Genomic DNA, 137,080 nt, shown 5'->3' on the forward strand with positions numbered 1-137,080 from the left:
TATGAGGATACAAAAAGATAATTGTCTGTAAGCCATAAAGACTGCCACCATCAGCAGTGGATCTGCTAATGTCTTGATATCAGGCATCCCAGCTTTCAGAACTGTAATAAATAAATGTTTGTTGTTTAAGCCACCCAGTCCATGATAAATTGTTATAGCAGTGCAAGCTAAGACAATTTCCATTAGGAAAATAAAGACAAAATGCACATTTTATACACTTACATTTTTTATTCTCTTTTTCTAATTAAATGCACATACTAAGAAGTAATTAAATCTTCAAATAATTGTTGTTACATATCTTAAATCTGCTAAACATTGAGAAAAATATAGTATATATAATTACATAAAAATTTTATTTAATTTAAAAATCACGTTTAAATTATATCTTAGCTATTTACATACATGTTTAGTAACTAGTTTACAATTGTAGCTGATACTTAACAAGGATAAATAGGGCTATTCAAATTTTGTTAAATATGCCTTAAAATTGAATCCAAGTCACATTACTATAATAAAATTAGCATTATCATTGATGTACGCTACAAAATAACTTTTCGATGTTATGAAAGCTATATTTTGTAGAGTACAAGAACCAAGTGAAGAGGGAAAATTGTAAGTGCTGTGAAACTTAAATCCTGGTGTTTTTTCCCATTGACAACTAAAATTGATGGTGATCTTCATGACCAGTTGATTTCTATTGGTTCTTCTAGAGTAACATTGTGTGTGGTCAGATCAATACGTAATATCTAAAAAAGTAAAATAATAATTAGTTGTTTAATCACAACCACATTTTTCTTATTTTCATGAATGCTATTTCAAAAAAGTTTTCTAATAAATAGTATATACCTTTATTTTCTTTTATATCTTGAGAAATTTTTACTCTCAGAAAGTTTGCAACCATTTCAGCAACAATTTCACCCAACCTATCCATTTTACCTAAGGTTAAAATAAATCTCAGAAAGGTGAAGTTGCTGTCAAAAGATACTGAAAAACCCAAAACTCTCAGCCAATTTTATTGATTTCTATGACTTTACTCTTTTCACATAATTTTGAAATATGGAGTTATTTATAACTGCACCGCATGAATCTCAATGCATCCCTTTGTCAAGTATTATCCAGTCATTTTCAGCCAAAGTTTAGATTTAAAAGTGTTATTTTAACTCAATCAAAAAAGATTTTATGATGCTTCATTTATTGCCAATGATTCAATTTTGCATGTGTTACTTTATTTCACTGGAGATAATCTAAAGTAGACTCTAGAGAGATTATTATCTCTATCATGGAGATTATTAAGTTGCTGTAGTCAAATGATCTTCTGTCATAGTTTTATGATATGACGATTTCAGGAGACTTTACCATTGCTCCTTTTTGTCCAATGAACTGATAAGATTTTCTGTGCTTTAGCTCAGAAAGTTTGGATTCAGTCATCAAATACGCAAGAGAAGGGGAGGTGAATCCTTTACTACCTACCACATACCAGGTCTTTTCATAAGGGCTTTATAAAATTTAATCTTCCTTAAAGCACAGCACATTTGGATTAATTTACCACATTTGATAAATTAATTTAAAAAGTAATAGTTAAATAATTGAGTATTCGTTAGACAGGTTTAAAACAGATCCATCTTGTAACAAAACTTAAACTATTTTTTTAACTTAAAGGTAGAAAGCAAAAATACACCACATAGCTTTTAATACTTTTTACATAAATCAGCTGGACATAATTGTTACTAGAAAAATGCTTTTGAAATTATATTGCTAGAGCAATTAAATAATCTCTTGCATAAATTAAAGGACAAGCAGGGTGGAGAAAGAAATTGACCATCCTCTCTTCCTTTCCTATGTATCTATGAAGGCTTGGAAAACAGTGATTACTCATAAATACTGAGTTTATTTAAATGCACTTAGAAGGAACTGCCCAGAGTTGTTGGTTAAAGTAAATGTATATTTCTTCATCACTGAGGTAATGAAACACTGTCAAATATTTGTTCTCAACACTTAAAATTCTTTGTGAATGTTTTTAAAGAGAATAGAAAAAAATGATTTTTAATGGTTTGTTTTTATGCTACATATTTGATCAAAACGACCTTGAAATAACACCCCAAAATATTAAAATATCTTATTTGGCATTGTTTATTTGCTTTATTTTTACCATAAAAGTTGTGAGCTTAATTTTCGCCATTGTAATTTAGTAAATAAAAGGTAAGATATTATCTAAGCCAAACCGTCTTTTCTTTATCTGATTGAACATTGGACCGTGCAAAAAAGTGATTTCTAATTGTGATTGATAACTATTGAGTAGTTGTTTTGGGGAATTAATTTCCTTCTTTGGGGACTTAATTTCTTTGTCACCCACATAAGACTACTGGACTAGATCAGGTATTCTGGAATTTTATAAATCAGTCAAATTATAAAAATAAAAATATGAGTGTAAGGCACTAAGATATTAACTTTTATTTTACCGAGGAAGGACATTAAATATATCAAAGTTGGGAAATTTTATTTTATATTTCCTATTCTTGATACAGTTTTAAGAAAAATAGCGAGTTGCAGTGCAAAAGCAGTAAGAAAAACATAGTTCCATATTAAAGGAAAACCCCACTTGTCAACAAAACAGCAGTAGCAGTAGGATGGGTGTTGAGTTTCAAAAAGATGGAACAGACTTTCAGGTGCTGTTTAACTCTGACATCCTCTGACACCTACAAGGACCTAGGACTGTGTCCAAATGCATATATATATATTTTTTTAGGTTCAAGTTAGTCGAACATCTGACAATTTTAGAATTTAAGTTCATCTAAAGTGACTGATTAAAGGCTCTTTGTTTTTATCCAAGTTTAAACGATTAAGGGTGGGTGCACACAAATTTACACAGTTTTAGTAGTGCATAAGTAGGCTTAAACTTAAAATGAACACCTAAAACAGTTAGCTGTTTTCTAGAACATGTGTTTGAAATTCACCTTTGCAAGCCATAGATTCACAGAATTTAGAACTGGAAGGAGCTTAAGAGATTGATCATTTACTTGCATTTTTTTCTATTCAATTGGATAGAATAATAGGCCTAAAATTTTTTGTTCAAAGTAAAGAGCTAAATACTGGCAGCAATGATGCTTTAACGCAAGAATCCTGATTCCTTGTGTATTATCTGTATCATATGTATCACACTCCTGTATTAATGGGTGCTGACAGTTTTATTAAGTTTGCAAGAATTTTCAAATACATTTTCAAGACATAGTCAATGTTTAAATGCAGATATCTTATTTTTAAAAAAGTATTTTCTGAGGCACTTTATCATATAGGGATAACAGTTATTTAAAGTTTTAAGTTAATTTTGCTGTGATTGTATCATAATAAGAATAAAATAGATGTCATTAGATTGATTTGTATGACAGTTTACTAAGGATAGTAATAAGGAAATAAATATGGAGGCCTAATGAAAAGGAATATATGAAGAATGTCATAATTGACTCATAATTATGTTTCTTACAGATGAGGGATATAAGAAGTCCATGTAGATGCTTTAAATACGTACGCTTTTGAAAAATATTTTCTTACATTACTTACCATGTTGGTAGTGTCTTCATTAAAAGGAAGCGAATTTTTATTTCCGTTATACGTTAGAGTAACTGCATTGACAGGAGTAGTTCCTTTCCCCCATACATGAAGGGATCCAAGCCTCGTTTCACTTTTATTTATGTAACCTCTCTTCAATATAGTGCTTGTTAAGGTGGTCTATAAATAAAGAAAAAGGAATAACATAAACACTTTATTTGCAAAAGCAATTAAAACTTTAAAAATATGTCGGTTAACCAAAAATGTATTTCGTAGTATAATAAATTGTTTATTTGTGCATTTGATATAAGGTATTTTACATAATAAACATGAATAAAACTTCAAATTTTCTTCCTTTTTTCCTATGTATCTATTTATTGAGACAGGGTCTCCCTCTGCCACCCAGGCTCAGAAAGTTTGGATTCAGTCACCAAATATGCAAGAGAAGGGGAGGTGAATCCATTACTGCCAGGCTGGAGTGCAATAGTGCAGTCATGGCTCACTGCCATCTCGAACTCCTAGATTCCAGTGACCCTCTAGCCTCAGCCTCCTATGCAGCTGGGACTACAGTTGCATGCCACCATAACTGGCTAATGTTTTTATAGAGATGGGGTCCCATTATGTTGCCCAGACAGGTCTTGAACCCCTGGCCTCAAGCAATCCTCCCATGTCAGCCTCCCAATGAACTAGGATTACAGGCATGAGCCACCCCACCCAGCTGTGAACTTCAAATATTCCTTAACAGAATTGCATATAAATAATCTTACATACCTGGTTTAAATTAAATTGTACAGATAAATATAGGTCTCTTTCATAGGTGTCTGTAGAGAGAGAAAAAAAATGTGATATATTGTTATTTCCAAAGAAGAACCATAGTAAATACCTGTATACTTTGCTTCTCTTTCCCAGTATAAAAAGTAGCAAATATTATCAAGATGTACCTATTTTTTCTCTAAGCCTATTTAACTAATTCAGATACAATCCAAGGAGCCTTGGAAATGAAGGATGAGTCACCAGGTAAGGTCCTAAGAGGACAAGCTAGGTGGTGTATGTGTGTGTAGGGGTAATGATAAAACAGTAACAGGTTTAAAATAATTTTCACACACAACAGTGGGAAGGTGGCAAGAAGTGCACAAGTAATGCAAGAATAAACAGAATTCAGTGATGATAGCAATCGACACTTACTTGTCACCTTAGTGACTGACAAAATAATATAAAGGAAAAAAGAACATGGTAGCAATACATTCTAGTGTCATTTGAAAAAACAAATTCAGTAGTTAGAGATTGTTGCAGGTCAACTAAAATTAAACTGGCAAAATGTAGGTTTATAGCCACCTCTTTAAGGTATAATCATTATTTTTTAGTTTTTATTTTTTTAAGACAAAGTCTGGCTCTATTGTCCCAGCTGAAGTGCAGTAACACAATCATGGCTCACTACAGCCTGGACCTCCTGGGCTCAAGCAATCCTCCCACCTCAGCCTCCTGAGTGGCTGGAACTACAGGCATGCACTACCATGCCTGGCTTTTTTATTTTTTTAATTTTGTAGAGGCAGGTTCTCCCTATGTTGCCCAGGTTTGTCTAGAACTCCTACACTCAAATGATCCTTCTGCCTTAGCCTCCCAAAGAACTGAGATTACAGTCATGAGCCACCACCATCAGTTTAAAGTATAATCTTGCCATATTTAAAACTCATTTTAATGATCATCCTACAGGTAAAACTTGTTTAGTGCTGACTATTTGCCAAATTCTAAATACTGTATCACTTTACTCTAAAAGATATTTTATTATTATTCCCACCGTATAGAAGAGTAAAGTGACTTTCAAAGCAGTTAAATAAATTGCCAAAAGTAAAAAAACAAAAAAGCTAATTACTGTCAATGTCTGGAATCAAACCCAGTCTTCCTTGACTTCTAAGATTGTGTTTTTATGTAAAAAAACAAATAAGCATACATAAGATAGAGCAAAGTAGAGTCAAATAAAAGAAGTATTGGGGTAACATTGAAAAAGCAGGATATTTTTATTCTCTTATCTACTTATACACATCAGGGCTGTATTCATTAACCCACTAAAATTAATTTGCTATTGATTTTACCTATACTAAAATGGATATTCTGCCTAAGACTTTTTTATGTATGCTAATATATGTATGGCTAATTTAATATGTATTACAAGACATATTAGTGTCAATATTCCTTAACCATTTTAGTTCTTATTTTCAAATATACAATTACAACTTAAGTTTTCATGAACAATCTTTTAAGTATAGAATTCTGAGTTAAAAAAAGCAAAAGTGACAGCTATTACGAAGATATGGGTAGCTTTGTTGTTTTTAATAAGAGGAAGAAAGATCTCACATATGATCTTGGTCAAGGACACAAATATAACTATTTCATTAAGATAAGTAGAAAAATTAACATTTTACTAAGCTATAACTTTATTAATCAAGAATGGTTAAAATTTACTTAATGTTAACAAGTTTTAGGAGAAGTTCATTTTGATTTACCTTTAATTATTTCAAGATAATTTGTTACCACATTATAATATATCACAAAATTTGAACATGTTTGTTTAAAAGAAAGACATCATTTCAGATTGGATGCCCATCAACTAGATTGTTGTGTTTGCTGTGAGAGAAAACCTCTTTGGAGATTCTGATCTAACAAATCCAGAGAATAAGCATTTGCTATATATGGTTTTCGCTGTTAACTCAGGAAATTTCAAGGGACTATTTAAAAATATTTATACTAAATTATACCAAATATACTGATATTGTGAAACATAACAAAATAAGTAGATCCAATTGGCAAAAAACAATTTTTTATACTTGCATGAGGAGATCATAGAGAAATATTTGGATTATGCTCAGGTACTTTCCAGTGATTACAAAAAGTCTGCCATGAAACTTGAATAGGGTAAAGTCCACACCAAATGTTGTCATCGATGCTGTAGTTGGATAGGAGGAGCTGGAGAAAATTCTAAGAGAAGCTTTGTCTGCCTAACTGATGAAATGAATTAACTTAATTTGTTAATTATGAGATTCAAAGATCCCAAGTTGCATACTTAAACTTTACACCCCTGGGAAATTGTAGGCAAATTTCCTGCTGGACACAAAGGGAAAGGCTGAAAACTTCATAGACCCTCAGTCATTGCGGTGATGAAGGTCAGAGCTCTAAAAGCAAAGGACTAACTTGTGTTGATATCTTCACTTTCTAAGTCACAAAATGTTAAAAAGAGGGATTTATTTTTCCCAAAAGTCTTGCTGTCTAGCATATAATTCTTATATCAACTTTATTACACTTATTTACTAATGGATTATTTCTTATGGTTGCAGAATATTAACTATGATTTACCTTTAAGATAAAAGATGCATGTCTTTGCTATTAATGAAAAAACTATTATCTTCGGATAAGTTATTTAAATTGCAGAGAACTGTCAACTTCACACAGATATCAATTTTTTTGATTAAAGTTTGTGTCAACAAAATGTTCAGAACGCTCATCTAGTAGTACTGACACTATTAAATAGCAGTCAGTAAACCTATCCTCTATCAGTGTTTACATACAGAATAAAAATCTCCTATGGGAGATTTCTGAGTTTCTCCTAAAATTAATGAAACTTGAATGAGTCCTATAATCTGCATTCTTAGCAAGCTGTCCCAGGTGTTTCTGATAACAACGGTTAGTGAATTTCACATGGCTAGGAGTTTAGAAGTTTAGTATGGTCTTGAGGAACAGTTATGAATGGAATAAGCCTAGATCTAAATTAAAATATATCTCCTCATGTAAAAAAATGCTAAATACTACCAAAAACAAGCAAACAAGCCAAAAGAGTAGATATAAAAACACAGAAATCAAATTTACTTGAGATTGGTTTCTGGACTACCTCCTTGTTGTAGAGGCACCACTTGTACATTTTGGGGGCTCAAAAACTGATTTCTCAGAATAAAGGTCCCAGAAGCAACACTGGAAGAAAGTTTCTCTCTGACCTTCTCCTGCCCTCCTGTCTCTTGCTCCTTACTCTCTAGTGATAGAAACTAGAATTCCTTTTCCCAAAGGCAAGTCACAGAAACTAGAATCCTTTTCCCCCAAAGCTAGCTATAAAGCCTAGAAATGTTACTCTCTTTTCCTGCTTTTCTGTGTAACAGCTGGCCATGAAGAAGTTAACAACCTCCTTCCAGAGGGGTCTTACCCCATACCTGAGAGGAAGAAATGCTACAATTAATAAGCCAACAAGAATGTGGACAGGCCTTACTAGATTTCCTCACTCAATCTGTTTCCATTAGCTTATACACTTTTTGTCCAATCACATTTCTACATGGCAGTTCCTGTTTCATTGAACCTAAGAATAAAGCCTGAGAGCATTCTCTGTATCTTTGGGCCTTTATTCTGAAGGTTCCTGTTTTACATAAAACTATGATTACATATGTTTGTTATGCTTTTCTCATGTTAACGTGTGCTTTGTTATAGAGGTGTTGGCTGTGACCCTTATGATAAATGAGGAAAAGTGTCACTCCTTTTTGTCACTATAGTATCAATATTTTGCACATATAATAATGTGGTTATTCAGCTAAGTTAACTTTACATATATGCCAAGTGTCTATTATGTGAATAGCACTGTGCTAGCTTCTGAAAGTACAAAGATAATAGATACATAATTCTGCCCACACAAATTTCTTACCTAGACACTTACCATAGGGATTGACTATATTTAGGATAAGAGAAGTCTTTAAATGTTTGCGACATTGTTTATCTCTTTAAGTTGATTCAGTGAATTTAGTAAAATCTTTTAGCCTTGAATAATATTAATAGCTTTGTACTCAGCTTCCAAAGAACAATAATAGATAACGTAAAAGTAATGTGATAGAATACGACATCAATTAAATTTATCTACTAAATCGAGCACTCACCTATACTCTCTCCATCATCCCAAAACAGAGAACCCTGTGCCATCTGATTATCATCTGCAGCAACAATGAGCTTCATGTGTTTTTGTCGACTATAAGAAAGAAATATATAATTTTACCCATGTTTGTAGAATAGCATATGTCTAGTTATGATATGACATCCACATAAGGATCTATAGGAACCCAAGCATTAAGGAGTGTGCAAACTGACTTAGACTAAGAAAATTAAAGCATTTCCATTTTTCTAAATTAGTTAACAGGAATGATATAAAACAATAAAATTCTTCATATTTAGGCCGGGTGCGGTGGCTCACGCCTGTAATCCCAGCACTTTGGGAGGCCAAGGCGGGTGGATCATGAGGTCAGGAGTTCGAGACCATCCTACCCAACATGGGGAAACTCCGTCTCTACTAAAGTACAAAAAATTAGCTGGGCGTGGTGGCAGATACCTGTAGTCCCAGCTACTTGGGAGGCTGAGGCAGGGCAATTGCTTGAACCCGGGAGGTGGAGGTTCCAGTGAGCCGAGATTGCACCACTGCACTCCAGCCTGGTGACAGAGCAAGACTCCATCAAAAAAAAAATTCTTCACATTTAATAGGAAATGTGATGCATGTCTTTTGATCTCAAGGTTTCATGTAATGTAACAAATCAGAAGTGGCCTAATTGAAAGTAATTAAAACCACATTAATTTTATTCATATATTTACTCATGCTTCTCTTGGGTAATCCTGTCATTAACCATTAAACATGAAACAATTTTAATAGCATTTTAAAATCTTTTCTGACTTAAGCCTTCCTCATATTTCCATACATAAATCATGGAGTTATCACTGGTTATAATTAATAAGAATGTATAAAGTAGCCTCCAAGTTCTAAGTTCTATCTCTGTAATAGAGAATACCTTTCAAGCATGTTCCTGCATAGGGCTACTTGTGAACTAAATACTTGCTTCCATGTTACATCTCCAGCAATCCTTGAGAAGCAACTTGATTTGGCAGCCTCATATTGTTTGAAATAATTTACCAGACCAATTGTTTTAGCTGTCTGCCTTTTCTAATCACAAATGTTGAAGAATGTACAGCCACGGAAGTCTCCTAAAATTTCCAGAATCTCTAGAGTTCAAATCTCCACAGTAATTAGATATTTTCCAGTGAAATATATTAACATACCTTACCATGAATATGTATATGAATTTCAGTTCACAGTCACTGGGGTTTAAATATAATTTAGAAACATCAAAAATATGGCTTAACCTGCAATTTCCCAACATATACTAAAACTTGTGATTAGAAAGAGTTTTACAACTTTCTATACTGTACAATGATCTGTCTTCTCTCTCATAAAAAAATAAGGATTATTCAAGGCACACCTTATGAATGGTCTCCTCCATGAAGCCCTCACTTTTCAGGTGCAATAATGTCTCTCCTCTTTAACTGATGTCAGGATAGAATATTAGTAGAAATGGACCTGGGTGGGTCCAGTAGATTAGAAGATTCTGTTCATGCCAACAGGGGCTGTCAGCATGTACATCACCAAGAGAGATGATATAGCATAAAAAGAGAAGAAAAACAGAGACAGGGTCCTCTAGAATTTGAATGTCAAAGCAAGGAATTTTGCAATGGAAATAAAGACTGTGACAGGAATAAGAGATTTACACCTATGTCAGTCTGAGAAGACAGAGCAGATCCATTGTCCCTGGTAAATTGGACATATTGCTGAAGGAGAGAAACAGAAATCCAGGTAGAGGTTCTCAGGCAAATAAGAGAAGGGCCTGGCCAGACAATCAGTTATAAAAATGGTGATAGACAGAAATCTGGGATAGCCTTCATCTTTATATGGGACAAGGTCATTAAATGATGAGCTAATGGGTGCAGCACACCAGGATGGCACATGTATACATATGTAACTAACCTGCACATTGTGCACATGTACCCTAAAACTTAAAGTATAATAATAATAAATAAATAAATAAATACATAATTAAAAAAAAAAGAAACAGGTCTGGAGTTCCAGACCAGCCTGGCCAACATGATGAAACTCCGTCTCTACTAAAAATACAAAAATTAGCTAGGCGTCTGGCAGGCACCTGTAATCCCAGATACTTGGGAGGCTGTGGCAGGGGAATCGCTGGAACCCAGGAGGTGGAGGTTGCAGTGAGCCAAGGCAGTGCACTCCAGCCTGAGCAACAGAGCAAGACTCTGTCAAAAAAAAGAGAGAAAGAAGAAAGAAAGAAAGAAAGGAAGAAAGAAAGAAAGGAAGAAAGAAAGAAAGAAAGAAAGAAAGAAAGAAAGAAAGAAAGAAAGGAAAGAAAGAAGAGAGGAGAGGAGAGGAGAAGAGAGGAGAAGAGAAGAGAAGAAATGAGAAGAGAAAGAAGAGAAGAGAAACAGGTCTGGTTCCTCTTGGACAGCAGGACACTTAGTAGTTTGATGGAGTAGTGATACTGCCAGTGAATGTCTACATTTTCATGTACTATAATGAGTCAGGAAATATATCACAAGACAGATGAAGAGAGGCAGAGAAAGGGAAACAGCAAATTAATGGAAAGGAAAGAGACACCTCCAAGCAATACTGACTTAAAGCTTATAAAAAGCTTCATCAAATGGAATATTATTCAGTGCTAAAAAGAAATGAGATACAACCCAGGTATCTCATGGAGGAATCTTAAATGCATATAACTAAGTAAAAAAAGTCAAATTGAATGTTACATACTGTATGATTCCAACTATATGACATTCTGGAAAATACAATATTACAGAGATAGTAAAATATCAGTGGTTGCCACGGGTTGAAAGAGCAATGAATAGGTGGCACACAAAGGATGTTTAGGTCAGTAAAACAATTCTAAAGGACACCAGTGGTGGATGCGGGTCATCATACATTTGTTTAGACCCAGAGAATTTACAACATCAACAGTGAACCCTAATGTAAACTGTGGTCTTTGGGTGATAAGTGTTAGTGTTGGTTCAATGATTGTAACAAATGTGCTACTTTTACGGGGGGTGTTGAAAATGAGAGAGGCTATGCATGTGTGGGCGAGCAGGGGGTAAATGGGAAATCTCTGGACCTTCTCAATTTTGCTGTATAAAACTGCTCTAAAAAATAAGTCTTTGAAAAACAGGTTAATAAATATTTCATGTTTTCGTAAAGTGATCTTCATAATACTAGATCTTCCACATGTCAGAAACAGAAAAGTAGGGTAAAAATCTTGTTGAGGCAGCCATTCAAAATATAAGACATTAAGTTGTCATTACTTTCTGCATATTATAGACAGAGATCATAAAGGTTTCATTTATATTTTTATCTGGGAAGCTTTCTTACTTTAAGAGGGAATATCCTGTTGGAAGACAGTTTTCCATGGGTCTCTTGCATTTTTATATGTCATAGGCAGAGGCATTGACAGCCTGTCTTCTGAGCTGTATTTTCAGGGATGTTTTAAAAATGAATTGAGTTCATATCCTTTGTAGGGACATAGATGAAGCTGGAAACCATCATTCTCAGCAAACTGTCGCAAGGACAAAAAACCAAACACCGCATGTTCTCAGTCATAGGTGGGAATTGAACAATGAGAACACATGGACACAGGAAGGGGAACATCACACACCGGGGCCTGTTGTGTGGTAGGGGGATGGGGGAGGGATAGCATTAGGAGATATACCTAATGTTAAAAAGACAAGTTAATGGGTGCAGCACACCAACATGGCACATGTATACATATGTAACTAACCTGCACGTTGTGCACATGTACCCTAAAACTTAAAGTATAGTAAAAAAAAAAATGAATAGCATTGGACGGCAGGGTTTCTTTTTAAAAATTCTTAATATTTCTTTTGACTGTCCAATATAAAAAAGATAATATTTTTTTTGAAGCAAATAATGGATAGATTTGTTTGTAGTCTTATTAAAGACAGGGTTTTCCTAAACCTGGGGTTCCTTATTTGTGACACAGACCTCCTACATGTGCAACATCTGCCTGGGTCGCTCCATGTCATCCCCATGGGACTTGGTGGAAAAGAAAACCTGATGCTAAGATAAAGTTCCTGTTTCTTGCTATGCTATAAACCACAAACACTTTTGTCTCTGACCTGGCATTCATGTTACTGAGGCAGGCTAATGTACTAGCTTGGCGATGGGTTAAAATTTCAAACCCTTTCTATTTCTTAACAATGCTAGCATGATGTATCTCAAAATTTAACCTGAGCTTTGTAAACAGTTCACTTACCTGTAAAATGTGTTTTGAGCTGGCTCTTGACATGGTAGGATGTGACCACCACGGACATGTAGGTTTATTGTGTCATAAGAAGCATTAAATGTTTGAAATTGTCCTCTGACGCCAATATCTTTGCCCTGGAAATGAAAGGGATGGAAAGAACAGGTGGAGCAAGAAATGGAATCATCAGCAACACTGGTAGTTGAGGATATACATTTTAAAAAATCAAATGATACACTTTTAGATTAAAAAATTCACATTTATTCAGAAAATCTTAATTTGTTTCACTATAGTAACCATTTTACTATATATATATCTCATAACATGATGTTGTATACCTTAAATATACATGGTGAAATTTACTTTTTAAAAAAGCATATCTTTAGAATCTAGTTAAATATAAGTCTTTATGATAGCTTTGAAAATCATTTATAGCGTTGTTTTTGTGGAGTTCACATGCCTAAAGTGTGTGGATTTTTGAAAAGTCACAAAAGCTCTGCTTGACTTGCCATGTACATTATTCTTAGAAAGACTGCACTACCTTTAATGATCATTTTATATATCCAATAAAAGACAATTATCTTTTTGTATGTAATGTGTAGTTACCATGTTTATTTGCTAAAATAAATCAATGACTACATAACAAACTGTAGCAGAATAAATTAACTCTCTTTCACTGTGGATTAATTCAATTCAGCTATAATTTACCGGAAATATGTTACTTTCCACTCTTTTTAAGTGGAAAGTAAATCCAACATACCGTTAATGAAAAGGCTAGGGCCAAACAATTACCCGTTTCTGTTTAGTTAATTCCCCAGAATTCCTTAAATACTTACTGTATGGTAGTCAAACCACCGAGCATTGGGGACGTAGGCATTTACAGTTTGAACATACTGGAATGTAAATAAATAGCCATTAGTTGTATATAAACCAAAGAAAATTGTGTAAACAAAAATATGTGGTAGGACTTACAGGTTCCAGTACTGGGGTAACCATAAATGCTGGACCCCATAAGAACTGCTTGAATATATCCCAGGTTGGTTTTTCATCAAAGAACCTCGACAAAATTATCACAAATAATTAAATTAAAACAAATAACTTTCTTCTGAATACCATAAAATCATTATTCAAATTACATTTTGTAGTATGGACTTTTGTGGATTAAAATAAAAACAAAACTGTAAAAAAATTAAAAAATATATCAGTTGGAATGTAATAGTACAATGCTCAGCAGTATAATACTTTATGAGTAAATCTAGACTATGACTAAATTTCCGGAGAAAATAGAGAATTCTGATGGACATGTAACATCAACTAAATGAGAAATTACTTTGGAAGAGAACTAATAGAGGTACAAATATTAACTTTGCCTAGTATATGATCAACAAATTAAAAAACATATTAAAAACACTGGAAGAAAATTGTGAGACATACTGTAAGAATTTTAATTCATTAATTTTAAAAAGAGTTTGCTTATCTTACTTAATAAACTCTCTAAATAGTAGATTTACATGTTCCTAAAGGCTCTGTAACATGTTAATGGATTTCTGAATTTGAGATGCAAATGGCTAGGAAAAACAAAGGTTTTTTTTTTGTTTGTTTTGTTTTGTTTTTTAATGGCTTAAGAGCCACTATTAAATGTTCACATTTCTTCTCCAATTGAAATGAAAAAGAAAAGCTGTTTCTTAAAATTTGTTTGTTCTTTTGTTGTGGTTTTGTTTTGCCTTATTAAAAGCTGAGATTAATGCTGAATTGGAAAGATGGGCTTACACCTCCATAAACTCATGAAAGTAGAAACCGAGGTAATCTCAATAGAACAACAGTCTGTATAGTTAATAATAATATTTCTGACTAGTGACTCAGCCCAGAGGTGATACTCCATTATCCTGGGAAGCAAATAAGAATAACAAAAAGGGGTAAAGTCTGTAAATAAAAAGGAGATCAATAAAATGTTATCAGAAATAAAGAAGGGATTATGGTAGATGATAAATTAATAAAGCAACCAGAACATAATTTGAATCCAGAAAGAATCTTTTGTTGTTGTTTTAGGAAAACTGGATCGCTTATCCTATCATCAAAAGAGAAGGCATACCAATTCACTTCTTATTTTGGTAAATTTACTTTGGGTATTGTTTTAATTTGGGTAAATATTTGCCTTTTTTAAATGGGCTTATCAATAGTGAAATCTAACAAATAATCTCATTCAATTACTCTGGTAATATAGGGTGCTCAAAAAGCTAAATATACTGTGATTATTCGGGGTTTTTTTGTTTTTATGTTTGACTGCATGCTTTGCTTTTTGTAATATCTACAATAAGAATTTGATTGTATTCAACTTAAAAATAAAATGGATGAAAATTTTTGCAAATATGCTCCATGAAATAGAATTTTTAAGATTTGGTCATATAAAAGTTTGAGCTTTAAGAGGTGAATCCAAAACAAATTTATAAGGATAATGTTGAAACTGTTCCTGTGTATCTCATTGGGATACATCAAGGAAAAGGTGGAATGGTCTCCAGTAAGACATCTGTATATAGTAGATTTACGTAACTGCAGTAAACCGTGATTAATTAAATCATGAGGGGCATTACTTATCTCCCTGGAAATGTTGAGAATAGTCAATGTAAGCACATATACAAAGCATGTAGAACAATACCTTGTATACAGTAATTATTCTGAAATAGAATCATTACTTTTTAATAACTAATTAATGTGGTTCATTCTTTAATGGCTTATGCTAGTCTATTTATTAATGGACATATTTGTGTAAATGCTTTATTAATAAAAAATGTGTGCTAATATAACAATGGAAAAACTGCCAATCTAAAATATTTTATATTGCACTATAAGAGATCATTGGGTAAATTAAGTGAAAAGTATCTCTCTGTGATAAGAGAAAACAAACTTTGTACTTACTCATGCAAAAGGGGTCGGATAACAGTGCCACCATTAGCATGAATTTCATGCATTTGTGTGTAAAAATAGGGCAATAAGGTGTATCTAATATTTAGAATATTCCTTGACATTTCAGCAAAAGTTTCATTCCAGGAAGCGGGATCTTGTCTCTGAAACAAAGCAAAATAACATAGTTATAAGCTTTGGTCCTTGTTTAAGTCATAATATTCATATTCATATTTGAAGAACTAAAAAGTAAGACATGATATTAATTGATTGTCATGTGCTATGTACTTTCTTCCCAAAATCTTACACAATAATATTTCTATCACATGATAAAGAGAAAAGGTACACAACATTTTAATAAGAGAAATTCAAATTAAATCCATGGCTTGATTTAGTTTAAGTGAACATACCCAAAGAAAAGTTCACATTTTAATGGATGACAAATATGTTGTCAATTAGGTGATAGTCAGTGTTAGAGTGATCAGTGTAGGAGATAAATGAAATGATAGGCTATCCAAAGTCGATTGAAATAAACATAGACAAGCAGAGCAAATGATGGTGACCATGCACATTGTGGGTTCTCAGGAGAAATGAACAGATTATGGTACTAAAGAATACTAAAGAATACATAGTACAGATAGAAGGGAAGGCATAAAGATGAATGAAAGGAAATAATGTGCCTGAGTATGCTCTGGAATGCACACTCCAGCTCAAAAGACTAAAATTTTTAGTCTAAAGTTTAGAGTGGAAGATTAAAAGTCTACAAAAAAAATTCTTGCACATATTAGTTAAAAAATAATAGGCAAGAAAAGTTATTACTATTTTGTATTTTGATCTGCACCAGGGGAATAAGCAAGGCCATCACAAAGCTCGAGGTAACATTTAAATGTTTTTCGTTGACATCAGCATGACTGGGGCCCTTTATAGTTGTGTCATATCGATGATGATTCCAATTTTTCTGTATTTTAAGAGTAAGAAAGTTTGAATGAAAATTTCATGTCATAGCTGTTATATGCAGTATTAGAATACAGAAAATCTTGAAAGTAAAAATGGTCCAAGAACTGTTAAGCTGTATGTAATCCTATTGCTGGTATTTCCAAAGTTAAATAAGAAGAAAAAAGGCAAAGATCATATCTGTTGCTTATTGACCTCATTAATATGATTTTAGTTTTAACATGTTGATACACAAGCATCTAATTCTAAACTATACAATTCGAGTAATACATTTCAATAGTTCATTTGTACCAACTCATATTTAAACTTAAGTAGAGTTTTCTATCCTCTAGATTTTTATTTAGAAATACTTCCTCAGTCTTTCCCTCCTTCTGCATTTGAATTTTCCTTAAAAACACCAACCACATTACAATCATTGGGTATTTTACTTTGTTGCTCCCATGTGGAATTCTCCATACGTTTATATTGGTTACTGTTCCCCACACCCATCTCAGCTCTAGTATTCCTTCATTTAATACCTTTCTGAGCACTTTTCCTAAAGCAGAATCTCTATAAAACTCCATCACTTTAGTTTAATCTATTTTCCCTTATAGACATTTATTTGTATCTGACCTATTACATATAAAATGGTCTATTATTTATATCCCTTTTTAGAATATATAAATCATTTGAGCAAGGACTTCGTAAATATGAAATAGTATATTCTCAATAATGAATCTCTCCCCAAGCTTTCATTGATTCATGCTCTACTTTCCCAATATTACAGCTTTCTAAATTGCATTATTGACAGCAAATTTTCCTGTTGAGATATTACTGTTTCATCAAGTTATGTCTCTATTGTCCAGCTTTCAAATTCTTTCAAACGTGGTTCCGTTCTGCCTACAATCCTTGTATTTCAGCATTTTCTAAAATAAATCCTACTCTCTATTTCTACCCAAGTTTCCAGTGCGGGGACCATGTAGATTTCACAGCACATCACGAGCTCTGCCATTTACTTACTATAGGCAGAGCACATCTTTTAAAGGCCAGCTCTGTCTTTAACCTGTCCATCATGCGCATTTTGCTAATTTATCATTTTTCTGCATTTCTTCACTGAAAGTCAGCATCATGAAATTTAGTGCTTATTTAGATATTGGCTCTAACTGTTCCTACTCTTCCATAATTTTTAGTAATGTCTCCCCAGATACTCAAAAAAAGTTCCTCCAGACAATTTCCTCACTACTCCAAAATTATATATAACATCAATAAATATACCAGCTAACCAAGCCATGTACACTAAAGTATAATGAAGCATAGCCCAAGTAAGAAAATACTGAAAGTAAATGTAGTAATTACATACTCTAGTATTTGCAATGTTGTGATTCCTTGAGTATGGATAAAATGCTCCAAGTTGCATCCAGCGGGTACAGAGATGATATTCTGAGTTGTTGAAAAAACCACAGATGTCTGCTCCAGTCTAAAATATATTGTTATATTTAGTTAAATTTGAATAGTTTATGAATGTTTATAATTTATGAAGATAAAAGGAATAAAACTACTTACATATGACATTCCAAACAGACTAAATTCCATCATACCTGAAAAAGTTAGAAAAAATATCTTAGAAAGTTATTATTTCATATATTTTAATATTGTTTTTTATTTCTATTTATGATGATGTTCTGTTTTTAATATCAACCTCCAAACCTGAAACATTTTTCAGATTATTAATATAATTATCTCATAATGCTTCTCATAATGCTCACACATTTTGACTTTGTAGCATTTATGATATTTACAAAAATAAGATACTATAAGCTTCCTTGACACTTGCAAGGTGACATATTCAGACAACAAATACATTATAAACACATTATAGTGTGAGAAGAAAGTGGTGTCCACAGTTTCATTTTTGAAAATAAATATGCTATTTCTGCAGTTACTTAACTATAGGTCTGATTGAACTATAGGTTCAACTGGTTTCAGTCTATCATTTGAAAAAAACTGAACCATTCTTATTAAACAAATCCTTTAAGGAGTAATCAATTCTATAAAATACAATGAATATGATTTCTGAGCTCTTATTTTAAAGGAATATTTCTAAGAATTAATTGTTTTCCTTGAATTTATTTATCAATGGTGAACAAATTTTAAGACTAAATATAGAGCACAAAAGTATCTATTTCCCTATTAAAATGGTAATGTCTTATTTAGCACTTATTCTACTATTGTCACAAATTTCTTTCCAAATTTGGTTCGAAATGTTTCTTTTTTTTTTTTAGCATCTATCAGTGATTTATATTCCCTAGAATCTAGAATCTTTTAAATTTCAGTTTCAGAAGTACATTTGCAGGTGTATTATTTAGGTAACTTGCTTGTCACAGGGGTTTTGTGTACAGATTATTTTGTCACCCAGATAATAAGCATAGTACTTGACAGGCTGTTACTCAATCCTCACCCTCCTCCCACGCCACAACTTCATATAGGCCCTGGTGTCTGTTGTTCCCTTCTTTGTGTCCATGTGTACACAGTGTTTAGCTCCCAGTTATAAGTTAGAATATGTGGTATTTTGTTTTCTGTTCCTCTGTTAGTTTGCTTAAGATAATGGCCTCCAGCTCCATCCATGTCCCTTGAAAGGTCATGATCTCATTTTTTATGGCTGTATATATTCCATGGTGTATATGTACCACATTTTCTTTATTCAGTCTACCATTCATGGGCATTTAGGCTGATTCCATGTCTTTGGTGAATAGCGAACTGGCGAATTCCATGTCTTTGTCGAAGAGTGTCTTTTGTGAATAGTGTTGTAATGAACCTTCTTGTGCATGTCTTTATGGTAGGATCATTTCTATTCCTCTGGGTATATAACCACTAATGGGATTTTGGGGTTGAATGGTCATTCTGTTTTTAGCTGTTTGAGGAATCATCATACTGCTTTTCACAATAGTTTAATTAATTTACACTACTACCAACAGTATATATGTCAACTTTTCTCAACAATCTTGAAAGCATCTGTTATTTTTTGACTTTTTAATAATAGCTATGAAATCTAGAATTTCTATTCATTTCTCTCTATTAGCTCTAGACCTTATCTTTGCCAGCTACTGCCCTTTTCAGTAAGGAAACTCAGGCCAATAACAATGACACCATTTCCTCAAAATAAACTAATTGAAGATCATTAGTTTCTACACAGCACCCTCAATCCAGCTTCCTGGCCCACTGTCTTTTTCTGATGCTATATGACATAAAGTACGATGTGAAGAACAAAATTCTGAGGACTTATAAATGTTATGACCTAGCACCAGCAAAAGTGAGTATCTAATAGAAAACACAAAATAATAATAAAGATGGTGACTTTCACTTACCAATGATTGATTTGTCCATGTTGTCCCATCGTGCATAGTTGTCTCCAAGCCAGTGTCCTCCCCATCGTCCACTAGTAGGATACGTGGAACGAGAAATTACAATCCCTCTTTTTCCAGTTGTCTTCTGCAATGCACTAATATAGTAGAGAAGTATTTTTGAGTTTTTACATGAGATATTTTCTCCAAATATATCTACTTACGACTACTTTGTAAAAAAAAATAGTGATTTGTGGTGCTTATATTGTCATTTATTACAACTGGCTCTTGATAAGTTTGTCTTCTCTCATTAAATTATAAAATCCTCAAAACATAAAGGACGTCTTTTTCCCTTCCAACATTTACCAGAGTGACATGCAGATATTAAGAGGCCTTTATATATTCCTTCAATGAATACAAGTTAAATCAACTATTAATTGAATGAAATCAACAAATTCATCACATTGAGCTTTTTATTTTACTTTAATGTATTTTTAATAAAGGCTTATGCTCTAACTATTCATTGCCCCAACGCCTCTCAACTGTAACATATCAACACTTAATGTACATATTACTGTGCAGACAATGCCTACTATCATACTCTTTGCTTTAAAGGTTTAATTTGAAGAGAGCAAAGTATTCTCGGGTCTTAAAACTAAAAAGAATTGCTCCATTTCAAGTGTAGAATCTATTGGGAGTAAGTTCTTCTCAACAGAATGGGTTGTGTAAATGAAATCATATGATTTATTTCCCTTCTCAGTCTTTGGAGAATGAATTTAATGACATGCATGTTAAAATATGTTCTAGTTTTAGAAAAAAAATAAGTATTTTTATATCATCTTCATCTGTTTTCTTCTATCTCCCTTTCTTTTCCCTCTGCCTTTCTCTCTGACTGAACACAGATTATATTATAAGAGTATCAATAAAGTTTTACTCTAATATTAGTTGGAAATAAAAATTTTATTTTTATATTACTCAAATAATTTGAATATGAATAAGAGCTACAGAACTATCTTAGAAGAAGATACCACAAATACATAATTAGGCAGACTTTACTGGACACTAACACATTATCAAAAGTATTGAGTCATTTCCTTGTTACAGCAGGATCCCAGTGTTTGTATGTATATAAAGCTCCTTCCATGACACCTTGAGATTCCTAAAATCAAGTGCTATACTTTAATCTTCCTTGCATCCCTTATATCTAATGCAATGCTTGGCATGTAATAGTAGCTCAAGAAAGTTCGGAATTAACAAATGTCTCAAGTCAAAAGTGCAAGCAACTAAAAATGTGTTAAACAGACATAACATATTGAACCATCACTTGCTAATAAAGGCAATATTGTGTTAGTTAACTTAAAATGTTCTACTTCTAAATTGTCACTCTTTTAAAAAACCAATAAAAGAAAATGATCTTCACTGCTTTATTTTTTCATAACAAATATAAAATGGCCATTTAGGAATATTAATCTTTTAAATATACATTACATATATTTTTTTGAAATTTAATAAGAAATAAATATATAAATATGAAGAGTAATAATTGGTGATAATTCTATAAATCTATATGAAAATGTATTTTTGGAGTTCAGTTCATTTGCAAACAAAATTAGTTTTGTTTAATATAAAAATTATTTACAAGGACAGTGTTGTCACAAATTCTTCACGTGTTCACATGAAAGAAAATTATGTTTCTGGAGGATTTCTTTTTTTTCTCTATTATATATCTTACACTTGAAAAACTTCTTTACTGATACTTTAAATTAATAGCTGAATATATGCTTATCAGGTTGATAAGGATTCTACATAAAGTAGTTTCACACAATGGGCACAAAGTTACAGTTAGATAGGAAGAATAAATTTAGCAAGATGACCATAGTTAATATATTGTATATTTCAGAATAGCTAAAAGAAAGAATTTTAAATGTTCTCACTACAAATAAATGATAAATATCTGAGAAGATAAATAAGCTAATTAGCCTTATTTGATCATTTCACACTGTATAATGTATGAAAACATCACAATGTACTCCATATTTACTATTGTTAATTGTAAATTAAAATAAAACTATAAAATAAATGAGGTATTTTCATAATAATTTTCTCTTAAGGGAATTCTAAACTCTTATATAAGAGGAATCTCCTCTGTAAACCCTCACACAGAATATGTATTTGACGCCACTAAAGATATAAAGTTCAAACACGGTAAATATATTCTAATTATTTCCAACACTGTTTCAATTTTACAAATTGTTCAGTCACAATTAACTTAGTTTAAGTTATTCTTGAGAAACAGCTTTAAGCCAGAAGAGTTTGTTCTTTGTTACCACTTGACATTGGAGAGTTCAGCTTATAAGAAAGAGATATTTTTGTTGTGTGTTTATTATTGCCTACAGGAGCATTTTCTTGAAATATATTTTAAAAATTAGAATATATCTTCAATTATTATAAAAAAGTTTTTTATAGAAGTAAAACCAGAAACTCTACATATATATTACAAAAATGAAATATGTGAAGAGAATATTAAATTTAAAAATTTAAAACATATTTTTAATCTTCCAATAATTAATATCTTTATTTTAGTCATAGTTTCTAAAAGAAAATGTTAAATTAATTAATGTGACTATTATCTTCAATTACTGATGAAATCAATTTATAAACATTTTCCAAACACTTCTATCTCATGACTGGACGGTGTTCTCATGATTGGATGGTGTTAAATTATTTTAGAATACAGACTGCTGTATAGTAGAGAAAAGAAAGTTATTACAGAATTGTTATCCTCATTTTCATGAAAACAACTCTTTGAAAACTCAAAGATATTTTATTGAATTATTTTTGAAGGCAATATATTTAGTATTTGTTAGAAATATAAATTTTCCCAACTCACATTTCAAATAGTCACCATTAGATCAGAAAATGTAATATCTGTTTTAATTTTGAAATTGGATAAGTATTTTGTAGGCTAAAATATTTTAATTATGTTTTAGTGTATAACAAATTAATGAAATTTGAAATTTCCTTTAGCAAGAAGACAATGTGAAACACTATATCATGGAAAGAGTTTTATAGATTCATATCTCAAATTTTATATTTTGATATACCAATTGTATCAATGTTCTATTCATCTATATCATTCAGAATCTAATGTCTGAAAGACATGCATTTACTATCCGGTCTTGAGACGAACAGCTGATTAATAGAAAGTTACAGCTATAACTAAAGTAACTTCTAAATTAGTGAATGAGGTGAGGTATACTGTGTTTGTTTTTTCATAGACTAGTTTTTGTTTATTAAAAAAAATATACAAGAGACCACTTCCTATAGTTTACAATGCCCCCACTTCAAAAAGGCACTCTTATTTTTCCAGAAAGTTACATTAAATATAATTTTCCAAGTTGCAAATTATCCCAGTTTATAAGAATATCTGCAAAAATAATTTATAAATATTGACTTTTTCCATTCCATTTTATGATTACAAAACTCTTGGGCACTTATTTAAAAATTGTATATTAAAACACAACCTAAGCATTCAGAGGGAGTCAAAGATGTTTAATTTTCTAAGTCCTCTCTAATGAATAGTAGGTACTAATCCCTAACATCTTTAAAGCTTTTGGTAAAAATGAAAATAATATATGTGTAGTTACATAATCCTTGAATATTTGTCCGAAATTTGAACCCATAATTTGAAGTAGATTTTTGAATGTATTTCTTTCTACATTTGAAGAATAGGCTTTATTTCAATACAACATTGAATTTCAAATTACAAGAGATGAGAGCAATTGAAGACTCAAAACTTTTTGTGCAGGATTTCTATATGAAGCTTTTTTTATTTGCCATTAGTGTCCATGATTCTTTGTGTAAAACTATCTGCAATTTCTCAAGCTGATTAAATCCCATTTCTGAATCCATGCATGCTATTCTTTCGTTGCTTCTTGTTTGTTTCATGTTAAGTGAAAGAACACAGTAGCAAGAAATAGCTAAATGTCAAATATGTGGCAGTTTGTAAGACAGAAAATAAGTCACTAAAAAACAAAATGCTATGGTCTGTATAACTTGAGAAAAAAACGTGTGTTTATAATTTGTTCAGTTTTCCTCAATGATAAACAGAAAGACTTTACTCTTCATAATTTGCTTAAATGTAACATGTACCTTATTTATAGTGTTTTTTTACATTTGTCAAGGTCTTTATACATGTAATTAATTATTTAATCTCTAAAATTTTCCGAGTTCAGCAGTTTTTTGTAACTGAAAAAATTAAAATATTAAGAAAGTATCTGAAACATATGAAAAATATAAGACTGTATAAAATAGGCTACTTAATACTTAATCCAATTAATCTACTCAATTTAAGTAATGTGATTGAAACTTGCACTGAAAAGTTTTATGAACGAGAGCAAAATTAGCACTAATAAGTATATGTATATTGATTTCATTTTCAAGGATATTCCATGGAAGATTGTGCTGATTTCCTCCTCATAATTTTGCTTAAAAGTGGAAATGGACTTTACATACGCTTAAATATCTCTGCATATGGACTATTTGGAAATTTACCTGTATCTACCTTGAACTTATCAAAACAACTTTGATACCTGTGATTATAACAGGATAATGATGAATTTATTTAAATTTACTAAGCATCCACAATGTGTCAAGAATCATGTTTGACTCTGTAATGTGCTTCAGAAGTATACTTATTTCCTGTCTTCTGTGGAGAGGAATTTTTTTTTCAATTTTTGTTAAGCTACATACTTTCAACTCAAAGCACATAATTTTTGTCAATAAGATCATCACTCAATTTTCAATATTTTTGTTCTTTTTAATGTCTACAGTTTTAGTTAAAGTAAATTTAGCTGTGGATAATTATGCCCCAATATTGTGTTCCAGCAGGGTTAATCAAAAGTAACATTTGCCCCAGTGAAAAGGCATTGTTCAATGCCAGTTTATTCACTCTTAAAATAACTTAGTGTTTTATTTTTGGATTTGGTGAACAAGTGAGTTTTTGGTCATACATTCATGTATTCTGAGTTGATTAAGAGTTAATTGATAGAAATAAGATAAGTAGGTTTTACTAAGCGAGAAATTTTATCCATACTCTTTACTTCAAAATGCTTTTTATTCTTTTATCAACTTCAGCTATTTGTTAGAACAGAAGTTTTCAACCCTGTCTGCTCATTAGAACTGCCTGGAAAGTTTTAAATATTCAGATGCTTAGGCTATAAAAGAGACCAATTAAATAATAATTTATTTAAAAATCACAAGCCTTATGGTGATTGCAAATGAAAAAGCATACAACAGATATACAAAATATAAAAAGCAAGAAATCAAATAACACCAGAGAAAAGGGAAATAAGAAGAAATGAAAGAGGAATGAGAAGACCATTAAACAACTAGAAAACAAATAACAAATGGTGGGAGTAAGTCCTTACTCATCAGTAATGAAATTGAATATAAATGGATTAAACACTCCAATCAAAAGACGCAGTGAAAAGACAAACCACAGAATGGGAGAAAATATTTGCAAAATAATCATTTGACAAGGGATTAATGACCAGAATATATAAGGAGCTCAAACAACTCTATAGGAAAAACTTCTAATAATCTGATTTAAAAATGGGCAAAATATTTGAATAGGCATTTCTCAAAAGAAGACATACAAATGGCAATCAGGCATATGAAGAGGTGCTCAACATCATCGATCATCAGAGAAATGCAAATCACAACTACAATGAGACATCATCTCGCCCTAGTTAAAATGGCTTTTATCCAAAAGACAGCCAGTAACAAATGCTGTTGAAGCTGTGGAGAAAAGGTAATGCTCTTTCGCTGTTGGTAAGAATGTAAATTCATACAACCACTATGAAGAGCAGTTTGAAGTTTCCCCAAAAAATAAAAATAGAGCTACTATATGATTCAGCAGTCCTGCTGCTGAATATGCATCCAAAAGAAAGATATATCAAAAAGATATCTGCCCTCCCATGTTTATTGCAGCACTGTTCACAATAGCCAAGTTTGGAAGCACCTTTAGTGTCCATCAACAGATGATTAGATAAAGTAAATATGGTACATATATACAACGGAGTCCTATGCAGCTATAAAAAAGAATAAAATCCTGTCATTTGCAACGACATGTAGGAAACTGGAAGTCATTAAATGTTAAATGAATTAAGTAAGACACAGAGAAAAACTTCATATGTTCTCACTTATTGTGGCTGCTAAAAATTTTGAAAAAGCAAAACATTGAACTCATGAATATAGACGGGAGAAGGATGGTTACCAGAAGCTAGGAAGGGTTGTGTGGGGGTGAGGGGAAAGCAAGTGTTATGGTTGGGCTTTGTGATCCCACCCAAATCTCATCAGGGATTGCAATCCCCACCTGTCAAGGGAGCGACCTGGTGGGAGGTGATTCCATCATGGGGGCGGTTTCCCCTACGCTATTCTTGTAATAGTGAGTTAGTTCTCATGAGAGCTGATGGTTTTAAAGTATGGCAGTTCTCCCATCACTATCTCTGTCTCCTAAAGTCATGTAAGATGCACCTTGCTTCTCCTTCACATTCTGCCATGATTGTATGTTTCCTGAGGACTCTCCAGCCATGCAGAACTGTGAGTCAATTCAACCTCTTTAAATTGCCCAGTCTTTAAATAAACATCTTTAAATTACCCAGTCTCAGGTAGTATCTTTATGAAAGAGTGAAAATAGACTAATACAGCAGGGATGGTTAATGGGTGCTATATATATAGTTAGAAAGAATGAATAATATATACTATTTGATAGCACAACAGGATGATAGTCAATAATAGTTTAATTGTATACTTAAAAAAAACCCTAAAAGTGTAATTGGATTGTTTGTAACACAAAGGATAAATCTTGAGGGGAAAAATCCTTCTGTTTTCTATGAGGTGATTACTGTGTATTGCATGCTTGGTATCTCACTTGCCCAATATATATACCCACCTACTATGTGCACATGACACTTAAAAAAAATCTAAACCCTAAAAAGAAAATCTCCAAGTGATTATAATATGTAGTCAAAAGCCAGGGATCTACAACTGCAGTGTCTAATATGGTAGCCACTAATTATCTATTATTTCATATTTAATTATTGTATACTACTACTTAAAATTAAATAACTTTAAAATTCCATTCCTGAGTCACACTAGACACATTGTTCCATGGCCATATATGGCTGGTAAGTACCACATTGGCACCCAGAATTATAGATGATTTCTATATATTTATTTATTTTTTCAGACAGGTTCTTGTTTTGTTGCCCAGGCTGGAATGCAGTGGTAGGAGCACAGCTCACTGCAGCCTCAACCTCCTGGGCCCAAGTGATCCTCCCATCTCAGCCTGCCAAAGTGTTGAGATTACAAGTATAAGCTGCTGTGCCTGGCCAGAAGATTTCAATCACTGCAAAACTTGTATTGGAAAGTGCTAATAAAGAATTGATTTTCAGTGAATGGTCTGTATTCCATCATCATTGGCCTTACATAAAAGTTTGTTAAAAATGCAGATAATTACTATGATCATTAATATTTGAGAAGTTCATTAAAAGTGCTCTAATTTACTAATAATGAATTTATTTATTTTATGTTTTTATTTTTATTTTGAAACAGAGAGTCTCGCTCTGTTGCCAGGCTGGAGTGCAATGGCACAATCTTGGCTCACTGCAACCTCTGCCGCCCAGGTCCAAGCGATTCTTGTGCCTCAGCCTCCCGAGTAACTGGGACCACAGCTCTGCACCACCACTCCTGGCTAATTTTTTGTATTTTTAGTAGAGATGAGGTTTCACCATTTTGGCCAGGCTGATCTTGAACTCCTGGTCTCAATTGATCCGCCCGCCTCAGCCTCCCAAAGTGCTGGGATTACAGGCGTGAGCCACTGTGCCTGGGCTGACAATGAATTCAAATAACAGATTTCGCCAAATGTTTGATGCTTTATGTCTTAATGATATCAAATTATATGTTATTAATTCATTTATAAATATTAATCCAATATTATTTATTGAGCACCTACAATTGGCCAGGCACTATGCTGGGCACATAGAAACAAAATAAAAATGGTCTAGGATTTATTTTGGAATAGTATAGAAATTAGAATAATAACAATAAAGATATTTAGATAAATTAGATAGAAAGAAACACATTTTTTCTAAATGCTATGAAGGAAGAAGTTACAGAGAACAATTGGGAAGTAAAGAGATACAAGAGAAGATTGTCGGGACTGTTAAAATGATAACATTAAATGTAAGAACCAAAGAATAAAAGAGTCAGAGAGGATAATTCAGAACATTGCTTACTCATGAGTAGGTTTCATCTGTGACCATCCATAGAGATTGTGAACATCGTAATGCAAAACTGATGTTCCATCACTAAGAATCTGCTCAGCTTCCATGCAAATTGTTCTGAAATGTAATCCATCAGTTCTTTTTGTGAGTTCTGGAAAGAATCAATGAAAAAATATTAATATATTATACAGTGCCCTACAATGAAACGTGTAACTCATAATTATGTATTCCTTGACAAAGAAATTAATCAGTGTTTTATAAAACCTATGTATATTTTAACCATTTGTATACTTTGTATGAGTTAATTATCAACTTAAAATGGCCTGAAATTGTAACTGAATTACATGAATTAATAAAAACCTGAAAAATAAGTACACTCCTCAATGTCTACTCTTTCTAGTGCATTTAGATGGAAAACACTGATTAGAGTTTTATTAAAAATTCACTTGGTATCATAAAGCCCAGAGTTTAAGGGCTAGGCAAATGTTATAACACTGCCTTTTGATCCACATTTTCTCAGTTTAAGATTTTTTTCCAGAGTTTTGCCATCACTTAATATGCTAATAGTTTGTGACGTTTTCTGCCTGCATAAGAGAATGATGATGAATATGAAACATCACATTCATCTTCATTTCCTTCTATGTCAAAGGTAAACAGATAAGTGTTAGCATTCTTTCCCTTATCCTTAGTAAAGAAACACTTCTAAAAACTTCCTTTCAAAATAATTTTATTTTTTATCTTAAAGAGTATTTAACATTTTTTGAATCTGGGAAAATTATTAAGCAAACCAAAATAACAACTTCAAACAAATTTAGAATTGTGTTCATGTAGATAAAATATATTCCTTGATTTTTTTCTCAAAATAGTGTTAAATAATATTGGTAATGGGTCAAGGTGTGGTCCAGTGTGTGGGTGGGTAGTGAAAATTGGGTGTGTGAATCCTATTCCCTACCTTCTATATATATCAAACTGATTTTTTATATATACATATATATTCTATATATATATTCTATGTATAGCTAACTGATATATATCAGTTTATATTATATACCTATTAATATATAATAATAACATGATAATATCAAAGGCATACCAACAATATTGTACCTGGGAAATAAGGTGGATAATTTAGTTCGTCATTTCTGCATTGATTAGTAGTTGTTCCATTTACAAAACTTGATGGCTCATTCATATCCTTAAAAAAAGATGAAAGAAAAAGGTAAACAAAAGATAAATTTACAACATATATTCTCAAAAGAGCTAGTTCAAAAAGTAAGTAGGTTAACATATTTGAACAATGTTATATATACTCACTATTCTAAACAAACAAAATTGTAAAACATCTCAATGATATTAGTTTATCTCATTGATTGCTTTTTTCAGTTTCCTTTTGAAAAATAAAATGTTTTGTTTTCTCTGTATTATGCATTATACCCATAAAAATAGTTTATTTTCATATCTTTAAGACATAGCATTATAATAATATGTGCCCTATCATCTCCTTCCCCTCCACTCCTGCCCTGAGCCTGATATCAATTGCTTTTATTGCTAAAACTACAAGATATATTAATAGTTTACAAATGCAGATAATTTCAAGAAGTATCTCTATTGAGTACATATCTCAGAATCTCAGTAGTCATATTTAAAAGAATCATGATCTAAATAAATAAGTCAGCCACCATTTAAAATGGATTGCCTCCACCTGAAAAAGATAATTTTCTCTGGATCCAGATGACATTCTCAGGAATATACTTAAGAGAATCCCTTATGGTATACCAATTGCTACATCTAATAAACATAGATGTTCCATGAATTTTTAAACAAAATATATGCTTTATACAATCTTATATCTACAAAGTTTCCACATAGTGACAGCTGTATAAAGCTTTTTTCAATTTAAAAAATAAGTAAATTAATGCTTTACACTGGAAAAATCAACAAAGTAAAAAATTTTTCCTCCGGAAATTGAAATATATTACATAAAATTTTCTGTATTAAGCATTTACTTGTAGCAAAGTAAATTATTTTTATGCTATCTAAAAAAATATATTATTAAAAATCTTACTACTAACATTTTAAGATTACATCAAAAAAGAAACTTTAAAAGACAATGTTACCAAATTTAAGAAATTTTTATCTCTCATACAAAGGACTAATGGTTATTTAAGCCTGACACTTATTCCTATATTAAATAAAAGTGAAATAAATATTTACAAGGATTTATTAATATATAGAATATTTTGCTTTTTGAATTTTGCAAATTGAAAAAGTCCAGGAAATAGCATCCATACACATAAATTTAGTTTTTAACACTTTACTTTAGCAGTTGTTTGTGTAAGAAAGTTCTGTGGGGGAAAAAAGTGGACTAGTTTTCAAATAAAATATTTTGTTGACATTATTTGAGCCAAGTACTAATTTTGCATAATCACTGCACAATAAATAACTTAAAACATAGATTGTTCAAAGCTTACTTACAATCCACAAACCATCAAACTTCATCTTTTCATTGTAAAAGTCCACAATTTCTCTGGCCCACCACTCTGCTGTGGAAGTCCTGAAGAAATCTGGGAAAGCTACATGAGCTCTGGAAGCCTGTAAAACCAAAATTTAGGCTCACATGTGGAAAGTCTTAAGAGAGATTATATACATATAAATCTGAATGTATTTGACAGATCCACAAGTCATGTATGACTGATAATGAAGGAAATTGACATCAATCTTAATTACATAAATGTGTGTGGTTTCTTCCTCAACACTTCAATAGAGTAAAGAGGGACATCGGTGGAGATAATAGAGCCATTTTGGAATCCTATGTGAATTATAAAGGAACAGTTCACAACCCACAAAAGCATTATTTTTAGTGCTTCCTAGAGTAATGGGGAAGCTTTTTTTCTCTGTTACTGCAGAGCCCATACTTCAGGTTTACCTTTGTGGAGCACAATGAAACAGCAAAGGGCCATAGTATAAAGCCTGTTTTTATATAGCTTTCTCATTTCCCAGAACCATCTCACCACCCTCATCAACTGCTTCTTTTTTTGTCTCTCACATCTAGCCCTTCTCATCCCAACAGAGAAGAGGTGTTTTATTCCAATCTCTACTAAGAATATTCCCTACTTGCCAGTCGAAACATAAAAGTTCCAGTGTCAGAGTAACCGTGTTTTAGCAAAAGATTGACCTGCAGCTAAGTTAATTGGGTATGTCTCAAAAAAATGACATGACAACCTGGATGCTTTTTTGGCACATGTTAAGATTCTGTTGTAACGGCCTTAACAGTCTTCTTTATGAACAAGATATCGGAGGACATACAGAAAATGCAGAGAGTAGGAAATATAGAGATTTACAAAATACATATGATGGATTTTGTTTTTTTTTTAAGATAGAGTTTTGCTCTTGTTGCCCAGGCTGGAGTGCAATGGCACAACCTCGGCTCACTGCAACCTCTGTCTCCCAGGCTCAAGGGATTCTCCTGCCTCAGCCTCCAGAGTAGGTGGGATTACAGATGTCCACCACCACACCTGGCTAATTTTTTGTATTTTTAGTAGAGACGGGGTTTCACCATGTTGGTCAGGCTTGTCTCAAACTCCTGACCTCAGGTGATCCACACGCCTCGGCCTCCCAAAGTGCTGGGATTACAGGCGTGAGCCACCGCACCTGGCCTATGATGAATATCTTCAAGAGTAGAAAGGGACTTAATTTTATCATCTTACCTATTAATTACATTTTACTCATAAGGATAGAAGGCTTGGTGGGATTATATTGAATATTTTCTATGCAAGGATCTCCCGTATGATAATTAATAACAAATGGTAGTGCCAGATCTTTTTCATTAATTTTCACTTTTCTGCTCTTTACATAATTCATTTTTTAGTTTAACTTATTCTATTAGCTGGCTGCTTCTATCACTTAAATAAAATCATTGATTATATCCAGAAAATCAATCAGGTACATGTAATCCAACACTGTTGATACCTTTTGTGGAAGAGAATCCCAGGGAATTCTGCATAAGCCATTCTACGTAAATTGACACTGTCCTCCAACACCTATATAAAAATCCATGCCTGTCTCTCTAGTGGTTCTCAAGAATAGTGGGTGGAACTCAAGTTGAAATAACACTTTTTTCCTCAATGACATAGTTCAGTAGGTTCAATTATCTGACTCTGTTTTAGAAGTAGTTTTGGTAAGTTTTAAGCTCCCAAATTTTTCACAGTTACCTAAACTTGTATAATTTAATGATTGTAAATTCATCTGGCTAAAAGAAGGATCACCAACTCTTAGTTTTGTTGATATTTTCTATTTATTTTGTGTTTTTCTTTTAATTTTTACTCCTCTAATCTTTATTTTCTTCCCTCTACTAACTTTAAGTTTATTCTTTTTCTAATTCATTGAGAGGTAATGTTATTTATTTGAGATTTTTATTATTCTTCATGTGGGTGTTTCTTGTTATACACTTCTCTCTTAGTACTGCTTTTGCTGCATCCCAGAAGTTTTGCTAAGTTGTATTTTTATTTTTGTTTGTCTGAAGAAATTTTCTAATTCTCTTTTGATCTTTTTGTTGTTCCACTGGCTGTTCAAAAGTGGGTTGTTTAATTTCCACGTATTTTTGAATTGACTTATTTCCCCTCTTTTTCTGATTTCTAGTTTAATTTCATTGTGGCTGGGAAAGATAAATGGTATGTTTTCTATCTTCTCACAATTTTTAAGGCTTGTCTTGTGACTTAACATGTGATCACTCTTAGAAAATGTTCTATGGGCACTTGAGAAGAATGTATATATGGCTGCTTTTGGGTAGAAAGTTCTACGTATGTCTGTTAAGTCCATTTGGCCTACGGTGTTGTTAAAAACTGCTGTTTCTTTGTTGATTTGCTCTCTGGTTGTTCTATTTATTATTGTTATTATTTATTTATTATTGTTCTATTTATGTATTATCATTTATTATTTATTTATTCATTATTGTTATTATTTATTTATTATTTATTATTATTATTTATTTATTATTGTTCTATTTATTATTGAAAGTGTGGCAACAAAGTCTTCAAACAGCATTGCTGTTTCTCATTTCAGTTCTGTTAATGTTTACTTTAAATATTTAAGTGCTTTCATGTTGGGAGCAAATATTTATAATCATCGTATCTTCCTAATGAATTGGCCCTTTTGTCATTATATAATGACTTCTTTTGTCTTTTGTGACAGTGATTGTCTTAAAATGTATTTTCTCTGATAGAACTATAGCCACTCCTGTTCCCTTCTGTTTATCATTTGCATTTAATATCTTATTCATTCCTTTTGCTTTCATGAGTGAATGTTTAGGATGTTATACTGAGTGAAATAAACCAGTAACAGAAAGACAAATGTTGTATGATTCAACTTACATGAAGTATCTAAAACAGTTAAACTCATAAAAGCATAGGGTAGAATGGTAGTTGCCCAGGACTGTAAGTGGGAGAAAATAAGGGCTTGCTAAGAAATAGACACAAAATCTCAATTACGCAAGGTAAATAAATTCTAGAGATCTGCAGCACAACATTGCCCCTATAGTTTACGATGATTTATTATATGAATAAACATTTATTAAGAGGGTAGATCTAATGTTAAATGTTATTACTGTAATAATTTTTTGTCGTTGTTGTTTTGTTTTGTTTTTTTGAGATGGAGTCTCGCTCTGTCACCCAGGCTGGAGTGCAGTGGTGCGATCTGGGCTCACTGCAAGCTCCACCTCCTGGGTTAACACCATTCTCCTGCCTCAGCTTTCCGAGTAGCTGGGTCTACAGGCTCCCGCCACCACGCCTGGTTATTTTTTTTTGTATTTTTAGTAGAGATGGAGTTTCACCATGTTAGCCAGGATGGTCTCAATCTCCTGACCTCGTGATCCACCCACCTTGGCCTCCCAAAGTGCTGGGATTACAGGCATGAGCCACCGTGCCAGGCCATAACTTTTTAAATAAAGGAATGATTGCTTGGATTAAATAAAGCAAAATATAAAATTGCTTAATAGGGTGACTGGTACTTTGTTATTTAGGAAAATTAGGTAAATTTTATCTAAATATGGTCTGATATCGATAATTTAAAATGGCCATCTATTTTTAAAGAAAAGCATTCAAATTTAGTTATTGATTAAAATAATCAAGTCTAAGTTTTGAATTTCTTCTCATTGTATAGTTAGCCCGTGTAAAACTTACATTAACAGCTTCATCTTCCGTTAGAGTTTTATCTATTGTTATGTTGGGCAAATCTGGCCAAACCTACAAGAGACAAGACATGGAAAAGCTGATCAAAACATAGTCAGCATGATATGATTGCTATGTAGATGAAGTGTAATGGAGTATTAGAGGCTTATTATTAACTCAAAGTCTTCAGATCTGCAATCCCTTCAAATCTCATTATTATTGACACACATACCATTTGCAAACTATTCCCATTTTCCATGTTAGTCTCCTCTTTAATATGGCAAATACAAAATAGCATTGCCAACCTTTATGGTAGTTAGTAATTTTGAAAATAATACATATAACCAAAAGGTTCTGGTCAAAAACTAATATGAAAAATATAAGTTAAATTTAATTTAATATAGTATATTAGAATTATTTGTAGAATTACTCCAGGGTTAAAAACTAAAAACAATAAATCTTTTTGTTTGAAAGGAAGCAAAGATCCGATTGAATAATGTCATGCTGAATCAAACATCCCAGTGATTTTCAGAATTAGTACTAAATCCTCCTCTCCCTTCATCCCACCACTATTCCCAGCCTGACCTCATTGCCTACCAACATTTTTTTCCTTCTACTCTGACCAGAAACACACAAAACAGAGCTGAAATTCAATTTGCTGAAAGCTCTGGAAATTTGGATCTATATTGTAGAAGTTTGAAAGTCCTATATAAAAATATAAATAATCCACCAAAAAGGAATTATTTACAAGGGATTAGCTGATGGTAGAGAATAGTGCTCTAAAGGAAGGGGAGAAATGGTAGAAATCTGACAAAATGTGTAGAAATACAGAATGAGGAGAAAGTAGGAAGTTAAAAAAAAACCTCTGGATTAATATGCCTCTCAAGTAGCTGGGGCTACAGGCATGCACCACCATGCCTAGCTAATTTTTAAATTTTTTGTAGATACAAAATCTCCCTATGTTGCCCAGGTTGATCTCGAACTCCTGGGCTCAAGCAATCCTCCTACCTCAGCCACTCAAACTGCAAGCATTACATGCATGTGCCACTGTGCCCAGCCCTGTCTATATTCTTCACTCAGCTTTCTCTAATGTTAACATGTTATATAACAATAGTGAACTTATCAAAACCAGGAAATTAATGTTGATACAGTACAATCAACATTTATTGAACATGTTTGCATTTTGCAGATTTAATCACTAATGTCTTAATTTTGGCCCAAGATTCAAAAAGCCTCTCACATTTCATTTAATTGTGTCTCTCATCATAGATTTTTTTTTGTTGTTGTTGTTGTTGTTTTGAGACGGAGTCTCGCTCTGTCCCCCAGGCTGGAGTTCAGTGGCTCGATCTTGGCTCACTGCAAGCTCCGCCTCCCGGGTTCACTCCATTCTCTTGCCTCAGCCTCCTGAGTAGCTGGGACTACAGGCACCCGCCACCATGCCCTTCTAATTTTTTTGTATTTTTAGTAGAGACGGGGTTTCACCACGTTAGCCAGGATGGTCTCGATCTCCTGATCTCATGATCCGCCCGCCTTGGCCTCCCAAAGAGCTGGGATTACAGGCGTGAGCCACCACGCCTGGCCCTCATCATAGATTTTTTTGATGGTGTTATCATTGTTGTTCATTCTAGTTTTTACTATGAGATTTTTTTCTTGATTGCTTTATATAAAAGCCAAATCAAAATATTTTTGTAATATATTAATATATCAGGTCTGAATATACTTGTTTATATAAAATACAGTGAATTATACTTCATGATCTAAGTTTTAAATATAAGTATAGCTGTCAAAACATGTTGTTGCTACTATTAACATATGTTTTCAAGAGAAGTGAACATTTAAATAACTTGCAGTACAGAATAATGAGTAGCCATCTTACTAATGGTAGTCTTATAATAAATTACAAGTGGTACCAATAAATATAATAAAATATGTCTTAAAGATGAAACAAATCATATTTGGACATGTGACTTATATGAATTCTTTCTTTGTGTCTAATTTGGATTGAACCAAAGACTATACATTATTTTATTAGTTATTAAATCATTACATTTCTGTATAGCTCTCCTGAACGGTTTTAACTTTTACTAATTAAATGGAAACTTTCATTGAAATATAATTTTTGTATTTATTCTATTTCAAGATATCGATTTAGTACCTTTGCCCAACAAATGTCATTGGTGTTTGGCCATTTGACAAAGACATCATTCTGCTGTCCTCTTTCAAATGCAGGGTAAGTCTTTGTTTCATTTCCTGAAATTGCTGGATCCTAAAATTAAAATGAAATATAAACAAGGTACACATGAAAAAAGCGTAACTACTTGGACAGTGATTATGAAGCATAAGTTTTCATTACTACATTATCATAATAATGTGCTCTCACATTAAATGACAAATGATACAAACATCAGTGTTCTAGCTAGATTTCCCTCCAAATTTCTTAGAAGGAAATTCTAAGGACTCTTGGAAATGCATCAGCTATCATTTCAAGAAAGATTAGTAGAGGTTTTTATTTTGTTTTTATTTCTATGGTGAGATATCTGGCTAACTAGCTTACTTCCTATAAGATAGTGATAAAAAATTATCTTCACTGAATCACCAATCTGAAGGCAAGTTTTTAAATATGAAAAACATCAGAAGCAATCCCAGAGAATGAACTAATAATTGTATAAAAATAGAAAATCTACCATTACATTTTGATAACTCCCATAAATAGAGGCCAATTTGTAGCTTGGATGATAACTAGAAAACAGCTTCCCTTTAACTCAGCTTTGGTTTTAAATCTCTAGGGATATACCTAAATACAAAGGTAGCTGATCACAACCCATGCAAATAAAATGAAGTGCTAAAGGAAGAGAGTTTTAGATTTGGGAGTGTTACTCAAAGTTATATACTTTCTATTTTGAAACATCTTCCCCCCCACCTGCTCATTTTAGGTGAATTAATGGAAACAAGAAATAAGACTCAGGTAAACTCCAAGTACTGACCAGGATAATAATGTATCTCATTCCTTCTCCTCTTATTTTGTCAACAAACTGAGGAAGGTCCTGGAATGCTTCACCAATTGTAAAGTCTAGCTGCCTTTCCATGTAGTCAATGTCTGTGTACTGAACATCCTGAAATATCCAAAAATTATCAAAGTAGGGCAAAAAATACAAAATAGTAAGTGTATCATATTTTATCATACTTATAAAAGTAACAGCAATATGAAAGTTTGAGTTCCTCTTCACTAGATCCTAAAAAGAATTAAATGGTTTAGTGTTCAAGGAATAAAAGTAGCATGTAAAGATGTAAAGTATTCTAAGAACAACTTTCTATAAATGTTCTGTTTTGTCAACAGTTCATTTAGTCATTTTGATTTAGAGGTAAAAACTGTTCTAAATTGGTATATATTATGTAATCCTCAAAGGAAACAGAAAGACACTGAGCAATAGGATTTATGATACTATGAAATTAGGTTAAATGACAAATAGGACTTTTGTACAGTATATACAGAAAGAGATGTTGCTGTTTCCGGGAAGTATACAGCAAATATCGGGTAATTTCAAATAATTCTAATATTGGCAAAAGGAGTATTAACAATTACATCAATTACTATAATCTTGTTCTTGTAATATCCATCAAAGTCACTTTTAGGATAACAGCCCTGCTTATCTAAGCAAGAATTGTTTTAAGATAGGTAATTGCAAGTATGTTTAAACCAACAAATATTTGAATTGTATCATGGAATATTCAATTGAAGCCTAAATACAAAATTTGTTAATTATTTTCTGTTAGTTGACATTATCTCAATTTCTTCTTCTATGTGTTATAGAAAGTATGGTCAATAATGTATACCTCCTTTTAAATAATAAATTTCCACGTGCATGTTTCTGTATTGTCAACATATATAATTAATTTCCCATACTAGTTATTCAGGAACTCTATATTGGACCCTACTATAAATACCAATGTCTTATAATGAGGTTTTTCTGATTTTTCTTAGAATAAACTCTTATATATCAAGCCTTCTATATTTTAATGTTTGGGTGTTAGCAGCAGCATCCCTAGGATTCCTTAATTTTGATAAAAAATGAGGAAATTCAGAGATTGATCATTTGTGGATACTTTGGAATACTTAGCTTCCTGAATATTGAGTGAATCTCTATTATATATTACAACTATTATCTATTCCAGGGCAAAAAAAAAATTAGTTCCACCTCCAACTTGTTCTCTGGTTGATGATACAGATTTCTTATCTTATTGATGATACATATTTCTGTGAACTTTAACATGAAGAGAACATAGTGACTGCCTGTACAACCCAGAGTTTGTGAGAGGAAATCAAGTGCACAGTGACTTGTTTAGCACAACACAGCATGATAGTATTAGGGAGGGAAAAGGAAAAGGAATGGTATTTCTTCCTCTCCTTTATCAGTCTGACAAAGACACTGTTTATAAATCTCATATCCAATACATAAGGTGCCAGTAAAAAAAGCTAAGCATTATTACCAGCTGCTTAAATTAAAGTATACATGTTTAATTATTTCATTCTACTTTTACGTATTCCATATTTAACATTGTTTTAAAATTGATATACATACATAGGGGATGTTAGCAGCCACCATAGCGTCATATAATTCCCGAACCTCTGAAGTATTTGCATATCCATAACGACATAATTGGAATCCCAAAGCCCAATAAGCTGGCATGACTGGATGGCCAATTACCTTTAAAAAAAATTCATGTGTGAACTAAGAGAATTACTTTATGCTATAAAAATTTTTAATTTTTTTAAAAGAAATATGCAATCATACTTCATGGTATTGCTTTGTTGCAACTTCTGGAGTTGGGCCCAAAAACATATAAAAATCCAAGATCCCTCCAACTGTACGGTAAGTTAGAGCAGGAGTTGGCTGGAATGTAACATCTGGAAATCCAAAATAACATCCCATTTTCATCTATGTATACTAGTTTATGAAAAAGTCACATAAAATAAGAGACATTCAACAAATGATTGTTTTACCCATTGCATTGCTGTTGAGTAAGAAAACACCATGAGCATTGCCCTCCTCTTCCAGAGCCATGTAATAGGGATGAAATCCATAGGAATTAAGTTTGTACTGAAATACGAAAAATAAGCACAATATATTTTAAGTAACAATAGCATGTGAATTTAATCAATGTTATTTTAAAATTTATTATACAATCGAGACTTGATATTTAAATTCCCGTTTCCCAACCTTAAACTATGCTTCAGTTAAAATAAATGTGTCTCCCTAGAATATAATTGTTTAAATTTTTTCTGCTTTCGTGCAGTTTACAAATATGTTTCTATAATATTTGTATATTAATAGAAATTAATATACAAATATGTATATATTTGTATTAATATACAATATGTAACAACTGCAAATGCTTCCACATTAAATGACATAGAATACTATTGCCATTAGAGTAGTTTGGTTTATTTCCAAAGGTTATGTGTTTAACTTATCTATAAATTGGTATTTTTTCCATAGTAAAATGTCCTAGAAATGATAAAAGTGATGAATACAATTAAACTGTCCAGAAAATATCTTGTTTATATATTTTATATTTATAGAACATTTAAAGTTTTATATTTATAAAATATTTAATTCATTGTTTCATACTGTAATCATAGTCAGATTTTATTAGATTATATACTTTTGATTCTTAATATATATAAAATTACCAGTGAAATAGATTTTATAGTAATTTATTTTTAGTAATATGCAAAATTACTAGTGGAAGTAATTTTAGATATCAAGAATCAAAAGTATATTAGTCTAATAATATCGGTACAAATGCTGAAGGGATTTTAAGAAATCAGTTTTGGTAAAATGTATTCTTTCAAGTTAGTGTTAATAGAAAACAGCCTTCAATAACCTAAGTTTGGAGTATTATGATATAAATGCAAGCTGTTTGAGCACCTAACAATAAAAAATGCTTACAATAGTTCACAGACTTATAGTATGGTACTGAGTATATCCTTTTAAGTATACATCACATGTGAAAAATACAAATAGAATAATTTTCATTAAAATATATTTTTTATGATATGTTTGGAATATTATAGATAATATTATTTGTTGCACAGTACATTAAATATTCATAAAATGTGTTGCATTAACGAGACAAATCTTTGGAAAAAGAGTCATGAGTATATAAAAACACATTGTAAAGATGTAATTAGCACTTTGGCCACATAAAGTTACCCAACTGCAACTGAAGGTTATAAAGGGAAAAAAGATCAAATCAGTACCTGAGAAGTAAAAACAATCAAGGAAAACTTTAGGCAGTTATTTTCTAAAAGCTGGAGTAAAGGTAAACTTGACAGGGAATACAGAATCAGCATATTCTTTGTATGCATTTGAAACAGTTAAGGTATTGAGTCAAAGCCTGGCTTCTCACAGTAGTCAAGCAAATTGTTATCCATCCACTCCTCTACTTCCACCTGTAATTTATGGTGACTTTTTGGGTTTGTTTCTCAGAAAATTGCTATAGCTGCTCTGGAGATCTCTAGCTAATGCCTTTGTCATTACTTCAATCCTAAAGCACAGGCCCATAAAGAAGTGGCTTGGATTCTACTCATGGTCTTAGTTGCCTCGTGGAGTGGTCATATGTTGGTACCTACACCAGGGGGTTGGTCTCTTGTGAACATTCCCCAAGTATTCCAGTTCAGATCTCGCTTAAATGCTGTATGTTCCACTTCCCCAAAACCATATATATATTCTGATGGCAGGCGAGTCGATATTTGAATGAACTGGTCATTAAAAGCAAATCCAGGCAGCCAAGAATCCCAACTGAAAACAAAAGAAAACAAAGCTATGTCTGTCAAAATATATGCAAAGTAGTATCACAAATAATAACGGTAATTCTTTCTTAGATTATCTAAAAATCAATATTATTTTCCATATTCCTAATTATACCCAGGTACCAAATGGAAATAGATGATTAATCTAATACATGTTTTCTTTTAGCTAAGTTAAGGAATATGTAAAATATGCTTCATATACTTATAGGAGAATCATAATATAAATAATATGATTGTACATGTTTTTCTTTAGACAAGTATTCCTTTTAAAAATAAAATTAATATGAAATCATAAATGACTTAGTAATGTGTGACCTAGAAATTAAAAGGCCTCAATTTTCCTGCTCCCTTGAGATAATCACAATACATTTTTTTCTACATATGGAATAAAAATACATCAATATTATAATGAATTTTAAGTTTAACAGATATTCAAATGTTTAACTCTCTCCTATTACTACTCCCAATTGTGTTTTTCTTCCTTTATTTTATGTTCATAAAAATAGCTGTGTATGAAGAAATGTGTTACAAGAAACATATTATTATTCAACTCATTTGCAAGAAGAACATAAAGAGGAAGGAAAGTAACATGGGCAAGGAGAGGAAGCGTAAGTATTACAAGTAATCTGGGCATATTTTAACTTTTTATATTTATTATTTTGGAAAACTATTTAATCGAGAATAATGCTTGTCAAATGACAATAAATAATGCCCTTGCACCAGGATATTTTTATAAAATGACTTAGCTTCCCATGCTTTTGAACAAAAATATTGTCATAACAACAAAATTATTAAAATAATCCAGATATAGTTTTAGATATTATTTGTACATATCTTGACAATACCAGAAAACATCCTGATAACATCATCTAAGGAATGGCATGGCAAACTTAAATTACATAAAAGTATATTTTAATATATTATAGTTTATAGATCTTTTGAATAAAATAAAGACTACAATTTTAAAATTAAATTTATTCATTGTAACATAAAAATATATCTAGACTTACATGTTGTAACTTATTTTCACTAATACCTGGCAGATAAATTATTAATTCTATCAGATTCAAGCACCAATAAACTATTTCAACAGTTTCAATAAAATATTTACTTCACTTGTTTCCAAATACTTATTTTTGCCAACACTTATCATGCTTTTTAAAAGAGGTTTTGGTTTTGGTTCTCAACTTGATTAGAAGAATGAGTCTGATACTAATAGTGAAATTGAACACCTCCAAAGTGTAGATAAAATTGTGGGCCAATCCTTTAAAATAGTCCCATGGACTATGTTTAGCTAGAAATATTAAAATGGGCAAAGTTATTTAACACGTCTTAAATTTTTTTGTGTGATGCTACTCTAGGACAGTGAAGGCTGTTAATCATTTTACTTTTCCCTTCGTAAGCTAAAATTAAAATATCCTTTATATCAAATAATTCAATTACTTACATGACTCTTCCACTGCTTCTCCGTCGAATCTGGATGCCAAAAGGATTTTCCTTGATTTCCACATCATAAAGTCTGTCTTCATAAGTACTTATTGGGGTGGTTGGAATGTTTAACGGTACTGGTACTTCATATCTCTTCTTTTGGGGATCATAAATCTATTGCAGATAAGTAGTAAAAAAGTTTATTCTGATTGCTGACATAGCATGTACATATCATGAACTAAGTTAAATAATGGCTCAAACAAGAATATTTAGAATTTTTCTCCACATAATTTCTAATTCTACATTCATGGTCCATATAACCATATCAATATAGAATTCCACATACACATTTATAATGGGTCCTAACTGAATACTGCATTTTTGAACCTTTAAAAAATGTTTTGTGATTTGTTTTCTAAATAATAAGAAATCAAAACAAAAATTTTAGAGCTAAATATTCTGTTGTATGGGTATACCAAAATTATTTCATGGTTAAAAACAGAAGTTGTTTCAATATTTTTTGTCATACATATTATTATACAATAAACCCTAATGCTAATTTATGTTTATTTGTGTTTTTATTTCTTCAGCACATTTCTTAAATACCACTAGGGTCTGAGTATACTTACCGTTTTAGGGTCTTTGATAACTATTGACAAACTGCTTTCCAGAATTTGTTTACTGATTAATATTCTCACCAAAATGTGTACTCTAATGCTAATTTATGTTAAATTAAAAGCATTTATTTTTCATTGTTAATCATTTCATTTCCTACTTATGAGGTTTCATCTTTTTCTACATTATTATTCAACATTTATGTTCCACTGTACTTTAAACTGCATTTTGCTCCTGGAATTTTTAATGAGTGTAATTATGTTGATATTTTAGTTTCTTCTGTTAAATATCTTCTTATGAGAGGTCTTGATATTTTTTCTTGATTACATGAGTTGGAATTGCTTTCCCTATGTCACATCTTTATCAGATGTTTACCCATTTTTTTGTCCTCTAATTGTTTATAGTGTTTTTTGATGTGAAAACATATTTTATTTTTATGTTAGAAAATGTGTAGATTTTTACCTATGTCACTTAACGCCTTTTTATCTGTGGCTTGAAAGGCCTTTGCTAGCCAGATACAAAATAAATATGCAGCTAAATTTATTTTAGGCTTATGTTTAGTTTTCACATGGAACTCATTCTAAATTTTATTTTAGCATATGATTAAAAACAGACACTTTTTTATATAAATTTTTAAATAACCTACCTCTTCATTATTAATTTGTGAACCTTTCTTCACACACACACATCTTCTATGCTTTTGTGCCATCTCACACACACACACACACACACACACACACACACACAATCTTCTATGCTTTTGTGCCATCACACATACACACACACACACACACACACAAAATCTTCCATGCTTTTGTGCCGTCTCGTTTCAATAAACAACCAGGCAATGCTATCTCCAGTTCCACACTGTTTTAATTGTATGAATTTTTATTCTTTACCCATTGCTGAATTTTAACAATTGCAAGGTGTTTATTTTTTCAGACAAACTTAAAAGTTATTTTATGAAGTCTCAAAAGATATTTCACTAAGATTTATATGAAAATACTTTAAAAGCAGCGACTGAGCTAAAGTGAATTAACATTTAAAATATCGTTTACTCTTATTTATAATTTTAAAATACTTAATATGAACATTTTTAATAGTTTTTCTCCTTACAGATACTCCACTTAGTCCTATAATTTTTGATGATTTATTATTTGATTTTTTCATTTGAGTTTGCTAATGAGATTTGTTGCCATTTCTGCTTCTAAATAATGAGCAATAATACACAAGAAAATATCTTTGGAAATATAATTTTACATCTAGTTATTTTGTTGATATTTTAAATTTCTAATACTATTCTTAATGGATTCCTTTGGAATTCTTAAGTTAAAAAATGCTATCTCTAAAAGTTGAATGAAATTATTGCTTTGGTATGTCTTATTGCATTGGCCAGAAAATTAAGACCACAACTTAAAAATAATGGAAACAGTAGGCATCCAATTTTGTTTATTTTAATGACACTATCAGCATAGTTTGATAATAAATGACTTATGTATTTTGTAAGAATTTAAATTTATTTTTAAAATCATCATTGTATTAATCACAAAGTTAGCAGGAATGAGCAGTTTCATTTATTGGGCACCTAGCTATGAGTTGTGTAGGAAAAAATATTTTTATAAAATCAAAATATTATCAAATCTGTTAATAACCTTTAATATTACATTAAATATCAATCACAGGATTATTCAAAATCTCATCTCACAAGATGAGTTAAGCTTTGGGGTAGTTTATATCAAGCATACCTTAAACTGCAACATATCATTTTTGTGATATTTCACCTCCACACGAAGAGTTGAGATGGGGTCAGAAGGTAACTTTATTCTGGCATTTGCAGTATTTAGTTGGAGGTCAGCTGTTATACCCATGGATGAATAGCGAGCTGAGTTGACTGAATAAGAGTTATCTTGTCTGGGAAAGTAACACTCAGGTGCTTTGGATAGAGAAGAACCCTAAAAACACAATGCATGTTCATTGCCAGAAATTATAAGCCTTGTAATATTTTACTCTTTAAAATTATACTGACGTTTAGTCACACATTGTATGATTTACAAGTTTCATTAATACAAAAATGAAATAACAGTTATAACACAAAATATATTTTATGCAATTTGGGATCCCATGTACTAAAATTTTATACAAAATATTTACATTTACACTCTAGAGAAAGAATGGTAGAGCAGAAGGATCAAATGTCATACATTTTTTAACTCAAAAAATAGCATTAAATTGTGTTGTCTGCAAAAGCAAGTATATTACTAATAAATTTTGATTCCATGTTTGTTCTTACTGTTCATATTGATTGTTGATTATTGTGTATAAAAATGGCATTATAACATGCCTCTAAAGGGCAAGTGCTAGAATTCTGTTACTTATAATGAAACTCTCAATCCTTCTTTTTTTAACATGTTCTTATACTGGTTAATTACATCCTGACCTGGATTTGAAATAGGAACCCTGGCCAAGAATCAGAGTTGATTGGTTTAACATAGAAGTGAGAGATAAAACCTAAGAAAAAGAATTATAAACTCTGGCATTGATGGCTGGTTGCCATACCACAATCCATTCTCCCTATCTTCCTTGTTTATTAAATTATTATATTTTGGAGAGAAATATTATATTTATCTACATTTCCAATTTCCTTTTAAAGAAGTTGTGTGAGTCCTCATAAAAGCTCTTTAAAAGAAAGGGGCCTAAGCTGACTAAATTGAGATACTCTGTTTGACTCATCTTCTTAAGGGTGTACTGTCTGGCTTCTATCTAAAGTGAACAATTTCATCTGTGTACCCTATCCCAGGCCTCCTTACCTATAAAAATATTTCTCCCTCAATTCTCCACCCTCTCTCTTGCATCAATAATATTTCATTCATTATGTTATTTTTAACAGCATAAACTGATTTTATTTTTCTCATTTTTTTAGAGTAAATGTCACTTCAGTAACTTCTCTGACTACTGTTCTATTTTTTCTGCTTTCTTTACAGCAAAACATACTCACTATCTCTAATTTGTCCCTTGATTTTCTCTTGAACTCACTCTAACTAGGCTTTTATCCCTAGTACTACATCTAATGTTTGCATGTTAAAGTTACCAAAGACTTCCATGTTGCCAAATCCACATGTCAGTTTCCAGTCCTTATCTTACTGACAAACAATTTGCATAGTTGATCATTTCTTCCATTCTAAATGCTTTGTTCAATTGGCTTCCAGGACCCAGCATGTTATTTCCAACCCAATACTTGAGCTGTTCTTTCTAAGCCTCCTTTGTCATTTCCTCCTTGGCTAAAGTTTGTAATCGCCCAGGGTTTAGTCTTTGAACACTTCTCATCTATTCAAGCTTATTTCGTTGATGATATCATGCTACCACATGGCCTTAAACACAGAAATGAAAGTCTCAGCAATAGAATCATACAGGCAGAGGAAAGAACTTCAGAGCTTCAAGATGAGGTTTTTGAATTAACTCAATCCAATAAAGACAAAGAAAAAAGAAGAAGACAATATGAACACAGCCTGCAAGAAGTCTGGGATTATGTTAAATGACCAAACCTAAGAATAGCTGGTGTTCCTGAGGAAGAAGGGAAATCTAAAAATTTGGAAAACATATTTGAAGGAATAATCAAAGAAAACTTCCCTGGCCTTGCTAGAGATCTAGACATCCAAATACAAGAGAGCTCAAAGAACACTTGGGATATTCATCGCAAAAAGGTCATTGCCTAGACACATTGCTGTCAGGTTATCTAAAGTTAAGATGAAGGAAAAAATCTTAAGAGCTGTGAGGCAAAAGCACTAGCTAACCTATAAAAGAAAACAGCAGATTTCTCAGCAGAAACCCTACAAGCTAGAAGGGATTGGGGCGCTGTCTTCAGCCTCCTTAAACAAAACAATTATCAGCCAAGACTTTTGTATCCAGAAAAACTAAGGTTCATAAATGAAGGAAAGATATAACCTTTTTCAGACAAACAAATGCTGAGAGAATTGTCCACTACCAGAATCAGTACTACAGAAACTGCTAAAAGGAGCTCTAAATCTTGAAACAAATCCTAGAAATACATCAAAACAGAACCTCTTTAAAGCATAAATCTCACAGGACCTATAAAACATAATAAAAAAACAAGGTATACAGGAAACAAATAGCACAATGAATGGAATGGTACCTCACATCTCAATACTGACATTGAAAGTAAATGGCCTAAATGCTCCACTTTAAGGACACAGAATTACAGAATGGATAACTATTCACCAACCAACTATCTGCTGCCTCCAAGAGACTCACCTAACACATAAGGACTCACACAAACTCAAGATAAAGGGGTAGAAAAAAACATTCCATGCAAATGAACACTGAAAGCCAGAAGTAGCTATTTTTATATCAGACAAAACAAACTTTAAAGCAACAGCAGTTAAAAAAGGCAAAGATGGACATTATAAAATGATAAAAGGCCTTGTCCAACAGGAAAATATCACAATCCTAAATATATATGCACCTAACACTGGAGGTCCCAAATTTATAAAACAATTACTAATAGACCTAAGAATTGAGAGAGTCAGCAACACAGTAATAGTGGAGGACTTCAATACTCCACTGATAGTACTAGACAGATCATCAAGATGGAAAGTCAACAAAGTAACAATGGATTTAAACCATACCCCAGAAAAAATGGACTTAACAGATATTTACAGAACATTCTACCCAACAACCACAGAAGATACATTCTATTCATCAGCACATGGAACTTTCTCCAAGATAGACTGTATGATAGGGCACAATAAATTTAAGAAATTTGAAATTATATCAAGCACTCTCTGAGACCACAGTAAAATAAAACTGGAAATCAACTCCAAAAGGAACCTTCAAAACCATGCAAATACATGCAAATTAAATAATATGCTCCTGAATGATCATTGGGTCAAAAATAAAATCAAGTTGAAAATTTAAAAAGTCTTCTAACTGAATGACAATAGTGACACAGCCTATCAAAACCTCAGGGATACAACATACGCAGTACTAAGAAGAAAGTTCATAGCCCTAAATGCCTACACCAAAAAGTCTGAAAGAGCACACATAGACAATCTAAGGTCACACTTCAAGGAACTAGAGAAACAAGAACAAATCAAACCAAAACTCAGAAGAAGAAAGGAAATAACCAAGATTGGAGCATAACTAAATGAAATTGAAACAAAAAAATACAAAAGACAACTGAAACAAAAATCTAGTTCTTTGAAAAGATAAATAAAATTCATAGATCATTAGCAAGATTGATCAAGAAAAGGAGAAAGTCCAAATAAGCTCAATTAGAAATGAAATGCGAGATACTACAACTGACACCACAGAAATACAAAAGATCATTCAAGGCTACTATGAACACCGTTACACACATAAATTAGATGACCTAGAAGAGATGGATAAATTCCTGGAATGACACAACCTTAAATCGGGAAGAATTAGATAACCTCAGCAGATCAATAACAAGAAGTGAGATTAAAATGGTAATAAAAATTACCAAGAAAAAAATGTCCAGGGCCACATGGATTCATAGCAGAATTTTACCAGAAATTCAAAGAATAATTGGTACCAATCTATTGACGTTATTCCACAAGAAAGAGAAAGAGGGAATCCCCCCTAAATTGTTCTATGAAGCCAGTATCACCCTAATACCAAAACCAGGAAAGGACATAACCAAAAAAGAAAACTACAGACCAATATCCCTGGGAACATAGATGCAAGAATCCTTAACAAAATCCTGGCTAACCAAATTCCAAATTCAACAACATATCAAAAAGATAGCCCAACATGACCAAGTGGGTTTCATACTAGGGATACGGGGATGGTTTCACATATGCAAGTCAATAATTGTGATACACCACATAAACAGAATTAAAAACAAAAATCACGGGATCATCTCAATAGACACAGAAAAACATTTTAAACATCCAGCATTCAGCAAAATCGGCAAACAAGGGACATACTTCAACATAATAAAAACCGTCTATGACAAACCCACAGCCAACGTAATACTGAATGGGGAAAAGTTGAAAGCATTCTCTCTGAGAACTGGAACAAGACAAAGATGGCCATTCTCACTTATTTTCAACATAGTACTGGAAGTCCTAGCCAGAGCAATCAGACAAGAGAAAGAAAAAAATGGCATCCAAATCAGTAAAGGGGAAGTCAAACTGTCGCTCTTTGCTGATGATATGATTGTTTACTTAGAAAACCCTAAAGACTCCTCCAAAAAGCTCCTAGAACTGATAAAATAGTTCAGCAAAGTTTTTGGATACAAAATTAACGTACAGAAGTCAGTAGCTCTTTTATAAACCAAAAACAACCAAGGTGAGAATCAAATCAAAAACTCAACCTCTTTTACAATAGCTGCAGAAAATAAAATAAACTAAAATACTTAGGTGTATACCTAACCAAGGAGGTGAAAGACCTCTACAAGGAAAACTACAAACACTACTGAAAGAAATTATAGATGACACAGACGGAAACACATCCCATGCTCATGGATGGATAGAAAGAATATTGTGAAAATGACCATACTGCCAAAACAATATACAGATTCAATGCAATCCTCATCAAAACACCATCATTATTCTTCACCGAACTGGAAAAAACAATCCTAAAATTCATATGGAACCAAAAAAGACCATGCATAGCAAAAGTGAGAATAAGCAAAAAGAACAAATCTGGAGGCATCATATTACTTAATTTCAAACTATACTATAAAGCCATAGTCACCAAAATAGCATGGTACTGTATAAAAATAATCACATAGACCAATGGAACAGAATAGAGAACCCAGAATTAAACCCTGATACTTAGAGCCACCTGATCTTCGATAAAGCAGACAAAAACATAAAGTGAGGAAAGGACATCCTATTCAACAAATGGTGCTACGATTATTGGCAAGCCACATGCAGGAGAATAAAACTAGATTCTCATCTCTCACCTTACACAAAAGTCAACTCAAGGTGGATTAAGGACTTAAATCTAAGACCAGAAACTACAAAAATTCTAGAAGATAGCATTCTAGAAATTGTCTCAGGCAAGGATTTGATGACCAAAAACAAAAGCAAATCCAATAAAAACAAAGACAAACATCTGGGACTTAATTAAACTAAGATCTTTTGCAGTGCAAAAGGAACAGTCAGCAGAGTAAACAGACAACCCACAGAGTGGGAGAAAATCTTCACCATCTATACATCTGACAAAGAACGAATATCCAGAATCTACAACAAACTCAAATAATTTAGCAGGAAAAAACAAACAAACAATCCCTTCAAAAAGTGGACTAAAGGCATGAATAGACAAATCTCAAAAGAAAAGATGAACAAATGGCCAACAAACATATGAAAAAATGATCAGCATCACTAATGATCAGGTAAATGCAAATTAAAACAACAATGTAATACCACCTTACTCCTTCAAGAATGGCCATAATCAAAAAATAAAAAAAAAATAGATGTTGGCATGGATTCAGTGAAAAGGGGACACTTCTACACTGATAGTGGGAATGTAAACTAGTACAACCACTATGGACAACAGTGTGGAGATTCCTTAAAGAATTAAAAGAAGAACTACTATTTGATCCAGCAATCCTGCTACTGGGTATCTACCCAGAGAAAAAGAAGTAATTATACAAAAAAGATACTTGCACGTGCATGTTTATAGCAGCACAATTGCAATTGCAAAAATGTGGAACCAAACCAAATGTTCACCAATCAATGAGTGGATAAAAAAACTGTGGTGTATATATATACATATATATGTATATATATACATATATATGTATATATATGTAACATTAGCCTTATATATATATATAACATTAAAATTATTTAATAGGAAAGATAAAATTTCACATTTTCATGTTTAGAAGATATTTATTCTTTAGCAAAATGAATTGTTCCCACCTGTCCTTTATATTCGTTTTGATAAAGTTAGCATACTTTGAATGCAAAGGGGAATGGATGTGTATTTGGCTGAAAAGAGGCAACTTAAGAGAAGGTTTAGAGAAGTGAACTTCACTATTTGACTTTTATTGATTTTAGAATCTTTTCTTCTCCTTACTTTTTCTGTTCTTATATTCTTCCCTATTCTTCACTAGTGATACAGATTATGCTGCTTTAACAATTAATGGAGAGAAATTGGGATAATTTCTCTGGAGGCAGAGATTCTATGCATCTCTTTATACAAATGTAAATGTCTCTGGGAAATTGCTGACAAATATGTCTTGACTCGCCTCAGTGATATAACAGATGCATTTAGTTATTTGGTTATATTAAATAAATATATTTGTTGACAAAACTCAATGATGTAATGAAAAGCCCAGAATTTGAAAAACAGGCATAGCAAGAGGAATGTTTTACAATGTCCTTCCTGTGACATTGGTAAAAACACCTGCCATCCTCAGCCATCATCATTTTGTTAAAATGAAAGCCAAAATAACTGGCAAGAGATTATCATCCTTAGTGGAAGAGAAGTAGCCCGTTACTCAACATCATATGTCTTAATAACTTGAGACAACTCTTTCAAAATAGTGTCCACTACTGGCATATCTTACCCAAACAAGCAAATCAGCTACAGTCAACACCAAGTAGAGTGTAACTCTCAGACAGAGTATTATTTTTTTAAGTAAAGTTACATTATCCAAAGTTCCTGGAAAGCAATTTACACATCAATTCAGCCTGGCGTTTACTAAGATATGTCTTTGGATAATTAATTAAGATAAAAGTGAATTGCCTGTCAGAGATGCTAACTTCAAATTCCAAATGATTATCTACTTGAATTTAGTTTATATGCTGCAGATTTAAAATTATAATATGTAAAATTTGCACCAAAATGCTTATGTGATAACCATATCATGAGTAATAGTTAAAATTATTATTACCGTTCTCCATACACAGCCACGTTGTGTGCACTTTTGTTCAGTTGCCAAATCTGCATCTGGATAACAATTAAATCTTTCATTTTCTGAGAAAATTTGATTCCATTGAACACTAAAGTTTCTTCCAAGATTAAGTTTGAGATCTGCAATTAGGAGAACCTTTGAAGACAAAAAAAAAAAAAGAAAAAAAGAAAAAAAAAACACAAACAAACAAAAACATTAAACACTGTATCTGATCATTGGATGATTTAAAAAAACATTTTACATTTCACAAAATGTGGCAACGAGGGCAATTCTTCAAATTAAATCATTAATAGTTTTGATAAAATACTAGAAAAACAGAAAATATATATGCAATATATATGTGTGTATTTATGTATATATATACATATATGTACATATGTCACACACATAGAATTATGTCTATAATTGGGATTTCAAAATTATGTTTGATTATTGCTTATATGCCTTGGGAATAATGTGAGCAAGATTTATCCCACACCTAGATTTTCATCTGCATAGCTTACTTTTTGATACCCACCAAACATAATTGCAAAACTTTAAGGAATGAAAATTCATATAAAGATCAATCTATGCACAGCAGAATTATGAAGGTATACACAGCAGAATTATGAAGATTATATATATATAATATATATATATTTATAAGCATAAAAGTGGACATACAAATAGCCACAGATAGACCTTTATATTGCATACATAACCAATAAAATTATTTTTTATTATTCCCTCTTTTAATCTCTATTAGAGTCATAAAGTTCACAATAAGCTTGTATTACTTAATTTATATCAATTTATTCTTATAGTGCTAGGAAATATAAATCATAATATGCCTATTAAATAAAAAATAATTGACCAGTACATATTTTCTGAAAACTAATAATTGAAAAGCCCTGGGCCAGAGGTCTTATGAGTTAAAACAAAAATATTATAAGACAATGTTCTATATCTTAAATAATTTAGAAATTATTTATGGTAATATTACTAATAATTTAGTATTATATAAATGGAGAAAAGATAAATGACAAAAATAATTGCTTTCGTGTTTTTAAATACTACAGTCTCTTTTTTAATACATCAATCTACTACCCAAAGCAACATTATGATTGAAATATTACATTTTGCAAATGAGAAAGCTAAAATAATGAGAGATTGATTTAATGCGTTTAGAAGCAGAGATAGCAGAGTTATAATCTGTGCATCCAATAACAGTGCATCCAATTTTGTTATTTTTTCCCCTCTATACTACAACTGTAAAAAGAGACAAAAATCACAATATAAGGAAGGCTTTCTACAGGAGAAGAAAAGTGTAAACACAAAATTAAAGTTAGAAAAGTACAAGATATATTTTGAGGACAATGAGACCTCACTAAAAAAGAAACAGGAGAAAGACTAAAGAAATGAACAAAACCAATTTGTTAAAGAGTCTAAAGCAGCTAAAACATTTGGGATTTTCTTTTGCGTGCAATAGGTAGGTTAGAGTTCAGATTTGAAGAATTTTTATGGAAAATATTAGAAAGTCCCATATAATTAGAATGCATGAGAAAATGAAATATATAGAGAGAAATAGCAAGGAATTCCCTTCATGTTGATATCTAAATACAAATTGGATTGACATAAATTGGAATATTGTTCAGAAAAAGTGAAGAAAAAAATGAAGGGAAGAAGGAAGCAACGAAGGGAAGAAAGGAATACACACTGTGAGGAGAAATAGGATAAGTGCCTGAATGGTTATATAATATTAAATATGAGATTATATGATAGCTAAAATATTTTAAAAGATTGTAATTACCTGGTTAGAAGCATCATAAGTGAAATTGGAATGAGCGTTCATTGGTTGATTATTTTCCGCCACTCTAACTTCTGTAACACTGTCTGTCAACCCAAGGATTTTTACAGTCTGAAATGCTAAGGTAGTTCCTTCCTGATATGATGAATGTGTGCACACAATATCTAATGTGTTCTGAGAAAAATAGTATAAGATATTATATATTAGGTCATCAGATACAAACCTGAAATAACAATACCGATAAGAAATAGCAAAAAAAGGTCATCATCTACATCTCTATTCCCACCAGCTCTCCTCATCCAAGTAGCACATAGAAATATACTCATTAATATCTATTTTCATTTTTATATATATGCCAGAAAATTTTATTTTCAGAGATAACCTTAATTACTCATATGCAACACATATATACTCATTCTAGTCCTAACATTGATGAAGAATAATTTAGCTTTGCTAAAGAAGAATGTATGAAAAAACCCAAAATCTATGAAAAAATCATTTCTATTAACTATTCAAAATTTAATAAACCAAAATCCACACCAATTATTACTGTGACTAATTCATTAAAACATTTTCAGATATGTTGAAATTGTTTTCCTAGGGCATGTTGCCTAAAACCAATCATAACATGTCAAGAAGTCTAAAGGTTTCTTTCCATCAATTACATGGTCACAAACTTTATAAAATTTTAAGGTAACAATTTATTTATAATTTAACAATTTAAATATAACAATTTAATTGAACAATTTATTTCATTACATTCCATTAAAATCTGTAGGCAAATGTAAACATCTTTTCCAAAAAATTTATCATAAAAGAATAACCTAGGCATGAACAAATTATGCATTTAAGTATATGTACAAAGAGAGTGCTTACATTAGAAACTGAAAATGTATATAATATGTAGTTGCCATTTTGTATTGTATCTGAAATGAAAAATATCGTGATCAGTACAAAATGCAATGTTAAATTCTCTGCTCTGGTTTTACACTTATACAACACTTAAGAAATTTGAACAAACTAGATGCTGTTTATTAATGAAGCATCCCAAACAGATTTTGTTTTTAAATTTTTTAATTGTCTCTAAATTATATAATAATGGTATTTCATTTTCACAGCAAGTAGAGGTAATGAATACATATTTGCCTTGCTTATTTTTTCAAAGACTACCAAGGTATTTCTGGAAATTAAGAGAAAGCAAAACTTACAGTAAATAATATATAATTAAAAATGTATTATTTTGAAAGATATTCTCTCCCTTGTAAACCTCATAACAGTACATTTTTCTTAGGAAGACATGGCATATTATAATACATTTTGCATCTTTTTATTTTTTTCTATTATTTTTTATTCAAGGAAAACAATAAATCTGGAGACATGTTGAAGATTGAAATAAACTTTAGTCTGAAATTTAAATAAACTTTAATGAGGAAAATGGATGAATACAATGATTCTGTACCATATATGTAATATAACTTTTATTCAATGTATCTCTTTAAAGAAAAACTGAAGATAAGGACTGAAATAGTTTGTCATAAACAGTGTTAAAATATAAAGGGAATCCTAGGATTCATATAATATACTTTCCATAACATTAATTTGCTTAAAATTTTAGTCCTAGGAAATAATATTATATTCAGAACCTGAACTGAAGATCACTTTACTGTCTCCATGTTTGCTTACAAATCCATTAATCAGAATTCTGGTTTTCTTTCACTTTTTAAATGCACATAGCTACATAGGTATCATATTAGATAACTGATTGAATTATATTATTCATATTCTTAACTACTTACTTATATGAAAGTAAGCTATTCATATGCATCTTTATCAGTAGACAGTATGTATTTGGAGTATTTATATAATTTGAGTAATAGGAATAATCTTATAATTGCTCCACACATGCTATCAATGGAGGTATTATCTCAACATTGTTTGATTGATGACTACAAGCAATGTTAAGTTCAGCTGAAATCCACTTTTACAAAACTTCTATGTACTAAGTTTTGGCTTACTACATAAGCCAGAGAATAGGTTTGGAATCTAATCTCACAGGAGAGCTCACCCTAGTGTGCTTACACCCCAGGGTATTTAAGAAAGAGCAAGAAGATTGGTGTGCTAAAATTGAATGAGAAATAGAAAGCAATACAGGATAATGTGTTTGTGTGTGTGTGGGTGCGTGTATGTGTGTGCGTGCATGCACGTGTGCACATGTTAAAGCACAAATAATAAGCTCTCTAGGTCTCGATAAAACTCCGTCTCCTAACTGAGTAAAATGGAGGATCATTAGAAGGTTTTGAGAAGAGATGCAATTACTGGAATCACCTTTTAAAATGATTACTCTACCTGCTGGATTGTAATAAAATTTTAAAAGGGGTTAAAAAGAGCTACAGGCCAGTTAGGAAGTTATTGCCCTAAATTAACATGAAAGATGGTGGTGACAGTGGGGGAACTGATGAGAGGCTTCAGATCAAAGTAGAACCAATGAAATCCTTAGGTTGTGAGAGATAATAGCCCATTCCAAGGTGTTGGCATCTGTAGCAATGAAGTTACCATCAACTGACAAAGGGAACACGATAGATGGAGCAGATACATGGTGGTAAGATCCAAGTTCTATCTTGGCAGATTATGTTTTAGATTTTTATTAGACAAACAAATAGAGAAGTACATAGAAGACTGGTTTGGAGATATAAATTTGAAAGTCAGGTAAATGGTATAAAAGACTACATTTATCAAGGAAAGGACTACTGGTAAAGAATAGTAATAATTAAAAGACAGAGAATATTTATAATTAATAGCTGTTAATGATACAAGTAATTCATAGCTTGCATTGAGAAAATCACCCAGAGAATAGATCTTTCCTTAGAATAAGTTTGATTGCTAATACATTGAAATAATGCCATAAATAAATGTAATTTATTTAAATGAATGTTAACTGAGGGTGAATGTAAGTCTTAGGAGAGAATTATAGAATCCTGTGGTAATTTTTAAATATACACATTTTCAAAAATAAATAAATATTCACATGTTTCATATACATTTAAAGGCATTTAGGATAGTCTTTTTCTTCTTGTTGTCCTTCCTATATTTATCTGTAACTCTTTAAAATTTGTACAAGGATATTCCTTAATACACCTGAGAAGTAGTTAATTAAAATAGAAGATAAATTATAATTTTTATACTCATATATAAAACACATACCTAACAGCCCTCTATTAGAAGAAACGAGATTTTTCTAAAAAGTTTCTAAAAATGTATAAGGAAAATTGTAAGTGAATAGTTAAATACAAATAGACAAACTTACTATGGCATAATTAGAAATACCATAGCAGAAGATTACTTTTAAACATTTTGTTTGGTATACTGAATTCCCAAGTTTGGAGCTCAAGAAATTCAATTAAAGATAATAAGGAAAATAAATTGTAAACAATTGATACGATGATATTCTTACCTCAAATAATTTGACATTAAATAACTAAATCTTTAAATGTTGGTTTTATTTTCTGTTTACAGTAACAAAATTTTAGTTATAATCACTACCTTACTTTAAAACAGTTGAAAATATAATGCAATTAGTATATCTGAGAATTTATTGACTATTTTAATCTAATAGATAAAGATAGATTAAAAATCTTGCCAAAGACTTACAACAAACAAAAGCACAAAACTGGATATTTTAGTTACATATAGATAAAGCAAATAACAATGTTAAAAGTTTTAAAGTAGCCTAAAAGCCTGAAACAGATAAAAAACATTAGGAATTAAAAATAAAAATTCGTGATATTTAAAAAATGATACAACCTATATCAATAAAGCCAAAACTTCCCATTATCAGAGTGAACATTTAAAGCGTATTACTTTCAGACTTACCTTTAGTTTCTCCATCATCCCAGAAAAAGTCTCCTTTGGCTGTGTTGTTTTCACCTAATGCGACTATAAGTCCTAGAGGATTCTTACGGCTGTTAAGAAAAATTAGGTGCATATATGGTTAAAAATAAATCCATAATAATACAATATCCTATAAACAAGTCCACTTCAACCTGTCTGTTTTATGGGCCCTGAATTCAGTAAGGACATTGACATCAATAAATTTGTATTTATATGTATTAATAATTTACCGATACCAATGTTCTTATGTGAATACCGAAATAATTTATACATGTAGAAAATAAGTCAAAAGAATAAATGTAATAAATGCAATAATGGATTTTTTGAAGGCTGAGATACTTGCAAAATTGAAATAATATAATATTTTAATTCAAACAAGAAAAATTAAATGTCTTATTAAGGCTCAACTCAACCTGTGTAATCCTAAATCTCAATGTATTAAGTCTACATCTTATGAGAAAAAAAAATATGATTAAAATTTAAAAAAAGTTTAGTGGAATCTGTAAGAATCTTATAAATGAAATGATTATAACAGGAGTAATGAGATGTAGTCAAGAAATATGGTTTTTTTTTTTAGTTACATTTTACCAGGCATCTCCTGGACTGTATAGGATGTATTCCTTCCAGTATGCATTTACCAAAGTGTTTGTTGCTGTTGATCATTACAGCTCTGGTGTATAACAATTTTTTGAGAACATACTCTTGTATCAGTTACATTGTGATACTAGTCCATTCCAGAATGCCAAAACAGTTAAATTACTAATTACTAATGCGTATCGCTAACATACTACATACAAGAAAAGAATAAATAATATAATTTCAGATATTCTTAATGTTATGAAGAAAATACAGTAGGGTAAGGAATAAAGAGTAACTTCCTGTTGGGTTGTGGCAGAATAGGGAAAAGTATGTAAATTCAATACGGCACTTTCTGTGCTCTTTGTACTCAGAATGAATATGTGAAATGGAGCACCAGCATTTTCAAGTTTCTTTTATTTTTAGAAAATATTTCTGAGATTTACACTTAGTGAGCAATTTAGTTTCTCTCTCGCTCTTTACCTAACATAAAATATCCAGTTCATTTATGAACTTAAAGCATTTTAGCAGAAAGAAATACATTGGGATTTATGTATGTATGGAAATTCAAATATGTAAAAATTAACAAATACTTCACTCAATTATATAACAAATATTCACATTTTGTATAGTTATTAAGAATCAAATATTATCTTTAATTATGCTAATGTGGGTAAATTTTTGATACAGGAAGTTAACTTCTAAGTAAATTAGAAATTTTGAAAATCAAGATATTTATAATAATATAAATAATTTCATTCTTTTTATAGCTATGATGGTTATAGTTCAGTATTACCTCTGTATGTCAAATATCTTCTGGTGCAGAAACTAAATATTATCTCTAATTCTTAATGCAAATATGAAATATTAAGATTTGAATTTTATTTTAGATTTCAACTAATGATTTTTCATTTTACCTTGCTGTTGTTGTTACATCTGGTTCTTGAATGGGGATGATATAACCTCCTCTAAGATGTAATCCTATTTTGTCTGCTGGAAGATACATATCAACCCGTTGTTTCCTCCATGGCCTTTTTGCACCCTAATAATTGGAAGATTAAAAACATTCTTAATATTATTGAAGACTTTAAACTCTATTTCACAAGAATTAAAAGGCATTTTTATTATGAGCAATTCATGTCATCCAAATGAATACGAATATATTGTTTTCTAACTTTAGGAGAATTTTTTTTTTCAGTTTGCTGAACAAAGTAGAGGAAAAATAAGTTCACTTTCTCAAAAATAAAAAAATCAACAAAAAGAGACTCATTTTCTTTCTACAATAATTAACAGTACTTTAATTAGCTTTTTTATTCTTTGTTTTGGTTTAAAGTTTATGCCTTTAGGAAGGATTTTCTTAAAATCATTATTTCCGTAAAAATAAAGGGTATACTTAGCCAATATAAGTGATATGCAAAATAATATCATTTAAAATAAATATTGCAGGCCAGGCGCAGTGGCTCACCCCTGTAATTCCAGCACTTTGGGAGGCCATGGCGGGCGGATCACAAGGTCAGGAGATCGAGACTATCCTGGCCAACATGGTGAAACCCCATCTCTACTAAAAAAAAATTCAAAAAAAAAAAATAAATAAATATTGCTCAAAAGGTCTTGTTCAATTGAAAAAATGGATGGTGTATTTGAGTGCTGTTATTTTGCCTCTTCAAGGTTGAAATAAAAGCCTTTTTCAAATATTTGAATATACCATATAAAAACAAATATATAAGACTAGCTCAGTACTCAAGTCTTCTGGCAATAAGATAAATATGTAAAATAGGAAAAAGCATTAAAATAAGTTGCCACTCCTTCCTAAATTACTGCTAACCTTTTATTTCCAAAATTTAAAAATAAATAATATCTCTTTATGCTAAATAATATAACTTCATATTTGAGTCTAGCTCATGTGCAACAAAGGGTATACTTACACAAATTTTAACACATTTTTAAAGTCTGAAATTATTATTTTTTATAGTAATGACAGAAATTCTAAAAATATGTATGCTATGTAGTTAAGTTTCTATGGAATTAAGTTTCTATGTAGAAGTGTTTGAAAATATAATACTTGTGAGTCCATTAGTATGTTAAGGTTACTTACAGATTCATAATCATACCAAATAGCATCAGGGATGTAGGCACTCACAGTATCTGCTCCCTAAAATAAAGATAATATGTATTTTTTAATTTCAATTTTTAACAAGGAGGATCTTATCAAATATTAAGTTGGGTTTTCATAGTCAAGGGAAAAAAACTTTATGTTGTTACACTCCAATATTTCCTATAGATAATAATCAAAGGGCTATTTTATTAGCTTTAGATAATATCATATTGTAAAACTTAAAAAAGCAAAGAGGTAAATAAAAAAGTAATTTAGATAGCAATTAAAATAATGCATGCATATATGTGTATTGTTATAAAACACATGGTCATTGTGAATGTGAATATGTTTATTTCTGTATACCTCAATGGACACATGCACCTTTTAAAAATAGGTAATAATTACCAACCCACTCCAGTGTTTCTCCAACATTTTCATCTGATCAGCGAGTTTTCCAGTTCCTCTTTATTTACAATTGAGCAAAATTTCAATGTATATGTCTACTTAAATGAGAACTCTTTGTTATTATGAATTGATTTTGATTTGATAATACAGTTTTTTTTTTCAGGAGAAAAATAACTTCATACAATTTTCTTGTCCCCAGTTAGATATCACATATTTGGTAAGCAATCTACTTAATATTTTTATAACATTTTGAAATTTGTGTCACATCGTAGAATTCCAACTTGATGTTTATCAGCTTGAAACAGTCCACTGAGTAACATCTATTATTCAGATGTTTTGTAATGTAGGGTCGATTTAGTTATACAAAGTTCAAACAATAAGGTTATTAAACCTGTAGAGCCTACCTGTTTTAGAACAGGAGTAATAAGTAATGCAGGGCCCCACAAAAACTCAGTGTCCTCAATCCAGCTGTTCGTATCCTCATAAAACCTAAGAACAATGACAATGTTTAAAGTATAATAATGAAAAAATAAGTTTATCCAAATTCCTGGTTCAGTTTATCTTTTCAGTTTTTTCCTGGGAATTGTTGTTATCTTGAATTGTGCTTGTTTCAGATGACATTTTCAATTCATGGTTCTTACATCCTTTATTGTTCATCTGACACTCAGGAAGGAAGGGAGGAAGGGAAGAAGGAAGAAGGGGGGAGTAGAAGAGGGAGAAAGGAAAAGGAAGAAATGAAGGAAAGAAGGAGGGGAGGGAGGATAGGAGGAAGGGATGGGAACAGAGGGAAGGAAAGTAGAAAAGGGGTAGGGAAGGGAAGAAGGAAGGAAGAAAAGAGAGAAGGAGAAAGTTTATCTCATACTCAGAAAAATCTATCACAGATGACAAGGTTACTTTTTATTTATACAAAAATTCTTCTGTTAAATTATTTTCTCCTATAAGATAGGTTCATAAAGTATCGGAAATCTTTCATGTTCTACTTTCTTCACTTAACTTTTTTGTGGTAAGCTCTAGTTTTTACCTGAATTTAAAAGGATCTTTAAGTCATCACAGAAAGGCCCTGCTCTGGTCAAAGATACATGCAAAGATGAGCACAATTTCCCTTTTTTGTAAGTTTTATACTCTACTCTTGATCTATATTTAGTTTATACTTTCAATATTTAGTTGATGTATTTTTAAAAATTCTATGCTTAATCTCTTTACTGATATAATATCCTAACATATTTTATATATCTTTTCCTTGTAAGTTCTATTTAATTCTCTCATTTCTACCTAAATATTGTCCAATTAATTATATTTACTGGCATCATTATATAGCTCTTCAAATCATTTACACCAATGTAAAAACAAGCAGCAGAAGTTTAATTGATATCTTGATTTACCTCCATTAAACTTTTCTGTGTATGTTTGAACATACTTTAAAAGGTATTATTATAATTATTGTACGTAGTACTCACTCATGAAGAACTGGTCTTGCTACTGTTTCTCCAAACACATGGGCTTTATAAAACAGAGTGTAGAGGAAGGGTAATAAGGTGTAGCGAATAGTTAAATACTGCCTTGATGATTTAACCAAAAGTGAATTCTGCCCAAAAAATGCAGGATCCTGATGCTGTGAGATAGAAAGAGAAATTAAAATAAGAAAGCTAAAGTATGAGTGAAAATTAAAGTAGAAGCATTTTAATCTGCTTTTTAAAGCAACTACATAAATTTCAGCTTGTTTATGAGAAATTAAAATTATTCCTATTTCATCATCAAAGTGTCTGAATGAATATTTCTAGGTTTTGTTATATATTTTAATTAAACTTAATTTTGAAGTGGACATTTCAACATATTTAAAGCGTTGCCACAGAAAAAATAAATTTTTTTTTTACAAAATAGAATTTTTATCTTGTAAATCAATGTTTCATGCTTCCTTGTACCCACAGCCTTTATCATGGAATGTTGTAATCCCTACCAGTGAAGGTGGAGGGTGCCTACCCAAGCTTCGATGTGGCGCTCAGTCATGCAAACTACTCTGGCCAATAGGATGTTATTATATGTGACACACTAAAGCAGAGGCTTGAAATGGGCTTGCCTAAGGACTTACTGTCTTATCCCATTGCTATTAGAATTATCACAGATAGGTTGCTGGCTCAGGAACACAGTGAACAGAGCTACCTGGACAGCCTGTAGACTTACAATTTGTAGTGCAGCCTCTCTACTGAGCTCAGGGTAGATAAGTGACTCCTTCAGCCAAGTAACACTGATATGGACAAGCCTGTTTAGACCTCTTGCTTTGGATAACAATATTAACTGAAGACCTCAACTACTGTCTCCCTGAATCCACTATTAAGTTTGCACTGAAAACCATGTTTCCCAGTGCTGCTCCCAGCCTTGAATGAGCATAGTAAGAACACCATGCAGGCCTATTCTTGGGAGATGCAAGAAAGGTCAGTGGTCAACTTTCCCTGAAGGACTCCCCACTCACTTGATTGAAACTTGGTTAGAACTAGGCGCAATTCGGGATTCTGCCTACCAAACCACCTTCCTTCCCTTCATCTTCATCAAGTTCAGACCTGAACGGTGGTCTGCAGGCTCTCCTCATTTTCTCATGCCCACTCCCTTTGTCATTCACATTATTTCACCAATAAATTTCAAAATTTATTTCTGTCTTATCATCAGCATTTTGGAGAATACAAGTGAACGCAGAGTGTCATGTAATTTCTATCAAAATCTCCCATGGACACACATTTTCTGAAAGTATCATTTCGGTGTATTAGGAAGAAACTAATCTCCAATTTGTACCTTTTAATTTTTTTCCATCATGCCTCCTTCCAGGCTGAGCTCAGTAGTTGTCCCTCTTCTCAAACACAATATAAGCCCTGTATGCAACCAGTGTGTGAACACTGAACGGTTTCTTAACCAACAGATACTTAATTGACTTAATGGTTTAACTGAATTTTACTATTCTCTCCGAAAAACATGCCTATGATCATGAGCCCACAGTATGCTGAGTTCCCACGGCTGGTAGACTAGCTTTGTATTGTCTGGCACTTCTGCTCCTACCAGTCCAAAACCGTGTTTTAAAAGTGTTAGTTTTGTTTTTGTCTCTATGCCAGTTCTATTTATTATTGAAAGACGCTGGACTCTAATTGTTTTGTGACTATCTTTAAATTCTTGTTTTACATGAACTAAACACAAACTCAAAATCCATGACAGTATATTATAACTTTTCTTTGTATAAAAGTTACCTGGAAATTACATTGTTAGAATCCAAGAATTCATACTCTAAAAGCTTTGGCTCTACTTTAAAATACCGGTAACTTAATATACTTGTACAGTTATGCGTTAGTCTCAACTAAAATATTTGTGCTGTGAATACATTGCATTTCATGATTTCCTTATTTGACCGTTTTTTAAAAAATGTAAAAATATACAAAATATGTATAGGACTTGAGAGAGGGACTTCTAACAATGTCTTATGAATTATGCTACAATCTTTCAGACCATATACTCTATAGATTTAATTTAAGTACATTAATAAAAACTATGGTTGTTTTTTATTTCGCAACATGGAGAACAAGAGGCTCTTACTTCATATCCGTCAGAATTATGGTTTCTGGAAAATGGATAAAATGCCCCAAGTTGCATCCATCTTCTGCAAAGTTCTTCTGTGGTTTCAGCCACAAATCCACAGATGTCTGCTCCAACCTAAATAACAAATATATTTACTATTTATAATGTTAAGATTCTCAAATTTGCCTAGAGCATCACACTGTATGCCTCAACTGATGAATGTGCCTTATATACAATTTGTTTTACTCCTTTTATATATGCTTCCTTAAACCAATTTATTTTCCATTTTTGCTCTATCCTTGTCTCTAGTTGCATTATTTTATATGTTCTTTCCTTCATTGTCCCTTTATGCATTTTCTTATCCTTTTGTATTTACATTTTACTCATTTTTTATTTTGATGTTCTCATTAATTCATTGTAAAAGATGAAATTACTGTATTAAAATATGTTGGTTGCTTCTTAATCCCTAACTCAACTTCTTTGATTTGATTTTTCTTATTTATAATATAATATGTAACTGTAGGAATAAAATAACAAACTGTGACCATGTGTTCATGTTGAGCTTTGAAATTAATTATTCTGAATAAAATTGAGCTTTGCCCGATGTGTACCCATGTAAGACTGCATTATCCTTATTCAAGGACTCTCCAGAAAATACTATCTTGAATTTAGTGTTTACCATTTACAAACATTTCTTTATTTTTTCTGTGTAAGTATATATGTATCTATAAACAATATATAGCATTGTTTTGCATGTTTTCTTAACAGTATAAATGACATGTTGTATGCATTATAATGTAATTTCCTTTTTGTGTGAAATTCAATTATATTAATGTCACTCTAGTTCTCCAGTATATGGGAACTCATGACTATAAAAATTCTTCCGTGAAATTTATATATAGGCTGAGCATCCCTAATCCAAAAATCCAAAATCTGAAATACTTCAAAATCCAAAACATTTTGAGAGCCAACATAATGCCAGAAGTGGAAAGTTCCATACCTTACCTCAAGTGACAGGTTGCAGTCAAAACTGTTTCCTGAACAAAATTATATAAAATTACCTTCAAACTATGTGTATAAGGTGTATATGAAACATAAATTTGCTCATTTAAGTCATTTCATTACATATATGTAAATATTAAAATATCTGAAAATACCTGAAATCTGAAACTCTTCTGGTCCCACACATTTTGGATAGGGGTTACTCACCCTGTATAGATATCCTTGTGAATATGTAAAAAACATATTCTTATTCTATGGTGTACATACATAGGATTATTTTTCTGGTTTACTTATAATGTGCATTGTATAATCGGAACTGTTTGTAACCATTTGCAAGCACTATATAGCACACGAAGATTCCCCTTCTTCATTTTCTTGCCAATTCTTGATATTTTCAGACAAATTTTATCACCTTTCTTCATAAAATATATCTCACCACAGTTTTTACTTGCATTTCTCTGATTACAGGGAAATTGAGAAGTTTTTCATATTTTTATTGGGTCCCTATAGATTACTCTTTCTATAGAATTGCCTGTTTATATCTTTTACTTATTTTTCTATTGTTCTTAATTTTTACAGATTTAAGGTAGGCACTTCAAATTGAATATCATTTATAGACTATGTGAATTGAAAATAACATTTCCTGGTGAGTTGCTTTTAATTTTTAACTTTTCAAATGTTCTTTTGATGAACAGAAGTTTTCATTTTGTTGTAGTCAAATTTATGTATGTTTCTCTTAAGATTTATTCTCCTTGTATTCTGCTTAAGAAATTATTTCTCTAACCTGATGTCATAAATTTACCATTTTATATTTTCTTCTGAAATGGATAAAGTTTATTTTACACACATAGGTCCCTTAATCTATCTGGGACTGTTTATTGTGCATGGTGTGAGAAATTGACACATTTTATATTGTTTCCTAAATACTGAGTCAATAGTCCATATAAATAGTTGATACTTCCCTTCACTGCTGTCATTTAACAAATTATACATGCATGGGCCTGTGTCTTATTTTGCTGTGTTAATCTATTTGTATATCCACAGTCCAGTATCATTGTGTTAATAACTACAGCTTTATCTGGTTAGAACTAATCCTCATTCTTTTTCTCTACTTCTTTAAAATGTATTGTTTTCCATATGAAGTTTAGAGTCACCTTTTATGTTTCCCAAAATCCCTTTTATTGTTTAAATTGGAATTCCACAAAATTTTGATAACATTTTGTAGAGAATGCCTATTCCTAATATATTGAGCCTTCTTATTATTGAACAGGGTATATCTTTAATTTACTTAGCTATCACTTATATTTTCTCAAAAAGTCCTACATTTAGTTTTAATATTGACTGTTGGTTACAGTTTATTAATTGGTTGCTATAATAAGTGACACCTTATACTAAAATACATTTGAATATTGCTTGTTTTTCCTTCTTTTTTTAACAAATATGCTATAAATTGATCTATTTTATTAAAAGTTTTGAAGAGCCACCTTTGTATTTTAAAATTTTTCCTCTAGAGATTTTGTTTACATTGTATTAATTTTTTCTCTTATTTTAATTACTTACATCTTTCTTTAGGTTTATTGTTTCTCCTTTTCCACTTTTTAAATTCATGCACTTCACTCACTGTTCAGCGTTTCTTTCTTTTTAAGTATTTAAATCAGTAAGTTTTTCTTTAAATATTAACAGCTGAAATTTCCCAAGATTTAATAAGTAAAATTGTTAACAGTTAATTCTTAGGTTGTTTTTTTTTTTCAATTCTATTCAGTTTATCTTTTGACTCATGAATGAATTTGATAATATGTTTTTCAATTTTTTTTTTTTTTTTTTTTGAGATAGGGTCTCAAAAAAGTGAGTCCCAATCTTGGCTCTGTGCAACCTCCACCTCCCAGGTTCAAACGATTCTCCTGCCTCAGCTTCCCAAGTAGCTGGGACTACAGGTGCCTGCCATCATGCCCGTCTTTTGGTATTTTTGGTAGAGACAGGGTTTCACCATGTTGGCCAGGCTGGTCTCAAACTCCTGACCTCAAGTGATCCACCTACCTCGGCTTCTCAAATTGCTGGGATTACAGGAGTGAGCCACCTTGTCCAGCCTATTTTTCAATTTTCAAACACAAGATTGTGTGTGGGGGTGTTACTTTTATTGATCGGGTTTTTGGTGTTTGTTTTATTTGTGCATATGAAAGAAAACAAATCACTATAGTTTTATAATACCTTCTACATTATTTTTGTTATGTAGTGTCTCTCTTTAGTCTTGAATATCAATATTGGATGCTATGTTTTTGTTTGATAGAGTTAGACTTCTCAGATATTTCATGTCTACAATTCCTAGTACACATTTTCTCCACTTTTGAAATTTTAAACGTTTTTTTCTGTTCTTATGTTTTATATATATTGTAAACAAAAGATTATCTTTTAAAATCTAAACTGGTAATCTAATATTTTAAGTAGACTTAGACTTCTGACATTTATTTTTATAACCAATGTATTTGAACTTTTCTTCACCATCTTATTTTTTTCTTTACATCTTTCATATAAGCTTTTATATGCTGTTTATATTTATATTTGTTTTCCTCAATTATCTTGATTTCATTGAATTTTATTAGTTCTACATTCCCACTTTAATGGTTGGAAATTATAGATACCATCTGTATTCTTATTTTCCTCATAAACTCCATAAAAATAAAAAACTGAATTATTTCTGTAACATGCCTTTTGATCATTTTACTAAAATTAATTAAGATTACATTAAAAATTAATGTAATTGTAGCTTTTATGAGTAACACTCTATGAAACTGTCTTACCAAAGGTATTCCAAACAAACTGAACTCCAGCATTCCAGTTATAGACCATTCCATTTGTTCCCATGAAGCAGTATTGTCTCCTAACCAATGCGCAGCATGTCTTCCAGATCCAGCAAATGTTGAGCGGGTAAGAATGAAGCTTCTCTTATTAGGAAAAACTTTTTGTACAGCTCTAAAAATAAAACCAAATTAACAAATACAATTTATTTTAAAAAATAAAGTTGGTATTTAAATTCTAAAATTTCATAATTCCAAAGCCATGTGATATAGTTTGGCTGTGTCCCCACCCAAATCTCATCTTGAATTGTAACTTCCACAATTCCCAGATGTTGTGAGAGAAACCCGATGGGAGATGATTGAATTATGGGGGTGGGTCTTTCCTGCACTGTTCTTATGATAGTTAATGAGTCTCATGAGATCTGACGGTTTTAAAGAAATAGGAGTTTCCCTGAACAAGCTCTCTCTTTGCCTGCTGCCATCCACCTAAGATGTTACTTGCTTCTCCTTGTCTTCTGCCATGATTGTGAGGCCCCCCCAGCCATGTGGAACTGTAAATCCAATAAACCTCCTTCTTTAGTAAATTGCCCAGTCTCAGGTATGTCTTATCAGTGGCATGAAACTGGGCTAATACACCATGCCATAATATTTATAATAATTATGTCAAAATTTTATATCAATTTTGTATTTTGTTATTAATATTTACTTATTTAAATATATTCTGGTAAAATACAGTGAAAAGGAATTTTTAGAAATCACTAAATTTTGAATGACTCCAATCATCCTTTATCAAATTACATAAACATGGGCATTTGGTATCCACTCAACATTTGGTTTTGAAATATAATATTTAAAGTAATTGAATTCCCTTATAAATAGAAAATATTATACCTGAACTTGAACCTAATACATTTTTTGTAGTGTGATGACTCCAATTATATATTTATTTCGACATTTTCAAATATTAGCAGGCAAGGTTGGGATAAAACTTACATAATTAAGAAGATTTTTTTTTTATTTTCTAGAAGTTAACCACTGTCCACAACTACAAGCATCACTCACGTTACCTAACTATTATTGATAACATTTTCATAATTGGAAACAATTAGGAAATGTGTAACTACATTCTCAAGTGCTTTTCCATGTTATAATCTTTATTATATTGAAACATAGCCTGTTTTTTCTTTCCTAGGATATATTAACTTAAACACTGCTTCATGTAATACTCCATTGAGTTTACAAAGTAAATTGAAGTAACACCATGAATACAGTGGTTAAGAGTTCTGGTATCAGTATGATTTAAGACCATAAAAATACAAATTTGAATAAACACTCAATCACAACTGTTTAATTATGAGAAAATCGTAAGTATATTGAGAATAGTATTTGGTTTACTGACTATTGTATCACAGGACCATAAACAATGCTTGAAAATTAGTAGATAATGAACATATGATTGTTTTCTTCTTTTGTTTTGTATCATATTTTATAAAAATGTATTAGAAAATTAGTTAGAAGGATATTAATTAGAAAACTACATTTTAATTAAAATACTTCTTTTTGAAAAATAGTTAAAGACCTGTTCTTGGGGCAATATTTTCCCAGGCTAATTGTGAGATGCAAGCTTAAAACACAGTTATATTCAGAAATGGTAAAATTTTGAAGGATAATTTAAATCTAGGAGTTACAAAAAAGAGTCTTAGTTAAATATATATATACATATATATATGTATATATATATATATATAGAGAGAGAGAGAGAGAGAGAGAGTCATTCTTTTTTGTTTGTTTGTTTTTGGAGACTGAGTCTAGCTCTGTCACCCAGGCTGGAGTGCAGTGGCATGATCTCGGCTCACTGCAACCTCTGCCTCCTGGGTTCAAACTATTCTTCTGCCTCAGCCTCCGAAGTAACTGGGATTACAGGTGCCTGCCACCTCGCCCAGCTAGATTTGTACTTTTAATAGAGACTGGGTTTCGCCATGTTGGCCAGGCTGGTCTCAGACTCCTGACTTCAGGTGTTGTGCCTGCCTCGGCCTCCCAATGTGCTGGGGTTACATGTGTGAGCCACTGCACCCAGCCTACCATGTCATTCTTAATAAATGAGTCCCAAATTCATGAATATTAGTAAGAGAACTGATATTTTGAATGCCATAACTTTTTAGCAGGCATAAAATATTATCTTTCTTTTTTCAACTTTGCTATTTCCTAATTATGAATACATTGATAAATTATCAAAAACATTTTTAAGCAATAAATATGAAAGAAGTCTTTGAATGAAATTGCACTTACTGCTCTGTGGCTATAGCCATGCTGTATCCATAGAGGCTATGAACATCATACTGTTTACCCCAGTTCTGCACAGCATCCATGCAAATTGTTTTGGAATACATGAGTTTGTCAAGAATATCTTTGAGAAAATACATAAGAAACATTTCTTATATTTTTCCATTATAAAAGTTATATATTTTCCATCATAAATGTCATATTCCTTTTCATTTGTGTTATGAAATTCCATATTTGGTTAAAAACAATGACAAAGGACAATCCAATTAAACCTAAAATAAGTTCCAATTAGGTCCTCATCTTTCACTCTTGCTAAACTTGGATTAACTATTAGATTTATATTTACATTGGCAAATACTCTGTTTCCTAACTTCGATAACAAATAATTTAACTTTAAAAATAACCTTTAACAATATAGAAATATACCTATACCAAACTATATTGTACATCATATATTTATGGACCAATTTTAAAGCCTTATACTAGATTTGTCTATTTAAATATAATCCTAGGCAGAAAATATTTGTCTGAAGAAAAGATAAACAAATTGATTTTATGGTTTTAGAACTATACCAAAAATTGTAATTTAGAAATATATGTTAGAAATTACTAGTCAACTACAAAATTATTCTCAATTAAAACAGTAATTAGATAACCAAATAAATTTTACCAGGAGTAAACGGTGGATAATTCAATTTGTTTACATTACATCCTTTTGTTGAACCTTGAATAAAGCTGGAAACTTCATTCATGTCCTGAATGGATACAAAATGAAGAACAGCAGATTTTACATAATTATAAATCCTATTAGCAGAAACTCTCTAGTTGTTTGAAAATGTTTTATATAAGATAACCATAATGCTCGTTAATTCCTAGAAGATAAATATAAGCTACCAACCTAAAAATAAACAGAATGTCTATATCAGATAAGTATCTTAGATGGGATAGAGAGATTTTAAACAATCAAAATGTAGTTCATGTGTCTAGTTTTGATTATATATAATTACATTAATTATAAGTATTAAGTCATTTCTAAATAGCTGTTAGTCTTCTCATTATGAGTCCATTAATATACACATTCCTTGCATATTCATTGATTCAATATGTTTGGTTTCATTTAAACTTACCTAGTTTCTATGATGTGCTAAGCACATTGCTAGCAGCAAAATTTGCCTACCAACAGCTCCTATACACTCATAAAAGAATGAAAGCTGTAAAAAGGCAAATAGCCTTTAGTATTTTAATTAAAATAGTTATGGCTTCACAGAATCTCTGAAACATTCAGAGAACCCCAGGTGAGCATGATCACACTCTGAGAACCAAGACCTAAACATCTCTTGAAGAAATAGTGGTGGGATATTATGTTCATGGATTTTCTAGCCATTTTAACATAGGCCCCAATCTTGTCCCACTGCCTGCTAGCTATGTGACCATAACCCAGTTAAGTCTTTGCACTAAAAAAGATAAATTTTATAAAATCATATATCACAGTACATATACTCAAGAAATATGCATTTCATCTTTCTTCTCTGCAAACTGTGTTGAGGACTTCTATAAGCCTTATTTTTCTCATCTCTATAATAGTCTCCTTTCACATAAAGACATCACATTCAGTCACATCCTTGTCTGTGTTACTTTTATTTCTCTCAGAAAAAGTAGATTTTCTTAATTACATTTCCTTTTCCCCATCCACATCATGCCCATATTTTAAGACTCACTGCTTTTCAGCTTCTTGAATCCTTCCCCTCTTATTTCAGCTTTCAATCCTCCCTTTAACCTTAACACTCCTATATTAACTTTGCAATCATTAAACCTATCTTTCATACTACTTTCTGAGACTTCCCAGATAATATTTATTAACAGATTAGAAAATATCTGAGACCGATGGTGTCACTCAAAGACACTAATAAAATAATTTTTTAAACACATGTAATGGTGAATCATTTGTATTGTAGTCATTTGTTTCATAAAATTATAACTATAACTAGACATACTTATTTAGTTTGCAAAAGCTTCCATAAATATTGAGTTCCTCTGACCCAAGCACACTCAATATGATTATTCATCTCTATTATTCTCAAAATATTCTCATAAAAGTTTCTAACTATGGATATAAAAAGAAGCTAAGGAAATTTGATACATGGAATTGAAATGATAAATTAATGGTGCTCAAGGGAAAAAAGAATAGATTTGTTATCATGACACGTTTAATCGGTATATATTTCCACTTCCCAAATGTTTTCAGAGTAAGCAGAAATGAGAGAAATTAATATAGTTATTCCAAAGTACAAAAATATCTAAAGCTACATTGAGTTATTTTTTTGAAATTGTCTGGAATGTTATATTCAATTTTGTTTCCTGTGTCCAGTAGAAATTAATAATGGTATACCATAGTTACACAGCAAATAAGTGTAGGTAAACTACATTTTTCTTCATGATTCCGCCAATAACATTAAATTTTTAAAAAACTGCTGCTGAAATGTATAATTTGGGAATAGTGAGCTGCATTATTTTAAATTTTAAAAGAGTCTTTTTCTAAACAATTTTAACATCCGAATATATAATATAGTTGAGGAATTGCAAGGGTAAAACACTCATCTATGATATTAATATCATTTCTATTTGAGTTAAATATGTGTAAATTTGCCATAAATTTCACAAAATCTTTCATCAATGAAAGTAAACATTATTATGTAATTTAAGGATGAAAATTTTTTTTAGAAAATAATTAATTGGTTTTACTGAAAATAATTTTAAAAATATTTAAAAGTTTTATTGTATGACCATTTCAACATGATTGAATCAGAATGTGATTATTTTGCCAGCTCACAATAAAAGGGAAAATAGTTTTTTGAACCAAGAATATAAATTATTAACCTACTGAGGCAAAATTTTTTTTCATAATTTTAACCATATTTTACATAATACATGACATTTAATATTTTAGTAACCTTCCTTAAATATGTCTAAAGTATGTCTATATAGCAAGATTGTATTAAATTAAACTTACTACCCATATTTTAAAAGAATTTATCTATTGTAGTGTTTTTAAGTGGCATTTTGAAAATTATAAAAGCATTTTAATTCTCTAATTTATCCAAATGATTTAAGTGAAACTACAGTTATTTAATGTCATATACCACTGCATTAAATTAAGATTTTTAATATTACAACTAGTAGATTTGGAACATTGTAGTCATGAGGCAAAAGCCTCAGTGGACTGATAGTAATAAAAACATCTAAAGATATGTAGGTGTCATTCAAATCATCTTAAGTCTATTAAAAACTATTTTTTGAGGCCAAGGCGGGTGGATCATTTGAGTCCAGGAGTTCCAGACCAGCCTGGCCAACATGGCAAAACCCCGTCTCTACTAAAAATACAAAAATTAGCTGGGCGTGGTGAAGTGCACCTGTAATCCCAGCTCCTCGGGAGGCTGAGGCAGGGAGAATCTTTTGAACCTGGGTGGCGGAGGTTGCAGTGAGCCAAGTTAGCGCCACAGCACTACAGCCTGGGTGACAGAGCAAGACTTAGTCTCAAAAAACAAAAAAAAATCGTCAACTTTGTTTCTGAGAATGTACCTCAAGTTTCTTTAAAATTCCTTAAAAATTGTGATAGTGATCTGATGGCATTTTATACTCACATTTAAACTAAATCTAAATATATATAGCCCTATTTTTAAAAGAATTTGTAAAAGAATTTCATTTTTATAAGATTCACATGAAATGTAGAAAGAATATAACCAAATAAGCTTCTAGTTATTTGGATATGTAAACTTATTTGGGCATATCTTCTTATAAAATTTATGTTTCCAAATACTATATATTAAATTATTCAGTTTTTTCATTGAATAATTTTGCTTATTAGATTTTTAAGAATAGAACCAAAATAACAACAATGATATCAAAATATGCATATGTATTCAAAAAATGGAAATGGTATTTTAATTTTAAAAATATTGACTAACACTTTTGTTTTGAAATCATAGTTTTGGTCTTAATTACATTAAGTACAGTAGGCTTTTGTTTCTCAACTATTCGATTATCCCATAAATGATGTAAAAAAAGAGAATTCAAATTTATTATATTTTATACACAAAAACTATACTTCAATGACAATTAAGCTCACATCATTTCCCAAAGTGATTTTAATATTTAAACCTAAAATTCACAAATATTAGCATGGAAACTAAATTACAAATCTAGTAAATTATAAAACTATTTTTATACTTGACATAAATATTAAAACTTTATCAGTTGAATAACAACTTGTTTTAGCTGGATCAGAAACAATAATCTGAAGAAAGTGAAATAATTAGATAAACCACTTAGCAGTGTGATATGGCAAGTAGATAAGTAATAGCTAAAAGTAGAATATCCACTGTTTATCCATGATATATATTAGTTCACTGATGTTCACTGATCTTTGAAATTATACTGCTTCTTGTGTTTTTTGTTTGTTTGTTTAAGGCTTAGTTACAGTGCTTCTGTAGCAGTGTTGGAAATACTCTGCCTTTCTCAGATAACCTTCTCTCCCACACTTTGGAGGTGAATCAGGAATTTCAGTTCTCAATGAATGCAAGAAATGCAACACTCTCTCTTTCTATAACACAATCAGGCTCTGTCTCACTATTCCTACAGTATTATTTATACTTGTAACTTTACCGTAATCAAAGTGGCTCCTAACTAAGAAAAAAATAAAAGACTAAAGAAACTTTCAATATAGGTTAAATAATATAAGAACTAGAATTAAAAATAAAGCTCAAGATCACAGTAAATTTTTTTTATTTCTACCAATTGCTAGTTATTAGTGGTGTGATATCACTGATTTTATGTTAAATAACTGAAGGCTTTTCATCTTCATTTTGTTACTGTCATCATAGGAATCCTGAAGATTATGCTAATCCTTTACCCAAATCCATGTTGTCAGCAGAAACATAATCTTTCCATCTTTGTATTCCCAACAACATGTCTGATAGATACATGGTGCAAAATAAATATTTGCTAACTAAATGATTGATTGATTTAATAAATAAGTGAATAATTAGAATAATGATTGAATCAATAATGAGCACTTAAGGAAAATAGAGATGGTGTGGACCTAAAAACCAAAGAAAATATAGTCATCCTTAGTGTGTCCATTATGTACTTTTTCCAAATTCTTGCCAGTGGTAATTTAGTTTCTATCCCTAGCAGCAGGCCATCAATAACTACAGATACACAACTTCATTTAAAGAAACTCTTAAACACTTGTATTTTTTTTTCTTTTCTGAGACAGAGTTTCACTCTTGTTGCCCAGGCTAGAATGCAGTGGCACCATCTTGGCTCACAGGCAACCTCCACCTCCCGGGTTCAAGCAATTCTTCTGCCTCAGTTACAGGCATGTGCCACCAAGCCCAACTAATTTTTGTATTTTTAGTAGAGACGGGGTTTCACCATGTTGGTCGGGCTGGTCTCGAACTCCTGACCTCAAATGATTGGCTCACCTCAGCCTCCCAAAGTGCTGGGATTACATGCATGAGCCATCACACAAGACTGTATTTTTCTTTAATAAGTTTATGAGCAAACTAGGATTCTGTTTGTTGCTTTTTTGAGATATAGTAATACTTAACCTATTGCCAATTTTTATTTATTCTCTTCCATAGCTTACTAAAGAGAAGTCTCTAAAGGGCAGGGGCTTATTCAGATCATATTGCTGCTGTTGCTTGACTGTTGTCAACTTTAATAAATGTTTTGCTAATTGCACTGCAATAGGCTTATCACCAAATCTTATTAACTAATTTTCAGGTAAAGTATTAGTCATAAAGGAACAAAACCTTGCATACAGAAATAAAATTTATTCTATACAGTGTATTGCTAAAAAAGAAAAACCTTGATTGGCATTTTTTGTTTTGTTTTGTTTTCTTACTTATGCACACGATGGGTATATTTATCCATTCTGGGAAAAAACATTATAGTAGCTTTAAATTTTACATTGAATACATCAGAAAAAAATATTTTGTTGACTTAGTAATTTTTACAGATAAATAAGTCTATGGTCATTGACCAAAACCATTGGTTTAAAATAGCTACTTACAATCCAAAGTCCATCATATTGCACTTCTTGATGGAAAATACTGCATTCATTTGCCCACCAATCAATGCAGTTTGGGTTAGTGAAATCAGGGTATACTGTTAATCCTGGCCATACCTAGAAGAATAGATCATTCACATATATACATAAAAAATAGAAAAATAAATAAATGGAATTTCAAATTAATAAAGTTGAGAATAGTAAAAAAAAATAAAGTTATTCTACTTCTTTAGGTATATGTGACTCATATATAAATTTACAAGAATATCATGACTTTAAAATGCATTTAAAGAAGAGCAGTTAAAAAAAGGTGAAATCATGAAGCATTTAGGAAGAAAAAAATTATCAGAACATGGTATAAGGCTGCTATTTTGACTGTAAATTTGTTTTTAAGCATCCTTGTAGGATAGTTTAATACATACACAATAAATATTCTATATAATATATTTTATATCCCATAAAATAAAGCACATTAGCTTATTTCCAAAGGTGTATGCCTCCAAGCAATTTTAAAAACTGTCTTTTATGTTTATTTGTATGAATAAACATGAATATGATACATACTGGGCACTATTTCAAGTACTTTCATAATTACTAACATATAATCTTCATTAGAATTTTTGAAAGCAGGTACTATTTTTATCACCACTTACAGATGAGGTAGGTACTGTAATTAAAGTCATTTTGCAGATTAGAGAAGTGATGCCCAGAGAAGTTAAGTAAGTTGTTCAAAGTCAATCTACTAATAACAGGTACAGCAGCAATTTAAACCCAAACAGTCTTACACCTGAGTCCATGCTGTTAAACACTATGTGTATTATGCTGTCTTTTTCTGATTTAGGCTTCTTGAAATTATTTTACATTATTTGACTTATTACTTACAATAATCACATTAGGCAAGGAGAATTTAATTTCAGATAAGTTGAGCTAAATTATATTGTTTTGTATCCAAACATTTCAAATCGGCTGTCTGATCTGTCCATAAGGAACAAAGCTGGTGTTAACATGTGTTCTGTGAAATGTTAATTAAGGGTAGGAAATTGTGTGGGCTTTCTTTTTTTACAAAAGGAGTTCATAATTATTTAAAAGACTTTCACGGGAAACTTTAAGTTGGATGAATGTGATAAGAATGAAGCTTATGGCAGAGAGACAGAGCAAAATGGCTGAAAAGAAGCCTCCAGTGACCATCCCCCCCTGCAGAAGCATCAAATTGAACAACTACCCATACACAAAGAAAGTACCTTCCTAAGAACCAAATTCAGGTGAGTGATCACAGTACCTGATTTTAGCATCATATCAAGTGAAGAGTCATTGAAGAGGGTAGGAAAGAGAGTCTTGGATTGCATACACCACCCCTCTCACATTCCCCAACAGTGCCCATGGTGCATGGAGAGAGAATCTGTGCACTTTCTGAAGGGAGAGCAAAGTGATTGTGGTCTTTTGCATTGGAGCTCAGTATTGGCCTGCCACAGCAGAAAGTACAAAGGGGCAGAAATCAGCTTACACCCATAGGTGGAGCATTTAGAACAGCGCTAGCCATAGGCTATGAGTCTGCAAGAGCCATGGCATTATTGGGCTTGAGGTGCCTCCTAAAGCAGATACAGCTGCAGTTAACAAAGACTTAGATCACAAAACCCAAGTCCCTTAGAATACCCGGAAAACCTATGAATGAGGATGGGCAAAAACAAGCCTAGACTGTGAAGACTATTATAAATACCTAACTCTTCAGTGCCCAGACAGTGACAAACATCCACAAGAATCAAGACCATCCAGGAAAACCAGAATTCACAAAACGAACTAAATAAGTTACCAGAGACCAATCCTGGAAAGACAGAGATGTGTGAACTTTCAGACAGAAAATTCGAAATAGCTGTTTTGGGGAAATTCAGTGAAATCCAGGATAACGTGGAGGAGTTTAGGGTTCTATCAGATAAATTTAATGAAAAGATTGAAATAATTTAAAAGAATCAAGCAGAAACTTGAGCTGAAAACTGCAATGGATATACTGAAGAATGCATCAGAGTCTTTTAATAGTAGAATTGATCAAGCAGAAGAAAGAATTAGTGAGCTTGAAGACAAGCTATTTGAAAATACACAGTCAGAGGAGACAAAAAAAGAATAAAAAACAATGAAGCATGGCTACAAGATGTAGAAAATAGTCTCAAAAGTGCAAATCTGAGTTATTGGCCTTAAAGAGGAAGTAGAGAGAGAGAGATAGAAAGTATATTGAAAGGGAAAATGACAGGAAACATCCCAAACTTAGAGAAAGATATCAATATTGAAGTATAGGAAAGATATAGAACACCAAGCAGATTTAACCCAAAAGAGACTACCTCAAGACATTTAATAATTAAATTCCCAAAGGTCAAGGATAAAGAAAGAAGGCAAAAAGCAGCAGGATAAAGGAGACAAATAACATACAAAGGAGCTCCAATATATCTGGCACAGACTTTTCAGTGTAACTTTACAGGCCAGGAGAGAGTGGCATGACATATTTAAAATGCTGTAGAGAAAAAAAAAAAAAAAACTTTTATCTTAGTAGACTACATCCAGTGAAAATATCCTTCAAACATGGAAAAGAAATATAGCCTTTCTCAAGCAAAAGCTGAGGGATTTCATCAACACCAGACAAGTCCTATAAGATATGCTAAAGAGAATTCTTTGTACAGCATTGTACAGATCATCCAGACAGACAGAAAACCAACAAAGAAACATTGTCTTTAATCTTTATTATAAACTAAGTGGACCTGATAGATTTTTACAGAATATTGTATCCTATGGCTACAGACATTCTTTTTTTCAGCACATGAATTATTCTCAAGGGTAGACCATATGTCAGGCCAAAAAACAAGTCTTAAAATATTTTTTTTTAAAAAATTGAAATCATATCAACTATTTTCTTACACCACAATGGAATAAAATCAGAAATAAATAACAAGAATAACTTTGGAAGCTATATGAAAACATGAAAATTGAACAATATGCTCCTGAATGACCACTGGGTCAATGAATAAATTTAGGAAAAAATTTACAAATGTTTTTAAAACAAATGATAATGGAAACACAATGTACCAAAGTCTATGGGATAAAATGAAAGAAGTGCTAAGGGGAAAAATTATAGCAGTAAGTACCTACATCAAAAAAGTTGAAAAACTTTAAATAAACAACCTAATCATATGTCTTAAAGAACTAGAAAAGCAAGAGCAAACCAAACCCTAAATTAGTAGAAGGAAAGAAAAAATGATCAGAGAAGAAATACATGAAATTGAAAAACAAACAGTACAAAACAGCAACGAAATGAAAAGTTTTTTGAAAATATAAACAAAGTCAACTAACCTTTAGCTAGACTAAGAAAAAAAGCAAGGCCCAAATAAACAAAATCAGTGATTGAAAAGGAGACATGACAACAGATAACACAGAAATGTAAATAATTTTTAGAGGCTACTATGAGCAGCTATATGCCAATAAATTGGAATACCTAGAAGAAATGCATAAATTCTTAAACACATACAATCTACTAAGATTAAACCATGAAGAAATTTATCTGGTATATCTTTACATTTTTCATGACTTCTTATAAGAACTGTTTTATAAATTCTTGGAGTAGTTTCTTTGTCTAATATTTTTCTCCACAATTAAAATATAAAATTCAGACTTGAAAGCAGACATACACACACACACACACACACACACACACGCACATCCACAGAAACTTTATTATTTCAGAGAAGAAAATTTGAGCAACATAGTTTTAATAAATATCATATTTTACCTCTCCAATAATTGGTGTACTTCCATCTGACTCATTTATCCACACATGTTGTGTGTTTCCCCTCTCATAGGTTGCATATGTTGTTCCATTGGCACGTCGACCTATGGAAATTGCAGGGTCCTAATAATAGAAAGCAGAAACTGCAAAATCTATTAACTTACACGTGTAAACACTAAAAATGTATTAAGGTATAATTGATTATTACCAAGATGATGACATATTTCTGTCCATGGTCATGCAAATCTTGCACAAATTGAGGGAGTCCGTTAAACGCAACTTGATCATAAGTAAAGTCTTTCTTGTCTTCCATGTAGTCAATATCAGTGACCTGTGTATCCTGAAAGTTAGAAGATTGTATTTCAATACATAGTACTGAAAGAGCTCTCTAATCAAGTCAATCTTTAACTCCATTGAACGTGTATTATAAACATAACCCTTAAAAAATAAATGAACGTCCATCCTTTTCATTTCACTAAAGAAGCAATTGTACTGTTTGTAAACTGGTTTTTCTAATTATTAAGTACAAAAGCATTAAGTGATTATTCATATTTGTCAGTGATAATGACTAGAATGCATTGTTTTTATATACGTGGATTTCAACATACAAAAATCAAAAATACACTTTTCAGAAAATTTTTTAAAAATATGTAGATTCTAAAATTAAGGTCTATTTTAAAAACTAAATATGATTTTGTTTACAGTGGAATATGTATTCTGTTCTAGTATAACTAACAATTGATTCTTCAAAAGCATATATTTGTACTTTCAGGAGGCAAGGGCATTACATATGAGATAAAATATACTTTACAATTAAAAGGCAGCCTCTTAATTATATGATATAATGTATATAGTAGATACTCCTGACAATTTCCTACAGTTCTTATTATGTGACAATATTTAACTTGATATATATTCCCACGGACCCTTTATTCTACTTACAAATGGTATGCCAGCTTCCCGGTTTCTCCTTACCACTTCTTTCACTACATCTAGTGACTTATAATTCCAGCGACTTAGTTGGAATCCAAGATTCCAATATGCTGGCATTGCTGGTAGTCCAACAAGCTTAAAGTAAATGAGCATGTAATTAGTTTGAATAGAAATAAATATATTTAGCATTAATAACCAAGGTTAATGTGCCTCTTATTTTCTTATATCTCTAAAATTCATTTAAGTTTATATAATTTAAACAAACCTTTAGTGTTACCTGGATTCTAAACAATTTCCTATTCTATTTGAATGTGTTATGAAATTTTTAACAAGTTCATGTCTTGTACTTCACGTTTTAGTTTGTGTTTAAAAATTAGAAAGTGTAGCATATCAGAAAGTAGCTTTTGCCAAGATATGTTTTGTCTATTGTAGAAAGTTAAATAAGATAATACAAGAAAAGCAACAAATAAATAACAAAAGGGAAAATTTTCCACCACACTCCTATTTTCTATTACAAGTCACCATACAAGAAAAACAGAAAAGATGTTTAAAAGTACAGAATTTCTGTTTCCTTACATTTTGGCAGTTATCTATCTCCTGGTTTGCAAAAATGTTAATAAAATATATGTTCTGCAATGCTCCCACCCAGTTATTGCATAGGCTCTTTCTTATTCACATGCAGTGCCTCAGCTTCATTTCTTCCTCCTGGGGACAAATGGATCGCCATCTCTTCCTATTTCTGTAATGGCCCAGGCAATCTCAGTGCAAGAGAATATCAGTGTCACATTACAACAGATGATATAATTTTGCACATGGAAATTTGGATGTAACTGGTGTTTTTTTTTTCACCAGTTAGGTTATATATGATGCATAATCATACTCAACATAATAAATTTTCTTTGGTTTAGGCTTTTATATACATATCATATATATATTATATATATACATATATATCTGGTATATATATTAAAAAAAAATATATATATATATAGGATCCATGATTTCTCCATGATACATATGTAAAAAGTTACTAGGTAACAATCAAAAAGAAATTAATTACTCATGTTGGGTTATTGTTTTCTATTCAAATGAAATACTAAACTTATTTCAAACTTGATATCAAATAAACCTGATATCAAATAAAGCTCTCAAGAATTAGTATGTTTTAAACTATACTCCTAAACACCATATGTTCCATAGAATTAAAGATTTAGACATGTGATTGAAATTTCTTCTCATATATGTGTGAAGAATCAACATATATGTTGACATAAATTTTTTCTCATATATATGTGAAGAATCAACATATATGTAACAATATTCTTTTTGAAATAGTTTGACATTCTGCTGACTTTACTTAACATGTGGGAGATAGCTATGCCAACTTATGTTTGACAATTGGAATATCAGAGTGTTGTTTCTCTCTCTTGTTCATGTGATAATCACACACAAAGTCTATATGTAGGCCAGCCTAGAACTGTAATTATGATTTTATATTACAGATACTGTAAACTTTCTGCGCTTCTTTTCTAAATTTTACATTTATAAACATGAACTTGGGAATGATTAGACATTGTAAATGATTAAACTGCAAAAAACCTTAGCTGCTCTCATTTCAGCTTTTTGGATCCTAATTTAAAATTTTTTATAGTAATCAATTATCTTTTGAGATCATTTTTGCAAATGGGAATTTTATGTCAAAAGGTATATCAAGAAAATAATATTTTTAAAATAGGCATAATCTTAAAATCTTAAACCAATGAAAATAATTTTCTTTTCCATTGTAACACCAGGAATCATATATATCAACAGTGAAAAGAGAGAAATTACATGAAAGTTTTAGAATCATCTTCAGTGTAGGTCCTGGGTTCCCCACCTCTCTAAAGCCCATATTGGGCTCAGGTATACAAGATGTTACTTAATATGTAAATAAGAGTTGCTTAGATAGTAACTGGAGATGTAAAGTTTCAGGCTAGGTTTCAAACTCAACCTTCTGAAGTCCCCAGGATAAGAGCCAATTTTCCTGGAGTTTACCTGCTGTGAATTTATGGCTAGATTCATTGGTCTTCTCACAACTCAGTTACCTCTAGGATTTTGACCAAAAGGATATATGACCTACACATTTATTGCCTATCCTCAGTGTTAAATAAGATAGTTCCTTTTGCTTTATTCCATCAGATAAAGTCATTAATAAGTAAATATATAATATTCAACATCTCAATGAATTCCAATTCTTGAACTCAGCTGCCTAGAGGTAAGAAATTTTGAATTCAGAAACATAGATACTTGAGTATATGTAGAGTTCATTGTATAGGGGAAAAAAAAAACACCCAGCTGCATCTTAAATATGATAAGATTTTCGAAAACATTTAGCTAAGAGGCCCCTACTATGTAAAATAAAGTCATCTAAATATGTGGTCATGTTAGATGAAATAAAAGTATGCAGAAAAAATTTTATAAAATAGACCTGAAACACACCTGTTGATACTGTTGAACTACTTGTTCTGGTGTATCTCCTAGAAGGATGTAAAAATCCAGAATGCCACCGGTAACTCTATATGTTACTATTGGAGTAGGCTGGATAAAAATCTCTGCAAAATAAAATTGGTAAACTTATATGTAAATAGTGAAAAGGATTATAGTAATTAATTGCAAAGTCCATTTAAATTAATTTGTATTAACTACATTATTTTACAATATGTTTAAATAATTAAGAAATAATGAAATATTGAATGCAGGAATAACATAGGAAAAAAGTAAAACGCCAACATGTCTGAGGCTTATAATAAAATATCCCAGCTATTTTCTTTCACAGGTGGTGGCAAAAGCTCCCCTGGATATTGTGTTGCAAAGGGTTAGTTGCAAAGGATTAGTTCTCTGGCGACCAAAAGATTTTTCTCTAAAACTGCATTTTTAATTAGTCGTTTAAATTGAAGATTATCTGAAAGATCAAGTTATCACATATTAATTTCTAAAAGACAAAATGTCAAAAGTTTTAATTTAACTTTTCTAAATGTAAGACACAGTAACTGGCTGGAAAACCATGTAATAAACTGATCCTGCTGAAATGTGATTAATTTCTTTAATTTTTTATTATCACCAATTCACCTATTAGATACTACACTCATAATATTACAAAATAAAATACTACATTATATGAGTTATGATAAACTAAAAAAAATACTCTTTTTTCTACTTCCATAGACATCTTTTTTGTTTTCATTTGTAGTGGCATGTTTACTTATCTCGACAAATGAGATTGTGGGAATGAAAACACCCATTGGCATGGATGTGTTTCAACATTCCTTTGAAAGGAAAATAGAGTGCCTGAATACCACAGCATAGCATACTCTCCCCAAAATAGATGCGCTGGCATGCAAAAATTGATTTTGTCTTTAATTTCAAAATCTTCTTATAATAATGTCACATGTTAATATTAACTATAATAGAGTTTACTCTCACATACAATATGAATGATTGAAATAAAGAGAGCAGTTAAAACATTTCAAGTGAAATCTATAAATATATTATCAAATGAATTATTCTTACCCATTGCATTGCTATTCATTAAAAAAACACCGAATGACTTTCCAGATGTATCTTCAATACACATAAAGAATGTTTGATGGCCGTATAAATTATTATTATTCTATAAGGCAAGAATTTGAAAATACGATTTTCAAATATGTTTAAAACACAAAAAGATTATATATTTTATATGCTCTTCATGAATTAATTTGTTGCTATAATTTACTTCTCCTGTTTCTACACAAATTGTCTTCACTATATGTACCAGTGAAATATTATAGGTAAAACAAAAAACTTCAAACTTTTTAACATTATTAATATAGTAATGTATAAAATATATAACATATATAATACTATTAATATATTACTTAACTGTCCTATTTCATTTTAATTACATTAATTTTAATAACTTATGCCCAGGTGGGTGGATCACGAGATAGGAGATTGAAACCATCCTGGCTAACATGATGAAACCCTGTTTCTACTAAAAATACAAAAAATTAGCTGGGGGTGGTGACACGCACCTGTAATCCCAGCTACTCAGGAGGCTCAGGCAGGAGAATCGCTTGAACCCAAGAGGCGGAGGTCGCAGTGATTTGAGATACCCTCACTGCACTCCAGCCTAGGTGACAAAGTGAGACTCCATCTCAAAAATAAATAAATAAAATAAAAAATAAAAATAAATAAAATAATAACTTAGTCATGATAAGGTAATGGCATGTTTATCAGTTAGGCCCATGTATGCCCAAGGTACTGCAGGAGCTTCCAAAATGATATGTACCTTAATAAAAATTTAGTAGTCTGTTTCTTGAGAGCTGATGAAGAGCTGACATGATAGAGACAAACTGGAAATACACTGATATGATGAAAGGAAAAAGACTTCCTGACTAATTAGATATGGATTTTTAAAGGAAAGGATGTATGGAAATTAGCTCTGACAGTCTCACTCTGGTGTCGATTATAGATAGTGATGCTGCAAACAGAGATTAGTAAAATTTATTAATAATTCTGTACCAAATGAAACTCTTTAAAACAACTACTCACTGGTTTATCTTTGATATAGAAATAGTTAGCATTGCCATTTAAAAAGAAGTAACTGACAAACGTTTGACCCAAATCCATCATGAATCAAACATATTTTTTTAAAGTTATGATGTTTGGTCTCAAAAATCTCACATTTTTTGAGCAACAAACATAAAAACAAACATATACAGGAATAATACACTAATAGGATTATTATACTAAGTCAAGTATAAAGATAAAGACTAAGCCCTTATGGGAGAGTTTGGGAGAAGTTCTTATGAGATAAAATTTTCATTGAGTGCTGAATGATATATGAGTGATAAAGAACATTAAGTTTCAGTAGTTACCAAAAAAACAAACTGTGCAAAGATTTGAAGTTACGGAAAATGACTATATATTATAGAACAGTAAGAAGGACAGAGATGCGTGAGATAATATCTGGTAGCTAGGCAGACATTGTATTATATGAAGACATGTAAAACAGTGTTTGGAATTATTCTAGTGCAATAGCTAGCTATTGATGGATATAAGTACAAGGTGAGTGAAAAAGGAATAATAAAATACGATCATGAAAGTCAAAATAAAACATTTTTAAACTGGAAATCCTGTGAAAACCTTTACAAAATCTGTTGGTCACTGAGTCAATTTAGAACCTATCAATTGTCCCTCCCAAGCTAAACAAGCTTCTATATTGGTATCAGTGACATTCAAATAGTTTAGTTGATCAGTTAAAATAAATGCTGTTTTCAAATATGCTAAGATTTTCATCTGCTGCAATATAGTGATTTTATTTATAACAAGAAAAATAATTTCTTACATCACCAGGAAGTTGGTCTCGAGTAAAAATTGGCCATGTTTTCCAGGATAAATCATGACGAAATCTCTTATGAACTTGTTCTCCAATACCATAAATATAATCACTTGGAAGACGGGTTGAGATCTGTAAGTACTGGTCAGAGTACACTAAGGGACCAATGCTGGTGTCAAACCTGCACCATAAAAGAAATAAAGAAATAATCTAATATATATATATATATATATATATATATATGATATTCTACCAGATACAGGTTTATGTTAACATCATCCAGAAGATTTCATTATAAACATGCCAGTGGTTAGCTTTGGTCACTTCTTAGAAACACACAAATTACCCCATAAAAGAAATTTGTTCACTGCATCAACACAATTTTTGCCAATATCTTTCACATCCATTTCTTTACTTTTCATCACAAGTTCAAAGCATAACTACCATTATCAATCACATTTCAAAGATGACACAAACTGGGATAATTAATTGATGTTTTTAGGGATCACAAACTGGTAGGCAGGAGAGCCAAGTTTCAAACCCAATTCTGCTTGCTCTAGGTACTAGATTTTAAAATACAGTATTTTACTGGCTTCCACACTTAAAAATTAAGTTTGAAAGCATTTTTCCCCCAAAAAGTTTTATGTGTTATGCAGATGAAATATGTACTACCAGAAATGCTAAATGATGTTTATGATTTGTATGCTTTTATTTTTATTGACAATTAGTCATTGCATATACAGTCAGCCCTCCATATCTGTGAGTTCTGAATTCATGGATTCAACCAACCAGGGATGGAAACTATTTAAGGGGAAAGAAAAGAATGGTGCATCTATACTGAACATATACAGACTTATTTTTCTTGTCATTCTTCACTAAACAATATAGTATAAAAACTCTTTACATATAATTTACATTGTATTCATTATTATAAGTAATCTAGAAATGATTTAAGTATACAAGAAGATGTGCATAGTTTATATGCAAATATTATACAATTTTATATAAGGAACTTGAGCATCCATGGATTTTGGTATACTCAGTGGGGGAGTGGGGATTATCCTGAAAGCAGTCTCCCATGGATACTGAGGGAGGTCTGTATTAATGGGATACAATATGATGTTTTGATGTACATTATTTGATGATAAAACTAATTAACATATCCACCACACCACATACTTTTTACCGCACATTTAGAATTTATAGTAGTCTCTTAGTACTTTTGCAATATATATTAAATTATTATTTTATTATTAACTATAGTCATCATGTTGATTGGTCTCAAAAACATGTTGTTTCTGTCTAATCCTTTGACCAACATCTCCCCCATTCTCCTCCACTCCCAGCCTCTGGAAACCATAATCCTACTTTCTGCTTCTATGAACTCAACATGTTTTAGATTCAACATATAAGGGAGATCATACAGTATTTGCCTTTTTGTGCCTGGCTTATTTCACATGGCATTTAATATTTTTATGATTTAACACAAAGTCATAAACAAAAGTACTAAGATACATTTAATAAGAGTAATTGCTGAGATTTAATCTTGACAATTGCTTTATTAACAATTCTTAGGGATACAAGAGCATTTATCTTGAAACCATTCCTAGGAAATTACCAAATCTCTTGCACCTACACCCCTCATACAATCATAATGAAGGTGTTCATTCTATATTGGATTCTACATATATATAAATTATTTTAATATTAATATGGGAAATAACTCCTCTTTGGTCTTTGAATAGTAACTGTCTGATTCTACAAATTGGCAACAAAATACGATAAATATAAGGGGGAAAGACACAAGAGCTATTCTAGGTATGTACAAATATATGCAAGGCTAGGGTTGCATTAGTGAAGCTCTCCACCTTCATCTTTGTTCAACCTTTATTTGTAGATTCTAATTTATGTTCCAGTATCTTTCATCCACAAGAAACCAAACTCCTTTATCACCGTAATTTTTATAAACCTATCCACCTACCCTCTTTTGGGAGGAAATTTATTTCTACTGAAAATGTCTTGAAATTAAGACTTTCCAATTCTATAATAATAGAATAAACTTATATAATTGTAAAATAATACACTTACAAAGTTTTACCGTTGCTTTTCCTAATAACTTGGATGCTAAATGGGTTTTGGGCAACCTTCACATCATACAACGTATCAGAAACTGTGGGTCCAGTAAACTCTTTTACATACTGATGAGGAACTTCATATCTTCTATTATTTGGATCAGTAATCTGGAAAGATTTAAGCAAGGTAGCATTACTGGATTCTAAACTATTATTTAATATTCCAGTTCTGAATTATTAAATGCAAGTTCCAAATAAAAAATAACGTGGTGATTAGTTTCATAGAAGAGTATTAATTCAGAACCTTAATTTTAATATTTTTGAATGGCTATGCACAGAAAAAGTGTATAAATTTTAAAGAAATACATAGAATTAGTTGGTTATGAAGTATTATGTATAAAATTAAGTACAGATTTTTATTGACTGATATAAAAATGACAGTATTACCAAATATTGATTACAGAATATTAGACCTTTGTGAATTTAATCAATCTCAATGCTTTTCAGTGTTTGGGTCCTTATATAACTATATAAAGATAAGAATCTTACCCATAAAGATAAGAAATTTTGTTTAAAAAAATTATAGAAACTAAAAAGAAGCACTGAAATAAAGCAGAATCACTGAGAAAAAGAAAAATTTAGTTCCAGTGAAATTATTGCTAAAAAGGTGATATACAAAGAATTTGGTGCTGTTTTTACTTCCAAATCCAAAATATTTATACTAGTAAACTACGTGCTAAAAAAAAGAATCATAGTTTTTAAAATCATGAATAAAATTTATAATCAGTGAAAGTATTATGTTGCATGTATACGACACTAACACTTTTCTGAAATTAAATTTTAGATTAATCTTCTGCATAGCCTGTAGTTTAAATAATAAAAATTTTCAAATGTTTCTTGAGAATGTTTATTTTCTTCAAGGCATTAAGCTAAATATTTTACATGAACGATATTATTTAAAGCCTCCAAAAATAAGTGCAGAGCACACTATTATTATTCGTATGTTATATTTGCATAAACAATTTGAGAGAAGTGCAGTTTAATTAATTCTTTGCCTTGGAATAAATATTTCTCAAGAGAGAAAATGTATTTGTAGGATGAAAGGTGTGTTCATCAAATGTCTCACTGAAAGCCCCAACTCCCGGGTTCTCGCCATTCTCCTGCCTCAGCCTCCCGAGTAGCTGGGATTACAGGCGCCCGCCACCACGCCTGGCTAATTTTTCGTATTTTTAATAGAGACGGGGTTTCACCCTGTTAGCCAGGATGGTCTCCATCTCCTGACCTTGTGATCCGCCCACGTCAGCTTCCCAAAGTGCTGGTATTACAGGCGTGAGCCACCGCGCCCAGCCCATCAAATGTCTTTTAGTATTAAATCTTTGGAAACCTTAAAAACCGAACCTTGAACCGGAAACGATTGGGTGTCTGATTTTGAGTTGTGAAGAGAACACTGTTGATGTCATTTCCAAATAGTGTAGGTGAAGGTATCCTGTTTAATTTGGCTTCAACTCCTTAAAGAATAAAAAAAAGCTGCCATGAGTGACTTGATTTATAATGTTAACAATTATTAAATATATTTATGTTATTGTATTTACCACAAATGAGTACTTTTTAAATTTGTTACAATCATGCAAAAATAAGGAATTTGAACATTCTCAGGAACATATTTCTTATTTGATTCTATTTAAGGTATTTTCCACATTTTCGCTCCAGTTAGAATATATCATATTGAATCATTATAACAGAGGACTTCTTACCAATACTTGTTGTTGTCATGTCTTGAACGTTATAACCATGATTATCAACGAAGAAGCACCAAGGAATAAGAGAGTCATTCCACGGCCTCCAGCAGCAGCCTCTCTGTGCACAAATTCCCTGATAAAATATTTTTAAAGGAATTATATAATTACTACTATTATCAGATGTCCCAGTCTCTGTTTTTCCAAGGAATGAATATTTTAAAATAATCTAACTTTTTCAAATGTATAATATGCCAAAATAGCATTTGCTCTTTTGTTTCTTCTACCTGGAAGAAATACAAGTATTTAATAAATTGAATTAATTACACCCTGTCAGAAATTTATAACCTGAGATGTGATTATTAAAATCACGTATCTATACAAATTTTTGTAAGCTTATGTATTTTAAAGGAACCTGATCTCTAAGTAATTATAATTTATTCTGTTGCCATGGTATTGACATGGAAGAACTGAAATATTTATTTTGTACTAATTATGTATCAAGCTGAAATTTAAACTAGGAGGATGAAAATATGGCCTTGAATTTAAACCCACTTAAAATGTGTAAGGGATTTAATTCTACCTACTTACTAGTTCATATTTAATTATTTAAACTATCTTAACTAGTTTATGTGCCAGGTATCACAAGTAGTTGCTGCAATAGCATTCAATTAATAAAGCAAAATACTGAATTCTCAGTAATTTTATTAACCATATGGAAATACTATCTGAAGTGAAAGAAAAATTATAAATGTTTATTTATAAATAGTTTAGCAAAATAGTGATGCTATGCATGAATAGCAGTATAATTATAAATCTATGTAAATTTAATAGTGTGACACACTTTCATAATTTGAAAAATTGTAGGATTTTCCCCTTTGCTTACTTTCCATGAAAATAAGTTTTTAAAAGCCTCCATTTTAATCAGCTGAAAGTGTGCACTAACCTTTCTCCTATTTTATCCTCAAATTAAAATGGTATCAGATACAGACACACACACACACGTATATAATATATATAGTATATGTACTATATATTTATATATTTTATATAATATTTAAATAGATAAGTATATGGGATATATGTATATTTATTATATATAAAATATATTTTGATATATTTATTTATATATAAAGTATATATTATATATAAAATATGTTTATATAGAATAAAAATACACATAGTTTTATTTTTATGTATAATAAATATACATATATGATTATATACATATATAATTATATATGTATATATACATATATTATATATATAAAATCTCTCTAAACACCATATATATATATATATATATGTGTGTGTGTGTGTGTTTGAGTATGTATTTATATATTTATACCCAAACACACATATACACATATACATTGCAAACTGGGGTACAATTGGATCTAATAACTTATTAGAGTCTAAAGTGTGTGCAACTTTTGATCAGGCAATTTTATCTCCAGTTATCTAACCTGTAGAAATACCTAGCAATACAAAGAGACAATTCTACAAAAAAAATTACTTACAGCAGTCTCTATGAAAGATTTGTATATAAAACTCTAAATACATTTATATAAATACATCTATAAACACACAAAGGTGCTAAGTTTAAAAAATAAGAGGAAAGAAATAAGCACACTATAATCACAATTTACATAATTAAAAATATATAGTAAAATAGGCTTACGTTAATTTCCTGAAAATATGCCATATTAGTTTCCTATGTCTTTCATAACAACCATGGAAAAGGTGACTTAAAGCAACAGAAATTTACTCTCTCACCGTACTGGAGGTTGTAAGTCCTAACTCAAGGTGTCAGCAGAGCCATGCTGCCTCCAAAGGCTTCACAAAATAATTCTCCCTTGTCTCTCTCTAGCTTCTAGTGGCTCCTGGCAATCCTTGGCATTCCTTGGCTTATAGGCGCCTTTTTCCAATTTTTGCTTCCATTTCACAGGGCTTTCTTCCCTGTCTGTCTCTGTGTGTGGTTCCTTCCTCTTATAAGGACGTTAGTCATTCGACGCAAGGCCCAAATTAATTTACTACGACTACATCTTAACTAATTGCTTCTGGAAAACTATATTCCCAGATAAGCTCATATTCTGCGATTCCAAGTAGACACGAATTTTTGGAAAACATTATTTAACCTACTACATATACACTCCAACATATTAATTAAAAATGTATCTCCCTGTTGTTGCTTTCAAAATATTAGTAATTTTAATTTATCTTGCGAAGATTTTGATACTTGTTATTTATGTTTAGTTGGTCTTCCTATTTTTCAGGGTTTTAGGCATTTTCCTCATTATTTTTAATTTCTCATCTAATTATTTTCCTTTTGCCTTCATCTGACACAGTTAAACTCTAGCAAATAAAGGTATAATAAATTTATCATATTTTAACATATTTTATCATATATATGTATATACATTATAAGTGATTATATATTAAATGTAATAATTTCATATGTAATAATATATAATGTGTATTCAATATGTAGATATGTATATTCACTGTATTATGCCCCCGAAATTCATATGTTGAAGCTCTAACCCCCAATGTGAAGGTATTTGGAGATAGGTCCTTTAAGGGGTTAATTAAGTTTAAATAAGGATATAAGGGTGGGGCCCTAATTCATTAGGACTGGTGTCCTTATAAGAAGAGGAAAAGACAGCGAAGATCTCTTTCTCTCTGTGCACGAAGAGGAAATACTATGTGAGGACAAAATGAGAAGGAAGCTGTCTACAAGCGAGAAAGAGAGGCCTCACTAGAAACCAACCTTGATGACACCTTGATCTTGGACATCTAGCTTCCAAGACTGTGAGAAAATAATTGATATTGTTTAAGCTGCCCATTCTGCGGAATTTTGTTATGGCAGCCCGAGCTAATGCACTTTGCATGGAATTATGCCTGTTACCTAGGTAACCATTTGATTATTCTATATTTTGTCATCATTGTGCAATAAGCAAACATGTCCTTTCTAATATACAATAAACATGCCATTTCTAGTATACAATAATTTATACAGTAAGTTTAATATAACCAATTTTCCAATTTTAACAATCATGATCTATCCTCATGTATATGAAAACCTAAGATAAATCTTTTTTTTTAAATTAAGGAAATTTTTAGAAAATCATTACTTTAACCAACTTCAATCTCTACCACTGCATTTGGAACAAATAATATTTAGTCAGATGGAATGCCTCTCAAATATTTAAAAGAGTAAGTGTATATATTTAAGATGATAAATAATTGCTTTAGTTGATCCGTTAAGATGGTGGAAAATTAACATTTGAAGTATTTTAAAGAATCTTTAGGGTATTTAATGAAAAGTATTATTAAAGATACATAGCTATAAATAACAACAACAACAACAAAAAACCCTGAGTGACAAAGTTTGAATAAAAATCATATTTGAAAATTGCAACATCTCCTAAAGCAAAAAAAGGCAAATATTTAGGCCCGTTTTCTAATTTCAGGTAGATTTCATTTTTCATTCCTTTATGATTTATTTTTTAAATCCATTTCCTATAATAGAAAAATGCTACCTTGAAAATTCATCTACTTAGAAAATTATGACATGCTAGTTAAAGAACAGTGACTACTGAGTTCGTGAAACATGAGCTCACATTGAAATTTGCATACCACTGTTCTAATTCCAGTTTTGCCTGTAAACTAGCAAAGTGACACTGGAATATTAATTTAGCCTTGAAAAACAGTCTAAGCTTCCATATAAATCCAAAACTTTGTGAATAAGATACCATTTAAATGATAATCTCTTTAAAATCATTTTAAGTTGCACTTTTCCTAGTTAAAAATGTCAAGAAAACACTCAAATTCTTTTGAGATATACTAAGTTAAACTTTTAAAACTGTAAGTTGTATTTTTATAAATAACAAGCATAAATATATTGGCTGAAGTTTAACTTGCTTACTTCACAAATATAGTTTATTTCACACTGAAAACATTCTTCAGCAATCTAACAGTTTAGGTTGACACTAAAGACTAATATTAGGCAAGAAAAATGTAAACCACTGACTTTCAAATATTGTTTCCCTATAAGACCTTCAAAACCCATATTGTTCCTAATAGAATTCTATGTTTAGCTTCAATCATTTCTCTCTCTCTCTCTCTCTCTCTCTCTCTCTCTCTCTCTCTCTCTCTCTCTCTCTCTGTCTCTTTCCCTCTCTCTCTCTCTTTCGAGACGGAGTCTCGCTCTGTCACCCAGGCTGGAATACAGTGACGCGATCTCTGCCCACTGCAAGCTCTGCCTAAGAAGGTTAAGTAAAGAGAATATCTGGCCACTTTCCTCAGTGTATCTCAGTAAATACTATGTTATTTAGCTCTTCTATCAGCAGGTAAGCTATAGGACCTATTACTTGTAATGTTACTCAAAGGAAAATCTCATCTCTTTCAATTTTTTTTCAAATTAATTAGAAAATTGCATGCTTACTATGATGTAGGGAAGACAGAATAGGGACAAAATAAATTTTATAGTTTATTCAGTTAATTTGTGTGTGGTAAGGTGGAGTGGAGAAGGTGACATTTGTAATTGCATATCATATTTGCAAATGCAAATATTTGCAAAATGTCAATATATAGAGTCAGCCCTCTGCATCTGTGGATACAACAAACTGTGGATCAAAAATATTTCAAGGAACAAAAAATATCAACATGGTAATAAAAATAATGTAAATAAAAAACAATACATTATAACAATTATTTGTATAGCATTTACATGGTATTAGAGTTATAAATACTCTACAGATGATTTAAAGTATACAGGAGAATGTGCATAGGTTATATGCAAATACTGCCATTTTATTTGAGAGATTTGAACATCTGCAGATTTTGGTATCCTCAGAAGTCCTGAAACCAATTCCCCGAGGATACCCATGAAGGACTGTACATATACACCCACACACAATGACTTTTATTCCCACACAGGTTTGTGGGGAAAAAAAGGAAGAGTGAACTTGGGTTACATGAATCCAATTGGTTACACCTAATTTTCTCCATTTTCTCTTCTTCACTTCTAATTGCTAAATTAAAAACAATTAATAATTTTCATAAAATGAGTATTTTGTTTTCCACAGATACTTCTTAATGCTATCATTACAAATACTCTACTGGAACATATATACTCCCTCCTAAATGTTCTATATTATCAAAGGTATACTTTCTTAAAGAAGTAGATTTGAGATGACAGAATTTCATGAAGATTTGTAAAATTAACTATAACTTGTTAAATATGGATGAATATTAACTTGTTAATTTAAATTGAGCAGAGATAAAGGAAAGCAAGGTCAGTAACTTCTATTATCTATCATTTTTAATAGGAAGCTATAATAAAATGATAAATTCAGCCTAATTTATGTCTAGATCTTTATTAAATAAGATCGATCCAATATTCAGCAATTATCTTAATATAATAATGTATATATTCATTAAAAATATTAAAGACTTTTGCTGCAGACCTCTGTTGGGAATTGTTCTGGAATGCAGTTTATTCTCACATTGACAGGATCATTTAACACATTTGGACATTTTCCTGAATCAGAAGGATTTGTAGTCACACGAGTAGTAGCTGGAGTTGAAGTAGAATCACTAATTTCTGGGGGAGGAAAAAACTCAATAAAATAAAACATGACATTAAATTAATTTTCTCAGAATTATCAAGTAATAAGTACTTTTTGAAAGAATACATGAATTCATATAAAATGAAAATTTTAAAATAAATTTTGCATTTAAAAAGACCCACAATTTCAAGCACTAGTCATCAAAAGGAAAAGATCCAATCATACTTTTAAAATTGACAGTGTAGAATCCTATTGACTGTTTCTGAAGAAATACAAAATATATTTACAAAAGGACTTGGTGTAGATTCAGAAGGTAACAAAATATACATTCATACTGTATTTACAACTTGTATTTTATAGCTGAAGAAAAGATGGAGCAATATGAGTTATGAAAAACATATAGAGAAGGTGAGAAGAAATTAGAGAAGAGGAAAGTAGGTGAAAGTTATTCAAATTATCCCTTGCAAGGGAATAATTTGATAGGTAAAGTAGAGAAAGCTGGAATAGCGAAGAATGGTAGATACCAACGCCATATAAATAACATTCCAGCAATGAGATATCATTAAAATATATTGCTTCATAATACAGTAAGCTCTCAGTTTCTGGAAGTAGGTAAAACAAAAGATTAACAGGAATAGGAAATGCTAACTGTAGTCTAGAAGATAATGTGTAACATCCTTTACAATACTGATTTGCTCAAGAGAGAATAATGAAGAAAGAGATTCAGCATTCCGTATGTACCAACTCTAAATTAGAATTAAAATATTCAGAAACAGATAATTAAACTATCCAAGTCTTTTTTCAACTTTCCTCTACCTGCCTTTCTCATACAACCTCTCTCTCTCCTTAAAATAAAATCTAACCAGAACAAAGAATATTTGCTAAAATCCTTATTTCCTTTGCAAGTGTGTGAAGGCTGGAGCAAAAACCCAGGTTTTCCCACTAATGAGATGATGCTCACACCAGTAGGCGATTATTCCACCTTACATTAACGATTTGATCCCTTTGCCTCTTTGCTCTTTGTCAAGTAGCTAGGGAAGGCAATTCATGTCAAAGCACATGGATTCCTTACTTACAATAGCTCATCATTGAAATATGGAATATAATGAATAGAAAAAGTGGAAGTAATTGTGTAACTTACCCTGGATTTTTCTATAAGTGTTTCATCTTACACAGATTATTTTTTAAAACCTATAACTATTGTGGAGTAACTTCCTCCTAACTTCACGATAATGTAGCCATGCTTTTAATGTACTACTTACCATCAACAGCAGGTGTCTTAGTTGCTAAAACAACAATTAAGGCAATAGCTATTATAGTAACTATGACAAAAAGGACAATCAGAGAGATTTCCAATCCACTAAATTTCTTTCTTGCCATCTAAAAACAGAAAAGAATATATATTTAAAATGTAAAATATATAACTATAATAAACCACCAACAATTCTCATGAAATTACATATTCTTTTTTTTACTATGTATAATGCAGAGTTGAAGACAGCACTTACATAATATCCTAAATTAAGCACTTACTTAATAATATATTAAGCATGTACTTAATAACCTGAAACTTATACTGATATAAAATGTAAGCAACACATGCAATTTAAAGTAAAAGGAATGAATTACTGATGCACATTACAGTAGTAGTAGTACACTAAGATGAAAATACAGATGGAAAAAAAGATCTTCAAGTAGGTGTGTCTTGCCTTCTCATTTAGAGCATTTTGCAAGGCAAAGGCTTCCACTTGCACTGTTTCTCAATTCTCACAACAATTCTATGAAGGAAATAGTTATTCACATTTTACTGATCAGGAACTTTAAGCTTAACAAAGAATAAGTTATAGTTCAAAGTTAAAAACTTCAGTTTTTTTCTTGAACTCTCCTCTCTCTAATTCCAACACTACTTTCCACAATATTGTCGAAAAGAACATAAATACATATATTTGATAGAATAGTATATATTTGGGAGTTGCTACTCTGTTTAAAAATCTTTTGAATTTTCACCAAGTTCCTTCATCAAACAGCAGCAAATGAGATATACAAAACTCTTATATCAAAAATACATATTTATTATTAAAAGACATTATACTTTTGAGGTAGCATATGGAAGATACCCAAATGTAGACAGGAAAGAACACATCTCCAATAATTATCTGAAAGCATATTTGTTTAATTTAATTTTGACCACATATATCTTATTTTTCTTAGTTCTCAAGTTTCCATGGATTATCTGTATTCTATGATTTTAGTATAAATCTTAATTCAAAGACATATACCAAAGTAGAACTTAGAATTACTACAGTAAGTGCTTTAATAAATTATTGGGTTTAAAATCACGGTTTGTTTTTTTTTTTTTTTTTGGTCTCACAATGGTCCCTGTTCTGTAACTATGTCAACTCATGTACCCAGTTGTCCCAACCTAAACACCTTTTTTTCCTTCTTCCATATGTTTTACAACATTCAATCATTCAATAAGTCCATCTGACTTTATCTTCAAAGTATTTTTAGAATTATGCCTTCATTTTATCCCCAGCACCACAGCATAATTTTTAGATAACATATTGCCTTCATACCTGCTGTTCAATTTCAATCCCTCCCCATCCACTCTTCTAGGTGAATTCTAAATTTTGCTGAATTCAAATGCCATGGTGAGTTCCTTACCACTCTGAGGCACAGTTAATCTAGCCTTTCTTCATTTACCATAGCATATTAAATGTCCATTGCAATTATTTATGTATATGTTAATTTCCTCAATTAGATCGTTACATTCTTGTTAGCAAAAATTATAAAAGTAGTCAGAGAATAATATTAAGTAAGCAAAAACTTAATTTTTTAGTATAGCTTATAAATGAATATCTGCAGATTAGCATTTATTCTTAGTATACAATTTTCTGTTCCAGATATGTAAGCTGTTTATTGCATCAGTAATTTTCAAAGAAAATGAATGTAAAGTAAACAGAGCAACAGGTAACATACAAAGCTGTTCGAAAAATGAAGCCCAGTTGCGTGATGTTATGTTGAGAAATGACAAAGTTACATTTAGTGTACAACTTTAAATAAGTGTAAATCTCATTTGAAGTGATAACCTACTTTGCTACCAAGAAGTCAATAATGAGAATTGTGCTTTCCTTTTTGATAAGGGAAGTCTTAAAAAATGCATTTTTGTCATGAAACAAACTCTCCTTTGTCTAGAAAAATCAAAACAAAATTTAAAACAATTGCTTAAAATTACTGTGATAAAAAAATATGATCCCTGTAATTTTGGATTACAGTAATTTTAAGCAACTCTTCTTGGAAAATATATATTGATACCCTTTCTCTGCATATTTATTATGAAGATGAATAATACTTTATTGTATAACAACTTGATGAATGATCTTTAAAAGGTCAGCTAGAAAACAGTAATGTTTTATAAATGTAGCATTCTATTTTATATAGATTTTCTTAAAATATATTTAAGCATACTTTATTATTCATCTATTTTTCAAAATCTTAATCAGTACTCATTTTCTTTCATATAGAGTCATTAAACAAAACTTGCTATGATTCCACCTAAGTCTTACAAAAGTTATAATGAAGAGTTGGGCCAAAAAAAATCCTGTATTTAAAAAAAAATTAGAAATATTTTTTCCTGTTTAATACAAGGTACTACATATTTCAAATGGCAACTTAAAATATATGATATTGCTATTTTAGCCTAGTGCAGATAGATGGGAATACTGCTAACACAAATTAAGAAAAAATATAATTAGTTGAAAACATAAAAATAACAAAAAACATATGAGCCATAGACTTACCTTATTTCATAGCCTGTTCTCTTTGCTATGTTGTACCAGACTTGGATAAGGCTGCCAAAATAATGATCAAGGAAAGCTGCTTAGGTATATATTGACCTACTCATAAAGTTTTATTGCACCCTTACCAGCCTATCAGTGTTTAATAATCTTCTGCTCAACATACAATTGTTAAAAGCCTTAACCCTGAAAGTAGTTTACATAAATGTTTCTCTCTGGGAATCTAAGTTAATTAGTAATTGTACTGTCAGATACTCTTTGATTTCTCAAAGCTGTGAACTATTAATATCTTAAGAACATAAAAGTAGTTCTTTCTATTTTTTCTCTTTTCAAAATTATATTTATTTTATATTTGGATTTTGTTATAATAACTATTTTGTCCATTGTGTGCAATTTAGATCCTCACTGGAGAGTAGAAACATATTTGAAAGACAGAATCTGTGAAAAATTTTCAGGATATAACAATTAGAAGATAATATTTTATAAAAAGTAATGATTAAATAAAAATTATTCCCTGTATCTTGTCTTTGATCTTAAGGTTGAAAAAGTGACCAAATCCTTAAGTATAAAACATAAAATAGAGGTGCCCAGATCAGTAATTTAGAGATAAAATCAACATTTTTATCTATTTATTTACCACAGATAGCACTCATTGAATTATAAAAAATCATATTGTAAACCTTCTCATTTCATGTAGTAAAATGTATAAAATTAATTACACTACTGGTTTAAGCTAGCATAATGTTTAAAAGCAATGGATTTGATATAATAAATTTGGATATAAATGCTGGCTGTACTATGCTTACCTGAGAAATTGTGGGCAAAATACTACCTATAAAATCACTAAAAGAATTATATGAGCTAATATTGCTTAATTATTATTGACCCCAATTTGACTCTGAAATTGTCAGAGTCTAAGCCTTGCATACCATCTGGATACTATCTTTTCAACAAAATATATATTAAAATAATGTGTTTGCATAAAGTAGAGCAATTAGTTTTTGAAGCAAACTAAATATGAGTCTAAAAAGAAAATTTAAAAAAAGTATGCATGGATTGTTGTAAGACTCAGTAGCTATATAAAGGAGAAATTTCAGTATATAAAATCAGTTATATAGCAATAAGTTTAAAATCAGTCCAGAATGATCTAAATAGGAAAAATATAATAAAACTTTTGAGTGATTTACTCTCTATTCATATGCCACATTATTTTATATGTGTAAAATCTCACTAAATGAACTCAAAGCTCCTAGAACCAATAGGCAAGCAAAGCAAGGTCACAGGATATAAGGTCAACATACAAAGGTCAATCATGATCCTACCTAATAGCAAGGAAGAATTGGAAACTGAAACTACAATATAGATATAGACAGAGATATAAGTTGATAGATAGCTAGATTATCAATTAGAATAGCACCAAAAAATGTTGATGAAAAAGTTAAAGATTTTAAAAATTGAGAGATACGCCATATTCATAGACTGCAAAACTCAGTATTAAGCTGCCAATTTGCCACTATTAGATCTACACATAAAATATAATCTAAATCAAAACTCCATGAAGTAAATATAGACAAGCTGATTGTAAATTTTGTATACCAATTTGTATAACAGCTTTATTGATAATTTCCCCAAACTGGAAACAACAAAAGTGTCTGTAAACTCTGGCATATCCATACAATAGCAAACTACTCAGCAATGAAAAGTTATAAACTACTGATTTATGCAACAACATTGATAAATCTTATATTTCAGATCAATTGTTTTCCCTTTAATTTTAGTTCTCTGATAGATTCAAGAGAAATAGTTAACAAGTTGTCTTTTTATTTCTTCCTTTAGAAGTGAGAGCAAAGATTCTTTCCAGCTTTCCACATCTTTGAATTGAAACGATAAGCCTCTGTCAAGTTTTAACTAGTCCTCCTTTACATGTTCCTTTATTTATAGAAATATTTCAAGTAACAGCTTTTGTTCTCTCCAGTTAAAAACTTTGTGTGATTTTCATGCTGCTAAAAAGACACATGCACATGTATGTTTATTGTGGCACTATTCACAATAGCAAAGACTTGGAACCAACCCAAATGTCCATCAATGATAGACTGGATTAAGAAAATGTGGCTCATATACACCATGGAATACTATGCAGCCATAAAAAAGGATGAGTTCATGTCCTTTGTAGGGACATGGATGAAGCTGGAAACCATCATTCTCAGCCAACTATCGCAAGGACAAAAAACCAAACACTGCATGTTCTCACTCATAGGTGGAAATTGAACAATGAGAACACTTGGACACAGGAAGGGGAACATCGCACACTGGGGCCTGTCATGAGGTGGAGGAAGGGGGGAGGGATAGCATTGGGAGATATACCTAATGTAAATGACTAGTTAATGGGTGCAGCACTTCAACATGGCACATGTATCCATATGTAACAAACCTGCACATTGTGCACATGTACTAGAACTTAAAGTATAATTTAAAAAAAGAAAGTCTTAAAGAAACAGACAGAAAAAAAAAACTTTGTGTGATTTTGAATTTGTGTACCTTCTATTTCGTATCGTTATCTCCCTGTCATGTCAACAAACTGGCCTTTGTTTTAAGCAATTACTTCTGCCACCCTAGCTCTGGTTCCAACAATGAACCTCAATCAATCGAATAAGGTGTTCAAAAAATGCTTAGAAGGTAAATTCAGATAAAAATCACAAAATAAATGTATTCAATTATAAGCATAAGGAAGTTATGTACAGTAATTAAAAAGGTGTTTTAACTTAAAACATATCATTTTATTTAAAAACAAATATAAATTCTTAAAATTTCAATTATTAATATAAAGTTGTCCAAAAACTTTAAAACTTCATAAGCAAAATGATCCCCAAATTGAGTTGGATAGTCAGCAGGCAGGATGAGTTGTGAACACCAAAAGTGAATCATAACTGGTGATTGACACCTAGTGTAATTAGAACAGATTAATGTTCAACTACTCTCTTTAGGGAGTATTATGTACTTTGTCTCTGAAATGTGCATGTCAGAATTTCAAACATATGGTAGTTAAATCATGGACGTCTACAGTAGTTAAATCATGGACCTCAAATATGCACCTTAGGTTAAAAGTTACATGATTTAATATACTAGTTTTATATGTTACTTGCCACCAGGATGCAACAAAAAGACAAAAATCGAATTTTCACAGCGATAATGCAGAGATATTTCAAAATATTAAATAATAAAAAATGTTCTGCTTCTTTTAGAGGCCTGTGAAAAAACTAGAAAGAAAACAGCCACATGGCAAGAGAAGAAGGAATGGAAGAAGGCTCTGGGAGGTGTTGAATTTGTTTGAGTTCTTTCTCCTAGAAGACAGAAGCAGGTGCAATAGAACACAAATATAAAAAGGGAAGCCAAGGTTCCTGCCTGGGTCATAAAAAATACTGGATACAAAAGATTTTAGAAGAAGAAGGAGAAAACAAATTCAGGGGCAAGACACCAGAACCATTGGAAAGACCGATGGAGAGTTACGTGAAGAGCTTCCAGAAAATAAGGCATATACAAGTGCTAGTATTCCAGTCTTACACACAGATGCATAGATAAATAAATAACATCACACATTTGCTAATAAATAGCACAGATGACTTTTTAGATGTATCTCTAGATGTAACGATTCTTAGAAGCTTCATACCCAAATTTCCAGATATCTTCAACAGTCTAAAGTAGAACTCTTTACCAGCTCCATCAAGACAATTCTTTATCTAGCTCTATCTCAATTGATATCTTTACATCTCCCCAAGCAACGTGAGCTCAAGACTTTTAATTCCTTTTTGTTAAGCGTTCTATATTGACACTTAATTCTGCAAGTGCTCTTCCTCAGTGTCTCATACGTAATTCTATTTATTTGCTGCTACTGGTATAACAATTACATTATTGTAATTGTTTCCTAACTGGTCTCCCAAACTCCAGTTATTCAACTTTTCTCTTTTCTCTAAAGTAAAACCACCCACCTCTCACCACAAAATAATTCAACTCATTATATGCCCAGTGCAGTAGTCCAATGATACTTAATGCCTGGAGGCGGAGAACCAAATTTCTTAACCTTATTTTTAAAACCCTATACCTTTCATATTTGCCATTTCATCTCCCCTACTTTTCCCTTCATAACAATGTGTTTCATGCTTGTAGTATAGTGCTGTCTTAGCTTGTCTCATATTAAAGCTATCCATAATTGCTTCAATTGGTCATGTGAGACTGGAAATGCAGAGAGAGCCAGGACAATGCTTTCCTTGCCTTTGCTTAATTCAAAATGCTTTTCAGGATGTTTTATATACAGTAGAATATAGCAGTGACTGCCACTTGTATATCCATATCAATTCTCCCTTATCAAAGCTCACCAGTCAAAGTCTATACAGAACTCAAATGTGGTCAAACAAGGAAGAGCAGGGTCTCTTAGTAACAGGAAGTTGGAAGAGGCTTATTATAGGATTTAGACTTGTGCTGTGTGGCTATAGAGGCTAGAGAAAGGAAGGCTAGCTTTGAATTGAATAATGTCCAGAAGTAAGAGCAATTCAGTAACATAGTTGCCAGGTATCATAATCTTTGTTCAGGACACTGGAGGAACAAAATCATGCTAGGGATATATCATTGGTAATAAAACAGCAACATACTCAAAAGTCAATTTTTGCAGCTACAATATGGCCTTGTTAAAAACATGGTTTATTATAATCTAACCATTAACAGCTAATTTTTCATTTTCTCTCTTTTCTTTCTTTTAGTGATAGAACCACCTAAATTTAATAGGGTATGTGGCTGTCCAGACTATGCTATTAAACCCTTCATGTTGCTAATTTTGTGTATGTAGCTAAATTCTAGTCAATGGGATGAAACCTGATTTCATGCTTGTGACTTCCATAGTACATTTTTTTTTAAAAAAAGAAACAGCTTTCTCTCATTCATCCTTTACTTCATTCTATGAACCAAACACATATGTATTTCTGTAGGTCAGCTTTGACTATGTATTTCCTTGGAGATAGTGGAGTAAAAAGTTAGAAGGCTCATAAGATTCCATGACAACTTTGTGGAACATAGCTACCTGTCTACCCTAGATCGTTCACCTTCTTCTGAATAGTAAATGAAAAAGAAATAATCTATCTTCCTTTACCCAGTGAACATTTGAATCTTTTCATTAGAGTAGCTTGTTTCATACTCATTTAATAACATATGACAAGATATTGGCCATTGAATTATGAATTATAATAATAAAATGTTAAGTACCTCTACTATGGATCTAGAAGTTCTTAGTTGGATTATGTGCATTATCTATTACCTTCTTTGGCCTTCCATTATGTAACTTGCCAAGTATTTTTATGAATCAGGAAACTATTTGCATAGATACACTGAATAAACATGTAAGACTAAGAAGAAATAATAAAAAACAAAAACCTTAAAAGGATTATAATATCATTATAGATAATTGTAAAATGAAAAGGAGTTTCACTCATGCTTTGTTGTTTGATGACAAAAGTCTTATTTGTGTTGTCAAATCTGCATTTTTGAAATGTGAACTGTGGACTTGGATGGTGCTATGGTCTGAAGGTTTACATCCCCTCCAAATTCATATGCTGAAATTCCTACCCTAAAGATGATGCTATTAGGAATTAGGGCTTTTGGGAGGTAATTAGGTCATTGAGATGGAGCTCTTGTGAATGAAAATAGTGCTTTTCTATAAAAAAGGCCCCAAAAAGAACCTATGCCCCTTCCACCTTGTGAAGTCACAACATGAATGCACCATCTATAAACCAAGGATATGGGTCCTTACCAGACATCAAATCTGGCAGCATATTGATCTTGGATTTCTCAACACCCATGATTGTGGGAATTAAATTTCTATTGTTTACAAACCACCAAGTTTGTGGTATTTTGTTACAGAAACCCAGACAGACTAAGATAGATGGAGAAGAGCTGGTTGATTTCAAACATAAGTTCTTGGGGAACTTCCTCCCAGTTATATTTAAAAAACATTCTTTAATCTTCACTGAAGCAAATTGACAAAACAAATTGCTACCTAGTAAGTTTCAGTCATTTGATATGTAAAAATTTTTTTCTGTATAATATTATCCATGCTATGAAATACACAAAAATTAACAACTAATGAAAATGAATGTCTGAGAATATTTATAATTATCACTATAAATATTATAAATATAATTGAAAATACATTTCCTTCCTGAAATATTCCAGTCCTAAAATATTCAGCTTGTTAATAATTTTCTTTCTCCTACTTCCATATTTTATTCTAGGAAATTTATTACAGAAAATATCACTTTTGGAATGTGAAATATTTGTTCACATATTGGAAACAGCTATTCTAAAAAGACTAGAGACAATAAGAAATTTAAACAGGACATGATTTCTCTGTAACGGTTATTAACTTATACATTCCTGAAACAGAAGTTTCACAAATAACAGTAAACATAAATAAAAATAAAGTGAGGCAACTCTGAAATTAATCCACTCTCCTTAGAGCACTGTGAGGCTTACCTACTTTTAATTAAATATTTGACAGAAACTTGTGGCCATATTTCTTTGGCAAATAAATTGAGAATCCTAAAACCAGCTTAGAAACTTGTTTTTTCTTCAAATTTCTCTAAGGTTATTGCTATACTATTAAAGTTAATTGGTAAAACTTCATAGACCTGGGTGTTCACCAGACTCTCTCAAACTAATTTTTAATTCTAATTCTATGAAGGTTTTAACAATGATAGTAACTTATCAATGAAACAGGGATTAAACATTTACTTTATCTTTTCTTCACACATAAAACCTAATTGGAATAATATTTGTTAATTAACTAGCAGTTACTAAAAGTACATTTGAAATCAATTCAAGTATAAATTTTTTGAAAGTAATGAAGCAGTCTCTATGAGTAAGCATCTCCAAGACGTGGACCTTTCTAATTCTTCAATCAAGATTACAGCAATCATCTTCCAAAACTCCTTTTTGTATTCATCCACATAATCAATTATTTCTAGAAACATAAGTTTTTGGGCACAAAATATGGGTTCAATTGCTTATTTAACTCAAATGTTTTCTAAGCCAATGGCCACCAACATAATCAAGAAACGCTGTCCAGCTCTAATATTCACATTTACCACAGTGTGAGATTTTTATGACCATTCTAACCTATCGGTATGTTAAATAATGCCATATCTGTATTAGGGAGAATAAATGAAAGAATAATATTCCCTTTCTACAATCACTGCCTCATAAACAATGTGTGCACTTCTACTGGATGCAAAAGTCTCAATTTATTAAACTTTTTATGAATAAATTGGAAAAGTGTTCAATTAAAATGAGAGAATCAGCCATTGTGAAGACATTTTATGTTGTTAAAAACTTCTTTGATGTTTTCAGAATATACAAGACAAATGTTACAATACTAGCATTGTAATTATTTTCCCCAGAATACGCAAAGTTCTATAGCTACAATATGACATCAGACTAATAGTTGGGGTTCATTTTAGGTTTACATTGTAGTACTCAAATTATATTAAAAGAAATCCTGGCCAGGTGTGGTGATTCACCCCTGTAATCCCAGCATGTTAGGAGGCCGAGGTGGGTGGATCACTTGAGGTCAGGAGTTCGAGACCAGCCTAGTCAACATAGTGAAACCATGTCTCTACTAAAAGTACAAAAATTAGCAGGGCATGGTGGTGCACACCTGTAATCCCAGCTACTTGGGAGGCTGAGGCAGGAGAATTGCTTGAACCCAGGAAGCAGAGGTTGCAGTGAGCTGAGATTGTGCCACTGCACTCCAGCCTGGAGCAACAAAGCAAGACTCCGTCTCAAAAAAAAAGAAATCCTAATTGAGAAAAAAATCCATGTTACATGTCACCCATAATACATGAACCTAATGAGTTGTTTCACTCTTACCCAACAAAAGATCCTAGAAACATCTAATGCTGTGCTTTGGATAGGAACTAGGTTGCTGGCACAAAACTGAAAACACCACATCAAGACATGCTTTAATGAGAATAATATGTCAGCATCTTTCACAAATACAGAATTGTTAGGACTTTCTACTTTTTTGTTAGGTTAATTTGGCAACAGGATTTTTCAAAAAGTAGTTTATGCTTCAAAATGTCTAGATTCTGCCTTCTGCACAAAATTTAGAAAGTTGGAAAGGTCATAAGGCTACCACATTTATAAGAAAACATTTGAATACTCTTCAAAATACAACTTTCCTTGAACCCATTTGGCAGTTGGAGTTACAGTAAAACTATTAACTCAAAATCTAAGTAAATCCAGAAGAACTCAAAGAGTTACAGGATATTAGCTCTTGTGTTCTTGAAGCAGATGGGCATTAATGCCATGCAAGTGAGTAAGGAGTATGCCACTGGAACCTGTAATGAATTGCTAAAGCTGAGTGTGGGCAATCATGAGAGTGTGGAAACTCTGTCAGCCAAAGGCACAGGGGAATTTGCACCCACTCACAAGTTCTCATGCGTAGAACTGCAGACTGGGTGGAGAGTTTTGTGAATCCCTCCCTTATGAGACAGTTTCAGTGGAAATATATGACTGCTACTGCAAGAAAAGTACAATATCCCACGTGCTCCCCTACAGAGCAAAGGCCTTAGGATGCTGGGAAAAGGTAACAAATCTGGTGTCCTTAGGACACAGGTGAAGACCTGAAGCTAGGGCAATGAAATAGAAACAAACGAACAAATACACAAAACAAAACAAACAAACAAAAAACTGTCTTGGAGAATGGGTAGAAATATGTTTTGGACCTGGACCACCAGGAGGGTCTCCTTGCCACTGGGTTGGGACAGAATCACTGAGTAGACCACACCCTTGAGACCCAGGTACACAGCACCTGCTATAATGGAGGCCAAACTAGAACAGAGAACGACACCCTTATCAAACCAGGTAAAAAGCATTGAGAAACAGGGAACAGTAGTCTACTGTTAAGGGAATGGTCAAGAGAATGGAAAGAGATATTCTCTGAGGCACAGAGGAAAATATATGACCTAAAGCCAAGGGTCAGCAGATATCCAGAAAAACACACTCTGCAAGCCAACCATCCTTACAACCACCCCTGCTTCAATCTTAAGGAGATTCTATAGATATTTGAAGCTTATAGTTCAATTAGGGTACTCATAGCAACAGCAATATCCAAACCCAGTTTAGCTCCTAACTAGAGTGACACGACATTCCACAACAAAGGCCTAGCAAAGGCAAAAATGTAACCATTTCCAGGCATAAGTTTTATACTTTTTACCTCAGGCTCCACTATCCTACAAAAGATATCCCAGTTTAATTTTGCTATCAGATTTATATTAATTATCCAACTATGCTAAATAATGTGTGCCCATAAAAACGTGGATGGTATAGTATCCTCCTTTATTTACCTTATTCAGTAAACATATTAGTGATGGCACATTAGCTGATTAAAATGTATTGAGGCAAATTTTTGGTGATGCAATGAGATACGTACATTCTATGAAGTTTTAATGCCAGAAGGTATACTACAGGAGAAATGCTAACCCGTGCTTATTTATGTATATATGTAGGAATTACAATTCTTCATGCAAATTATTTTTACTTAAGACAATAAAAAATTCATATGTATGTAAAATTAAAATAAAAAATAAAGGTCCAGGAACAGTGGTTCACACCTGTAATCCCAGCACTTTGGGAGGCTGAGGAAGGTGGATCACCTGAGGTCAGGAGTTCAAGACCCCCCTGGAGAACATGGCAAAACCTTGTCTCTACTAAAAATACAAAAATTAGTTGGGCATGGTGGCACATGCCTGTAATCCCAGCTACTCTGGAAGCTGAGGCAGAAGAATCCATTGAACTCAGGAGGCTAAGGTTGCAGTGAGCCCAGAACACACCACTGCACTCCAGCCTGGGCAACAAGAGAGAAACTCTCTCTCAAAAAATAAATAAATAGGCCAGATGTGGTGGCTCACACCTGGAATCCCAGCACTTTGGGAGGCCGAGGTGGGTGGATCATGAGGTCAGGAGTTCGAGACCAGCCTGGCCAATATGGTGAAACCCCGTCTCTACTAAAAACACAAAAATTAGCTAGGCAGTGGTGTGTGCCTGTAGTCCCAGGTACTCAGGAGGCTGAGGCAGAAGAATCTCTTGAACCTGGGAGGCAGAAGTTGCAGTGAGCCGAGATTGTGCCACTGCACTCCAGCCTGGGCGACAGAGTGAAGACTCTGTCTCAAAAAATAAATAAATAAATAATAAATACACTTAAAAAATAAAACAACATGGGTCAAATTGCTGGTAGCATTAAAATTCAGAATTCAGAACCCGAACTGAATATAAACATTTTAAAGGTTTTTTTTTTAAACCTTTTAACATGGTCTACCAATTTCTGACTAAATCATTTAGAAAAACATATTAAGAAAATGGACAAATATTCCTGTACATAGATACTAAGAACTAAACTTTAACTATGATTTGGATTCAGTTTATATTGCTATTTACTATAAAATCAATATTGCTTTGATAATTAAATTTTAGGTAACATTATCAAGCTAAAAACAATATTTTTGATCATCAACTTAGAAATGAGACCTTTGACCCACATTCAAATGAACTTTTTCACCTCCCAAATTTGCTGTCTTGGTTTTAACTTTTTACGGCCTTTTCTTTTTTCTTTTTTCTTTTTTTTTTAATTAAATTGGTATATTCGTCTTCTTTGAAGAACATTGTTATGGCTGTCTTTAGTTTTCATATTGGCAAATTTAAATCAGAAGATACAAAAGAAAAACAGAGATGTCCTTCTAGAATTCAGACGGAAGTGATAAAGATATAAAACTAATGAAAGAGCAAATATTAAATAGAAACAGGAGAGATTAAACTATTGATTTATAAGTAAAAATAAAGATGTTGGGAGAGAGGGTTAAGAAGACACGACCCAAATGCCCCACTGAGGTGACATTTATGTTATGACCAGAATGACTTTAGAGAGCCAACCCTATGCAATTCTGGAAACAGTGTCAAAGAGAAGCCACCCCTGGTACAGACACTCACAACTGGAAGTGAATCTGCCAAAAGTGAATAAGGGGCCAGTGTGGCTGTAGAGATTCTGAGGGTGGGGAGCAGGAGCAGAGAGAAGAAGGATCCTGGGCCCTGGGAGATGAGGTTAGCGATCTGCTCTTCTTTGACAACATCACCCCAAAGCTTAGCATTTTAAACAACTACTTAATATTTCACAATTTGTGTGGACCAGAATCAGCACCGCTTAGCTGGGTGCCTTTCCTCAGGGTCTCTGATGAGGCTGGGACTGTGGTCTCAAATGAACCTGGATTGGACGAGCTACCAGGATTCAGTGTGGACTGAATTACTCTCTGCTTGAGTTCCTCCCTGTCTGTTGGCCTAGGCACTCTCTCCGTTCTCCGGCATGTAAGCATCTACACAGGGCACCTTATAACATTGGAGCTCACATCCTCAGTTTGAAAAATACGACAGAGAGGCACAGAGAGAAACAAGAGAGAGAGACAGAGACAAAGACAGAGATTGAGGCAAGAAACATAGGACAGAGCAAGAAGGTGGAAAATGACAGCTCTTTTTGTAATGAAATCTTGGGAATTGCAATAGACAATGTTTTTCTCCCCAAAATGTACATGTGGAAATTTTAACCTTGAATGTAATGGTATTAGGAGATCGGAGTTAATTAGGAACTGAGGGTGGAGGCTTTATAATTAGAATTACTGCATTTATTTAAAAAAAAAAAGAGAGAGAGAGAGAGAGAGAACCCCCCCGCATTGTCTCTGCCAGGTGAGCATACAATCTGAAGTCTGCAGTCTGCAACTCAGAAGAGAGTCTTCACCAGAGCCTGACCGCGCTGCCACCGTGATCTCTAAATTCCAGCTTCTAGAACTGTGAGAAATAAAATTGTGTTGTTTACTAAAATATACATATATATTGCTTTATATGTAAAAATTTTAAACTTTAAATGAAAGGAACTTTTCAACCATTGATGTACACTTATAATGAGGCCACAAAGAAAAACGTACATGTAAGTATACATAACTACATATGTGACATATATATTCAATGTAATGTTATTGTATAATACAGAATATATGTAATAATTATAATAATCATATGTGTTATATATAATCAGTTATATAATTTAAAATATGTAATGTGTAACTAATATACTTATGTATGTAGTTATATAAATAAATTCATGCATTTAAAACAGACTTACATAGCTGACTATATATTGATTGAATATACTATCAATGTGATTATACAGCTTATATAAAATATATAATGTGATTATATAATGTATACATAATTATATAAAATTTTGCATATTTATTATATATTTAATTTGCAAAGACCATGTGAAATTTTCATTTCATGTAACATAGTTTTAATTTTCTTAATTTTTTAAAGTTTAACTTTTTTTGTAGTTGTTGGTTCATCACCTCAGTGTCATATCTACAAAGTCTTTGCCTAACCCATGGTGACTTAATTTTTATTAACTGTGTAAAATCTGGGAAGATTTATTTTTTGCATATGGATGTACAGTTTTTCCAGTGCCATTCATTAGAAACCAATGTATTCTTTCTCGATTGAATAACTTTCACACCTATATTCAAAATATATTGTCTATATAAGTGTGGGTCCATTTCTGGACTCTATTCTGTTCCAAAGATCTATGTCTAGCATTTCTCAAATACTACACTATTTACTGTTTTAGAGTAATTCTTGAAAACTGGTAGAGTTCATCCTCTAGCTTTGTTCTTTTTCAAAATGGCTTTACTTATTTGAATTCCATATATATATATACACACACATACATGTTAGAATCAGTTAGGACATTTCTACCAAAAATTCCTGCTGAGATTTTACTTGTGATAGCCTTGAATTTATAGATCAGTTTCGAGAGATATTACATCATAACAGTATTGAGTCTTTCAATCCATCAACATGGCATATCTTCCGATATATTTAGGCTCTCTGGTTTCTTCATTTAGAAGTTTTCAGCATGCAGATCTTGTTTATATTTTTTAAAAGTTACACCTTAATGTTTCTGTGTTTCATGGTGCTAGTGTAAAATACATTTCTTATATTAAATTTTAATTTTAAGTGTTAATTATAGAAATACGAATGATTTTTGTATATTGATCTTGTATCTTGCAATTTTGCTAAACTCACAGAGTTCTTGTACCATTATTGATAATCATTGAGACTTTTACAACAATGACCACGCTGTCTGATTATAGAGTAAGTTTTATTTCTTCTTCAAAAATGTTTGCGTCTGTTATTTCTTTTCCTTGTTTTATAGCACTGAGACCTCCAAAACAATGTTAAATAGGGGTGATTTGACTAATCATTTTTGCCTTGTTCCTGATCACAGAGGAACCCTACAATCATTCACTATCTTAAGTAATGTTATTTATAGGGTTTTTCTTTGTAGATACTCTTGATCAGGTTGAAAAAGTTACCTTTCTTGTTTGGCTAAATGGATGCTAATTTTTACTTAAAGCTTTTCAGCTTGTATTAAGATGATCAAATTCCTTTTCTTTCTGTTAAACTGGTGAATTTCCTTGATTAGTTTACTAATGTTAGAAAAAGTCTTTCATTTATAGAATAAATTCTACATGATCATATGTATTACATGTATTATTATATATTTATCGTAACCATATGTATTATTATATGTATTATTATACATGGATCATATGTATTATTATAATACATATGGTTGGTTTTATTTTCTAGTATTTTCTTGGGCTTTCATGTGTCTCTGTTCATGAGGATACTAGTCTCTAATTACTTAGTCTGGTTCGATATCTGTGTAAAGCTGACCTCATACAATAAACAGGGAAGTGCTTCCTCCTCTTCTATAATCTTCTTCCTCTTCAGTATTTATAAAGCATTGGCATTATTTCTTTCTTAAATGTTTGTTAGAATTTATCAGTGAAATAATCTGATCATGGGGGCTTCTTTTCAGCTATATATTTAGCTATAAATTATTTTTCATAGATATTATAGTCTAGTAGCTTATTTAGAATGTAAGATCAGATGTCATCATCCAATATAATGTACAAGATAAGAAATTTGAGTTCACTAAATTCTGACTGGAATTTTTTGTTCATCTATATGGTTTAGACTCATTAAAGACGGCATTCACATCTGAGCAACTAGAGTAGTAGTAATAAATTTACCAAGTGTTTGATTAAGTAAATTGATCATCACAATTTAAAGTAAAACTGCATAAGTTAAATTATGCATAGAGATACTGAAAAGATATTTAATAAGACTATGTAACAAATAACATTAATTTTTAATTTCCTACATAAATGAAAGTTATTCAAAATCAAAATTATTGCTTTATTTTATATATATATTATTATATATATTATATTATATATTATATATATTATTTATATATAATATATAATATATATATCATTATATATAATCTATATTATTATATATAATATTATGTATAATATATAATATTATACATAATATTATATATTATAATATAGATTATATATAAATATATAATATATTTATATATAATATATTATATGATATATATATATTTATATATAATATAATATATGATATTATATATAATATATAATCTATATTATAAATAATATATAATATTATATATTATATATATATTATAATATATAAATAATATATAATATAATATAATATATATATTATATATAATATCATATATATTATTTATATATATATACATTCAATTTTATGGATGTAAATTTACATAGCTTTGCTTTTTCCTGGGCAACTACCATTTATTGTGAGGTGAAAGTTACCTAAAATGTAAAACGTAAGAAAGGTTAACCATAAGTTAAATATTTTCTATTAAAAAAAGGAAAAGTCAAATAAATACTAGGCAGGTAATTTAGTTCAGGTAAACAGAGTAGGTTAATAATACCATTATCAATGCAGTTAAAATATTTTGGTAGATCAGTTTTGCTTCAAGATAAAACAGAAACACCTTGATTTCAGCCTTGGAGTCTGATTTTATTAAGAGTCGTAAAATAAGAAGAGAGGCAACTTCTATAAATTCTTGTTTAAATCACACTTTTCTTTCTTTACAATTTGCCACATACTTGTCATATTAATGACACCACAAAGCCCCTCAAAAACGGCAAATATGTCTTAAATGCATCCCTTATGTCTCTAAATTAGAATAAATATTTAATTAAGTAAATTGAAGTGAGAAAGTCAATTTTTTTTTTTAGTTTTCAAATATTTTATAGAGTAAGTGCAATTTTTGTCACAAATACATTATAATTTCCAAGAGACCTTCAGTTCTGAAAGCTAATTGCTATGAGATAGATTTTGTACTTTAAATTTATTTATTCATCAATATTTAGCAACTTTTTATCAGACATTGTTTTAGGCACAAATGATAAATAGCAAAAATGACAATACTTTGCTTTACACAATTAAGTGGAGAAGACAGCGAGACAAACAGTGGTTAAAATACAGTAATATTTAACTCTAATATCCTAAAGACTTAGTACATAAACATCTCAAATCCAATTATTTCCACCTCTCACTCTGCTTTGTTTATGTTATTTTCAATTTATTTTGTTTTTGGTTACAGACTTTAATAAGTACAAAGGAATTTGTTGGAAACCAAAAGAGTTCGCATCCTCGTTTCTTTTTTTTTTTTTTTTTTTCTGGGATCCCTTTTATTATACTTTAAGTTCTGGGGTATATGTGCAGAATGTGCTGTTTTGTTACATAGGTATACACGTGCCATGGTGGTTTGCTGAACCCATCAACCTGTCACCTACATTAGGTATTTCTCCTAATGCTATCCCTCCCCTAGCCCCTTACCCCACAACAGGCCATGGTGTGTGATGTTCCCCTCCCTCTGTCCATGTGTTCTCATTGTTCAACTCCCACTTATGAGTAAGAATATGTGGTGTTTGGTTTTCTGTTCTTGTGTTAGTTTGCTGAGAATGATGGTTTCCAGCTTCATCCATGTCCCTGCAAAGGACATGAACTTATCCTTTTTTTACGGCTGCATAGTATTCCATTGTGTATATGTGCCACATTTTCTTTATCCAGTCTATCATTGATGAACATTTGGGTTGGTTCCAAGTCTTTGCTATTGTGAATAGTGCTGCAATTTGACCCAGCAATCTCATTACTGGGTATATACCCAAAGGATTATAAATCATCCTACCATAAAGACACATGCATATGTATGTTTATTGCATCCTCATTTCTAATACTAAAAATAAATCAACATAAGTAATTATTGTATGTTTATTTAAATTTTATCTTTGTGTAAATAGTTTATTGATTTTAAGCCACAAATTCAGTTCTTCCTATCCTGAGATTGTATTTTCTTGTCTTTTGATACATTTGATAATGTATTTAAATATAACACATTTGATAATGTATTTTAAAAAGTAAAGTGCATTAAGATCAAATAAGATTGGGTCTGATTATCGCTGGCAGTCACAGTGCTTTCCAGAATGAAAGTCTTTGCTTTTGCAGATGGTTATTGATTTTTGCATTGATTTTTTTATTTTGATACTTTATCCTCTTAATTTCTGAGATCTGATGCTCTGTATGAATAAGTAAGAAAAAACAGATGCTTCTTATTTTCTCCTTATTTTATACTTGTACAATAATTGTAACAGAATAAGATCATGGGGTTTTGTGTTTGAAGTTTTGCCTGTTTTTGTTTTTTTTTCTGTAAGTTCATATTTTATTCCCTCAAGTTATTGTAATTGAAGTATTTCTTTAAGATAATAAACATGAAATAGCCTGTAATTCACTATATGATTTTTATGTTTTTAACTTTTTATCATGTTTTCATTTCTCATAGTGAATGGCATGCCTGAAACATGTAAATTGGTAAATGTTAGACAGAGTTACTTAGTAAACCTGAACGAAACAAACCTTCCTAAAATCTGCCAATGTTAGGAAGGTTACCATATCAAATCAGTGAGGGGAAATTTATTTCTCTTACTTAGCTTAAAATATTTGGACAGGCTGCTATAATAAGAAATGTAAATTTAAAATTTTAGAAGTAATTTCACTTGAAACTTCAATAGATTTACAAGAATTATATTTCATATAGCACAGCACTGATATTTAAAGTCTGAACTCCTTAAAGATCAAGTCTAATGCCCTCACTATAATGAAGACTTTTCTGAACTCCTCCACCCCACTTGATTCACCCTAGCTAACAGCCATTTTATCCCTGAAACCCCATTATGGTACATTAGATTCCTCTTATCTCCCTTTTCTTGTTTTATAAATATTTGTGTATATTTGCCAACCATCTTAATAACACTCTTTCAGTGTTCCAAACATCACTCAATGTGTTAGCAAGTAATCTTTCTTGTTTACATATGATTACCTCAGTGAATAACAAAAAGAACTTATAGTTTACTTACATATAAACAACATCATAAAATAGATTAACATTTGAAATGAGTGTATGAGAAAAGCAGGAGAGAGAGAAAAAAAGAAAGATGATAGAAAACATGAAATATGATTAGAAGAAACCAGAATTAATGATAACACAAATATTGATGATGTAATTTCCTCAATATTCGAACAGATCATAACAAATTTTATTTTATGCTCTCTAGTAGTCTCTGCCAAATGAGTCAGACTTAGTTACGTAATTTCCAGTGTTCATAAATAAAATCAAACCAGTTGTCCACAAAGCTCACATCAGTTTCTTATATTGAGAGTGTGAATATATTTATCTCACGGGTCTTGGTGTATAGGGTACAGGAAAGTAAAGGATATCACCTCACCTTGTTACAGTGTCTAAGGCAGTAAGTTTCATCCATTTGTCCTCTCAATATAGACCCAAACAAAAATGGGTCAGATATGGTTGGCTGTGTCCCCACCCAAACCTCACATTGAATTGTGATAATGCCCATGTATCAAGGTCAGGGCCTGGTGGAGATAATTGAATCATGGAGGCGGTTTCCACCATACTGTTCTCATGGTAGTGAATAAGTCTCATGAGATCTGATGGTTTGATAAATGGAATTTCCCCTGCACAAGCTCTCTTTCTGTCACCACATAAGACATGACTTTGCTCCTCATTTGCCTTCTGCCATGATTGTGAGGCCTCCCCAGCCATGTGGAACTGTGAGCCATTAAACCTCTTACCTTTATAAATTACTGTATCTCAGGGTATGTCTTTGTTAGCAGTGTGAGGACAGATTAATAAAGGGTCTATTCAGGGAGGTAGTTCAGTATAATCAATTTTATAGTCAAAACCATGGCATTTTATGATTAAATTTCTGCTTATCTTGCTTAATCCAAGTATAGATAGTAGAATGCTTAACCTTCCCGTTTTCAATTTTTTATTCTCCTACACATTCTCCTGTATACTGGCACCATAAACTACCTTCATATTCCAATCTAGACTTCTAGACATCAGCAGATGAAAAAAATTCTAAGCAATTACAAATTGAGCTACTCAATGCTACCTAACAACTGTGGAGTAATCTTTGTGAAACTACTATATTTGAATATTTTCTTGAATTTTTCTCATACTTTTACAATGGAAAAAAAAGAGCAAGTTTTAATATCAGTGATCACAAAGTAGTGGTTTCATATAGTTAGGACATTTAATTGGGATAGTCCAATTAGGACTATTTGGAAAAAAAAAAAAGATATCCTTAGGTGTGATTAAAGCTGAAAAAATTTTCCTCAATCTAAGGCTCAATGAATTTAAGTAAACTAATAATGATATCAACTGTGAAAAAACTATGCGTGAAATCCCAGAAATACATATTATGGTATTAAAAAAGAAAGATACAATTTGGGATCATTTAATATGTTTTAAATCTCTGGAAACATAAAAGGTTAAAACCAGAAGACTAACTCTATTACTCATTATCAGGACTACATTGTGTTTCTTGCTCTCTGGTCTCCAAAGTGAAAGATGAATAAATTTGAGTAGCAACAATTCAACTGTATACCCAAGGAGGTTCAGTGTGTGTGTGTGTGAGCGCGTGCGCGCAAGTACTTGAGATATAAATGTAAATATTATCCATTATCCTTTCCATCTTATTTTCTCCTTCCTTAAAAAAGGTATTTTTGAAAAACAGAAAAAAAGAATACTAGAAAAGAAATTTATGAGAATGTATATATTAAGTTTATGAGACGAGGAAAATTATTAAAATAATATATTAAGACAAGTATCTTCAATATCAGAAAAAGTAATATTGAGAATTTGGATTACACTTGAAAGTAGTTAAAGATATTAAGAGACATGGTATAACTAAAATAATAATAATAAATGATGAGTCCATCCTAGCTTTTTGGTGGTTTAAAATATATTTAGGTGTACAGTATAAACGTAAAATTATTTGTGCAATTTTAGAGCAAAAATTACTAGTGAATAAAGCATTTGATTATAACGATCCTTATAATAGTCACATCTTGAATGCACAACTTGTCTTAAAGGGAAAGCATCTGATATGACTATCTCTAATCGTAATCAATTGCTGATTAATAATCTATAAGAAAATGAAATCATCTGCATCAGATAAAACTTTCTGTCATGAACTGGCAATAAAAAACTTATAAATATATTTTCTTTTTCTTTTCTTTTTTTTTTTTTTATTTTTGAGACGGAGTCTCGCTCTGTCGCCCAGGTTGGAGTGCAGTGGTGTGATCTCGGCTCACTGCAAGTTTCGCCTCCTGGGTTCACGCCATTCTCCTGCCTCAGTCTCCTGAGTAGCTGGGACTACAGGCGCCCGCCACCAAGCGCAGTTAACTTTTTGTATTTTTAGTAGAGACGGGGTTTCACCGTGTTAACCAGGATGGGCTCGATCTCCTGACCTCGTGATCCGCCCGCCTCTGCCTCCCAAAGTGCTAGGATTACAGGCATGAGCCACCGCGCCCAGCCTATAAATATATTTTCAGTTATAACTTAAGGTGATGAAAAACATTACATTTTCTTTTATCTACAATTTATCTTTACTTTTGTTTTTTACTTTATATTCTTTACCCAGGATATTTTTAGAAAGTGTACATTACCAGAAAATAAAGACACTTTACTGCTTCTCAAGGATTGTTTATACCAAATGGATAAAGTATTTGGGAAAGAAAAATTCCATTAGAAAAGATGTAGCTAGCTGATTCATAAATGAAGCATTTCTTTTTACCAGTATATTAGCTAAAATGAAATTAGATTTATATTTGTGTTTTTCAGCTAGGATTTCATGGAAACAACATTTGCCTTTTAAAAGTGGAATTTTTTTTCATAATTGTGAAGGGAATATTGAGCATGTCTTAAAAGAACAGCAAAAATAATACGGTTTACTGAATTTAAAATTACTTTAGACCTCTGTATTTTCTTAAAATCCTACCCCTCAGAGAATTTTTTCTTTAATTGTTGTATGTATGCTGAAAACTACTAAATTTGTTTTTCTAATTCTTTTTCTTATCAAAACTACTATGTCCCAAACTTTCTATTGTACTTTTTGTCTAGTATCATCTTCTTACCTAAGCTACAATATGCCTAACAAAATGCCACACATTTTTACTTGAATGTGCTTCTATGCTTCAAAGTCGACAGTTCTGAAACCAAATTCAGTATTCTTTTTCTCAACTTGCTCCTAAAATGTTTCAAGACCTTTTTAGTGCCACTATTTCTAAAGTAACCATCCTCAATAGCTATCTAACATCTTTCATTAGATAGGCGAATTCATGTCAGATCTTGCACGAAGCTTCTGATCATCTCAGCTCTTAAGCTTTTCCCCTTCTCAGAATTTCTATAGATTTTTAGAAATACATTTAATACTAGGTAATTCTGTTTTGTTCCCTAATGGTTTTATGTATGTGGACTTAGCTATGAACATTATGTACTAAATGTCTTACCTAAATAACTTTTAATCTTAACAAAATTATGTTAAGTATAACCCATAATTCCCATTTTACAGACAGTTTGATGAGACTGAGAATAATAATATGTCTATTTCAAAGTTACACAGAACTTTGGTTTAATTCTACTCTGATGTATAATTTGTAAAATTTTCTATAATCATGTTTTCTCCTAATATATCATGGAATGTTTTATTTTTCCTTAAACTGTACCCAACTCTGAAAATAAAGCAGATAATGAATGGCTGTTGGTAGATTAGTAAAGAAAATCAGTCTTGCAAAAAAGAAGCTCTTCCTTTTTATTGCTGTTGTTGTTTGTTTTGTTTTGTTGTTGTTGTTGTTTGAGACAGAGTGTTGCTCTATCACCCAGGCTGGAGTGCAGTGGCAGGATATCGGCTCACTGCAACCTCTGCCTCCCAGGTGCAAGCGATTCTCCTCACCCTCCCGAGTAGCTGGGATTACAGGTGCCCACCATCATGCCCAGGTAATTTTTGTATTTTTAGTAGAGATGGGGTTTCTCCATGTTGGCCAGGCTAGTCTCGAACTCCTGACCTCAAACGGTCCACCTGCTTTGGTCTCCCAAAATGCTAGGATTACAGGTATGAGCCACCACGCCTGACCCTCAAAACTATTCTATTTGATGATAAATAAAGCAACACCATTCTGAGGGAATAATAAAATCATTGTCTATATTTGAATATATTCTAGGTTATTTATAGACACAATTAAAACCCACTGAATCATAGATAATAAACACAAAGTAATAAAACATAAAATCAAAAGGCTGACTGCCAAATGTTACCATAAGAAAAGATAAGACAAAATATTTAAGGTGTTAAAAAGGACATCTTTGATTAGTTTTAAATTTTGTATAATGCCTCTTGTATATTATTACTAGTTAATGTTGTTATTGTAGTGAAGCATCAAGCTCAGGAAACACTGAAGTTTGTTCAAGATATTCTCTTTTATCTTCAACAGAGATTGGCTAAATGAAAATCATAGTTATAAAATCTCAAAAATCTTTCCTATTAATGGAAAGATCCCAGACATGGGAAACAAGGACCGTCTCTCACGATAAAAGGGAGCATAGAGTCTTTCCTTGCTCTCAGCAGCAACATTAACTGCCAGAGATAATTCACTGGGAAGCAGCGAAGTTGTGGGTCCAGCAGTGCTAATAGACTCCTAAGAAGATCATTCTCAGGGCATTATCATAGCTGTGTCTGGCACTACCTAGCATCTTTTGGTTTCTACCCATTTTCTGAATGTTTTGTTGATACTAAGAGATGAAGTCTGGTCCCTGGTTAAAAAAAAAAAAAAAAAAGCCATGCAAAACTTAGGTTTATGATCTCAGTGAGCATCCATATCTCCTGAACATAAACAATAAAGGAAACAAAGAATTACTAGAACATCTCCTCAATATATTGGAGAATGAAAAATTATTCAGTTCCCATAATGATGTTCAAAACACACTCTAATTTCTGAGTCTCTTTAGAATTTTAAAATGTCACACAATTTGTTTATCATGTAACAATATATATTTATTTTAAATTAGTGATATCCACATAGGGAAACAGTCCTTTACACAACATGTAGTTAAACAGAACATTCTGTCCTTGGCAATTTCCAGTGACTGCCTCCAGTCCCCTGGGCAACCATGGTGTCTAATAACTCACCTAGAGCAATTAAGCCACAATCCAGATGAAGGGCCATGAAAAGGTTTAGCTTTTAACCTCCCAGTTCATCAGGAACTCAGAGCAGCATCAGTTAACACAAATATACCTCCATTGAGGAGGAAGCTTACAAATAAGAAATTCTATACGCCTGTATCAATCAGCAGTTCAGGGGGATTAGCAGTTCCATAAACAGCTCATTTCACATCATTGCCATTTCCCTTCAGTCTGCTTCTCAATCCCCTGCCTCACTTCATTTTTTCCACTTCTACTTGTTAGTCAAGGTGTTTATTTAAAAAATATATTTGATATAAAGCTTATTTTCCTTAACCTTGGAATATAGACAGAAATTTACAAGTTTGTCTCTGGAGCTGCATCACAGTTTTATTTGAGAAGAACTATAGACTAATGTGACCTAATTATGTTTGTGGTTCTAAAGTGCCTGTACTTCATAACCAATTAAAGGAAGAATGCTAAAATCATGCAACTTTAAAACTGAGTCTATTGATAAGAATTGTATTTCCTAATATTAAGTTGAAGTTGAAGAAATATAATAGTTAAAACGTAAGATAACAGCATGCTAACAATTGACACTGTGAAGTAATGATCAGTTTATTTGGTTGTATCCGCAATTAGAATCTAGTTGTTTATTTACCTAATTTTTAATCAGTTAGCATCTATATGTAAGCATGGGCCGTGTGTGTGTAGCTTAGTATCTGTGCTACTCCTCAATAACAGAGATCATTATATAAACATTTTTAAATTGATGAAATTCTTATTCAACAGGACTATCACATTCATAAACGTGCGAATTTGTAAGTGTTTAATGTGAAAATTCAATTGAACTTTTTCTTTAGATATAAAGGAAAACAAAATCTAAAATCAAAAATTTTTTAAAATGTCTTTTTATGTTAATTTTGTCAGCCTACAAAAACAACTTTTTCATTCTGCTTTATTGGTATGATAATGATATTTTGAGAAGTCTGCGACTCCAGGCACATAATAGAAGAAATAATGTTCTACTATTTGTTATACTCACTTGATTTTGAACTATTATTCAGTAGTTTTATTTCATTCCTGAAAATTAAAACAGTTTTCTGTTTCAGTCTTGCTAAATGAGAAAAAACAAAAAGGTAGAACAAAAGAGAAAAAGCAAAACAAACAAAAGGAAAGAAAAGAAAATGAAGAAAAATAGACAATATATTTAGATGTGTCTTCTTATCTAATTAAATGATGCTCCCATCAAATTATTTAAACCAATGAAATATTCAAATAATTATCTATCTCTCCCCCAAATCCTTAAGGGATTATATTCTGCATATTTAAAGTATGAAGCTCTCTATTGCTCTCCAATTGCAGATAATTAATTGGCTGAAATTATATTCAAGTACCTACTACAACTTTCTTTTGAAAACATTTACTTTGCTTGAAAAGCAAACATCTGATTTTGATCAGCTGTAATTATCATCTTACAAGAGGATTAAGATTAATGAATGACTATACAGTCTTTTATGTCATTAACTTGTTGATTCCATGTAGGATACTTCAGAGAATGTGATTCAATATTATTGGGAATTTCTCATAAACACAATTTTTACATAGAAATCAAAAGCTATTAATGAAGAAGAAAATTAGAAGATAAAAAGAGTAATTGCAAGGACAAGTCTCACTGAACTTAAAGTTTACAAAGTGCATATTTAAATGATAGAAATAAAGAGTAAAAACAAAAACACATAGATGAGTCACATGAGTTTTTAAGATAACTATGTGAACTCATAATGTTCTAAATTAGAAGTTTGTGAAAATTACTAAGACCCATAAACCACATTTAGACTGAAAAATGAATAAAGTATTACTCTTTTTGACAAATGGTAAAATAATATTATATGTAATATTATATGACAGACACTACTTTATTCCTTTTGTAGGGGATTATCTTCTCTGGCAAATAAAATAACTTTCTCACTAAAACAGTACGGTGGAAGAATAAATCTCAAGAAAGCTGAAGATATACAAGAGTGCCTGGCTTCTATAGTATGGGATTAAATCTCATGTTCTGGATCAGCTGTACCTCAGATTACTTCAAAATTATAGAAAAAATGCTAATTTTTCATTGTTGTAGAAAGATAAAGAGATGGAGCTATCAAAATGAGCAAATATTTCTTGTTTCAAAGAAAGAACTAAAACTGAATCTATGAATCAAATACTATTGACTTTGCATATTGATCCAGCTTAAAATTTTGTAACTGTTTAGGAGCATTTCAGTGATTTTTTGTTCAAACTGATTTAATGAGGAAAAAATCTGGAATATATTATTTTGAGAACATTAAAATAATTTGTGATAATTTGATATCAGAAAAGTATCTTTGTTGGATTCATCAAGCCATTTATGAATAATATCAATTCCATTTGAACAACGTTTTTAAGTGGGTTGAGTGAGAGAACCAGGAAGAATTCAAGTGTTCACATATAAGCAATTAAAAATGTATCTGGCGATAATTTTATGGGCGATATGAAAGGTATAATATGTGACAATAAAATTAGGGATTCCATAACCATTAGAAGTGCTATACTTAAAGTAAGTGAGTTTCTAAGCTCACGCCAGCCTGAAAGGTACTATAATGAAATTTATAAATAGCATGAAATTGTGATTTCATAAATACATTTTATATAAAACGATCCAAATAATAATTGTGTACTTCAGACAGAAAGTGTAATAAAATTTGACAATATCTTCTGTATCTATTCTGCTTTTTGCACTAAAGCCCTTTTATCCTTCTTGTTTAACTCAGATATGCATCACTTCCTGCCTGCATTCTTACAGACTCATAACTGGTCTCTCTGATCTTGTCAGCTGACTCCTCTCCATTTCCCTTGATACTGAAATGATTTTTCCAAGATTTACTACAGCAAATAAGCACATGATAAGATGCTTGACATCAGTGGTCATTAAAAAGCTGCAAATTAAAGCTACCATGAGATACTAATACAAACCTTTTAGAATGTGTAAAATTAAAAACAAAACTCACTATATCTGGTGATAGTAAGGATGTGGAATAATTGAACCCAAGTACAATCACTTGGGGAAATAGTTTAGAATTTTTAAAAAGTTTAAACATACAAGTACCATGTTACCAAGCCATTCTACTCCTAGATAATTACCCAAAGGAAATGAAAGCATAGATCTCTATAAATACTTGTAAATAAATATTTGTACCAGTTTTGTTTGTAGTAGCTAAATACTAGAAACAACCTAAATATCCATCAACAAGTGACTTGATAACACATTGTGTTATATCCATACAATGGAATACATCTTAATGAAAAAAAGAAGAAGAAAAAACTGAATGAACTCTGAATTGACTTGTAAGGATCAAAATACACCATGCTAAAATATGCCATGTTGGCATAACGATTATTTTAAGCTGGAGGCAAATGAGAGTCAGCAGATACAGAAAAAAGTTTTCTCAGAGCTTCTCTTATCTGACTAAAATCAGAAAATTCTGAAAAATGAGGACTGCCATAAATATCCTAGCTCAGGGAAGTTCTATGGCCATACAGCAGAAAGTCAGTGCCGTATGGACTTTCACAGAAAATCTAATTAGTTTCCATTCTACCTCCCCATATATTACTATTTACCATCCCACAGTTTATTGCCCTTGAAATCATAAACTTCCTTTTCTCTAAAAACTTACCATTCTTTTGTTAAGTTGGTATGTAAGGCCAAGTTCCAGCCAATCCTTTCAATTACTCATCTTTTAATGCTACCATAATGCAGGTCAATTTTTTTTTGTTTTTCTCCTGTCAATCTGTCCTTTCTTAATCAAATTTACAGGGCCCCCAGTGAAGAACTTAAAAATCAATAGAGAAAACAGAATTTTTCCTTCCCAATACATTCACAGCATGGATTAAACAAAAATGAATATATAGAGTATGGTTCAATTTATATAAAATACTAGAAAATGAAAACTAGTCTTTAGTGACAGAAAGTAGATCATTTTTTTGCTAGAGCAAAGGGTGCTAAGGAGAAGGGTAAGAGAAAGAGTGAAAGATTATAGAAGTATATAAGGAAATTTTGGGGTGATAGGAGTATTCTTTTTTTGGTTGTGGTGATATATTCATGGGTATATGTATACATCAAAACTTAATAAATTGTATAATAAATATATTGTCCGTTACATGTAAGTTATATCTACATAAGTCTGCTAAAAGTAAAATAAAAAGAAGAAACAGTAATAAAAGCCAGCCCTCTAAATTGCAAATCCATGGGAAATTTGAGACTTTCAACATGCTGTTATAAAAAACGAAAATAAACATTATCCAGGACATTATCACCACAGTTAAACACTGTTAATTAGACCTACTAATGTAAGCAGTTAGATAGAAGAAAGAAAACAAAGTTATTAGCATGGGAAAAGCTTCTACTGAGATTTTAACTGTAGATAAAATGAATATATACATGAAAAATACAAGGAAATCAAGGAAAACACGTAGAAACAAAAAAATTAATAGTGATAGTTGACTATAATGCTAATAAAATATTAACAGTAATTTTAGAAAGTATAATGGGAATATAAATTCCTATAAATATTTAGAAAAGATTCTTCATTAAAAAACCAAATTTAAAATAAAGTGACGTAACATGTAGGACCTAACTTAAGAAAACTTTAGTACTATTCTCAAAGACATATAAGAAAACACGAATATGATAGTCTTTTATGGTGGTAAATTTTATTAAATATATATCTTTAATATACACTATATAACCTGAATAAGCTAAGCTACCTTGGTGCTGGCAGCAGCATAGAGTTGTATTTAATACACACACACATACATATTCACATAATCATACACACAATCATATATATATATATATATACACACACAATTACACATACACAAACACACTGAGAATTCCAACTTCAGAACTTTTGAAGATTGAGAGATTAATGAGAATTATTTTCCTCAACACACACAAAATATTCTAAAAATACGATTTAACCATTTATTCTCCATATCACAAAACAGCTGTTTCCACTCACCACCTGGTCCCATTCTCTTTTCTAGGTCTGCATCCAAATACCAATCTGCTCTTTGGAACACCTCTTCAGTTGTCAAACCACTTTTGCTCGAAGACTGACCCAATTCACTTTGTCTGTCAAATTTACCTGCGCTAAATCCAGATTCCAGAGAACTTGAAACTGCTAGTAAGAATGGGGTGCCCAGAAATCTCTCAGAATTATAATCCCTCCTCATCCAGGAGTATATGTTTTTTGTTTTGTTTTGTGTGTATGTGTGCGGTGAGTTTGGAATACTGTAGTCTAATTTTTATTCCAGTACATACATCTTACAAAAGTGTAAAGGCACAAGTTAAATAACATAAAAAATTAGATAAAAATAAAAAATATTTACAATACATATATGATGCAATATTTTATTCACATTAAAAAATATAACAAAATGTAATGTTAGACAATATTGTACATTGTGTAAATTGTACAGCATACTTATGTTTTTATTATGTCAAACAACGCTAAGCCAAAGGAAACTAAAACTACTCAACAAAACACATAAACAACATAAAACTAAAACAAATAGGTGCAGATAAGGAATATGGAGTGTTCACTTAATATTTGTTTTCCTGGCTACTGTAGGCCATTAGATAGTCGTCTGTGTCATGATCAAATGCATCTGTTTCTAGGCTTCCAAAGTTCTGGGAGGTCATGGGTTCTCATATATTTTATCCCATGATTAAAGACACTCTCAAGAGTTGGAAAACTAGTGAATAGTTGGTAATACTGTTTGTAAATCTTGCCAAGCTGGAGGCAGATTCGGAAAAACACAAAAGGTCCTACTAGGACTTAGGTTCTGGCCTTCAAGAAGGCCCCGTAACTGGGAGTGATTAACACAGGAACAGAAAGCCAAATATCACTTGTTCTCACTTAAAAGTGGAGCTAAATATTGAACACACATAGACATAAACATGGGAACAATAGACACTGCAGTCTCCTAGAAGGGGGAGGGAGGGAGAGAGATGTGGGTCAAAACAACTACCTATTAGGTACTATGCTCACTACCTGTGTGATGGGATCTGTTCCCTAAACCTCAGCATTATGCAATATTCCCATGTAACAAACCTGCACATGTACCCCCTGCATCTGAAACAAAAGTTGGAATTTTAAAAATTAGAAAACAAAAAGGAGAAAAATAAGTGGCTACCATGGCAATATTCAGGAAGCACAATCAAATTTTAATTTCATAGTAGAGTTGTCAGGGTTACTCTGGGGAACCAAGTAACATAGATATCATTGAGTTCCTTGATATCAGATTCCCAAAAATCACAATTCTAGCAAATAGGAATAAGTGAATATGATATTCTAATACAAAAATTATACTTTGTTTCTATATCAAAAGACTCAATGTTATAAAGATACTGATTCTTTCTGAATTAACCAGAAAAATCAATATAATCCCGTTTAAACAAATTTTTAAGCTGGTAAAATGATACCAAAATGTAACACTGAGATTTTCTGGTGTTTCCACAGCCACGCTCTATTATGTAGGTAGAAATTTGGGGAATGTTAATATTTCTTCAAAGCCTGTAATATTACTAAACTCAGAATACAAAACAACATAGATCAAAGTATAATGCTGAATAAGAAATAACAGATATATATTCTAAACCTTCCTTTAAGTTACCATATGTGTTATCTAAGACTTCCTTTAATTTTCCATAGGTTTAAGTAAAATGATACAGATATGATATGAACAAGGCACATGTTCGCCTGTTATAGCATTCTTTTCATCTGATAACTTTGAATTGCAGCTAAAAATCAGTTTATTATTATCAGAAAGTTTAACTTAACACTGTATTGAAATACAATAATTTGCATTTGATACATATCTTCCAATGTCAATGCATTCAACTACTTGAGGAAATATTTTGCTGCTACCCTCTCTTTGTAAAAATTAAATAGCAATAACATATTTTCAAGGGGTAATTTATATTTGAAATGAAATAAATACAAATGCATACAAATTCTGATTCAAAACCATTTTTTACTACTTTAAAATGCAGAATTCTACTACATTAGCTCAATATGATTACAATTATTGGAGCACTGTGGTGGTGTCATAGTTCAACTAAATGGACAGAAACTACAAATCCTCTTCTGTGCAGAAGTAGAATACTCCCCAGGTAGGATATCTCTTAATTTTTAAATGTGCTCCACTTCATTAACATATGTAGTGTTTTATTTATAACAAACAAGATAGATGATTATATTTCCAAGCAATTACTTGAGAATTCAAGTATAAACTGAAATCCAGAACTTTTAGGAAGTTCATTTTTAAGAATATTTACTGACCCCCTACTTTGTTTTAGACAATTTGCTAAAGACTTACATGAATCATTTAATGAAAATTTCACAGCATCCTCTGGGTTTAGGCTCTATTGTTGTCTCCAGATTACAGAAACCAATTTTATATTAGAGATATTAAGAAGTTATGTATATAATTTGTTATATATATATTACCCTGATCTTCTATGCTTGCTTCCTGTATTAGCTGGATCAGTGGTCCTCAAATATCTTACTTTCAGGACTTCACTATGCTCTTAAAAGGTAGTGAGGTACCTAAAGAGGTTTTATTTATGTGGATATTATAAATCAATATTTACCATATTTCACATTAAAATGAGAATTTAAAATATTATGTCATTTAAAAGCATTGATAATAGCCCATCACACATTAAAATAAATATTTTCTGGAAAAATGTTTTCAAAAAAATTTAAAAATGAGGAAAATTTTATTGCTTTGCATTTTGGCAAATCTCTTTAATATTTGGCTTACTAAACAATAGCTGGATTCTCATATTTATTCCTGTTATTAATTTATTACATTACACATTGTATATACTTATGAAAAATTGAGAATAAAAAAAGCAAATAATATCTTTGTATTATTATGAAAACAGTTTTGAACTGAGGAGTTCCTGATTGGTTCTTGAGACCCTAAAAATCCCTCAACCACACTTGCAGAACCACTGTGCTAGGGCATCAGAAGTACCTAGGATACACCTGGGTACATCAACCTGTTACAGATAATTTTAATTTATTCCATAGTTATAAACAGACATTTAAAAATATCCCATAAAATTTTTATGAACATGTAAGAGATAATAATAAGTTAAACAAAATTCTGACAGTTCTTCACAAATTGCAATCTATTAATAAAAGCAGTTATTTTTCATAACATTTTATTAGTAGTAGTAGTATAGTATTCTTACCTTGTAACCTAGTATGATCACAAAACATGGTTTTAGGAAGAGAGCAAAAGGAAGCTATTGATTGATGAATGTATATATTGCATTTCTTCTTTCATTTGGCAAACAGCCGCTATGTACAAAGCCTGATGCTAGGTGGCAAGGATTAAATAGAATTGAATCTGTTCAAAAATATTAAGAAATGCTTTCCAGAAAGTTAGAAAGAATAAATTATAGCTGAATAACCAAAATTGCCTGGTAGAATCAGAGGTAGGTTTTGCAAACTGATGCTGGAGAGCTTAATGTCAAAACAGAGATATAGATCTATGGAACAGAACAGAGCCCTCAGAAATAACGCCACATATCTACAACTATCTGATCTTTGACAAAACTGAGAAAAACAAGCAATGGGGAAAGGATTCCCTATTTAATAAATGGTGCTGGGAAAACTGGCTAGCCATATGTAGAAAGCTGAAACTGGATCCCTTCCTTATACCTTATACAAAAATCAATTCAAGATTGATTAAAGGCTTAAACGTTAGACCTAAAACCATAAAAAACCTAGAAGAAAACCTAGGCAATACCATTCAGGACATAGGCATGGGCAAGGACTTCATGTCTAAAACACCAAAAGCAATGGCAACAAAAGACAAAATTGACAAATGGGATCTAATTAAACTGAAGAGCTTCTGCACAGCAAAAGAAACTACCATCAGAGTGAACAGGCAACCTACAGAATGGGAGAAAATTTTTGCAACCTACTCATCTGACAAAGGGCTAATATCCAGAATCTACAATGAGCTCAAACAAATTTACAAGAAAAAAACAAACAACCCCATCAAAAAGTGGGCGAAGGACATGAACAGACACTTCTCAAAAGAAGACATTTATGCAGCCAAAAAACACATGAAAAAATGCTCACCATCACTGGCCATCAGAGAAATGCAAATCAAAACCACTATGAGATACCATCTCACACCATTTAGAATGGCAATCATTAAAAAGTCAGGAAACAACAGGTGCTGGAGAGGATGTGGAGAAATAGGAACACTTTTACACTGTTGGTGGGACTGTAAACTAGTTCAACCATTGTGGAAGTCAGTGTGGCGATTCCTCAGGGATCTAGAACTGGAAATACCATTTGACCCAGCCATCCCATTACTGGGTATATACCCAAAGGACTATAAATCATGCTGCTATAAAGACACATGCACACGTATGTTTATTGCGGCATTATTCACAATAGCAAAGACTTGGAACCAACCCAAATGTCCAACAATGATAGACTGGATTAAGAAAATGTGGCACATATACACCATGGAATACTATGCAGCCGTAAAAAATGATGAGTTCATGTCCTTTGTAGGGACATGGGTGAAATTGGAAATCATCATTCTCAGTAAACTATCGCAAGAACAAAAAAACAGACACCGCATATTCTCACTCATAGGTGGGAATTGAACAATGAGATCACATGGACACAGGAAGGGGAACATCACACTCTGGGGACTGTTGTGGGGCGGGGGGAGGGGGGAGGGATAGCATTGGGAGATATACCTAATGCTAGATGACAAGTTAGTGGGTGCAGTGCACCAGCATGGCACATGTATACATATGTAACCTGCACAATGTGTACATGTACCCTAAAACTTAAAGTATAATAATAAAAAAAAAGAAAATAAGCTTACTAGTGAAGTTTTCAAAGTTTTAATACTAGTTAGTAAAATATTTCTAAGTTATCTTATTGTGATGAGAGAAATTTCTGTATGATACCAAGCTGTTAAAAAGTGAAATATTATGCTAGTTAGTAAACGATGCCTTTCTCATAGTAACCAACAGACTTGGCAAAACTTTTCACTGATGGTAGAGTAAGTAATGAACGTGGACCATGCTTTAGATAGGAAGAAGGAAGTTACTTCCTTTTCTGTTCTTTAATAATAAAGGAATGGAAACTCTAAAGAAAATTATTGCATTAAGCCTAAAACCTAAAGTCTAACCTAACTACACTTATTTAATTACAATTAGCAGCATATTGTTTATAAGAATGAAATATTTTAATAAGGTAATGTGTCTTCAACCTTGTTTATTTGATTGTATATGAAAAACAATCAAATATTGACCATTATAATTCAGAAAATTATATATGCCTAAGAGAAAAAAACATAATTGTCTTGCTATGACTGTTGGTACACTACACTACAATTAAATATTTTAAGTTCATGCATTTTAGTACAATATAACATTTTGAAAAGACATTTGTAATTTTTATAACTAACTTCCTACTAAGAAAAGAAGGAAAGATAGAATACAAATTGCCTTACAACACAAAGTTCACTGTGATAAGAGGATCAAGGTACAATAATAACTTTTCCTCCAATAAATTATCTGTTTTATTGCAATTATATTTGATGAAAATATTTGAACACAAAGTCCAGTTTTCAACGAACTATGAAGCATGTTTTTTAAATTAAAATACAGATATTTTAACATTCTTTAAATATGTTCTAAAATGACTTCATTTACTCATTCAACTCTTTATTGAGATCCTGCTATTTGCAATGCCCTTTTCAGCTACTAGGCCTAAATCAGTAGGAAGAAAAAAGTATAAGGACAAAACTATGTCTGTCCTTATACTTGGAGCCTAGATTCTAATGGTAAAGTAATAGACAACCAACAATTAACCTATTAAATAAGTATATTATATACTGTGTTAGAACACAGTAAGAGCTATGTAGAGAAATGAGTAAGAAGGTGATTGCATGCACCAGGGGATAGCATTATTACAATATTTTGTGTTTTTAAAATTAACACACATGAAAATTGCCTTTTATTGGTGTATGCTTTTCTGAGTTTAGCACAGGTATAGATTTCTGTAACCACAACTGCAATCAAGATAAGAACAATTCCAAAAACCTCAAAAAACTCTTTTGTGCTGCTCTTTTGTCATTAAATCTCTCCCTAGCCCTAAACCTTGACCAATGCCGATCTGTTTTCAATCTTTATAGTTTTGTATTTTCAGGAATGCAATTTAAATTAAATGGTACACTAGGTAGCCTTTAACACTGCCATTTTTGGCAGGGCATGGTGGCTTACACCTGTAATCCTAACACTTTTGGAAGACAAAGTGGGAGGATCACCTGAGTCCCAGAGGTAGAGGCTGCAGTCAGACAGTCGTGATAGCACTGCTACACTCCAGTCTGGGTATCAGTGAAACCCTGTCTCAAAAAGTTAAAAAAATAAAACTGGCATCTTTTACCCAGCATATAATAACTTTGAGATTTATTCAAATTGTTGCATAGACTAATACCCTATTCCTTTGTATTGCTAAGTAATATTCCATTGTAAATAATGTACCACAGTTTATCCATTCACCTGTTGAATTAGGTTTTGGCAATTATAAACAGAATTTCTATTAATATTTGTGTTCAAATTTTTTGGGCTAACGTAAGTCCTCATGTGTCTAAGATAAATATCTGGGAGTGGAACTCCTGGGTTTTATGGTAAGTGTATGTTTCAATTTAGAAGAAATTGTCAAACTATTTTCCAAAATGGCTTTAACATTTAGCATTCCCACTAGAAATGTTCCTTTGCTTATTCATAAAAATTTTAGAATTAGTTTGTTTATATTAACAAAAATCCTGCTGGGATGTTAATTGTAATTTCACTAAATCTCCATGTCCGTTTGGGGAGATTTGTCATAAATACTATGTTGAGTGCATGAAAAATCCAATCCATGCACACAGTATGTCTCTCCAAGCATTTAGGTTTTCTTTCATTTCATTATTATTTCATAATTTATACAAGTATATGTTTTACATGTTTTCTTAGATCTGTGCCTTAGTATTTCATTTCTTGAAGTTATTGTAATTTGTATTGAATTTTTGTCTGTTAACCCTGTATGCTGTATCCTTGATAAATTCACTGATTTGTTCCAGGAGTTTGTTGCTTGTTTGTTTTGTTTGGCTTTGGATTCTGTATCATTCAAAGTTTTCCATAGAAACAAAATAACTAGAATATATATAGAGAGAGATCTATGGGAGTGGCTCATGTGATGATGGAAGGTGGCAATTCCAAAATTTGTAGGACAGGCCACCAGACTGGAAATTTGGGGGCAGGAGTTGATGATGCAGTCTTGAGGAAAAACTTCTTTTTCCTCAGCGAAACCTCAGTTTACTTTTAACACCTTTAAAATGATTGAATGAGGCCCATACACATTATCAAGAATGATCTCCCTAAATTTAAGTAAACTGATTGCAGATGTTAACCGCATCTACAAAACACCTTTACTATAAGATCTATATTAGTTTTTAAGTTAGGTACAAATCTATTTAGCCTAGCTAAGCGTACACATTAAACTAACCATCACAGATTCTTTGGGATTTTCTAGGTGGATAATAATATGTCATCTATAAATAAGGCAGTTATATTCCTCTTTTTCCCATCCATATAGCTTTTTATTCCTGTATCTACTGTACTGGTCAGAACTTCCAGAACAATGTTAAATAAGAATGATCAGAGTACCTGTTCTTCCTTGTTACTTATATAACATAGAAAGCATTTAATCTTTCAACATTAAGGTGACGTTAGCTGTAGAATCTTAGGTTGAGAAAGTTTCCTTCTATTTCAAATTTGTTGAGAGATTTTTATTATAAATAGATATGGAATTATAAAATGCATTTTATATGATCATGTAATGGGTTATTGACATTTGAATATTGAATCAGCCTTGCATCCGTGAGATAAATCCCACTTTGATGAAGAGTTTTGAGGTTTTTGTATTTGTTTAGTGTATTCATTGATAGATTCAAATTTCCAACATTTTATTGAGGATTTATTTCTCTGTTCATAGTAGATACTAGTCTTACATTTATTTTCTTTTATTCTTCAAAATTATAATTTGATATTATTTTATTTAAAAAATATTTTATTTTAAGTTCCAGGGTACATGTGCAGGATATGCAGGTTTGTTACACAGGAAAACATGTACCATGGTACTTTGCTGCACCTATCAACACATCACCGAAGTATTAAGCCCACATGCTTTGGCTATTTTTCCTGATGTTTTCACAACCTGCTGACAGGCCCTAGTGTGTGTTGTTCACTTCATTGTGTCCATGTGTTCTCATTGTTCAGCTCCCACTTTAGTGTGAGAACATGCAGTGTTTGGTTTCCTGTTCCTGGGATAGTTTGCTGAGGATAATGGCTTTCAGCTTCATTCGTGTCCCTGCAAAAAACATGATCTTATTTGTTTTTAATGGCTGTGTAGTATTCCATGGTGTATATGTACCACATTTTCTTCATCCAGTCTACCATTTGTGGGCATTTGGGTTGATTCCATGTCTTTGCTATTGTGAATGGGGCTGCAATAAACATATACGTGCATGTACCTTTATAATAGAATGATTTAAATTCCCTTGGGTATATACCCAGTAATGGGATTGCTGGGTCAAATGGTATTTCTGTCTTTAGATCTTTGAAGAATTACCACATTGTCTTTCACAATGGTTGAACTAATTTATTCTTCCACCACGAGCTGGTCTCATAAAAAAATTAGGGAATAATTATTTCTATGATTTTTCTGGTATCAGTAATAATTCTGATTGCTGTGTGGTGGTATCTCATTGTGGTTTTGATTTGCATTTATCTTATGATCTGTGATGTTGAGCTTTTTTTCATATGTTTGTTGGCTGCATAAATGTCTTCTTTTGAGAAGTATCTGTTCATGTGCTTTGCTCATTTTTTAATGGGGTTGTGTGCTTTTTTTTCTTATAAATGTATTTAAGTTTCTTATAGACACTGGATTTTAGACCTTTGTCAGATGAATAGATGGCAAAAATTTTCTCCCATTCTGGAGTTTGTAAGTTCTGATAATAGTTTCTTTTGCTGTGCAGAAGCTCTTTAGTTTAATAGGTCCCATTTGTCAATTTTTTCTTTTGCTGCAATTGCTTGTGCTATTTTTGTCATGAAATCTCTGTCTGTGCCTATGTCCTGAATGGTATTGCCTAGGTTTTCTTCTAGAGTACTTAAAGTTATAGGTTTTACATTGAAGTCTTTAATCCATCTTAATTTACTTTTTGGATAATTGATAAGGAAGGAGACCAGTATCAATTTTCTGCATACGGCCAGCCAGTTCTTCCAGCACCATTTATTAAATAGGGAATCCTTTCTCCATTGCTTGTTTTTGTCAGGTTTGTCAAAGATCAGAAGTTGTAGATGTGTGGTCTTATTCCTTAGCTCTCTATTCTGTTCCATTGGTCTATGTGTCTGTTTTTTGTACCAGTTCCATGCTATTTTGGTTGTTGTAGGGTTGAAGAATAGCTTGAAGTTGGGTAGCGTAATGCCTCCAGCTTTATTGTTTTTGCTTAGGATTGTCTTGGCTATCTGGGCTCTTTTTTGTTTACATGTGAATTTTAAAATACTTTTTTTTTGCTAATTCTGTGAAGAATGTCAATGGTAGTTTAATGGGAATAGCACTGAATCTATAAATTGCTTTGGATAGTATGGCCATTTTTACCATATTGA

General features: G+C 31.6%; 1 protein-coding gene and 1 long non-coding RNA gene across 7 annotated transcripts; one reads left to right on the top strand and one right to left on the bottom strand.

The window, feature by feature from the left end:
- Positions 214 to 111,548, bottom strand: SI (sucrase-isomaltase). 4 transcript variants are annotated; one of them, XM_047448735.1, is made up of 49 exons: positions 111,531 to 111,548; positions 99,749 to 99,799; positions 97,211 to 97,328; positions 95,847 to 95,983; positions 90,394 to 90,511; positions 90,038 to 90,147; positions 88,656 to 88,807; positions 86,577 to 86,748; positions 84,758 to 84,857; positions 83,687 to 83,799; positions 81,218 to 81,343; positions 80,484 to 80,615; positions 80,279 to 80,398; positions 76,510 to 76,623; positions 71,107 to 71,191; positions 70,443 to 70,560; positions 68,157 to 68,328; positions 64,375 to 64,491; positions 62,256 to 62,410; positions 61,203 to 61,287; positions 60,394 to 60,450; positions 59,216 to 59,340; positions 57,705 to 57,793; positions 54,711 to 54,760; positions 53,838 to 54,008; positions 52,028 to 52,183; positions 44,886 to 45,092; positions 42,545 to 42,699; positions 40,918 to 41,086; positions 39,286 to 39,382; positions 39,077 to 39,189; positions 38,864 to 38,989; positions 37,268 to 37,396; positions 36,439 to 36,549; positions 34,296 to 34,358; positions 30,595 to 30,711; positions 29,227 to 29,314; positions 28,132 to 28,270; positions 19,856 to 19,989; positions 18,054 to 18,088; positions 17,851 to 17,967; positions 15,573 to 15,721; positions 13,629 to 13,713; positions 13,493 to 13,549; positions 12,669 to 12,793; positions 8,454 to 8,542; positions 4,318 to 4,367; positions 3,559 to 3,726; positions 214 to 746 (listed from the first exon to the last, which is right to left on the bottom strand). In XM_047448735.1, the coding sequence occupies exons 3-49, from the start codon at positions 97,326 to 97,328 to the stop codon at positions 678 to 680; spliced, it is 5,484 nt and encodes a 1,827-aa protein (XP_047304691.1). In that variant the 5' UTR covers positions 99,749 to 99,799; positions 111,531 to 111,548; the 3' UTR covers positions 214 to 677. The 4 variants fall into 4 exon arrangements, with proteins under 4 accessions (XP_047304691.1, XP_047304692.1, NP_001032.2 ...); XM_047448736.1 differs by lacking the exon at positions 111,531 to 111,548 and adding an exon at positions 111,499 to 111,516; NM_001041.4 differs by lacking the exon at positions 111,531 to 111,548 and having other exon boundaries at positions 99,749 to 99,812.
- On the top strand, positions 93,343 to 103,353 carry LOC105374192 (uncharacterized). 3 transcript variants are annotated; one of them, XR_924668.2, is made up of 5 exons: positions 93,343 to 93,393; positions 93,488 to 93,591; positions 94,574 to 94,727; positions 98,852 to 98,918; positions 102,988 to 103,353. It is a non-coding gene; the product is annotated as an uncharacterized LOC105374192 (long non-coding RNA). The 3 variants fall into 3 exon arrangements; XR_007096286.1 differs by lacking the exon at positions 102,988 to 103,353 and adding an exon at positions 101,582 to 101,802; XR_007096285.1 differs by lacking the exon at positions 94,574 to 94,727.
- Positions 111,549 to 137,080: the final 25,532 nt, after the last annotated feature.

The sequence above is a fragment of the Homo sapiens genome, chromosome 3, assembly GCF_000001405.40.
Source record: "Homo sapiens chromosome 3, GRCh38.p14 Primary Assembly".
NCBI classification, from domain to species: Eukaryota; Metazoa; Chordata; class Mammalia; order Primates; family Hominidae; genus Homo; species Homo sapiens.

Excerpts from the sequence above, each read along its gene's own strand:
- SI (XM_047448735.1), bottom strand. The coding sequence starts at position 97,328 with ATGGCAAGAAAGAAATTTAGTGGATTGGAAATCTCTCTGATTGTCCTT. Across the intron at positions 59,341-60,393 it reads TTTGGTATGATTATGAATCT|GGTGCAAAAAGGCCATGGAG; the intron begins GTAAGTAACCTT and ends TCCAATTATTAG. Across the intron at positions 15,722-17,850 it reads ACAACATTGCAAATACTAGA|AGACAAGATCCCGCTTCCTG; the intron begins GTATGTAATTAC and ends GCTTTGTTTCAG.